Source organism: Xenopus laevis, chromosome 3L (assembly GCF_017654675.1).
Source record: "Xenopus laevis strain J_2021 chromosome 3L, Xenopus_laevis_v10.1, whole genome shotgun sequence".
In the NCBI taxonomy this organism is placed as follows: Eukaryota; Metazoa; Chordata; class Amphibia; order Anura; family Pipidae; genus Xenopus; species Xenopus laevis.
In genome coordinates, this window is record NC_054375.1 from 94,860,929 (window position 1) to 94,964,658 (window position 103,730).

The window sequence follows — 103,730 nt, forward strand, 5'->3', positions numbered from 1 at the left end:
AGGCTTTTTGGGGAGGACACAAAGGCCCAGGACAGCAAGATTTTAGGGACACCCAGCCCCAAAATCCAGGGATTGACATCTCCTTCTAGCCAGACTTCTAAACCTTAAACTTTGGGAGCTGGAATGCAATCGACCAGGATACCTGTGGATCGCCTGCAAGATCAGAGAAATGGGGGCTTTCTGGCCATAGTCTGCTTGTTTTGCAGGTATTCCACAGGGTAGCAGACCCAATGCAGGGCTCTAATTGGTTGTCCCTTTCACTTATTACTCTAATTGGTTGTCCCTTTCACTTATACATTTAGACAGGGTAAAGATTCATGTTGGTAACTCATACAACTAGATAGGGTGGGTGCCCCAGTAATGACTGTATATAAAACAAAAATGATAAATTGCCTAAATGGAATTCCAAATATTTCCAACATAAATCGGCAAGATTACATTTGTATGTATTTATATCAAAATTCAGGTAACATACATAACCATAGGCAAACGTCAGACAGTTTACTAAAATATATAAATCCAAATAATCTGCAGATGGTTATCCAGTTTAAATGGGGAATAGGGCAAGATGCCAGCAGTGTTTGTGTTTTAAAAGCAATGCTTTTTAAAGCCCCCTAATGCACATACATGAAGTCCAGGACTGCCAGCTTACACTATACCTCACTAAAAATGTTATATGTTTCAATTTGTAGCATGATCCAGTAGCAGCAATTAGAAATTAGGGACAGCAAGAGAGTGGGGTCATAAGTAGCAGTTATGCACAACGTGCACTCATGTGTACTTGTCCTTCAAGTTAACTGAATAATACGAATATCTAATTCAAATCCTGTTTTAATAACTCAACAAGGTGTATGTTGCCCCTTTAATATCAACTTTTAATATGACAAAGTAATACTCTGACAGTTTGCAACTAGTCTTAATTTTTTGTGGATTTTGAATAACTTAGGAGGCCCTGGTTGCTCAGGTCAAATTTACCTTAGCAACCAGGCAGTGATTTGAATAAAAGACTAGTGCACAAGTACAAGTAACAACTTTATCTGCCAGGGTCCCTGACTGCCCCCCCGCCCCATCTGAAAAGAGTCAGAAGAGAAAGGCAAATGATAAAGATTGACTATTTATACATGTCTGCTATGGGCATTAGTTACTAGCTACTTACAGTTATAACTTGCTATATTCCTCCAAAGAACATCAGTGCAAATGCTCAACAGAGCGTTTCCAGTCCAGTTAATTGGTGCAAGGAGTTTAAACTAGCACTGTCTTGTCTGTTATTCTAATCTTCCCTGGTAAACGTTAGCTGATTAGAACTTTTTTTTTTTTCTTTTAAGTTTCCATTTTTGCATGTAAACTTTTAGTATGTAGAGTAGTAAAGTATAGACTTTTAATGATTTGGCTTCTTTTTCTGACTCTTTCCAGCTTTCAAATGGGGGTCATTGCCTCTATCTAAATAATAAAAAAAAAAAAAGTTATTGTTACATTTTATTACACATCTCCTATTCATATTTTAGTCTCTTACACAAATCAATGCACGATTGCTAGGTTATTTGGACCATAGTAACCAGATTGCTGAAATTGCAAATTGCACAGCTGCTGAGTAAAAAGCTAAACAGAAAAAAAAAAACCCAATTGCAAATTGTTTCAGAATATCATTCTATATACTGTACATAATACTTAAAAGTTAGTTTAAATGTGAACAACCCCTTTAATGTGCTGAAAAAGGAAGGTTTATTTTATTTAGTTTTTGGCACAGTTTACCCATACTAGAAGGAAATTACTTGTATAGTAACACACATAGATTATGAAAATCTTGTTTTTTTCAGCATTTTTCTAGATTGATGTTATATGTCTGTAATGAATACTTACCAACATCAAAAATAGAAATAAACAGAAGCCTGTAGATTTTTAACTGTTTACCAAAAGAACTGTTGAAAACAGATGAACATTATATTGAACGTACAAAAAAACATAAGTTATTAAAGAAGTGGTGGTTTACTGTCCCAGCCATACATTCCAGCATCAACAGAATTAAACATAGGAAGACAATTTTCTTTTGAAAAGAGCTGCAACACCTTTACTCAGTTTTTAGTGTTAAAAAGATAATTTACAGAATAACTAAAAGTGTTACCGCCTGTGACAATGAGCAGATAGACATCATAGAACAAATACTGAGTTTATGCAATACTAATTTGTAAAGAATATGACTATATATAAATATACTACTCAATAAAACAAAAAAAGTAGAAATAGGCAGCAAAAAGACTGTGCACCGACAGTTTTTCTTTCATTAAAATTTGAATTAAACATTGTCATCTTTGCTAAATTGGCAGTCATTTCTATAGTTCAAATTCCCAAACACATTATTTTCAGCCTAAAAAGACAAGTAATTACTCACAAGGGAATTCACACATTTGCACTAAAGAAATAAAAGAGGGCATATTTTACAGTAATGGTGCCCCTTCTTCCCACGGATAATATACAAATATCCTGCTTCCTCAAAATTGTGCAGAATATTTAAAACGTTTCAAACAGCTAGTATAAAATATTTTAGTGCATGTCTTACTTTCTAGTATTATTACCATTCTGGGGGAGGGGGGAGAAGTAAAGATGATGGCACACCAGAAATTTTGAAAGTGGTTATCTGAGTAGAAATTAGAAGGAACTGAGCACCTGGAAACTACTTCCTGTTCTAGTAGGTTTAATTAACTGCACATTGGTGACAACTGCAAGATACTAACACTAACAGATGCTAGAATTGCAATAGTTTTTGCCTCCATTTACCTGGAAACAAAATGTGCAATTACCCCCAAGCTAGAATTAGACATGGATTTCGAGTGAAAGGAACACGACTTAGCATAAGTTCCAAAAAATACATTACCCTAACAATGTACAAAAGTGACAAACTTTTTGATTAAAAAATCCCAGCAGTTTTCTATTTCTCCAAATATTACAAATTTCAAGGCACAATACAAAAGATAGTTCAATGATAGTGCCCTCCCCCAATAAAAAGCTATAAAATAGGGGCAGAAACATGCACCAAAACATTATTCCTTCTGCTCTTTAAAGGCTGGACCTAAACAGTTTTTTCCCCCCAGCATTCTTTGATGCAAATATGTAAACACCTTCTTCCAACTTTTTTTTTGGGGGGGGGGGGATTTTGAGGTTTAATATTTTTTCATTAAGATGACACCAACTACTATCTTGGCAAAAAATAGCATAAATTACTGAAAGGCAGATTTTCAGAATATCAGTCAATAGGTGCCAACTTTCTGCTTATGGGCATAAATGTATGGGAAATGGCAACAAGTTCTCTGTGCCAGAGTATACAAAGGCTGAACAATTAATACATTCCAAACCTAGTGTTAAAATATTAAGAACACAAATGGATAATAATATTCTTTTGGCTGTGCAAGGCATCTGCCCTGCACCACACTGCAAAAAGCGCAGCAATTAGTGTAATGTCTGGAAATGCACTCCAACGCTTGTCTTGTTGACCAGGACGTTGTTTTACAATAAATAACTTTTGTTCTCAGTTAAGTCATTTTCCCTCCATTCACTGTGTGCACAAAGATGAAGGGTTTAGTAGGTCTCTTGATGGAGGAATGAATTTACAGCACTCAGAATTCATCATGTCTGACCAGTGCCTCCCCGAAGTCTGTAGCTTGGCTGCCCACAAATAAGTCATATTTATCAACTATTTCCTCTCGTGTCAGTTTGCCATCCTGTGGGTTGTGAAAATAGATGTTAGAAGAAGCCTTTATTTTCTGCATAGATTCAAAAGGTTGTATTCGCTAAAGCAAACTTTAAAATATATCAAATATTTATTTAGGGTAGGCATACAGAGGTCAATCGTCTTGTTATCAGACTGAATTTACAGATCTTATGAGCTTTGGTCATACACACAGATGGCAAAAAGCAAAACAGCAAGTCATTTTTTTTGGGACGGTTGGCCTGAATGAGCATATGAGCAGGAGCAGATAATTGTCATATCCTATATAATTGTAGGCCGATCTGCAAAAATCTAATCCCAAAAGGTTATGAATTACCTGAGCTATTGCTGTTGATTTAAATAAAAATCTAAACATATTTTTCATGTGTCTGCAAGAATAATAATGCAGGATTAGTAAAATGTTATGAATGCAATTATCCAGAATGCTTTGAATTATGAGAAGGCTATCTCCCATAGGTTCTATTTTAATCAAATAATCCTAATTTGTCCAATTCAAGATGATTCACCAAATATATATCACGCCCCAGAGACTCAAAGTTATGGGTAGACTAGAAGGGGCTAAATGTGCTAAGTGCAGTACAGCAGAGGCAGGCTTCCTACACTTAATCTGGGACTGTCCCAGGGTACTGTCATATTGGAGGGCGGTAATTCGATATAGTAATGAACATCTGTCTCTCCCTGGAATTTGTACTCCTGAAGTCTGTATTCTAGGTATAATTGACGAAGTGGTGCCCTTACAAAAAACTAGAACTTTACTACTATAGTGTTTTATGCAAAAAAGCTAACTATTATGAAATGGATGAGTCCTAATGCCCCCACTCTCCAGCAGTGGATTGATTTAATAAATGTCACCCTTCCACTCATCAAGTTAACCTATAATGCTCGGGGAACTCCTGACAAGTTTGGGAAAGTATGGACCCCTTGGTTGGATGTCAACCCCCAGGTATCGTTGTCAGACAGTTAAACTTTGACTGCAAGCTGTGATATATTGAGTTGGTAATGTGTCAATCACTGTGTTATGATATCACTTGTACCCAGTCTTCTCTGCAAATGCCAAGTACGATTATTATTATTATTGTTAATTTTTATTGTTTTTCTTTTATGTTTAAAATGCAAAAATAAAATCCTTTAAAAAAAAAATAATAATCCTAATTCGTATTACATTTTCTCTGTAATAAAACAGCACTTTGTATTTGATCCTAACAAAAATATAATTAATTCTTACTGGAGGCAAACCAATTGGGTTTAATGAAAATGTTTAGCTGATGCTCCACCACCCAGAAATACTAAAGAACATAAATGTTTTCACAAATTTACCTGCATTTCTTTAAACACAATGTTAAACACCAGTACACCAATAGCATATGTAAAATGTTTCTTTAGTTCTAAAATCCACAAACACCATGAACACAAGATGCTACAAGAGAAATTGAACTTAATTTTATTGAATCTATCTAACAACTATGACATTGGCTGCATTACCTGGTTATGGTCTGACTCATAAACAAGATGGCGGGATTCAGCTTCAGAATGGTCATAGTCAGAAGGAAGAATCCAGTCTTTTGTCTCTTCTTTGTCCATTTTTCCATCATGGTTCTTGTCTCTGAACTCCATAAACTGTTCTCGCTCAGTCTTCACCCACTCTGGCTCATTAGCATCTCCATCATGGTTGTACATATCACCTTTGCACAAAATAGAAGTCAAGATTGATTCCCTAGCTATAGCGATTAATGAACATATCAGGAACTTCCATTCATCTAGAATCCATTATTATGATGTACCTTAACCCTTCCATCCCCTATTCAAAGTTTCTAAATCAAATTATGTCTTAATTTATTAATTCAATGATTTACATGAATTTGCTCATTTCTCTTCTCACAATCGACTGCTTTTGGACAGAGCATTACCTCCTTTCAGTAAAAGTAAACTGGAGTTTGGCTGCAGGACCCCAATGCAGCCAGTACTCTCTAACTTGTTCATATGAGTGACATGCAAGTTACAGGAGAAACAAATCCCTTATTAAAAAAAAAAAAAAAAGAACCCCACATAGACCCCCTCCCTACTCCCCCCCCCCCCAGCCTAACTTTTTACTTAACCCTCCATGAAGATTCAGGGATCGGAGTTCAGGGCAGCCATCTTCTGGGTCTGTGTGTCTTCTTCCGGCGCTTCAGCAATTTCTGTCAATTTCGGCACATGCACATTTGTCGCGAACCGGAAAATTGCTCCAACAGTGTTGTTCTCGGATTACCGAAGACCCAGAAGATGGCTGCCGTGAACTCAGATCCCTGAATATGCACTAAGGGGTAAGTAAAAAGTTAGGGGCATTTCCCCGGGGTAACCGCTAGGCTGGGGGGGGGGTCTATGTGGGGTAGGGTTTTTTTAATAAGGGGTTTGTTTTTCCTTTAAAGGAATTGTTCAGTATAAAAATCCAACTCAGAGTTATAGATCTGAAAAGCAGGAAGTTGGATTCTGGCTATTATGTTAGACATCCATTCACTCCAGCCTTTATACATTACATTTTTTGGCTAACTAACTATATTAGAAATAGGGATGCATCGAATCCAGGATTTGGTTCTGGATCGGCCGAATCCTTGTGCCCGGCCGAACCCTAATTTGCATTTGCAAATTAGGGGCGGGAGGGAAATAGCGTAACTTATTGTCACAAAACAAGGAAGTAAAAATGTTTTTCCCTTCCCATCCCTAATTTGCATATGAAAATTAGGATTCAGATTCAGTTTGGTATTCAGCAGAATCTTTCGATAATGATTTGGGGGTTCGGCCGAATCCGAAATAGTTGATTCGGTGCATCCCTTATTAGAAACATTTATTATTTTGCACAGCCTATTTAAACTGTTTTTATTTTGACACTGAACTACTCATGCCCACCCCTCAACAATAGAGCGCTGCCAAACGCAGGCAGAACTGCGTTGAATGTAAGTCTCTGCATCCGCATTCTATTTTGCACCCTTAAAGGTAGTAAATGACCCGATAACATAAAATATAACATATTATACATGTTTATAGTTAACACAAGCACAGCTAAAACAAGTAAATACCAACCTATATACTCTTCTAGGTCTATAAGGCCATCACCATTTTTATCAATATCTTCCATGGTTTCCTACAGCAGTATTAAAAATGACACAATCAGATTATTTTGCTTTACAAACAAAGATATATTTTAAATCAGTCTTGTTTGCATGTGAAATCCATTGCTGCCCCTAATGCAGAGTTTCTCGAACTTTGCGAGTTCAAGGCACCTTTGTAGCATAAAACATGTTTAGGCCCACCTTAGATCATACCAATGTTTCAAAGAGATGAAACTAAGCACCCTATTAATGTTTTATGGAGATTTAGATAGGATAAATATCCATTAAATGACTTTTACTCTTTGCCCACCCACATGATTGCTTTGAACCCACTTGGAAGTTAGCCCTACAGTGCCTGAATCAATGCCCAGAGGCTGCTCTTGGGGTAAAGACCGACCAATGACCTCTCACATCACATACATCTGTGGATTTGCAGGCAAGGAAGCATTACATACCAAAACCACAATGTCCTTCATGTAATCAAACTCCTCTGGGTGAAGAAATGCTGTGAACTCTTCTTTTGTTGCTACGAGATCACCATCTTTGTCAGCCATTTTAAATCGTCTCTCATCTCTTATCATCATTTGTTTGTAATTGAAGCTATTGTCTGGATCCTGATCATCTAAGAAGAAAGAGTCAGAAATAAAGCACGTGTCAGAAAAATTGATTTTGAACATATGTTCGTTTTTATTCTCCCAAAACATAGCACCTCACAGAAATCCTCAGTTTGGCAGCAATAGCTCGTAAGCATTTTATACAGTTTGATTGCCAACAGGCTTATGGAATTATTCAGCTGCAACTCCTGCTTTTCTGGACATTATAGGAAAACTTTGTAAAGTAAAAACCCCTACTCTAAAAGCCCCCATTTGCCACCCTACACTGCCCCCCCTCCTTCTCTACATAGTGTTTTATTAGAAAAACTGACCCAGCAGCAATACTGACCTATATTATAGAGTAGTGCAGTGGAGGTCAAGGGCGCCATGTTTGGTAGCTTCCGGATCCTCCTCTTTCCGCCTCCAACTGAGCATGTGTTAAAATCATATGTCGGCACTCACATTGTGAGAAATCTGAAGCTACCGAACATGGCGCCCATGAGCTCTGCTTCGCTACTCTGCATATATAGGTCAGTATTGCTGCCCAGGTCACTTTTCCTAATAGAAAACTATACGATAGGAGGTACAGAGGGGCTAGTGGAGGGAGGGTTTACTTCTCCTTTAAGTATACCACTCACAAATTGCTCTGACAATGGATTGTGCTCCAAACACTGTATGCATGTTAAGTTATGGTTCAGTTGAGGGGGGGGGGGGCTATCGTGAAAATGAAACGTTAAAAGGGTTGTTCACCTTTAAATAAACTTTTAGCATGATGCAGAGACGGATATGCCGAGTCAATCCGCAATTGGTTTTCATTTTTTATTATTTGTGGTTTTTGAGTTATTTAGCTTTTTATTCAGCACTTCCCTAGTTAGCAAAAGCATACTAAAAGTTAACTTAAAGGTGAACCACCCCTTTAATATATTCTTTATTATATTAAACTTTTTAAATATAATCAATTAAAAATTCAGTACCTTCTTTTCCCATTAGCATCGGTTTTGTTTTATTCTCTCTTCATGCAGGAGTTGGGAGCCTGATTTTGAATGACAGCTAGGTCTAATAAAACATTTGGGGGTGCTCTTTTTGCCTAAAAGATGCATTACAGCTCACTTTTCAATTCATCAGAAATTCCATTTCTCTGCATGCAAGATTTGTTCCAAAGTCATTTTGTTTGTGTTGGAATCAGTTGAGTGAGCTCTGATATATTTGATAGAAAAGGGAGCCATAAATAAACATTACCGGTATATAAAAATGTTAATCAAAAACTCCTGCATAAAGAGAGAATGAAGATGCTGAAAGGGGGATGGTGAAGTGAAGAGATAAAGAATTGTTAATATTGAAAATTTATAAAGTTTCTTATTTCAGCATGACAAAGGTTATATTAAATTTTCATTTGCACAATAGCTCCCACTTTTTAAGTTTAACAGGGATACAAGTATGGGAAGTTGTGAGGGGCCACATGAGAGGGCTTTGTAAATTTAGTCATCACTTGTTTAGGGGCATATGTGGGGGAAGAAGTAGCATAAGTAATGGAGTCAATCCAAGTCAGTGTTTTTGAAGAAAGTCATCTGTAAATTTGCAGTTTATACAGCTATGGGTGCTGCAGATATAAAACTGTATCTTGTGCTTGATCCCAACTAAGGTGAATGGATTCATATATTAGTGGAAAACAATCCTTTTTGGTTTATTGAATGGATAATTAATTTTAAGCAGACTTGATATGGTAAACCAAATTAGATCTGTATAAGGCGCCCAGGGAGACGGGCACGCCTCTATAACTTTCAGTGTGTTGGTCCCATCTGTGCAGTTTTGTATCATGACATCATTGTGCATCAGTCAGTGCTCTGATCCGACAAAATTTTTTAAGTGCATGTGTTCCCTGGCCCCTCTTATATTGCCATGCTGGCTTTGTTGTTACAGTTACTGCCCGAATTAATCTGGTTCTGATTTTGTTATTGACTCATGCCTGTTTCTTGACTAGACTGTAAGCTGGTCAGCGCCACAGCGTGGGTTAGACCGAGCGCTGGAGATTTCTTTCTGTATTTCGTATACAAAATGAAGCCAAATATTACCTTTTGCTGCCATTCAACCTTTAAAAAACGGGAATGATTAACATGTGTATTCCAATTGGCTGGGGCTCAAATGCTCCCTGCTTTCTCACTAGAGCCTCTGAGTTAAAGGAACAGTAACACCAAAAAACTAAAGTGTTTTAAGGTAAATATCATGCAGTGTTGCCCTGCACTGGTAAAACGGATTGTTTGCTTCAGAAACACTACTATCGTTCATATAAACAAACTGCTGAATAGCAATGGAGGAAATTGAAAAAAGGCTATATGGCACAGGATAAATAGTGGATAACATTATATTTTTTGATGTTACTGTTCCTTTAAAGGGTAAGTGAACCGTTGGTCTTATCCTAAGTCAAATTGTTTGCTGGGGGACTTTATTTTAAATGCACTACAGACTTAGAATACAAATGGATAGATAGTGTAGGACTCACGTACAATGAGGGACCTTGACTTGGCACATGAGCTTACATATTTTTGCCAAAGTGTGGTACTAACACCTCATTTTTTGTAATAATTATTTTTAAAGGCAACACGAGCGCTGGCAATTTTTCTCTCTCTCTTTGTGTACAAATATTGGCTTTTTATCATTTATAGCAGCTGGTCAACTCCAGAATGTTTGTTAGACTGACCACTGGCACATAGCAGCTGGTCAACAAAACAGCGTGAGTTAGACTGAGTGCTGGACATTTCTTTCTATGTTAGATTGTAAACTGCCTGCACTGACGCAACTTGTCTAGGATTCAGTTTAATATTTGTATACACCACGCTTTTGGATCAAAATGTGACATATTCATGTTTTCCCTGCCGGTCTGCAACAAAGTTCTGAGGTGTTGGTGAAGACCAGTTCTGGCAGGGCCCTCCTGCTCACAAGAGAGTGCAATCTTTCAAGCAGTTCCCAGGGTTCCTGCTGCACAGGTTCCTGAGTGTGACAAGGTTTCTCTTTCTGCACTCCTGGTTCTAACTTTCAAAGCAATGTTTTTGGTCAACTCTCCCTCAGCCCATACAGACATATTGATATTAGTAAATCATTATTATTGATATTGATATTAGTAAATTAGTAGTATACTTTTTTTATATAGGCAATTATGAAAAACATTTACAGCAATATTAAAATACCAGACAGCTGCTAGGTCAATTAGATTAAGATTTCCCAAACCTTGTCAACCCAGGCACTATACCCACAGTATATGTGAAAAAGAACCCACCCCTTACCCAGGTAAGTGCCATAGGTGACATTTCTGTACTCATCCCACGATACGAGTCCATCCTGGCTCAGGTCAAACTCCTGCCACTGCCGCTCAACGTTGTCGTACACATACTTCTTTTGGGCTTTCTTGATCCATGCAGTCAGTTCCCCCTCCGTCACATACCCATCATTATCCAAGTCTATCTTACCTACAATCATTCTATAAAAACAAAACGGAAGGAATGAAGTTGGGGCACAGAGGTAAGGCACCTACCGAAAATGTAACCATAGGTGGCATTTTTATATTCTTCCCAGGAGACCATGCTGTCCCCATTAAGATCGTGGCCTTTCCATTGTCGCTCTACGTCTTCATATATCCATCGTTTCTGGGCAAATATTATCCAGTCCCTTAGCTCGTTCACTGTTACATAACCATCCTTGTCTGCATCTATCTTACCAACAATTTTTCTGTAGGGTCAGCAAAAGCATCCATTAGCGGAAAAAGGAAAGGGGGTTGGTAAGAAAATATTTCCAGGAGAGAGGACTGGAGAGTTAATTGCAAGGTTATATATTAGATTTCTGGATAGGCCCAATACCTCCCAGTTACTTTTCATCTTCTCCAGTGTGGAGGTGGCAATAACTAGAGTTAATCTAAGAAGGATGCATACAGAGACAGACAGCTAGCAATTAATGCCATTTAGATCACCACGATTATTCTTTAAAGAGAGATGGGGGTCAAAATGCAGCATGCAATAGATAAGAGATGTTTTCTTTATGTTTACACACATTAATAGATCATTGTTTTGTTTTCATCCTTACTACCACCCTCCCACCTAATCAGGGAAGTTAGTTGAAAGAAATAAACTGGACAACAAGGCTCTCCTAACTCTCGACTGCATCTAGTATTAGACTTTGGCCGAGAAACGCCACATGATGTAACCCATAAAACAAGCAGTGTATTTGAAGTGGCTGCTTAGAATTCAAAAACTTCAAACATATAGCAAGGCTTAAGTGCTGATAAAGATATGAAAAAGAGGAGTGAGTATACAAAGTCAGTGCTGACCAACTGGTGACCTGCTGGCCACATCCCCCCACATGAAAGTCTGCCTGCTGTAAATGCTTACCTTGTGTAAGCTTTAAAAGGTATCAGTACTGAAAATAACTGGCCCCTGCACTGTTTACACCTCAAATTCAGACAGTAAATTCCTGCATTTTTCACACCTTTAACCCCCCCCTGCATTGTTCACACCTATGACAATTCTATTTTTCACACCCCTAAAGCCCTGTACTGTTCACAACTCAGACTATAAGTGCCACATTATTCATACTTCAGACAAACTGCTGAGGTCCTGATAGGTTTCCCTCTCTCCTGTATTCTGCCAGCCCTATGGTCATTGTGTTCCATGCTCTGCCTGCCCTATCCTTCCTGTGTCATGCTCGGCCTGACCTATGCTGCCTGTGTGTGCCATACTCTGTCTGCTCCATGCTCCCTGTGTGTACCATACTCTGCCTGCCCTATGCTCCCTGTGTGTGCCATACTCTGCCTGCCCTATGCTCCCTGCGTGTACCATACTCTGCCTGCCCTATGCTGCCTGTCTGTACCATATTCTGCCTGCCCTATGCTCCCTGTGTGTACCATACTCTGCCTGCCCTATGCTCCCTGTGTGTTCCATACTCTGCCTGCCTTAGCTGCCTGTGTGTACCATACTCTGACTCCCCCATGTACACTGGGGGTTGCTGTGCTATGAACAGGGGAGGATGAGGCATATGGATTTAAGGTTATGTCTAAATATGGTTTAATAAACTTGTTTCACATATGAGTGATATCCCTGCAGTGACCATTTGGTTTTATGGTGTGCTACCACCATTAATGTGGACATGGTCTTAAAAGTTCTTGTGGTAACATGGGTATAGTTTAAAGTGGGTGTAGTTTAAAACAGGGAGTGGTCAACACTGGCTTCCATTAGAAGCCCTCCAACATATACAACAGAAAAATTCCAACCCTCGGTACGACAAAAGATGGGCAGCAGTGTACTAAGCCATGCATTTTTCTGAGGTAGATGCCACATCCAATTAATCTATCTGAAAGAAATCAATACATCTTACCCCAGTCTCTCCTTGCTCTCTTCAGGTGTTAGCTGATCAAATGTTTTTGCATCCTCGGCACCCAGAAAAGCATCATGGTCATAGTCAAAATTTTGTGCATCATCATGAACTTTATCACTAAGCTGAGAGTCATGATGAACACGATCCTTCTTCTCTGTGGGTTTGCTTAATGTGCAGGCTACCCATAGGCCAAGGCACAAAAGTAGCGGACGTTTGTTCATGATTTAACCCAACTGAAGCTGCAAAAGACAGGAGAGGATATGGAAAAAAAACTGCAGCAGTATTTGGAAAAAAAAAAAGTTATTTTAAAATCAGTATGGACACCTGCCCTTTGAAAAAGAGTTTGAATCAAGCACAACATATTTTCTTATCCTTGAACTTTGCTTTATTAAACCCCTTTTCACTAATGAGGATGAGCTCACATTCTGTGTTGGCTTACTACAAACGAGATACAAATTGTATGCACAGTCCTTGAATTGACTGAAGGCTTCTGATGAAATCAGCCAGACTGCTTGACACTAAATGTCAGTTATTGACTTTTTTTTTTACATGTGTATAATGGCATTCAAGTTTACGCACATCTGAATTGTGATGCAACTGAAGCATGTGCATTGTAATACAGTCGGTAAGATGCTGCAACAGAGTGACACCCTGCACTCACATCTGATTTCCGCAAGTGTATACAATGTGCATTCCACAATTAAAATCTGAGCACTAAAACCCAGAGCATGTGAATTTCTTCTATCAGGTTACACTCTCGAATATGCCTTCAGCAGTACCTTAGTGCTATGAACAACCCTTAAAATTGTGACATTACACATCCATTTTATAGCAACATCCATGAAATTAAAGGGGAACTATCGCAAAAACTTTAAATAAGCTTCCTCATACTGAAGTAAGAAACTTGTCTAAATACAATCAATAATTCTGCATTGTTTCTGAAATAATCAAGTTTATATTCATTATTCCTCTCTCAGCATCTGTTTCTCTTCATTCTGTCTTCATGCAGCAGTTGCGTGTCAGATATTCATTGACCGTTAAACCAATATATCTTATGGGGGGGGGCTTACTTTCCTAGCAGATGTATTAGAGCCCACTCAAACAACTGATTCCAGTACAAACAAAATAACTGCCTTTTGCACAAATTCTGCATTTAGAGAGACATGATGTTAGAGTGAACTCTAATACATCTTCTAGGCAAAATGAGCCCCCCTATAAAGATATACAGGATCATTCATCCGTCACCCAACTCCTGCATGAAGACAGAATGAGGAGAAACAGATTCTGCGAGCGGAATACTGAAGATAAACTTGATTATTTCAGAAACGGTACAGAATTTTTAACTGATTGTATTTACAAAAACGTCTTATTTCAGTGTGCTGAAGCTTCTATTACATTTTCCTTTTTCACAATAGTTCCCCTTTAAGAAAATAATGGGTAAATGCCACAAATACCAGTACTGTATCTGGAAAAGAACAGGCATTTGACAAAAGCAGGGGGTTTTTTTTTCCAGCTGCAAATCCACAAGAAAGTTTTTGGGCCATATTTCCTGTGGTATTTAACGTGCAGCTTAAGTGTGGGGATAAAGATTTGGCAGGAATATTATAACACTGGAGCAGTATCTCACGAGCAGCGTTAATGAACAGAGTAAAGTTATAGGATTCTAAAGCAATAGAAAACGTAAGGTAAGGATGCTGCAACTGAGCGGAAAGCAAATCCATTTGAATGAACCCAGAGTCAACTCCACTGTTGGCAAATGCCTCCATAGTTCAGTAGCAAATAAGCTTTAGCAATGTCGCCTTTCAACAAAACATTATGGAAAAAATAGATATGTGTATTAGGAATATATTACCAGAGGTCCCCGTTACTTTTACGCTACCCGGCTCCGCCCGACTTCCTCTCACACGCAAACACCGGAAGCAGCTGCTTTTTTTTTTTAAAGTGGGAAGGTCTTCCCTTTCTTCTTTCACTTACCATTGGTTTCTTTTCCAGCCTCTTCGTAAAGTTACCTGCCCCGCTGCCCTGAGCTGATTGGTTCCAAAAAGTCAAGTTTCCTTCACAGTTGCGTGGTTGGTTGGAGACCGCCACGTCCACTCGACACGGGTATGCGCTCTGTTCACAAGAAACGGGGGCTCATGGGAAAGTGTGGGGATGTATGAGCGCGCGCACCGAAATTTCTTACGCTGCTGGTCGTGTTACGTAATTCTATGCGTCTATATAATAAAAATGAAACTAGACTCTATGCAGATATGAGAAATATTGTGCTAGGCCTACGGAACACATTTTAGGACATCCTCAGGGGGAATGCGTTCCGTATTGGCAGGGCTCTAGACTAAATTGATAGTCTCACTCAAGCGCCACTTTCTGTGGTGTTCAAACGCTTTTAGCTTTCCCCTCATGATTCATTTACAGGCACAACAAGATACAGTATAATTTATACGCTGTATTTGCTTTTCGAGTAGAGCCGGTTGGTTTCCTGTAGTCAATGTTAAACACTATCCACCAAATAAAAAGTTGTCGCCACACCAAAAAAAAAATCTACATACGACAAGCCACGCCTTTCTTCATAGCCCAATCCAACCAAAAGGTGAGGCGCGGCTAATATTTTGATTGGCAGCTGAACTAGCCAATGCGCGCTTTGATCCACGTCTGTCGGATGGAGATTGTTGGTGTGTGTGGCTGCGGGTTTTTTTAATGGAAACACGAAGATTGCTTTGATTTTAGTGTGAGGGTAATAGAGAGACGTTGTTTTTATTTGTAGGCGAATGGCTATTGTTTGTTTACTTGCCGGGTTGCTGTGCTGGACTGGAGACTTCTCATTAGACAGTGTCAGTGGAAGCCTGCCTCGATGGCTGCTTCACTGTGTAGCTGTTAAAATGACCGCCGCATACTGACTACATTTCATTCTAGTTGGAGTTAATACAAACCAACCTGCTCCTGTTTCCAGGCCATCCTATTGGCTGATATTAAGGCCATCTCTGAACTGGAGAATAAAAAAAAAACCTTTATCATCCCCAAAGAATTCGTTTAGCATAATGGAAGAAACTGTCATTTTAAGCAACTTTCAGACATACAGTAATTAAACATTTTTATGGCTTTAAAGTGCTTTGTAAACGTAACTGCAAGTGAAATAAATATTTATTTATTTTTTTGGGGGGTCTGACAAGTTTTTTTCCCACTATGGCCTTTACCTCTGACTCTTTCCCAGATATTTTTCACTGTCCCATTTTTCATTACCGATTCTGCTTGCTCTCTCCATCTTCTTTTAGCTACGTCTTTTTATAGTTTGTCTTTTTTTAATTTGCAAGGTATTAATTTCAGTTTCTGTCTTTTCTTTTCCACCTTCACTTAAAAATCAGCATAGTAAACTGATCGTTTACCATGGAGAAATTAGGAATGAGCTTTGGAGGTGGTCCAAGTAAGAAAGAACTTCAGGAGTTGGTAGAGACTCAACGGAAACAACTACAACAGTACCAGGTGCGACTGAAGGATGTTGTGCGAGCATATAAGAGTCTTCAAAAAGAAAAGGAGGCCCTTGAGGCCAGTATCCATGTCCTTTCCACTACTCAGGAGCCAGCAACTGTTATCTCAGAATCTGAAGAGACTAATGATGACCAGCATTCTATACATAGTGAGGATAGTGTTGACACGGCAGGAAGTCTTCCCAGCGCTAGAGGAGGTGAGACCAGTGAGGATGAGAGACCAGACCCTTCCCAGAGAGGTGGAATAGAGGAGGCCAGTGGTTCAGAAAGTGGGGTCAGCACAGCCAGTGGAGAAGGAGGTCAAGCCACAGCAGTAGAGACTGACCGAAGGACGGTGCAGCTAAAAAAACAGCTTGCTACACTAACAAGGTATGTGAGTTGTGTCTTTTTTAAATGGGGTTTTTAACCTTACACTTACACACCTTGTGCTTTTTTTGCCATAGAGAAAAGGCTCTTGTCGAGGGGTCATATTTACTTATTTAAGTACATTAGACACATTAGTGTCAGATGGTGGAATCTTTTTTTCCGAAAGAAAAGATCAAAGAACAATAGATCACCTTTTTAAACTTGAGGAACTAAACTTTCATTTGAAGCAGCGTAGGTGGTTCTTCACAGTGAGGGCAGTGAGGTTGTGGAATATCCTGCCGGGTGATGTTATGATGGCTGATTCTTTTAATGCCTTTAAGATTGGCTTGGATGATAAAGTTAGTGCAGTAGTAATAGGTGTTTTTTTTTAATTACGTTATACTGAGGTTCAAAAAAATCTTTAATTATGAAAAGTCTTATGAGGTTTTTAATTGTGTTTTTAATTGTGTTTTTTTTTTTTTTTTTTACTCACAGTGCTTTGGCAACAGTTACACAAGAGAAATCTCGCATGGAGGCTTCCTATCAAGCAGATAAAAGGAATGTAAAGCAGGGCACAGAGGAGTTGATGCAGAGCATGGAGGAAGCGAGGAGCAATTTGCTGGAAGAACTTCAGAGTCTCCAGGAGCAACTTGCAGAGACCAAGGGCAGATTAATAAGCCAGCAGCATGATCGTGCTCAGGAGCAAATAGACCATGCTATTATGCTAAAAGAACTTCAGCGACTCTTACAAGGAGAACGAGACCATCGTCAGGAAACTGAACTCCGGCTGGAGGAATCAAGACAAGAGCTAGCAGGCAAGTTAGCAGGCATATCAGAGCTGGAAGGAAGGTCTGAGGCAGCTGAAGAGCAAAACAAAAAACTGCTTAAAGAACTTGAAGAACTAAGGAAGGAGTTATTGGAAGCTAGGCGGCAGGGAGCAGAGCCTGACCCAGCAGTAAGAAAGCTCCAAACAGAGCTGGGAAGAGTGAAAGTAGAGCTGCATGGTGTTCTGCAGGAAGAAAGAAAAAAGGTATACAATTTCAGCATAGTGTAATAATGAAATGTTGGAGTTTGTGAATATGCACATATCACTGCACAGAGGTACAGTCTACATCAGCTGGAGATACCATATACATGTTATTAGGAGACATCATGTGGCATGGTTCCCTTCCCTTTCTGCTGGAATTATTGCTCTAGTGTTGACTCCTAACCTAAGAGTAGGGATCTGCTGTGTTTTACAGCAGCCCACATTATGTTAATGAACGCTGACAAGGTAAGAGTTCCGAGATGAGTGACCAGTTGCTTTCTTACATTTGTCCGGTACATGTCTGGTACAATCATAATTTCATAACGCTGTTTCGAAGATGGACAGAAAAGTTGCACTCCTTTAGAGGTCTGAAATTCTCTGCTTTTGGGGGAAATCCATGGAAAATGAAAGGGGTGGTTCACCTTTATTATAAAATGTGAATTTTGCATTCCTATGCAAATGGTTGCCCCTTCTCAGACCTCCTAAATGTGTCTTTTGTCACATGTAGTTTAGGCGCAGAGCTGCCTGCTTTAAATGCTGCTGCGCATGTCACTGTACATTTCCAGTCATGTATATTTCTAATCACTTGGCCGTGTCACTACTACAAGCTGGCAGCGCCCAAACTACACATGACTAAAGACACACTTACGAGGACTGAGACTGTGGCAGCGATCTCCTTTGTCTAAAAGATCGTTGAAAAGTCTTATTATGGCGCACTGGATATTTGCAACTGATATCTCCTTAACCATTTATATTCATTTATGCATGTAAATTGATGAAATGCTTATTTAATGGAGAGGAAGCGTAATGCAAATTTTATTATGTAGGTGAACCACCTCTTTAATTGTAAAATGTACATAAGGAATTATTTCTCTCCTATTGTAAAATATAGGAATATTATAAATCATCTGAGTTCAGTGACTACATCACTAAACACAAATCATAACTGATGAGAGCACTAATCCCTGTATATAAGGATATAATTTACAGAATATTCATGGTTCTTGTCTATTATTTATAGATAGGTATGCACACTCAAAAGAAGGCAAGTGAATCCCCTTGACAAAGGCTTACGCCGAAACGTTGGGGCCATTCTCATACTGGTGGTAGGTGTATCTGCTCCTTGCTGTATAATTGTAATACTTACTGTTTACTGTTATGTAATTGTGGCTATGTTTAAACGTTAGGTATATACCATGTAAGCTTATGTATTGTATTATACAGGCCTACTATTGTGGCTTTGTGTGTATTATTTGCATAAACAAGTAAAACTTTATTTTAAATATACCATACTTGCCTTCTTTTGAGTGTGCATACCTATCTATATATTGTTACGTTGTGGGGTACCCATTGTAGGGGTACCCTTTTGATGTTTGCACCTCTTGCACTGTTTACCTACAGCATTTGCTGAATTGGTGTGCCCTCCACCCATTACTAAATTCTTGTCTATTATTTACTGCAGTCCCCCTGCATTTTCCAGTACTGCATGTCAGTCTTTTTCCTGGCAGTACATTGTTAATTAGTTTTCTTTTCCATTAAGTATGTTTTGCCTTTTGAACTTTTTTCTTTTAACCTATTTCACCTGTTACTTTACCATGTTGCATTTAGAGCAGTTTTCATACTTGTTTCAACATTGTAATTTGTTCTTTGCTTTTCCCTATTAAGAGGTTGGATGAGGAACAACAAACTATGCAGCGTTTTCTACAGGAGGAGCAACGTATTCGCTCCCTTGAGTCTCAGGTATCCGAAATGTCTGAACTTCTTGGTGCAGCTGAAACATCCAAACAAAGGGATCAAGCAACTATTCGCAAGCTTCGGGAACGTCTAATACAGCTAGAAGCAGAGAACAAAACTCTTGCACTAACCTCTTCATTGCACGCACCATCTGAAGTTACTTTTGATTCTAATAAAGGGGAGGATACTGATGAGGGTTCAGAGCAGCGTGCATCTGCCCTTTTTTACCAGCAAGAGCTTCAGCAACTGAAGGAGGAATTTGAACGCTATAAATCACGTGCACAAGGTGTACTGAGAACCAAAGGTGCACGAGAGGGAGAACTGGAGGCTGGCAGAAAACAGATGGCAGAACTGAAAGAACGATGTGTTTCTCTGCGGCTTTCTTCAGAAGAGGCTGAAAACAGACACAAGGCAGAAATGGAGGCTGCCCAAAAACAGATTGCACTATTGCTTCAGTCTCACCGACTGGAGCTAGAAGCTGTGCGCAGAGAAGGAAGAGACAATATGGCTCGTCTGGATGAAGAATTGCGACAGCATAGAGAACGGGTGCTATCTGTTCTAGCTGAGAAAGAGCAAGAGCTGGAGAGATTAAGAGAAACAAAGATCACAACACTGGTCCCTATTTCAGCCCTGGACTCAATTGGCAATGGTCTGGAAATTCCAAAGGGTTCCTCCTCTACTTTTATAGTGTATGCAGAGCAGCTTTCTCGCAAGGAAGCAGAGATTGGAAACCTACGACGGAGAAAGCATGAACTAGAGTCAGAACTACAGAGTATGCAGGAGAAATTGGCAGAGCAGAAGGAGGAGGTGAATATCTTGCAGGAGCAAGTGAAAAAGGATGTGCGAGATAGGAGGAGGGAGGGGGCAAACATGGAGTATCTGAAAAATGTATTATTAGGATATTTGACCTTGCCAGATCCCAGAGGAAGACAGCATACACTGAGTGCTCTGCTTGCAGTGTTGCATTTTTCTCCTGAGGAACGAAATGCAGCTTTGCGTGCACAGGAGGGGAATAGGTGGTGGGCAGGAAGCAAGAGGTGACTCCACCTGAAAGACTTGCATATGTTGTAAGTAGACAGCACATTGCACATTAAATTTGACAGACATTCGTGATCTCCCCTGTGAGATCTAAGAGGTAAAACTTTGAAGTCAAAATAGCCTTTTGTCTACCTTTCAACTCTGATCTATCTGAAGTTAAATCATGCTCCACCTCCTTCCAACTATACAGTTCTTGACTGAACTGCAGTAGAGTGATTGTGTCTAAAGAACTCTTCTAGAAAATTACTGTTGCAAGTGAGATCTAACTAGTCAGATTAGGTTGCATTCAAAATGTGATTGTAAATATGGCCTTCTTGGCAAAGGAAACAATAAAACACTGCTTATAGCAAACTACTGTTTACATTGAAAGCACCCGTATTTTACATTTCAATAGAGAAAAAGTTTGCCCTAGTCTAACCATAGCAAATAATCTTGTACTAAAAATGCAGTTTCCAATTCCAACCAGGCTTCATTTTCTTAGACTTCATTTTAGGCTTCATTTTCTTAGACTGTTCAGAACGAATTTCTAGTTTGTTACTTTTGCAATTCAGCACCTAAACTTCAAATCAGTCTATCATTGTGTTTGAATTTTTATTTTTAATGATCACAAACCCCAGTTTACACTGACATGCTAAAGTGTGAAATGAGTTTGTGACCAGTAACTAACCATTACATGTGCTAACGGTGCATCTAAGCCCATGTGTCTAATTGCTTACTTTCCCAAAGATATAGTTGAGTTTTGTCACATACCGGGAGGATCTTCAGAGGCCTAATTTAAATTTTATGCCACTGTCCTGGTATTCATGTTGGCCTAGTCCTTGTATCAGATGTTTGGGGACCAATTTAATGTCCCTTTAGCTCTGTGTGATATAACTGAGACAGAACATTCCAACTATAGTGATGTTTAAAAGCAGCAGCACCGCAAATAAATACTAGTAGAGATGACCAAAAAAGCCACAGAACTTACCATCAGTGTTCTTGGATAGCTGTGCCTAGCCCAACTATGTGGAAGCTCAAGGAGTGGTTTTGGATGCAAGAACAGTAATTGATGGTATCAGTTTACACAATGACTGGCCCCATTTTTGCATGACTACAACTGTGGAAGTAGGTTGTCAATAAGCAATTTTATGTCAAGTTATAGGGTCATATGTAACACTATGGGGAAAATGTGCTCAGTATAAGCACATCATGATCCTATAAAGATGTATATAGCCAGTGGTCCACCTGTTCTAACGCCCCATGTAATAATAATTATAACAAATAACAGCAATATTATACAATAACATTAAAATGAGTGGAAACTCAATTGAGATATCAATGGAGTTCAGACATTCACTCAGATATTACCCTTAAGAAGTAAGTAGTGGATGCAGGTTTTGTATTCAGATATATCCCCTATACGAAGGGGGTGTTTTGTTCCCACCGTATTAATACCAAGATAAAAAAGAGCGAGCAGTAAGCAAAGGAAGATTCACAGGTATTCCACTTATCCAGTATATTTCCAAGTATGGAATCCATTATCCAGAAACCAGTTATCCAGAACACTAATTTTCAAAAAACATAATCCTTATTGTAGATGAAACCGTCCTATTGGGTTTAATTAATTTTTAAATGATTTTAGTGGATTTAATTTATGGTGACCCAAATTACAGAATGAACCCTTGTCTAGAAACCCCCAGGTCCTGAGCATTCTAGATAGGAGGTCCCATACTTGTAGACAGAAAAGGTACTACTGGCAGATCATTCCAAATCTTTAACTTCTTACCAAACACCAAATGCAATCTTGTAAAAAAAAAAATAGGCAGGCTTATGCAAACAAGGAAATAACTGATATCTGGAATTGAATACAAGAGGCCTGTTGGTGATGTAATTGTGGAAATGTGATAATAGATATTACTCCATACTCATATTCCATTGCCCATTCAGTTATAGTGTGGCTTTAAATTTTCATGAAATTTAAATATAAGCTTCAGCATACTGAAATAAGAAACTTTCTAAATACAATCAATTAAAAATTCTGCATTGCTTGAAAAAATCAAGTTTATATTCACTATTCCTCTCTCAGCATCTGTTTCTCTTCATCTTGTCTTCATGCAGCAGTTGGGTGTCAGATAGTCCTTGACAGTTAGATCCAATATATCTTATAGGGGGCTTCCTTTGCTAGGAGATGTATTAGAGCTCACTCAAATAACTGATTCCAGTACAAACAAAATCTAACAAAATAACTGCCTTTTGCACACATTCTGCATGTAAAGAGACATTTTAATAGAATGAACTCTAATACATCTTCTAGGCAAAAGGAGTCCCCCTATGGACCCTAATGTATGGGCTTTTGCACCTCAATCCAGCAATGGCTCAGAGGAAAGTTTGATCTCCAGGGTTTGACTGACCAAAAATACCTCGGCCAATCCCTAATGGCACCAGTGACCGGTTACATTTCAGCCTCTTCTCTAGTGAGCCGCTCTCACTACCAAAACGTATACTTCAATGTAGATTAACAAATGCTCATGCTCTCTGGTCTACTGATGCAAATGTCACTGTTGTGCTTCTTCCAGGTTTCATAATACATTTCTTGCTAACTAACTCACTTTCACAGACTTCACACTGAATTAAAGGAGATATTAGAACCACAATTTTCATTTGCCAGGGGACTGCACCAAAGCATGTATTCCATGAAAACATTAAATCTGGGGGAAAAACATGTTTTGCCTGAATGGGACTGTGCCAAAATGGCATACATTTTGGGAAACCATAAAATCTGTGGCAATACAATCAGGGTTCTACTGTAGTCACAAAAAAATCAACACATTATGCAAAGCCTAGTTTGTTCACATTTACCAACATGGCATACCATAACATATATAATGAGCTCAAAACTTTTAGATATACTTATAACATTTAAACATTTAAATGGCAACCAATTGGTGAACTATTGGTACTTTAATAAAGGAATTTTTTTTACTTAATTTCATATTTAGACCATTAGGGGCCAGAGATCCCATGGAATTAACTCTTACCAATCTCCCACGTTTTAAAAACAATCCACTTGTTCTGAACCCCATGCAGTTAGATAGCAATTACCTGGAGAATTGAATTAAAATGGCTCTCAACTGGATTCATTATTCAGTATTGCACTTCTGTGTTTTAGGCCATTGGTCATCTGACTATTAAGGCCCCTTACACACATGCGTTTTTTCGGCATGGTCCGAGTCGCAGTTTTTTAAAAAAGCTGACCGCCGCGTAAATACGCTAGCGTAATGTGCCATTGCCTAAGCTTGAAACCAGTATGCCTATTTACATGGCTGTCTGTCTTTTAAAAAAACACGCGCTGACTGCGCCGAAAAACTGCATGTGTGTCTGGGCTTAATAGTCAAATGAATATAAAGGATTGGCAGCACTCCCAGGCCTTGTATAAAACCGCCTTTATTCTTTCATATATCTGCTATATGAAAGAATAAAGGCGGTTTTATACAAGGCCTGGGAGTGCTGCCAATCCTTTATATTCTACTTTGCAAAACATGTGTAGGTGAACACATGGAGTGGCGTGCACCCATTTGAAAAAGATAAGGACAAGTGAGGAGCTTGGCTAACAAAGAAAGTGTATGCTTAATAGTCAGATGCCCAATGTCCCAATAATTTTGCCTATACAGTGAAATCACAATTTTACATCTCCCAATTTTAGGTTTTCCCTCATTTTGTGGTCCTATCAATTTCCCATATACCCTGATTTTACATTTTCCTGGTTTTCACACCAAATTTTTCTGGTCCCCTGAAAAATGTAATACTGTATATGTTTTCAGGAATGGTTTAACACCTGGCCATGTTTCTGACACAGATCTATGCCCACTTCTTTCCATTGTGTTACCTGAAATTTGGGGCTTGCTTTGCCACGTTTAATTTCTTTTCAAGCCAAAAAGGTGGAGGCAAGAGACAACAATTGCTAAGATTTATAGATGATTTTTTTTTTGCCATATAATGGGCCTCTGAAGGAGCTACAGAGATTTGCAAATACATTTATATTAACACTTCTAATCTTACATTTACAAATCTGTGTGATAAGTCACAGCTGACATATTTTGGTTTGAAGTCTGCTGTGACTTCATTATAGGAGGTTTGCACCCATAACATCAATTTAGGGGAATACCTTACGGGCGGAACTTGGCCCCCTATTTGTTTTTAATTATTTGACTTTGCCAGACTCAAGAGGAAAGCGTACCCTGAGTGCTCTGCTTGTAGTGTTGCATTTTCTCCTTAGGAACAAAATGCAGCTTTGCATACACAGCTGTGGATGGTATCATCCACTCCACACACAGCTAATGTAATATTTTCTGTATCACCTGCCCGTCAACATTTATATAGTACAAATGTAGCACTTTGCCATTCCAGTAATCCAAATAGACAAAACTGAAATCTATTTTGACAAAGTGGCAGGAGGTGTCGGTTGAATCCACTATACGCATGTAATCACTGCTTGAATAGCTCCCAAATAAATGTCAAAATGTGAACAGAATATAGGTTTAAAAGTGGGAGATAAAGTCTCATAAAATGTTTTATTGAACATTTATCAAGAAATCATAAGAATTTTATACATGGAGAAAGACAGCACTACCAAGAACAATATATTACTTCCCATGTTACCATTTACCACATGTACCATTTAAAAAGCATCAAGACAAGTGTGAAAGGCAATGACTTCTACTTCTGGGATTTTCCACATAAATTAACATTCAATATGCTATCCCAGGTTACTGACTCCACAGAATGTAGCACTCAATGGCAGTGTAGCTGTTGAAAAGGTTTGGGGTATTTGACTACAACACAAAGCTGCAATTGTGTGTACATGCAGAGTATTTACAAGAGTAAAAGATATGGAGCAGGATTAGACAACTGGTGCCCCATATATAACTCTTACAACTCCAACAAGCTTTGATAGTATTGTTAGAAGCTTTTTTGTCACATCTGGAACACCAAAGGATGACTAACAGCTCATGCAGGACTCTAGGAAAATGCTCTTTACAATTCAGTATAACATCATTATTATAGAGACCTAGTTCTACTACAAAGTAGATAAATATATAGATATATAGTGAACCAGCAATAAATTGGTGTTTGTACCTGTACTGAAAGTTTCCTGGCAATAATGCAGAAAAAAAACAAATAATACAGTTTAATTTCTACGTACGATTATCCAAAATATATGTGCTGTTCAAACATCTAGTCTTGTTAAGTAAATCCTGCAAATATTCTCAGCAGCGACAAAGCAAAGAAAAATAATACTATTTAATCTTTTGAGCCTTCTGTACGTTTGTGTTGCCTCACAAGTGGTGCAGCACTGATCAAGGCAGATCTTGGAAATATAGAATATATGCCTTATGTGTAAGTGCTATTTACGACAGACTTTGTTTGTTTCTGTGAAATTGACAAAAAATATACCATAATACATTACTATTTCAGCAATTTCGGAATTTGTGCTCACTTTGGCAGCTAATAAATTTGTGTCTTGCTAGCAAACAAACGGGGACAATGTATATTTACCAATGGCTCGTTTAGCCATTCTCATAGACTGTATGTATGTACTATGTGTGTTAATTTCCAGAAAGTAGGCTTTGGCCATTTTCTCCTTTTCTGGTCATAAGGCATATATAATTCACATAAGGAGTCTGTCCTTTTCAGAGCTCATGTTACCTGACGAATTGTTGGGCTAAGGCCAAAGTAGGCTGTTTGTTTTATAGAAAACAATCATTTCCCCATGGCACCACCAAGTACTGAAAAAGTAGGTTTCTTTGTTTTTTACTCACTGTTTAGACTCCACATTGGACTCACTGTTTTAACACTTCCACACTGGCTCCCCCTTCTCTCCTTCAAATAATGGGCTTAATTTTAAAGGTGATGTTAATCTGCTCCAAAATTAAAGCAATTGTTAGCAGAACATTCTAATAGAGTTATATCCAATTCTAATAACAATATGGAGGAATTGTTTTGACAACTTGAAACTTTTAAGACAATGTGTACTTAGGAAATATACGATCGTTTCTTAAGCAATGGGATTTGGAAAGCAGGCAATGTCGGAGTTTTGGAATTTTAATTTTGAACAGTTTTAGAAATATAATAATATGTTGGGCAAAACGACCACAACTTATGCGATGAGCCTAGGTATAAAATGAAAACCAACATGAACCAGGGCCAGAACTAGAGGTAGGCAGGAAAGGCATGTACCTGGGGCACAACTGGGGGAGTAGGTAAGTGAGTAAGGCCATTGTGAACCTTGGGGTTGGGGGTTTGAGTGAGCGGGTGGGGTGTGTAAAGGCAGGGTTCTGGACCAAGTAGTATGTGAAAATTCTTGGCCCTGCTCTAAAAAAGAAGCGATACTTATGGTGGAAGTACAGAATGGCACTACATTGCAAACACATGTACAACTTCTGTTGTTTACATGCACTAATGCTTGCACCAAAGAAAACAATTCCACTTTAAGGCACAGTGCTCCATATTACAGAAAGACCCACTATACAAATCATCCCAGGTTCCAAGAATTCTGGATAAAATAAACCATGCCTATACTGTATTTTAGCATATAAACACTGCTGAAGCCCAGGAGGAAATGTTGGTGTACAATGTGTGATAAAATGGAAAATGCTAAATTGCAACATATGCAGCATTCTCTGTAGATAACTCCTAAATTATGTTAAATGCTTTGTAGATGAGAAATGTTGGGAGAATGCTCGACAGCTACCTAAGATAATGAAACATGTAAAAGATTTCTCTAGTACTGTGTTGCTGGAGAGCTGAAATTCAAGATGTATTAAATGGCAGACTTGCTGTTCTGTGGTTCTATTGTGATAAAGACTTCTAAGTGAGGAAGCAGAAACGTGGTTGACCTCTTAATGATGGAAAAATGCTTTGCTGGTCTCCAAGGAGCACTGTAGATTGCTTTGCAGATCTCTGAGCAGACAGCAAATTGCTCTTTGCGTTTCTCAGTGAGGATGCAGGATGCTCTGCAGGTCTTCAGGAAGTGAGCAGATAACAGCATCAATGTGATGTTTCAGCCTGGCCAGGGAAGCAGCGCTGACAGGGAGTTGTTGTCTGTAGGCCCTTTGCTATGGCAAAACAAAAACAGTTACATGTAAAAAGACATTCTAGTTAAAAAAATTTAATTGTAAATAGTTGATATCTCTGAATCTGAGGTTTTAAAGCATAGAAAAGGTTGTTTTATACGGACCTGTTTGCACGCACAGTGATAAACACTATATTCTGTGATGCAATGCAGTGACATAGCAATGCTGACTAATAGGCGACTAAATAGAAAGAGACCCCCTATAAAACAAAATATTTTGTACTGTGCTTAACTCCAGTATTTCAATCCTGAGCACTGCTAAACAGCTGCAGAGCATGATCATTGAAATTGTAGTGGAATCAGAACTTTTTTTTTTTATAGACAATGCAGTGTATTTATAGGGAGATAGATCAGCACAATTGCCACTACAGGTGGTCCATATTGCTTGAAATGACCTCACGAAATGATCTTTATCAAAACAATGATGACACCACTGCCGCAACAGGCCGTCATGTTTACAGGTATATATTGTAACAGTTGTCATACTGAATTCTGGGTTGTAACAGACTAGCCTCTTTACATTATACCTTCCTCTGAAACACTGGATAAGTTGTTTTCTTACATCTATTTACAGGTGCAGCTGCAGACCAGTGAGTGCTCAAACTGTACCTTGCTAAACCTGTGCTTTCATGATATCACATGTTTAATCTAAAGAACAATTCACTGCAAAATAGGATTAATATGTGAAGGCTTCCAATTTTCGGGTACCGCTGATTTCATTGCAGAGCTATCCTTGTGCAAAACTGCTTATTATGTGCCAGATCAGGCTCTACGCAATACACAATCACACCAAAGGGATTCTGTCATGATTTTTATTATATATTTTTTATTTTTAAATTACACTGTTTACACTGCAAATAATTCACTCTACAATATAAAATTAAATTCCTGAACCAGCAAGTGTATTTTTTTAGGTTGTAATACCGGTGTGTAGGCAGCCATCTCTGGTCATTTTGCCTGGTCATGTGCGTTCAGAAAAAGACAGCACTTTAGGATGGAACTGCTTTTTGGCAGGCTGTTATTTCTCCTACTCAATGTAACTGAATGTGTTGCAGTGGGACCTGGATTTTACTATTGAGTGCTGTTCTTAGATCTACAAGGCAGCTGTTATCTTCTGTTAGGAAGCTGCTATCTGGTTACCTTCCCATTGTTCTTTTGTTTTGCTGCTGGGGAGGGAGGGGAGGGGAGTGATATCACTCCAACTTGCGGTCACATGACTAAAGTTTATGAGAGCACAAGTCACATGACAGCTGGGAAACTGACAATATGTCTAGCCCCATGTCGGATTTCAAAATGAAATATGAAAAAAATCTGTTAGCTCTTTTGAGAAATGGATTTCAATTCAGAATTCTGCTGGAGTAGCACTATTAACTGATGTGTTTTGAAAAAAAAAAAATTCCCATGACAGTATCGCTGTAATATGCAGTCTTAAGCTGTGGGCCAACAGATACTTTATTAGGCAGCATACTGTATATCACTGATGGAGCCCTACTCTAAAAGGGATAGTTTCAGTTTTTGATATTAAATGACCAGGATTCCTCCAGGACTTTATTTTTAGAGAATAGTTTCTTAAGCAGCAATGGTATTCTATTAGCTATACTGTTTGTCGAAACCTTTGATTAAATTTTGCAGAGGAAATCCCATCCTTTAGGGCTGGGACACACTGGGCGATTTGGGGAGATTTAGTCGCCTGGCGACTAATCGCCGCGACTTTCCACGACCAATCTTCCCCGAATGCCTCCCCTCGTTCTGCGCCTGACTAAAATGAAAAATCGCCTGAGCTAATCACACGCGGCGATTCGTTTTCCGAAGTCACCCGAAGTTTCCTCGTGAGGCAACTTCGGGCGACTTCGGAAAACGAATCGCCGCGTGTGATTAGCGCAGGCGATTTTTCATTTTAGCCAGGCGCAGAGCGAGGGGTGGCATTCGGGGAGAAAAGTCGCTGCGATTAGTCGCCAGGCGACTAAATCTCCCCAAATCGCCTTAGGATATCATATCCAGGTAGCAACTGGGCACTTAATTTCACAAGCTGTCACTATCACTTTAAATATCAACAAAGCAAAACACAGGAGGTTGCATCTATTGCAAGGCATTTACATGATTATCTCACAGAAACATTAACTATACGTGATATAAACACAGCAAAACCTATTCTTTGCAGGCATGTCCTAAACTACTTACTAAAGGAGAGATGGTGCAAAAACAAATTACACTGCCCAATTTTAGTGTACATGCCTTACAAAGTGATAAACACAAGCAAACACACAGAGCTTTTAATGCTAATATACAGTGCAGACATAGACAAAATTGAAATGATATATGGTACCAATTTATCCTTGAGTTTGAGCACCAGATCTACAATTTCCACTTCTGATTTGTTCTTTATCCATGCTGAAATATTCTGTAGAAAACATACAAGAGAATGTTTGTCCTCACATAACTTTATCTACAGCCAAATATGTGTCCATTTTACAGCTACACGTTCATCATATTAATTATTATTAATATATAAACCTGCATAACCTTTGTATACAGGACTTAATATAGGTCATAAAATATATAAGTAAGTCAGATTTTGTGGGGATGAATAATTTCTGTAAAGCACACTGCACATATATTTAACAGAAAATAAATATTATCTAGGTCTGAAAGAGATTTGTGCTAAAGAACTTGATGGTGGACTTACAGCTTCACAAATAACTTTGAGATGCGCAGTCTCCAGTCTTTCTCTCATCTCTCGTTGCTTCTGACGGTACCAGCCATCAAAATGAGGAGACTTGAGGAAGCGCCTGAATGACAGAAATAAGAAAACAACAGCAGATTAACATTGGAACTATTAGTAAAATGTGGCAAAACTAAGACATTTCTCACATAAGAAATTATAACAAATTCATCCTGTGCCCTTACAACTGTGACCTAACTTGGGAAAACACCAGAAATTCTCTAATATTGTCATAATCCTGTTATCTGTTGAGCATCATGTCTGCTTTTAATGCTTTATTATGCCCTGTGCTAACACCTTCTCATGCATCTTCCTGATGACAAAATGACCAGCAGTCTGTAAAGACACAATAATAAATGAGCACCTTATCCTTGACACACTCTTAAAGGGGACCCGTCACCCAAAAAAAATTATTCCAAATCCTATTTTATCACATTAGTCAAGCAAAATTAACTTTAATTACACTATATAAATTATTTGAATCTTGTTTCATTCAGTCTGGGAATTCAAAATGATAGCAAGCAGGCAGCAGCCATTTTGTGGACACTGCTTTTAAGGAGCCTTACATCCTCTCAGAATCTTGTTTGTGCACCAGAATGGGGGACCCGATGTCCATTCCCATGCCCTGGTTACACAATTAAATGGTAAAGAGAACGGGGGAATGTGGGGAGAGCAGTGATATCTAGGAAGTGCTGAATGGAAAGTGAAAGTAATTGTCTGCCCCGCCTCTATGCCCATGGCATAGAGGAGGGGCAGACAATATTTGATTGACAGCTGAGATTTTTAAATGAGCTTACAGCAGCTATGAATGCTTTAATAAAAAATAGAAATTGGATTTCATGTTTAATTTGAAAAGGACTTTTATTATACAGATTTTTGTGTCTGGGTGACAGGTCCACTTTAAATTTGTTCATTCTTCTTTGTTATAGAAAAGACCCACCTTATTGCAAAACCAAATTTTAAGTGTAGGTTAATATTGGTATATTGTTCTTGCTAGTAGTTTTTAAATATCACAGTGTGGGTTAGACCAATGGTTTCTGTCTTTGAGTACTCATTGTTAATGACTGCGATTGATACCATTCAGTTCAAGTTACAAGATCTTATTTTCTAAAAATATATTGTCTATGACAGCAATTCTTAGAATTTGTCACCCAGGGATCAGCTAACAGCTTTTCGAAGATGAAAGGACAGTTTGGAAAGAACATGGCCAAGAATCACTGTTAAAAAGCGTCAAAGCCAATAAAATATATAATTAAAGGAAAGCTTTTTCCTTATGTGACACTTACCTGTAGAGACCCACCCAATCCCCTTTTATAGGTGAATTTATCTGTGGGCCAGTGTGCTCAAGCATCTTCATCAGTTCCTCCTGCTGGAATGGCCGTACCTGAGGTGGATTCTGTTTACAGAAGAATAGCTTAACTATTGTTTAATATATATACATTTTCACCTATATAAACTTCACCTGCATCCAGCAAGCTAATACACTTATACTCCTCTGGTTTATATATATATATATATATATATATATATATATATATATATATATATATTATAAAATCCTATTATTCTTTAGACATTATCTATTTATTGCTATCTAGAATTAGATGTGTATATATATATATATATATATATATATATATATATATATATATATATATATATATATATAAAATTATACCTGAGGTTGCTCTCTTGTCTAATTGTATTGTACTACAACAGGCTTACACAGTACTACATTGTGTTTAGGACTTACTTTCCAGGCAGTGATTGAGCTGTGATGTGGCATCAGGCTACCCATGTACCGCTCCTACAATAAAAGAAAACAGACTGAAAGATCTTATTGAAAAGTACAGACAGGAAATCAAAAAATATTTTGTAATACAGTACTCACAAGTGGAAGGATGAAGCTCTGGGTCAGTTCAAACAGGTGTTTCCTGAGAATTGAACTGAGTGTAGAGGATGGAAGTTTCTTCTGAAGTCCCTACAAGAAGGGTAAATAGTATATGCCTTAGTAATGAGTAGTGTTGAACAGTATTGGATATATTAATAAGGCTCCATCTAATGCTGGGCACACAGACCAACTGAGCACATCCTATGGTAACAGACACTGACGGCTTAAATTCAGAAGGTCACACAGTAAGCTGGATGGTGGCACAATCACATCTTTTAGATGGCTGATTCAGATTCAGAGGTTCAGATTCAAAATCCCTATAAATACTAATATAACTGAAATAAAACTTTTAAACTCAGACCACTAAGAATTGTAATTCTTAGTAAAACCTATTTTAAATACTTGAAATTGCATGGTGATTATTGTTTCACCTTTGTTTATTATTTTGTGTGCACCTTTGAATGATTCTTATGTTGATTCTTTGAATGATTGTATTTCAAGAGCTGATTCTTTTGGTTTGCTGTCCATCTTAAAACATCTTTGCTGTACCACTGCACAATAGAAAGGTGTTCATTATTGTTTCCTTTGGTACATTCACATTGACACTGTCTAGTCTGAGAGCCAATGTAAATTGTTTCTACACTAAGGGGCACATTTACATAGGGTCGAATATCGAGGGTTAATTAACCCTCGATATTCGACTGTCGAAGTTAAATCCTTCGACTTTGAATATCAAAGTTGAAGGATTTACCGCATTTACGATTGAATCCTTCGAAACTAACGATTCGAAGGATTTTAATCCATCGATCGAACGATTTTCCTTCGACCACAAAAAGCTTAGAAAGCCCATGGGGACCTTCCCCATAGGCTAACATTGAGGTTCGGTAGGTTTTAGGTGGCGAAGTAAGGGGTCGAAGTTTTTTTTAAAGAGACAGTACTTCGACTATCAAATGGTCCAATAGTCGAATGGTTTTTAGTTCGAATCCTTCGAGTCAAAGTCGTAGTCGAAGGTTGAAGTAGCCAAAAAAAACATTCGAAATTTGAAGTTTTTTTTATTCTATTCCTTCACTCGAGCTAAGTAAATGTGCCCCTAAATACCCTTAATTCCTTGGGTCTGGCATCAGCTGCAGAGAAATCCATCCAAGCAGCAGTTTTCTTCACTGTAAAACTTTGTGGTGTCAATTTAAACAAATAATCTATATGTCATTCATACTCAACCGGTGCGTAACCATGGCCATTTTAGCTTTGCAAATAATTTATATTTACAGTTTCTAGTCACCTTCATCAGCTGTTTGATCAGTGTCTTGTCTTTGTGAAGAAAAGGTTTGTATGAAGTATACATTCCTAAAGAAGTAAAACAGAAATTTAAAGGGGAGGGTAGTAGCAGCCATCTAACTACCTTTGTTAAAATTGTATCAAATCATCATCTTGAGTCAGAAATATTAAAATGGTTTCAGAAAATGTCCAGACATCCCATCTCGAGTTCTATAATAAAAGTTACTCCTATCTACTTTGTATTTAATTCTCTTCTCTGAAATTCCATAGGAAAACAGACAATGTAGAGTTACATATGCTCGCCTGCTCTCTGTCTCTTAGGTATTGCAGTCTTTTCTTACATGAATGTCCATACCTAAATTCAACTGTTTTATTATGCCACAAAGGCAATCCTGGAAACAGACATTTGCTTTCACATTTGATGACTCACTACCATATCAAAAATTAACATATATTGCTAGAGGCTGCCCCCCCCCAAAATGTCATGATATCTGGGATACTTAGTTATCACTGAGAAACTGACTGCCTTTTATTCTATTGTGTATATACATAATGTCTGTATGCATTGCTGTGCTAATGTTGCTCCCCTGGCTCACTTCCACCTCTACCACTTCCTTTCCCTCCCCTACTTTTTCCCTTCTCTTCTTACCTTCCCTTAAGTTACTTTAACTTTTTATGTAAAAGGTGGAAAAAAACTGAAAAAACATATGGCTGAAACTGCAAACTACCTCAGTGCAGCTTAGTGCTACGTGAGTGTGCTGTATAGACAATAGCACTGGCCTGTGACCAACAATGGAGACTGGATACTTAGCTTTCCCTCACTGGCATGTACCTTTGTTTCTATTTAGCACAGTAAAGTTTTCTATCTGAAGAAAGGACCATAGTGTCCAGAATTACCATACTATATTTGCATTTAGTTATCTATTTAGTTTTAGTGTATCACATAATCATTTCAAAGAAAGTTATATTTAGTTTGCAGTACATTGATAAATCTTTTAAAAATTCACCTGCTTTAGTGTCTAGTGTCTTTAACTTTGCTGTCTTCTTCAGCTTTACCTGTTTGGGCAGATCTCCTGCAGATACATACAAAGACATCAATAAGATGAGTATTGCAGTTTTTTAAAAGTGTGCTGTGCAGAAGTAAATATACAACTTAAACAGGCAACTTAAATGGTAAAACTTAGCACAAAAATGCAAGATCAAAGCCACTGATGTTATGAGGGAACAGTTCTCTCTATAGTTAAATCACCTGGATAGGCTTATGATTTTATTTAATGTTTTCCTGATTAGAAGAGCCTTCAATAAACTGGCTCAGGGCCAGTTATACTGCACTGTCTGTGCCTCTGTTTTGGGTGTCTGAAAGCATGTGCAACATTATAGGCTCATATAATGGCAGATACAAATCATATTAATTTAGCATAGAGGATTTTTCAGAAATAAGGTGCATGGCTTGTGGATTATGTTATGTGTGTGAATACAATATTTTCTGTGCACCATACAATTGTGTGTGTTTTTTAAAGCCACTAACAAACCCATTAACAAAGTCATTTTAAAGGCTAAACAGTATTCTTGAGCGTGAATGAATAGTTCTGTTTAACTCTTCTCCATGCATTTTCCTTACCCGACATCCTTGGCTCTCCTACACGCAGGATATGCGGCCAGTGCTGCAGCGTCTTGATGAAGAATGGATTGGTCACTCCAAGCAGCAAACTGGGTCTTTGGCAAGAGGAGAGTTATAATATAAAGCCAGATGAAATGTATAATATAATCAAATATTTGTGTTTGAATGCTGTTTGGCAATAAGAGACTGAGTGGGTTAATGTAATGTATTATTATATACAAGGTAAATCCACTATTTGCATTTGTAGCGAGTGGTCACTAGGTTTGCATGATATATGGTCCTGTTACTCCCAGTGCACCTCTATAGATGGCAAGTATGTAAGTCTGTAATGGCAAGTATATAAGTCTGTACTCACGGAGCCTGTGTTCTGGTGGTATACTCTTTGAACTCATTGTCATGGATAGTAAAGTAAGGCCGAAAATCTGAGCTGAACTTGAATGGAGAGATACAGCTGTGGATACAAAAGCATAGCTTAACATAGCATTCTAAATAGTTAACTAGCACTCTAATAATACAAATTAGACTGCATTTACAATTTAGGGACATTTCTCTGCTGTGTTAAAGTCATTCTCTGGGCAGCCTGCTTTCTTTTTTCTTGTACAACATCATAGGGGATTTTTTTTTTTGCCCACTGCCTCTAATTAGGCAGCTGTGAAGCCATTGGTAGACACAGTCCATGAAGACAACCATTATCATGTACTCTCTTTAAAAGAACAAGATACTTATTTGAACTGTCATTTAAAGTTTTTATTCTTAAGGTGGCCATACACGGGCCGATAAAAGCTGCAGACAGACTGAGTCGGGAGCTTATTGGCCTGTGTATGGGGCCCCCCAACGAGCTTCCCCGATCGAGATGTGGCCGAAAGTCGGCCAGATCTCGATCGTATGGGACTAAAAATCCCGTAGGATTGCGGCCGCATCTGTTCGTTCAATCCGACCACCCGTTCGTTCGATCCGACTGCCCGTTACCATTCATTAGGAGCGGATCTCTCTGTGTATGGCCACCTTTAGTTAGACAACTAATATAGGTTTGAATGGTGTAGTGAAGTTTATTCTATATAAATCAGTTGACAGTAAGGTATATCCTGGTCCATTATGCGGTATTCTTTTAAATGCATTTACCTTATCAGTGCCAAAACTATTTCTGAGGAGATTGTTGGTGAAGGCGCCATAACAACCAGCGGTTCTCCCAACAGAACCAGTTCCCAAAGCATCTGTAGGTTCATCAAAACAGACTGCAAGGACCTGGTTACATAATGGAAACAACAGAAGATAGGCTTGCTGACTACCTAGTGATAATATCTACTGTAAATATGGCAAAAACAGAGATGATTTAACTGATTTACAAGCCTTTATACAGGTATAGGATCTGTTATTTGAAATGCTTTGGTCCTGGAGTTTTACAGATAAGTCTGCTAAAAATCATTTAAAAACATTTAAATAAAACCAAATATGATTGTTTTGAGCCGATATGGATTCATGCAGATTAGTTACCATCAAGTAAAAACTAGTGTTTTATAACTAAATAGAAAGGTAAAGAAGTAATTAAAAATTATGAAATTATTTGCTTAAAATGGGAGATGGCTTGCTCATAATTTCTGAATATGGGTTTCAACGTAAGGGATCTCATAATTTTATGTAAATGAATATTATGAAAATTTTATTTTTTAGATTGTAATCTCCTTTGGGCAGAGCCCTTTTGTCTGTGTTATTTTTGTATGTAAATCTATATGTTCAGTGTCTACACCCATTTATTATACAGTGCTGTGGAATATGTTGCCATTGGATTTAACAACGTTAAATTCAAATTGATTTAAATGCAAAGTTCTCAACATTTTACAAGGACATTGTGTTGCTGTCACTTATATGTCCTCAACCTCTTTCCCAAGTTCATTGTGAATACTGTATAGAGTATTGCCCAAAATTTTAATATAGATAATGTGCATTCACTTCTGAGAGAGCTGTGGCTACCAGGAAAATGTGCAAAAAACATAGTGTATCTGCATAAACAGTATGGGGTCCATCTGTTGCACATCAAAGCACAAGGCTATATGACACCCCAGGAATATTCCACTTGCACAGGATTGGATTTCTTACCTTAAATTTAAAACTACCCCTTCATCATGACACGTTGCGATAACAAATAAGGCAATGTTTGGTGTAATATAAACAACATACCTCAACAACCAACCTCAACAAAATGATGGCTTGTTGTTTGGCCAAGAGACATTTACAGTTAGTAGAATCACTGTGAGATGCACTAAAAGAACATGGTGAAGGATAGTTGGGCACCAAACTGCCAACGACAAAAGAAAATTCAATTGTAATTAAAATAGTTACAAAATTTGTAAAAGCACATTCTCACCTGAAGAGATCCACATCATGAACAATGAGGGAGTGACTTGGAGGCTCCAGATGGTCCTGTATGCAATACAAAAGCTGTCATTAAACTGTGTGTCTGTAAAGAAAGATATTTATTCAAAGGGTTGATACAGACTGTAATACAGACTGATTATTTCTGTATTCAGAATTGGTGTCCACATTACCACTACACACTATACTCCAATATTCGATAAGTCTTAAGGTGGCCATACACGTAGAGATCCGTTCTTTGGCGATTACGCCACACGAGCGTCTCTCTCTCCTCAATATGCCCAAATTGAGGTGGGCGATATCAGGCTGATCCGATCGTGGGCCCTAGGGCCCAACAATCGAATCATAATGTAGGCAATACGAACGCATCAATGAATGATGCGGTCCAACAGGATTTTTAACCCGACCTATCAACATCTGGTCGACTTTCAGCCAGATATAGATCGGGGAAGCCCGTCGGAGGGCCCCATGCACGGGCTGATCAGCTGTCCACAGCTTTTGTTGGCCCGTGTCGGCCCAAATTGTAGCCTGAAGTTAGATAGCTATAGCCAAATCAAGGGAAACAACATAACCATAAAAAAGTTGTTATTCAAAAGAAAAGAAAAAGATAGTAAGAGCCCCCGTACTCTCAAATGAATTAACTAACTTATCTAAATTATATAGTGAACCAATGAGTTGATAATTATAAAGTGCTTGTGCTAATAAAAAAAAAATTTGCTTGATTAATTAAAGCCTTTTGATAGGCTTTAAATAAATAATTAACAAAACAACAAGTTCAGAGAAGCATAGAGTTGCTTTTTCTGTGTATTAAAAATAGCCAGTGCCAACTTGTTGATTTATGCACTTAATCTATAAGCGATAGATTCAAGATTCCAATAAGTTATAAAGTGCAAGTGCTCAATTATTATTCAGTTGCCGACTGGGTGTGGTTCAAAATGATTAATTTATGCAAGTGCTAGTGCATTATAAAATCACAAGGTAATTCATTAATAATATAGTTTAACGAAAAAGGAACCAGGACCAACATTCAAGGAAATTTGAGCAGGAAAAGGAAAATAGTGTAGAGGTGGAGAAGTCCCAAAGAAACTGCTGCCTATTATTTTCTAAGCCCTGGGACCCCACACGGGGAGAAAGTAGTACACTGAGGACTGTGGTCTCGTATATTACATACCCTATCTCTTAAAGAGCTAAAATCTAAAAAACCACAAATCCACCAGTGCCATATGAATAACAGAGAATGAAGGAATTGAATGCGGTTCCCTGGACCAGACTATGAGTACCCAAATTCAGTTAAAAAAGATTATTTTAAAAAGTTTTCTAAAGGTGATCGAAATGGTATTAGAATCTAAGCAACCATTAAATAAAATAAAAAAATATTATTGTGAAGAGAGGCTCTGCCAACGCGTTTCGCTAAAAAGCTTTGTCAAGGCAAATGGTGTCCACTCCTGCTTGCACGTTTTTTAAAGACTTCCGTGTTTAGAGATCTCGCGAGGTTTCGCGCAGCGTTAATAAGGCAGTTTATTAAGGGGGCAAAGATTGTTGGACACATTAATATTTATCAAGAATACATATGGACAACTCACCTCTTGATGTTCATTAATAACATTAGTGTCCATTAGGTCTGATCGACTTGGGATCCTAACCTAATTGTATAAAGACAGTCAAAGTGATTATTTTTTTCACCACTATACAATATATACCACTTTACTTGATTGATGATCAGATGACTGTATTACTATCATGATGATGATTATTATTATTATTATTATTAACACAGATTTATAAAGCACCAACATATTTCACAGTGCTATACAATAAATGTGTGAATGGAACACACAGATTGCATCCAACTATTAACCCTTGCCAAAAAACCTTTCTGTATAAAAAATAAAACCATGTTTCTCAGCAGGAATAAATATAAATCAAAACTTCAGAAGGAAGTGGTAACAGTCTTCCAAATATTAACCTTTGTTAAAACATGACGTTAATTATATAACTCGCAATGTCATACCTCCCCATATTTGCATATTAAAAATCAGGACAATTTATTAATTTCCATTCTGCCCCAAGCCAAACCATTTTCCGGTAAGACATGCGCCTTTAGGGGTTTCGTATTTGGGACTGTCCATCCTTAGGACGTTCCAAATAGGGACCACAGACAGGTATACAGTGTAGTTGGGCAAACCAGATGGCACCATTTGTCGATCTGGGGATCTCAGGCAAGACAGATTCAGTAGACAATCTTGCTGATGATACCTCCTATTTATGCTTGTAGGAACTCATAAACTGACCTGAAATAGGGATTGTTTTTACCTCCCACCCATTTAATGAGTGTTGCCAAAATGTGTTTCAAAAACCATTGCATTGTAGCCAGCTTTATACCTGCAGCACAAGTCCCATTATAGGAAGAGACAGTAGAACTCCTGGTTCAGGCAGAGGCCAGCGGTCAATCTGATTGCAAACTACAGAGACATTAAAGACATGGGTCATTTTAGTAAAATAATAAATGCTAGTGTGTAGATTGCTGTAAAAAAACAAGGGGAGTAGAGTATTGTTTTCACAAATTTTCTTTCACAGTACAAATCTATTTGAAGGGCTAACAATACTACTAAATAAATGAATATGGCTGGCCTTGAAGTTGGGTTGGAACAGAGATTTTTTGGATTATTAAAGGCATACCAATAATTAATTTACATTTAGGCTTTATTTGCCATTCTATGCAACTTTGTGAGAAGCTTGTGAAAAGATAATTTGTAGTTTTTGGCCTTTTTTGCTAACTCTTTAGGCAACCAGAAGGTATGTGATATGAGAAAGGGAGATGGTAAAAGACAGTATGCCTTGCAGCAACTGGGGAGCCACCTTTTAAAAGTCATTACACCAGTGTAACTACTTCCCAAGTTTTGTGCTGCTATTCTTCTAACTTCTCAACTGTTGTGCAGAGAAAGAATACCTATGCTCAGTGCTGCGATTTATAAAAAGTATCCCCATGCACCTGACATATTATGTCCAAACCCTCCCATCATCTACTCAACTCTCACTCTCCCATAAGCCCAGCCCCCTTTGTGACCCACGAATGGCACCTTTCCAGCTCTTGGGACCCCCACTCTGCCATAAGACCCCTAATTGTTGTACTACCTGTACCCCCTGATGTTCAGGCAAAGATAACATCCATTTATGGCCCTGTTCAACTGGCCATGTACCCACTAATACCTTCTCACTAACCCATTCCCCTTTCTGACAGAAAGCAATCACAGGAAAGAATGATTTCTCAGATGTATTCTATGGGGGAATTTCACCAAAGGGCGAATTTTTTTGCCTTGGATGGCTCCACCACACTTCGCTCCACTTCTTCAGATGTTAATTCGCAGCACATACGCTAATTCATCAAAAAGCAAAGTTACATCTCGGGAGGCGAACACTGGCGAAGTTTTACCATCGAAACTTAGTCAGAGCGAGCATTTCATAGTGAACTTTCACTACCGTTCATTTCTGCCTAGCGAAACTTCGTTAACACACTTGCACTCAGATCAATTTATATAGGTCATATACTGTATGTGTCTTTATTAGAGATGTTGGTGAAATTGCTTGAAGTGGCCACTTATTATTAAAAATATCCAATATAAAGACAAAAGAGATCCTCTATTGTCCTAGACATGAGCCCACCCTAAAACAAATGTGGCATGACCTTCAAATGGTTAAAAAATATATATATTTAACAGTTACAACTTTTAAACATTATCTCACTTTAAATATTAAAAAACGCCAGCGTTTTAACTTTTTTAAAATACATTTTTGGCAAACAGGATAGGATGTCACTGACATAAGACTGGGGGAGATGTAGCTTCATCTTATCAGTTCGCCAGGTATAATCTGGCAAAAGGGGTAATGCAATAATTCAGCACAAAACTTTGTTAGCAATGTACTTTTTCACTAGTGAATTGTCCTCTACGCCTGTGAATTAGCGATGTCCCTGCAGATTGGATTTCTGGCAAATTTTCGCTAGCCATGGTCACTTTGCCCTTTAGTAAATTTGCCCCATAAGGTTTCTAGAGAAAAGGACATAATACTTGGTCTAAATCATGCATCCACCCACCCATGGAGCAAATAATATTTATAAATATAATTACCATAAAACACTGTATTACCCCTTTTTTTGTTATTACAACCCCATTCTTACCAGCTTCTAGACATGGGTCCAGTTTATTAAAGTACTCAGGTGCTATAAGCTGCAGGATTGTATGAAACAGATTGGTGTAAGGCAGGCTAGAGAGAAGAACCAGTGACTGTAAAAAAAGAAGAGAATCAAAGTGTAATTACTCTGCATTCAGATTAAGGGACTGCCTTCTAACTTTAATTTCACGAGAAACTGTACCACCAATGTAAAATATATTAGAATTCACTGATGAGGGATTGAGAGCATTTATAGTCTTGGTTATAGAACAATGAGTTTTCTTCCACTATACTCATATTCCATATCAGGGTATTCATGGTTTAATGGAAGCCTCTTCAGCAACACACACAGAACAGTGACACAAGTCCAGTCAATATACACAAACCAAATATTTGTTCTGGAGTTTGCCTCACCATTGACAAGCAGGTAGCTCCAATATAAATCATACATAGAATATACACTATATGTATTACTGCCCAACTGGAGTCATTCTCTTACCTTCTGGAAGTATCCTCTCTTTACAGAGCTGTCTCTTACTTGACGGAAATAGACATATCCATAGAAATGTGCACCATCTCTCTGCAGGGATCAGAGGGATAATAAGTTATAGCCCATGACTGGATTGCAAACAGTAAGAAAAAGTTGTAAAACTATATCCCACTACATATGACTACAGCCATTTTAATATACACCCTGCAACTAGGGTTGCCACTTTTACTGGAAATACAGGTCTTTTTATATATGTTGTATTTCTTCCCTATTAAGGGGAATTATTAAAATTAGCAGGTATTTTTTTTAAATGGCCAGCCCAGTGAAATAACAGCCTAAAATATGTTTTTTCAAGATACACATAACATGATTGTAAACTACTGGCAATCAAGCTGCAAAACACATTATAGAATTAGAGAAGCTAGGCCCCCACATTCCATACCACCTACCTTTTGTTTACTTGGATTCCTGGATGAAATCACTACCACAATATGTGCTAGACTGTTCCTACGGGCACCTCTTTGATATAAAAAGTGCGTTGTTACATTCAATGGGCCTTACCCCCCCATCCCCACCCACTAGGGATGCCTAGATTCAATTAAGGTAGCCATACACATAGAGATCCGCTCATTTGGTGACTTCTCTCCTCAATATGCCCACATTGAGGTGGGCGATATCGAGCTGATCAGATCGTGGGCCCTAGGGCCCAATGATTGGATCAGAATGGAGGCAATACAGGCGGTTGGATTGCTGGACCGCATCAACGGACAGATGCGGCCACAATCCGACGGAATTTTTAACCCTGCCTGATCAACATCTGCCCGATTTTCGTTCAGATATCGATCGGGGAAGCCCGTCGGAGGGCCTCACGCACTGGCCGATAAAACTTTTATTGCCCCGTATATGGCCAGCTTAAGTCAGTAACAGTTCAGCACACCCACAAGGCCAGAGGAAAGCAACATTAATTTGAAAAGGTATGGGATCCATGGTGGAATAAAGGCTGGATACTACATTATTCTAATAATGACTGGACCTAAAATGATAGTGTTAAAACTGTTATCCTACACAATAGTGACAGGTATCTCCTTGTTCACATGTGCCTTTGTTTTCCTTCCCTTCTTTTTTGTTTTTCTTTGATATGGTACAAAGAGTGAACCTTTAAAAACAATTAAACCACTTGGGTATTATGGTTTCTAAAACTGTATTTTGTGCCAAACATTGCTATATCCAATAAAAGGAAATATTACCTGCAGTGTTACTGGAGTCTCTCTGTTGTACTTTTCATTTTCCTGAAATGGACAGAGTCTCTGCCCTGCAGAGCGTCGCATACGGAATGTAAACTGAGTGTCACCTAGACACCCTGCAATGAAGAGAATAGGTTCTTAACTAGGTATAAATCACACGCTATTTTTTGATAGAAGTCAGTACAGAAAGTAGAACAAATCTTAGGTGCTTGTAGAACTCACCAGTTGTGAAGGGAGGTCCAGGTGCACCGCCCTGAACCCTCAGCTTAGGGAGTAGACCACCATATAAAGAAGGCACTAGGGCAGGCACTAGCAGAGACCAGTCTTCAAAGCAGGCTTGTCAAAACATAAAGTAGTTTATTGTAGAATTCAAGGATACAACCTCACTGCCTTATGTGTTTCATATCTCTCAGATACTTAACCATAGGCCCATGATCAGTATTTGAGAGATATGAAACGCGTAAGGTGGTGAGGTTGTATCCATGAATTCTACAATAAACTACTTTATGTTTTGACAAGCCTGCCTGGAAGACTGGTCTCTGCTAGTGCCTGCCCTTCTTCTTGATACGGAGGTTCTTAACTAGATTTCTTAAAGCAAAAAACTTTTAAGGGTCAGTCCACATGAGCAGATTCTGGGAGATTAGTCGCCCCAGGGACAAATCGCCTCTTCTTCGGGGCAACAATCTCCCCAAACTGCCTTCCCCCTGCCCTCCGCCGTCTAAAATGAGAATCGTCTGCAGCAATGCACATGCGGCGCTTCGTTGTAAATGCATAATGCTTTCCTGTATTCGTAGATATGAATCCATAATCGATTTTTGTTAGGATGAGGAGCCACCAGTGTTTTTAAGCAGTTTAGGCAGGCCTAATCTGAGATTCAAAATAGACCCTGGTATTTTAATTACAGAAGCCAAAACACACCCCACAGGCCCAATAAATATTGACCACCTCTGGCATCTTATAGCAGCTGCTCTGGCATTTGAAAGAATCCACAGATCAGTCTGGGCTTGGCCCAGCCCTTTCCTGCTGAGCCAATCAGATAAAATATATGTTGTTCATCACAACAAGGCCACCTAAACTAGACTCTGAGCTCCAGTTCCACAGCACTAGATACACGTTTAACAGTTACAGCCTTACAGTACAGTACAGGCACAGCGCCCAACTCCCATCTAGAAGGGGAGAGTTACTTTCTAGCCAAAATGGACTGACATGTTTTGCTACATTCCTGATAAGTAAATAAATGCACTTAGTCTGTAATTTGCTGCTCTTTGACCACTGCATATTTCAACTGATTTTGACAGACTTACATTCCTTTTTGGAGACAGAAGAAGGCACTGTAGGCACATCATGTGTGGAAGTGAATTATTATTATACTGCAGCTATATAAGTGGACTCCTAAGTGTTTCCTGACACTGCTACCTTGTAATACAGTCACAGATTAGCTATTCCTCACTGCCCTGCTTTGCCCATATCCATTTTACCAGGATGAATGAATGAGTATCATGCATTCTATTCTGCCATGCTTACTGCACAAATGATACTATTAGCAACTTTAACTGATTTTCCCTACTGGAACCAGTGTAACCTGAGGTTAACAAAATGTTGATTAACCAGAGCCTTGCACCTGTTTAATTAAGGCTACCATGGGTTACTTGTAGCTGAAATGCTTGTTGCTGGCCAAGAATATATTTCTTCTTTATGGTTCTTGCTATCATAATTCCTCCTGCAGCAAACTGTATTAGCACATTCTTCGTGCAACAAACTGTATTCACACATAAACCTACGAGACTTAAAAATAAAACTGCAAAAAAAAAGGCATCAGAATCCAGAGACAAAAAGATTTGTACAACTTTGGGTACAACTTGGTACACGTTGTGCCTGTTGGGAAAGAAGGGGCACCTAGGAAGTATATGGGCACTCTTCAATTGTGTGATTCAGCCTCAGCAACATTGAGTTCCTATAGCACAGCATGCATAGGGAGCCAGGACAGAAAATGTGAAGTACAGGACTCTGTTGTACTCTAGCACAGTGCAATGTGTGCCTCAGCTCAGACACTAAGGGGCCGATTCACTAAGCTCGAGTGAAGGATTCGAATGAAAAAAATTCGAATTTCGAAGTATTTTTTTGGTACTTCGACCATCGAATTGGTTAAATTCGTTCGAATACGAACGAAATCGAACGAATCGAATGAAAAATCGTTCGACTATTCGACCATTCGATAGTCGAAGTACTTTCCCTTTAAAAAAAACTTCGACCCCCTACTTCGGCAGGTAAAACCTACCGAAGTCAATGTTAGCCTATGGGGAAGGTCCCCATAGGTTTGCTAACCTTTTTTTGATCGAAGGATTTTCCTTCGATCGTTGGATTAAAATCCTTCGAATCGTTCGATCGATCGAACGAACGTTTAGCGCTAAATCCTTCGACTTCGATATTCGAAGTCGAAGGATTTCAATTCGAGGGTCGAATTTCGAAGTATTTTTTACTTCGAAATTCGACCCTTAGTGAATCTGCCCCTAAGGTAAGTGCAACCCTCAAAATGGAGCATGGCATGCATATACAGGAGCGGAGATAAGAGCAAGTACTATGCTGTATTTAAATGGGCACTTTTCAGAATGTATTGCTTTGTCTGCATATTAAAAATGTGCCTTCTGACATAAACTCTTGAATAAATTATTGGTACATTATTCTCAAAATAACTCTGTATCAAAGCTAGAAATGTTCATAATTACATATGGCAGTTATTACGAATAATGCTGTATTCAAGTCAGCAGTTGCACAATATACATAGCAATGCAATGCATTACAATAAAAAATTGGCTTTGTTTTGTTCTAAAGCAGCTATGCTGTAAACAAAATGGGTAATCTGTAAAGGCACTTACCCGAGTAAGAGTCTGGAAAAGATAAGTAGCAGATGCTGGTTTTCTACAAAGAATAATGAGAGAGATGCAGAAAAGATAAGTGCATTTTAAATTTCAAGTAAGAGATTCTAAATTATACATATCCATGGCTAATAAAATGGCTTATTTATATTGTGGGACACGTATTTTGTGCTAGGGCAGGGCATCAACATGTTACATTTGATTGTAAGTTTTGCCCAAAAAACATTTCTTGCCTCCCAGCTGCCTGCCTCCCTGCCCCCACCAATTTAGCAATAATAAAGTCAGAAGTGTCCATGATATACTATTCTAATGTAAATTAAGGTGAGACTTGCCTTCACCTGGGATGTGGGCTGCGCATAAGCATCCAAGGGACTCTGGTTCTTGTACTCTTTCTGCACCAGTTATTTATAACAATTTGGTGTTACACATATATAAAAGCTTAATGGGGTGGTTCACCTTCAACACTCTTTTTCAGTTCAGTTGGTTTCAGGCAGTTCACCAGACTTTTTCCAATTACTTTATATTTTCTGTGTGTGACCGTTCTTCTAATATTGAAATGTAAGTCTAATTTTTTTAAAAGCATCTCTGAGAGGAACTGTTAGCAAATTGTAACAGTTCAGAATCTGCACCTGAATTACTGAGCTGACAGACTCAAACACCAGAGACGGGAACATTTCACTTTAAACTTGGATTTTGGAAAAATTGGAAAAAATAAAAGATGGAAATCAATTGTTAAAAGTTTTTATTTATGGAGAACAATCTGAAACCAACTGAACTGAAAAGGTGTTTGGAAGGCAAACAATCCCTTTAAAAGGATTCTGTCATGATTTTTATGATGTAGCTTTCATTTCTAAATTACACTGCATATAATTCACTCTACAATATAAAGTTTTATTCCTGAATCAGCAAGTGTATTTTTTGTAGTTGTAATATGGGTGTGTAGGCAGCCATCTCAGGTAATTTTGCCTGGTCATGTGCTTTCAGAAAGAGCCAACACTTTAGGATGGAACTGCTTTCTGGCAGACTGTTGTTCCTCCTACTGAGTGTACCTGAATTTGTCCCAGTGGAAACTGGATTTTACTATTGAGTGTTGTTCTGAGATCTACCAGGTAGCTGTTATCTTGTGTGAGGGAGCTGCTATCTGGTTACCTTCCCATTGTTCTGTTGTTAGGCTGCTGGGGGGAAAGGGAGGGGTGATATCACCCCAATTTGCAGTACAGCAGTAAAGAGTGACTGAAGTTTATCAGAGCACAAGTCACATGACTGGGGCAGCTGGGAAATATAAAAAAATCTGTTTGCTCTTTTGAGAAATGGATTTCATTGCAGAATTCTACTGGAGCCGAACTTTTAAAAGATGTGTTTTGAAAAAACATGTTTTCCCTTGACAGTATCCCTTTAAAACTATGGCTAAAGTAATTTCATTAATGTAAATACATTGTTATGATGGTACTGACATTTTAAATTATATGGGGTTACTTTAAAAAAGTGTCAAAGTTTACACCAGCTCTACAAATGTTTAACAAATAATCAGAAGAAGGCATATACTTTCCAGAGCCAGGCCAAGTAATATTGCCACCCAAATCCCCCTGGCACTATTGCCGTTGCTAGCCCTTCCCAAATGAATAGTTCAGGGGCATGCATTGAAGGGTTTGTTAGAGGGGCTAACTTACCTCTTTTTCTGTAAGCTTGACATTCTGTGGATACACAAGCTGTGGGAGGAGGGAGAAACACAATAATAAAGGTTTGCAGTACAAATATGTATTCCTGATCTAGCTAACCTTTTCCCTTAAAGGGGCATATCACCTTATTGTATGATGTAGACAGTGATGAATAAGACAATATGCAACTGGTCTTCCTTTTTTTTATTTATAAAACTTTTTGTTCAGAAGCTCTGCAGTTTGGAATTTCTGCAGTTATCTGAAGGCTAGTTATCTGAAGACTAGGGTACAATGTGTGCTAACAGCCAGTCACTGATTTAAATGACAGAATAGGAAAGGGCTCCCTCACTAAGGGGGAAATTTACCGGCTTTGCACCCATCGCTCCACTTCGCCAGACGAAAAATTTGCTCAGACAAGGCTAATTTACTAAAATGCGAAGTTGCGTCCAGGGCACCGAATGCTGACGTATTTTCACTTTGGCAATCAAATCAAAGATGAGCTAATATTCAATTAAGCCTAGCGAAACTTTGTTAGAGGTCTTCGCTCAGGCTAATTTGCACATGGCGGGAAATTATAAAGTTGCATGGATGTATATGTTGCAGCAAATACATTACATTACACAAGTCCAGGGAACCTTAATAAAGAAAATAGAGTTGTTATAATGCCCTACACATGAGCCCAGAGTATAGTTAATGTTCCATATGTTTGAAAATGTATGGGGGAACCCAGTTACCCAAAAAAAAAAATTAAGGAATTTTGCAGCCATCAAAAAAGGAAAAGGCGCCAGTGTTTTTTGGGACTTAGTAACTCTTTCCACTAAAAAATAGATGTAAGTAACAGAAGAATGAGGAAGATCTATGTACTCCAATGCACTTCGCCTGGTCTGAGCTGGCGAAGGCAAGTCTGGCGAAAGTGGTAACATTCAGTAAAATCCGCATCTTAGTGAATTTGCGGAGTAATGTCCATTCACCAGAGTGAAAATTCGCCTGGCGATAGAGTGCGAATGAGCGCTAGTGCCTGTCTGTTTCGCTAGTGAAGTTATGCCTGTGCCCGTTAGTAAATCGGCGAAGTGCCTGAAAGCAGTAATGCTGGCGAATTGTCGCCAGCGTTAGTCACTTCGCCCTTTAGTAAATCTGCCCCTAAGTGCATATGTGCCCTGGGTGCTGCTGCCATGAGATGAGTTGAGAAATTTGCCCCAGGTGTCAGTGCTCTTCAAGTTACCAGGGGTAGCAAAAAGCACTCCTGGTAACTTCCAATTTTTAAATCAGAATGTCATCTCTTTTAGTGCAGATAGCATTGCTTGACCGAAAAACCTAAGGGGGGCAGCATCAGCTAGGCCTATTTTCACGTAAAATGCATGCGCCTAATGGGCAAGCTGATTGCACATTATGACATGTGTGTGCCCCAGCGTAGCAACCCACCCTGGAAAAACAGCAAACGATGGAGGAATATCTTTTAAAATATTAGCCTCCACCTCCTGTGGGGATGATTTTGGTGACAGGTGCCCTTGAACTAATTTTTCATATTTTAATGTGTATGAATTGACCAAACATTTCAACATGTCAGTGTTAAAATTATACCATTTCCATCACTATTTGTTATACTGTTAGTGCCCATTGCAAACTAAATCTGTCTGTTGACCCTTCTCTGCTCTTTTCCCAGCCCATGCCATACATCACTGATCTTCCTCTCTTACCTCCATTGCCTGGCCTATTTCCAGATCGAATGTAACCACACAGATGCCATCCAGCCAAGCTGAGAAGCCCTCCCATGGCAAACGACTCCCTGATGGGCTAACAGGGACCTCCATTGCTTCTTCTTGTCTTCCTTCCAGAACTGGTACAGCACGCAGCATCCTACAGTGTAACCATAGAGACCAGTACGGTGTCCAATTTAGGACATTTGTGTGCAAAATGACAGTGCATCCTGCTCCCTCCCCAGTCTAAAATCTCTGTGTCACTAAAAATTCTTTATCACTGCTTCTAGTTAAGCTCTGATAAATCCCCCATGTTTACATGTTGTTCCGAGCTGCAGCGTAGTTCCTCTGTACTGTTTTCTAATCCCTCCCCCCACCTCACTGCTCTCTTCACCCACCTCCCACTCCCTCCCCAGCACACTTCTCTTTGGCCACTTCTGTCTATCCTGCTCCTTAATTCCTCAGTGCTGCAGATTTTTACCTGCTCTGCTCCCTAAATGTAAGCACCTGATCTGGGGTGCAGCACCCCTTCTCCTTCCAGCTCTCTACTCCCTCCTGCTCTCTGATTCCTCTGTTCTGCAGCATTCAGCCTGCTCCCTGATTCCTCTGGCCTGTCACATCCTCCCTAAAGCTATGAAACATACATAGTAATTGTGAGAGATCATGCCATATTTTCTGCAGACTTCCGACTTGGGAAGGGTGGGACCAAAGGTGCTGAGTGCTAATATTGATACCATTTGACACTAGAAGGGTGAACTTTTTGGCTCATGGTGTATTTCCCCTCTTGTAAAATTAAATGCATTAGAGGATGACGTTTCTTTCTCCAATCTGTATGTTTAGAAGCACAAATCATTGCATGTTTTATAAAAGTAAGGGTGGGGGGCTAGTCATTTTCATGTATAGACCCCTGATTACAAAGCAATCCCTAAATACAATGTTCCCTCTCAGGCCTGGACTGGCAATCTGTGGGTTCTGGCAAACACCAGAGGGGTTACCATAAGATGCCATAGAAAGTCCACTATTTAGTGGGCTGGTGGGGAGCTGATTGGGTCTCTCTGTACTCGGAATGACAGGGACTATTTTGACTCCCAGTCAAGACCTGTTCCCTCCAGTTCTTTCATGGCTATGTCTGTGCGCACATCCTAAATTTGTGTGTGCATTATTAAAGTGTGCACTCAGGACAGAATAAATACTAAATGTGTTTTCACATAAAATGTATTGTGTGAGAGCACAAGTGCTCAGCTTACAGTGTACATTGCATAAATTAAATTTTATATTTTCCCAATGCTGCTAGTGAATATATCTTTTTGCTATTAATTAGGACAGTTACGTTTTGAACAATAAGTTATTTTTAGACATTCAAACTTATTGCTGATACAGTGCTCAAGAGTTATAGATACATTTTAAGTAAAAAACAAAAAGATAAGTTCGCTACCACACCCTAGAGAGCACAGAACAGGTCTGGGGAGAATGTAGAATGCTGCAGCATGGGTGAATGGGGAGTAGGGAGCAGGTCAGATGAAGTGTGAGGACTGAGGAAGGTAGATGGAGGAAACAAGACTAAGGAACAGTGTTAGACTGGGATGCCAGGGGCCCACCAGAAAACCTTAGGCTGAGGATGGAGGTAGAAGGACTGAGGAAGGTAGATGGAGGTAGCAGGACTGAGGAAAGTAGATGGAGGGAGCGGGATTGAGGAAGGTAGATGGAGGAAGCAGGAAGGTAGATGGACGGGGCAGGGCTGAGGAAGGTAGATGGAGGAAGCAGGAAGGTAGATGGACGGAGCAGGGCTAAGGAAGGTAGATGGATGGAGCAGGAAGGTAGATGGTGGGAGCAGGGCTAAGGAAGGTAGATGGAGGTAGCAGGACTGAGGAAGGTAGATGGAGGGAGCAGGACTGAGGAAGGTAGATGGAGGGAGCAGGAAGATAGATGGAGGGAGCACTGCAGGGCTAAGGAAGGTAGATGGATGGAGCAGGAAGGTAGATGCAGGTAGCAGGACTGAGGAAGGTAGATGGAGGGAACAGGAAGATAGATGGAGGGAGCAGGGCTAAGGAAGGTAGATGGATGGAGCAGGAAGGTAGATGGAGGTAACAGGACTGAGGAAGGTAGAGGGAGCAGGAAGGTAGATGGAGGAAGCAGGAGGACTGAGAGAGTGTGGTGCAGCAGGAACAATCCATTACATGTAGAGTGAGAACAAAGAGCACAATTGTGAAGGTGCGAAAAACATTTATTTGTAACACAGAAAAATCACACTTAGAGGGAGAAAAACGCGCTGCAATTTTGCACACAGCTGTCCTAAAACAGACCCCGTAGAGCGGACCCTCCCAGTTGCAAGCCTATCATGTGGACGCTGAACACTTCCCTAACAGTCGGACATCTTTTTACTCGCAGAAGAGGGGGAGTGAGATATATATTTTGAACTACATTGTATGTTTAAAAAGAAATAAAGAAATAAAGTAGGAGGGTCTTTGACAGGATGACGCAGGATAGAAGGAGGCGGAATCAGGGTGGAGCTGTGTGGGATGAGAAAGCAGGGCGGATAGAGTACAAATTCGGGAGCCCTTTAGAATGATGGCGGAAGGCCGAGGAATGACATCACTCGGGGGAGGGCCCTGAGATGACGTCACGTATAGGCGGGACCGAGGGTGACATCGCAGGGAGGAGGATGAATGGGAAAGCTGGGAACTGTCAGCACAAAGTAAGAGGCGATCGCATAACTGTTACTAGAGGTGGGAGAGGCGCTAATAAGTATTCTTTATCAAGACAGAGATTTTAAAGTGGAGAGGGTAGGATGCACTTGAATTTGATGCATAGATGTCCCAAAATGGACACCGTACACGTGACCTTCTTTCTAATTGAGCTCCGCCCCTCCCTTCACATTCACAGCGCCCGCAATTGGCATACGGCATCCTGAAGCATAGAAAAGTAAGCGTTTCTGAGCAAACAACGTTATATATTGCGAAACTGACTCTGCACGCTTCGCTGCGCTTTAGACTTTTAGCAATCTGGCTTCTATGCTTAAAGGCGAACGCCCCCTTTAATATAATAATAATTAAGTGCAAAATGGACTGGTTGCAATTTGCAATTGCATATTTAATGTGTGGACGTATGACTGGATAATAAGGCTGTATTTGTGTGACTAAACTAGCAGTTGTGGATTCATATTTGCTCAAAGGGATATAAACAAGTCATTTGCATGTTTCTGCTCATGTTTTTTTAGTGAGTGTTAAAGCCTCTCATTTGTGCTTGTAAAGCTATGCATGTAGCATGAGCCATGTAAACAAAGACTTTTGACTGCATACATCCCAAGCTGTCAGATAGAGAGACTTCTATGTCTGCCATTGCAGCTGATAACCTGTGGCATCAAGTCATCTGCCAGTCTGTTTGTTTGTTTTTTATGGTCACCTGTTTGTTCAGCCCAGACACTGACTGGTCAAATCAGTGGCTATGTATTGTGGTCATGCTCAACACATATTTTCCCTGTTAGATCAAAATTGAATGTACTTTATTTTGCCAGCAATTATTCTGTCTCTGCTCCTTGTCTGCCCAAAACTCTCTTTATTATCAGTTACCCCTGCACCCATATTAGCAAAACTGCTAATGGTAACCCTTGGTCACTTTGTGATCCTAAAATGTTGCAGAATGAAAGCAGAGGATTCTGGCATCTCCAATCATATATAGCTTTTAAGCGACAGATATTTCAACTAACAAATCAGATATGATTTCTTCTTATTTAACACCCCGGTTTACTGTGCAAAAGAAATACGTTGTATACAGTTGTCTGTTCCTTTAATAGCTTTCTTATGTTCACTGAATAGTTAAGGGTTCTAAGGGCTATGATGCCCAAAGATGTGTGAGGGCAACTCACTTTTAGTAGACTCTGCAAAATAGATTCTACTAGACATGCATAAAAATGGATATATATCAAAATGTAGTTATCATTTTATTCAGAAATGCTCTACTGCTTCTAATCCATGCACACATTGTTAACAGGCATGTATAGATGCTTAAAAGTTGGATGCTAGTGATTATAATAGTGTCTATTTTTTGTTTTCTTTTCTTTGCCATTAAAGGGCTCCTACACCCCAAAAGAGTTGTTTTTTTTTTGCACAATGAAAGAACATTTTTAATGGGTATTTATAAATGTAATTACTATTAAAAGCAGTGTTTGTGTATTATTTTCTGTTCTCTGGGTCTTAGTCTTAAAATGAGGTAACACAGGTCTGGACTGAGAATCAAAATAGGCCCTGGCATTTCAGGTACACAGAGGTCAAAACAGCCCAATAAATAGTGACTGTCTATGGCATCTTACAGCAGCCCCTCTGGCATCTGCCAGAGCCCACAGATTGTCAGTCCGGGCCTGATGTAACATGAGTCAGGTCATCTCTAGGTCTTTTAAAATGGTTGCTCACCTTCGAAACACTTTTTTCAGTTTAGTTATTTTCAGATTGTTCACCAGAAATAGACTTTTTTCAATTGCTTTCCATTTTTTTTTATTTTTTTACCATTGTTTTCAAAATAGTTTAAAATCTAATCTTCATGTCTCTGGTGTTTCAGTCTGGCAGTTCAGTGATTGAGGAGCAGATTCTGAACTTTTACAATTTTGCAACATTTAGTTGATACATTTCTCAGCAGCATCTCTGAAGTATTGGCAACTATTGTATCAATTCTAACAGCTGCCTTTAAAGGGGAACTCTGGCTTCCAAACCAAAATTTGATAAAGAGGCCCACATAACACAGAAACCCCTAATATATCCATCACAGTTACCTGTTTCTTCAAAAAGTATGAATAAATAAAATTTTCTATGCTGAAATCCAGATTTTTAACAGTTCTTCTCTTTCTGCATCATTTGAAATCTTGGCAGGGAAGGAGGGACTAAAACACTGATGTTACAAATTGTAACAACTTCTCCACAGCTTGCAGGAACTACATAACCCACAATTCATTGCACTGTGTTCTGTTCCTTATTGAAATCCCTTGTGCAGGGAATTGTGGGGTTTGGAGGATGCAGACTAAGGACAGCTGGCTGTTACAGTAGTCAGTCAGCCAGCTCAGCAGGAGAACAGGGGGCTAAGCTTAGGGAACTGTCATGAAAAGTATTCATATTTTTAATTGATTTATATTGCAAAGTTGCTTGAAATTATGTTTACTTTTCAATAAACTTAAGCAAAAAAGTTATGTTTTTGTGGATTTTCCCTTTAATGAAACTCAGGGATTCTACTCAGCAGGGACAAAGACAAGAAATGTATCAACGAAATGTGTAAATTTAGAACAGTTTAGAGAGTTGGTGACTCCCCCTTCCAGAGCTGCTTTAGAAAGACAAAAGAAGGTGAAAAATGAAACTTTACACTTCAAAAAATGGTCACACATAGAAAATAGAAAGTAATTGGAAAAAATCTTCATTTCTGGTGAACTATCTGAAACCAACTGAACTGAAAAAATGTGTTGGAAGGCAGGGCCAGAACCAGGTCCGGAATTAAAATTAAAATAGGCCCTGGCATTTCAGGTACACAGAGGCCCAATCAGCCCACATAGAGGCCCAAACAGCCCCCGCCAGCCCACTAAATACTGACTTTCTATGGGACCTTATAGCAGCCCCTCTGGCATTTGACAGAACCCACAGATTGCCGGTCTGGGCCTGGCCAGAACAAGGGGTAGACAGAGTAGGCACATGGCTAGGGCGCAAAGCTGGTGGTGCCAGGCACGTACCTTCTCTGTCACCTACCCCCTAGTCCAGTCAGGGTCGGATTTACATTGTGGGCGCCCCTAGGCCCACTGCCTTTTGTCGCCCCTAGGCCCACTGCCTTTTGTCGCCCCTCTCCCCTCCAGGGGAACAGGAACAATGGGGATTGGCGCATGGGAAATTTAAATATTATTGTATCTCCAGCGCATCCCCAGTGTTTTTGAACCAATGTGGGTCTGGTTGGGCAGCACAACGCCCCCCTAAAATCCTGCCGCCCTAGGCCCGGGCTTAGGTGGCCTTTCCACAAATCCGGGCCTGAGTCCAGTCCCCGACTGTCGCTGCTATTTTTAAGTCTATTGTGCTTCTGTGCATGCGCTCGCTCAATTTCGCGCTCATGAGAGCACTCTGTTGCACGCATGTGTGCAAATCCGCTAATGCGCATGCACGCACGCTCAGCCGGCGCCCCAGCCAGGTTGCCTAGGCTGCCACGGATAGCGTGGCTCAGCTCTGTTGGAAGGTGAACAACCCCTTTTATGTTCCTGTCTGTGGCATTTGTCTGGCAGCTCAGTTATCTATTTGCAGATTCTGAACTGTTGCAATTTGCTTCATTAGTTGATACATCTCAGCATCTATGGAATTTAAATAACAATTGTATAATTTATAACAGCTGCCTTTAATGAAACCATGAATTCTGCTCAGTATGGCAAAAGATAAGAAATATATCAAATGATTTACCATTTGTTACAGTTACAGAGTTGATGACAAGCTGCTTTAGAAACATAAGACAGTAAAAAATTAAACTTTTAAACTTCAATATTACAAAAATGGTCACAAAAAGGAAAAATAAAGTAACTGAAAAAAGTCTTTATTTCTGGCTAACAGCCTTAAAACAACTGAATTGAAAAAGTATTGAAAGGTGAACAACCCCTTTAATCAACTCTTAACTGACTTTCAACATTATTTTAGGAGTTAGAACCAGTATTACAGAATAAGTAAAATGACTAAAAATTTTAATTTTTATATAACATTTTTTTTCAGTTTTTTGGAGGACTTCATTAAGCTATTAATTACATAGTAATAATAATAATATAAAGGAGGTGTTTTTTTTCTTTAATCAAATCACCTTTGAATTAGCTTTTATTATGTAGACAATGATGTTCTGAGAGTTTGCATTTGGTCTTTTTTTATTTTATGATTTTTATGATTTTATTTTATTTATCTTATTGTTTAGCAACTCTGGTTGTTATGGCCCAGTTTACCCTAGCAACCAGGCCGTGGTGAGAAAAAGCAGACATACTAAATAAAACGGAACAAAAGGAACTCGCACTTCCAGGCTATGACATTTCTGTACCTCGTAACTATACATAAAACTTTGTATCACACAATATATTTATTTTTGTTTATGTTTTATATCCATGTATGCATTACATAGAGGCAAATCCAAATAAAATACAGTTGACAAAAAAGATAAGTAATTAAATGTAACAATAAAACTTAAGCCCCATAGAGCAATAGTGTTCTGACTACAGGGGCTAATAACCACCTTTTTAATAGTTGTAAAGAGGCAGAAGAGATACATAAATAATTTAAAAACTATACAATATAAAACATGAAGACTAATTGAAAATTGCTAAGAATAGGACTTTCTGCAACATAGTGAAATTTAATTGAATTGTGATCTACCCGTTTAATGTTTCACAGAGAACGAAAGCCACAATGTATATATATATATATATATATATATAAATGAAATTGCAGATGATACCCGCACTCCTTCACAACATCTCGTTTTGCCGGTTGCTTGGTCAAAAGAGGTATATAAAATTGTAGAAAGGACCAGCACTCCGTTTTTCAAAGAATTCAATAATTTATTTCAAAGGCCCCAAAGTGGGCCGAAACATTGGAGACACTGTGAGATTGAAATAAATTATTGAATTCTTTGGAAAACGCAGTGCTGGTCCTTTCTACAATTTTATATATATAATGGTTTTCTACTGTTTGCAGACTTGGCCTTTGTCTATGAATGCTTTTAAGACACTTTGGTCTGTAAAAGTAGGACAGTGTCAATATCTAGTCCTCCTCCCTTCTCCCAGAACTGATTATTGCTGATCACTGCATGCATTAGGACTCTGATTCCCAACTAGGCTGTGCCCGGGGTCTTATAAAACTTGCCCATGCACAGTAGCTTAGAGTTGGTGGTTGAAACAGAGCAATGTGGCAGACTGCAGGAGCATACAAGAGGGTGGCTTTTTGAGCAGAATTTCTCATAATTCTAAGAAAAAAGTATAACACTGACTGTAATGGAACTGTTTTTGATCGATCCCTATAAGATTATATTGATTGTATGTGCTTTGTGTCAGCTAAACTTGTTTTGTGTGTGTGTGTAGAGATAATGACTTTTTATCACTTCTAGCAGCTGGTTAACTCCAGAGTGTGGGTTAGATCAAGCGCTGGCGATTTATTTCTGTCTTTTTTTTTTTTTTTTTTGTATCTGCTCGCATCTAATGTTCTAGATAAATCAGTCCTAGGCACCTCCAAATAGTATAGTAACACGCTTTTCACATAAAGTATTTGTGATCCTGCCATGTGTCTTGTGAGATATTTACACTGATCCTGAGGGTATACCTAGAATCATTTCATGAAACAAGTCAGGACTGCTATAGTTTTGTAACACTCGTGATGGAAATCTTCACCATAGTACTATGACTGACAGCCCAATTCAAGCACAAACTGAACTTTACTACTATATGTAACATGACGCATTTTGTCTTATGCAACTTGTTTTTTACCAAGATTGTATTTCGGTCCAGTGCTGCCTTTGGCACTGGACCCCAGCCTTCTCCCTTTCTTTGATAATCGGCACACATGCTATACTGCACATGAGCTGATTACGACAGAGCCAGGTACCTCACCCTCCGGTCCACTGCCAGATTTAGCTACAAGTATCCCATGGTGGGGGATGGGGGATTTTGTTTTCTTAAAGTAGACATGTCGTATAAATTAAAAAAAACTATACTATATGGTGCTGGTTTTACTTTTGGCTGTAAATGAACATTGCCTATAGCCCCATTATTTGTGCTCTGGTCCCTGACCCTGTTTCAAAATGGGTGGGCATGTCCCAACGGTCCCTGCCAGAAGTACAGGCGGAGAGGGACAGCCAATCACAGCCCTGCAGTCACACAAGCAAATATAGGCTTCAGTTCCCTATCAGGTCAGGCTAGCTAATATACAGTGCAGAATGCTGAGTGCTGTCAGCTTCCCTGCACAGCCTGGGAAAGGAGGCAGCAGGAAGTGGAACACATGGGCAGGACTAGTAGGGTTTTTGCAGAAATATTCAATCAATCATCCCACAATACAACTTTTTAAAGCACATTCCTTCTATTTCTAAAGAAGTTGAATGCATTGACACGGTCATGTTTTTTTTTTTTTACATATTATGTCTCCTTTAAGCATATAGGTCCAAAGGCTGCCCCCTAAAGTTGCTGTCTTGCCCCGGGGAGCCTATTAGCTGAAGGAGTTGTGGCCACAATGAAAGACTTTGAAATGCAACTCTTTCCTCTGGGTTTGTCTAAAACTAAAACATATGGGCAGGTGTTTGAATTTGATAGCAAGAGTTGCCACCTTTTGAAGCGGCTGAGACTGGTCAGAGGGGCGGGGCCGTGCTATAGGTGGGCGTGCCCGTGAAATCAGGGGGCGGGGCTGTGACTGTGTCAGTCAAGGGAGTCCTGCCCAGTATTTCTTATTTGGAAAACTGGGCAGGAAGTTTTGACCCGGGAAGACCTTCAAAATACTGGGCTGTCCGGGTCAAAACCAGACAGGTGGCAACCCTACCCTAGATTGTAAGCTTCTTTGGGACAAGGACTGCTTTTCAAAAAATCAGTTCAAACCTACTGAAAATTAAGCTCATTAAGCCTTGGAACAGGTTAGAATTTAAAGGGGTTATTACCCCCTTTTTCAACATAAGTTTAAGGATTAGGGCCTGTGTTGAACATACTTTTTGCCTATTGTTTTAATAAACCATTATCAATGGTTTTTATTTCATGAGTTAAACAGGGCAAACAGGGATACTGAAGTTGCTTCATGATTAGGTTTTGTGAGGTAGATAACTAGATTACCTTACGTGCAACCCCCTCTGTTCTCCTTATGTTGTGACTGTTTTCAGATAAGCAGATGTCTGTTATGCGGGGGACTGTACACTGGTATCTAATTATCTCCCTCTCCAGGACTAAATGTGGAGTAGATTCAGTTTCCCTGTTTAGCTTAAGAACTAACACAACCATAGATAATACTTAATTAAAAAAATAAATAAAAAAAATAGATAAAAAGATAATAGATAAAAAGTATGTTCAACACAAGCCATATTCATTGAACTCATGTTGAAAAGGGAATATACGAGCTTGACAGTTTGGTAAGATTCTTTAATAGGTCTCTAATTGTTATATAAATTCAGTGCAGTTCTTTGTATTTATTGTTATGTTTAATGTATATTATTACTTTCTGTCAGGAGGAAGATCGGGGGAAAACCATTTGAATGTATTTTGTTGCTGTTTGCATACTCGATTGTCAGTACAAATGCATTTGTGTGTTTACCTCCAACTCCATTTCTGAGACTCTACTCATTCCCTTACCAGGTACATTTAAGAACTGCTTTGTTTTTGCCTTTATTCAGCATTATTAGGAGCATTATATTGTTCTTCTTTGCAAGTCTCAATCTCTGCTACAGAGTGAAATTAAAGTTAGAAATAAGTACATAGCAAGTCTGTGGTCATTTGTATTTCATCTTTACCACAGACCAATCATTAAAGTCATTTTACACTGGCCATAGAAGTTCAGATTTTAGTCCTTGTAAGAGGAATGTTCGGATATTGATTGTTTGTTACAATGCAACGGTCTACCAACTAAAAACTACAAACTAACCATTCAGATTTACATTGTAGGATTAAAGTAGGAAAAATAATAAATCGGATAATGTTCAGCAATCGTATGAAAGTTATGTCCCGGAAACAGTAGTCACAGTCACCCATGGAAATCATCAGACAATACATGCAAAGATATTATCTGACTGAAATTTTCTAACCGGTTCGATAGACTAAACGACTGATTGCTGTGGTACGAAAATTGTTGGGACAATTATTCGGAGCCCACCCACAGTTTTAAAATTGTACAAAACCTTGTTATCTGTGCGACTATGGCCAGCTTTAGGGTACACCGATATTTGTTGTTTTGAGCCCTCAAAATAAGAACATTTTTAAGTTCTGGGTTTCTTCTGTATGCTTTTCAAAAAGAATGTTATAATTCCTTAAAATTTGCTCCACAGTATGTGGATTAGCAGTACAAACTTGTTATACTGTAGTGTTCCAATGGCCACATTACTCTGTATCCCAGTTAGATTTATTTATGTACAATGTAAATGTACAATGTAAATGACATTGGAAAGCCAAAAACAGGTTACTGAATGAAATCAAATATTTTTGCATTGTAACATAATACGTCAGAAGTTTAAGGTGTGATTTAACTGAACATAAAAGGTGGTGTGGTAGGAAACTGTTTTCATATGTCAGCCAGCTGTAACTAGCAAGCTTTAAATAGAACAGTTCCATGTTAGGGAGAATTTGCAGAAAGGATCAAGATGGCAATCCGTTCTTTTAATGCCAGCTGTTTTGGATCTGCTTTCTGACAACAAAGATGTCACTTCACTTTTTCTAACATTTTCGCATTTTTAATGGTTTACACAACAGTGATATATATATATATATATATATATATATATATATATAATTTATTTCACGGGGCTACCAGCACTCACGACAAAGTTAGTAAGTATGCCTGGGAAAGGCCTTGGATAGGGCCAAAACTTCAGACACATTGACAATAGCAATTTAGAAAAAATTTTAAACCACAGAGAAATTATTTATGTTGGAAAAGTTGCTTGTAAGTAGACTTGCCTTATTATTCAAAAACATTTTTTGAACCCCTTTAAAATTAGTTATTCCCTAAAACTACTGTAGCTCTTGTTGCATGTAATTTAAAGTCAAATTGACCTGTATCGATCAGTCCATAACAGTCAAATATATATATACCCCCCTGGATTCCTACAGTTTTATAGGCATATATATGTATATATATATGCATATACAGCACTCTTCTCTGTCCATGGTGCTGGTTACTATAAGAATGTTATTTATTGTTACTGTTGTATGCCCAAGGAGCTTTCTCAAAGACCTCAGTATTAACAAAAGCTCATTCTGCAATGGAGAACTGCAATGTTAATAGATTTCATTGATCATTCCTAAATCACACAGCAGCTTTTTAGTAAAAATATATGAAATTATAATCCACACGTCTATTTTTTGCTGCTGTAGTGCTTCTTACAGTTGTAGGAGTAACTGTGCCCCTTCCTAAGATCTGCTAAACATATAATTGCTGAGAAAGATCCAACAGGTAGATGCAAACAGTGTTTTATTCCCACGACATGTTTTGGGCTAAGCACCCTTTATCAAGTGTGCTTTACAATTCACAAGTGCAAGTAGATAAAGGTAGACACAGGAAGTGACATCATCTCCACTAATTGTATAATACAATTAGGTAGTAAGAAAGTGATCATTTAACATGACAGTCTAATTTGCAGAATAAAGTCCAAATAACTCCATAAACAGTGCAACTTCATTTTTTGGTTTATAGGCAAAGTCCATTGTGTATTGTTGTGTGAGCATCCAAACATAGAAAGTAGTACAGTAGTAAGTCCATACATATTAGAAGCAAAACAACCTATGGAACTGCCCTATAGTGAACCTACCATTCACTCTTGATATAGTAACCAACATGGAAGAAAATAGCTTATTATCTTACCAATTATCTGTAACAGTACGGTTTACTTCAAGAAATATTCTTGTTTTCATAATAGGGCTCATATACTTTATCTGTAACAGAGATAACGAGTAGTTAGTAGCCATATTTGGGGATAATCACAGGAAACACTTTATACTCCAACTATCATTTAAACCTTTGGGTTGCAGTGTCTAGTTTTTTAATCCAAAAGAATTTCCTTTGTAACCGAAATTTATTCATATTTCCTCGTCTTAATGGGGGTTGTATTACCTCAAGCACAGTCCATTTTAGTTGGGATTGGTTATGATTACTTACATTAAAGTGTCTTGAGACGCAAGTATCTGTAGATGTCCCTTGTTTAAAGTTTCGTATATTCCCTCTATGCTCTTTAATGTGTGTTTTAATGGCCCTTGAGGTCTGACCCACATACCCCAGCCCACATGGGCACTTCAGTAGGTATATCACATTGTGTCAAAAGTGGCAAAATGTCTGATTTTAATAGGGGTACCTTGTGTGGGTTGTCACAAAATTTCTCCTTTAATTATAGATGGACAGCAGATACAATTTAGGCACGAAAAAGTACCAACTTTATTTTTTCCTAAAAATCTTTGGGTGGCCTCTTTTGTTGGGAGACACACTTCAGGTTGGCAAAGGGTAACTCTGAGGCTTTTACCTTTATTATAGCAGAATAGTGGAGGTTTAGTCAGTGATAGATGTTGCTGAGCCTTCCCCTAGGACCAAAATGTCGTCCACAAATCTATAATACCCCGCGTCCCTTGTTTTTGTCAATAGAATTCGCCTGCAAATCGAAAGTAATTTTTCTTGAGTACAATATTGAGACAATCAATCAAAAAATAAATCAATTGATGTGGGGTGTCTGTCTCTAGTAGAGCTGCCTCTACATACCCAATTCCTTCATCTTGTGGGATGGAAGTGTATAAACTCTGGATATCAATACTGCATAAAATCACATTTTGGGCTCAGTGTACTCATTTCCTTCAGTCTACTTAATAGATCAGTGGTGTCTTTAAGACAAGTATTAATATTGTTTACAAGTGGCTGTAAAAAACTATCCACTTAGACAATGGTTCAAGTATGGACCCTATTCCAGACACACTTGGTCTGCCTGGGGGTTGATTAATGTTTTGTGGATCTTAGGTAGCAAGTACAGTACAGGGTTGTGAGGATATTCATGGATAAGTAAGTCTTTAACATGACTTGGTATAATCCCATTCTCAATCCCATTCTGTGCTTGAGTGACCAATAGTTCAATTTTATTCCTAATGGCATTAGTTGGGTCACTCTTGGGGGCAAATTTACTAAAATGCGAACGCTAGTGAACATTTGCCAGCGTGGCATCACTTTGCCACTTCGCATATTTACTATTAGTGACCCTGGCTAAAGTGGATAGCCTAGCGCAACTTCTCACCCTAACGCTGACGAAGTTGCACTCTGGCGAAGGGGGCAAAACAAAACAAAATTACTATGTTTTTTTGTGTGAACGTTACCTCCTTCACCAGAGTTTACTTCGTCAGGTCAGAGCAGGCGAAATTCAATAGAGTAAATAGTTTATAAAAAAAAAGTTGAAAAATGTTCTAAGTCCCAAAAATTTGGACATTTTTTCTAAGTCCCAAAAAAACGCTGGCGTTTTTTGGGTGATAGGCTGAAAAAGAGTGAAATTTTTTTTAGGGTGCCCACCTTCCCCCCCAAAATTTGTTAACATGTGGCACCTTACATATACTGTGGGCACATGTGTAGGGCATTAGAACAGCTATTTAAACTTTTATTAAGTTTCCCTAGGCTTGTGTAGTGTTCTGTATGCGCTGCAGCATACATGTCCATTCAAATTTAAATTTGGCGCAGTATGCAAATTAGCCTTCGCTGGCGCAACTTCGCTTAGCCTGACAAATTAACGCTAGTGCAACTTTGAGCGCAACTTCGGATTTTAGCAGAGTGTGGTGAAAGCGGCGCTAGCGCAACTCCGCAGGTTAGTGAATTTGCCCTATGGACTTTTCATAATGGCCAGGCGTACCTAATTGTGTAAAAGCTTCACCCAAATATTTTTCTTTATCCATTATCACTATAGCCCCCCCCTTTATCAGCTTTCCGTATTACAATGGATGCATTAGATTTTAGCTTTTGTAATGCTGCTCTTTCCTTGACTGTTAGATTCTGTTAATGTTTAAGATCTATCATGTCTGGCTGATCCTTCTCCATACACATTTATCATAAGAATGCATTACATATTCCTGTTATTATTACTGTGTTAGTACTCTCTTTAAAGGCAAATTTACAGATTACAGGCAGACACTTATCCAGATCAGTGCCAGCCTGTAATCTGTCCTGTGATTGTTCTCTCCCCCTTGTTGAAGGTCTTGGGTATGTACCAAATGTTTTGGTGGTAAGCTTACACCCTGCTCCTACATCATACTGGAATATATTCATATATACATTATTATTTTTGTCTAAATAAATCCTCATTCAGTCTGTTTAAAGGAGCCCTTGATAATGCATATTCATAACCAACCCCCAAAAGATCTACCAGAAAAGCTATTGTGCTATATCAAAACTAGACCCTAAGCCCAGTACTTTGTGAGAAAACATCCAAGACAAAATTCTTTCATTTCAGTTTTGATTTTTTTTTTTCTTGTGCCTAATGCATTTTTTTCTGTTTATCAAGTTTTGGGGACGATCAGGAAGAATGCTCTAATTTTGGTACATTTTCCATTTAAATAACTTAATTGCTAAATTGCATGAGTGCAGTTACTAGTTGCAACATGCATTTGCTACTTGCTAGTAGACTGATTAAAACTAACTATATGAGAACATCTCTCCTTAGCTTTCAGTTGTCATTTAAGGAATATAGATCAACAGTTTAAAGAGAGATACATAGAACACACCATATTATATGATGTTATATTATTATATTAGTCTGGAGCACAAACAGCTCTCAGACACACCATGGCGCCTTTTCCCTTTATATTTTACCAATCATTATTAATACCTTTAACTGGAAATTCCTCAAAATGCAAGAGGTACTGTTGCGTTGGTAATGTGTACAGACCATATCATATTATAGACATCTTATCTTGGAGAAAATATTCTGCTGTACTCAAAAGCTTATACAAAGGTTCTTACTTTCTCCATTGTTTGAGGAAAAGGTTTCTTTGCAAAATCTACAAACCCCAAAAAAACTGATTACATGGGTACAAAGTCTGGATAAACCAATAAACTGGAGAAATTGCAATACTCTGTAGCTTGGTGGTAAATAAGACATCAATAATCCAGTATTACTGTTGTACTAGATACTGCTATGACATTTTAATTGACTTGTACAGAACACTCAGAAATGTGAAACCTTCACTTGAGTTCCAGAACTCAAGTCATATGGCATTAAGGCTATAGGCACACAGGCTGAAGGCTCTGGCTGTTGTCAGTCTGCATATTTTTGCAGGCTGAGAGAAGCAGATCTACTCAGTGCCCCTGCTCCGTTGATTTAAGTTTGATCAGCCTGCATGTGCTCGCTCACATTGGAGCTGAAGCTGAGGTCAGCCTGGAGATGACCGTAGCTTCAGCTCCACTGTGTGTGAGCATACACAGACTGATCAGATTCAAATCACTTTAGCCTGCAAAAATACATAGGCTGACAACAGTCGGAGCCTTCAGCCTGTGTGCCCAGAGACTTCGGTTGAGATTTGGTTTGAACAAGTTCCAGCTCATGCTTGTATGACAAGCGCCTTAGGGGCACTGTTGGTAGTATTCATAAACATTTTTGCAAATTCCCTTATAATAACCAATGACTCTTTTTTTCTTAATATTTATTGGAGATTAATCTTATATTCCAACCTGTGTTGACAGGAACATTTCTCATAATGTTCTGGAAGTTTGACCTAAACACAACGTCGCTTGTCGACAAGCTACTGGATAAAGAAGATGTTACCCTTCAGGAGCTTATGGAGGAGGATGACCTTCTTCAGGAGTGCAAGGCCCAGAATCGGCGGCTGCTGGATTTCCTTTGCCAGCAGCAGTGCATGGAGCAGCTTGTTGAACTCATCACACAAAAGCCCCCAGATCATATGGAGGAGAAAGTCCGTTTTAAGTGAGTAATGGTAAAGAAAGGGATCATTCTTACCGTGATTTTCCTTTCCTGGACATACTCCATTTCAGCACTGAGATATCCCCGCCCTCATGCCCCATCAGAAGGACCCTCTTCAAAGCTTTAAAAGCCACCCACCCCCTCTATGGTGTCTTTGTTATGAGCTTTAAGACATCTGTTGTAGAAGGGATGAGAGCATACTAATATGGAGTACATTCACGAAAGGAAAATCATAGTAAGTATGATACTGTTTTCCCTGGACGTACTCCATATCAGCACTCACCAGGACATAGCAATCTTAATGCTCAGTTGGGAGGCACTAGACTCCTGGATAATACTGCAGTAACTTAATGTAGTGAAGTGCAGCAAATTGTCATACTATCTGCTCCAGGTGCAGAACCAAGTAATTTACAGGAGACTAGGATTAGTCAACCTCAAATCCAACCTAGAGGAAGAGAGCAATGATACTAGGGGGAAGAAAATCCTGCTAGGACCCAGTCCTACACATGGAACTCATACAAAGTGACCCTAATCTGACCATCTCACATCCCTATAGTGAGAGGTGTACAGTGCCTAACAGATCATAGGACCAACTTCCAGGATGTAATTATGAAGAGGCATACAGATTGAAATAAATACCTACTAAGAGTGAAATGCATCACGATTGGAAGATACCTGTTAGACCAGTGCTGTCCAACTGGCGGCCCTGCCCTTTGGACCACCCCTTGTGTCCCCCTCCACATGAAAGTCTGCCTTCTGTTACTTCTTACCTTGTGTAAGATTTAAAAGGTATTAGTACTGACATAAACCGACCCCTGCATTGTTTACAACTCAAATTCAGATTATTATCACCTGTATTGTTCACACTTGTAATTCCCACTGCATTGTTTACACATGTAAAATCTCTATTGTTCACACCCCTTAAAGGAACAGTTCAGTGTGAAAATAAAAACTGTGCAAAATAAAAAATGTTTCTAATATCGTTAGTTAGCCAAAAATGTAATGTATAAAGGCTGGAGTGACTGGATGTTTAACATAATAGCCAGAACACTACTTCCTGCTTTTCTAAATCTGATGTAAGCCAAAAATACCCTGTTTCAAGCTTTCCAGCTAGAGACAACCTGAATATACTTCAGGGTAAGTAATTGTCTGTTGCCCAAGCAATAACCTGGACCAGTTAACTGTGCCATAGGCCTAGTTATGATAGCAGATCATAACCTAAAAAGCATGTGTCATGTCCACTACTGTAGATGTGACTCCCTTGTAAGGGACACCTCCCTTCCCGAGGGAAGTATGTATAGAATAGCAACTGTTCCAAATCATGTAATTGAAAACCTTAGGTAAAAAACATTCCTTTAAAGGAACAGGAACACCAAAAAATGAAAGTGTTTTAAAGTAATGAAAATATCATGTAGTGTTGCCCTGCACTGGTAAAACTGATCTGTTTGCTACAGAAACACTACTATACTCCATATAAACAAGCTGCTGTGGAGCAATGGCGGAAATTGAAAAACTGCTATATGGCACAGGTTAACTAATGGATAATAGATAACAGCATTAGACAGACAGAGCTTATCTGCTGTGTAACCTGAGCCTTTTCTCCTTTGAATGGCTGCCCCCATTGCTACACAGCAGATTATTTATATAAACAATAGTAGTGTTTCTTAAGCAAACACAGTAGTTTTACCAGTGCAGGGCAACACTGCATTATATTTTAATTACTTTAAAACACTTTTATTTTTTACTGGTCCTTTAATATAGCTCACAGGCAGAGTCAGATTAGGGGTCCAATCGTGCCTGCTGCCTCAGGGGCCCCCACATCACTCCCTGGGCCCCCAGCTGCAAAGCACCCTCTGGCCCACGCAGCCACAACCCCCCTCCCGCCTCCCCATCCAAGCCACTACCCTCCATTGGCCCTGCTGCTTTTACCTATTCTTCACTTCAGTGAATGGGTCAGGAAGAGAGGTCCGGCAGTCACGGCCAGGTCACCAAAGGAAGGTAAGGAGAGCTACATTAGGGAGAGTGTCTGGGCGGTGGGCCCACAAGAGCTGGAGCCCACCGGGTTTTTTCCCGCCAGCCCAGTCCGACCCTGCCCTCGGGCCCTGTAGCATATATAAAACATGACAAACTAAATACAGCTCCAAGAAACCTGTACTGTTAACCCCAAATTGCAAGGGGTAACATCCCTGAACACAAAAGAAGCGACAATAGCTTAGCAAAGTTAATACAAATGTACATGTGCCCTATGTACCTTTTTGTAAAAAGCACCTTACTCCTGCCAACAACAACAGTACATGATAGCTTCGAGGATAAGCACCCAGCTGAAGAGCTATTCTCAATGCATAGAAGATATCCAGCAACCTAAAAAATATGTGATTTACAAGCTATCTTATTATCTTGGTTGTAATACAGAAGATGTCATGAGACCGGATGCAACTTTTCAGTCTTTAGGTCTACAAAAATAGGCAAAACCAACAAGAATAACGGTACCGTACCAAACTTCTGAGGTAGACCCTAGCCATGCAGAGAATAATTGAATACTCTGAAGGGCCTGCTTCAAACCTGTCATGGAGCCAACCTACCAACCATCTCAAAATAACTTACATTCAGATTGGTCTAACACATAGATCAAATTCAGAGAGCCCTGTAGGATACGCAAGTCATTTTCTGTTTACCAAGCGTGTATGTCACTAGAGTTGTGACTCTCTGCAGCACAGAAAAAAAACATATTCAGATTAGCATACTGCTAGACTCTAGAATCTCTACAAAACTCCGAGGAATAATATTTTTGTAGCCTATCACAAACCTTGGTCGTACCAGGGCCTATTAATTACTATAGGTCCAGTGACACTACAGTTCAACTGCAGCATATCGCCCTAACCCATTTGGTTCAGCTTCCGTTATATAAGCATGATAAGTACAGTACTCCAGAATGTTTGAAAAGAGTGTGTTTCTGATAATTTATAGGGGAATAAAGGATGTTATTTGCTTCTGAAAATGATGTGTTTTGTTAATTTAAATAGATATAAAAAAAGAAGATATGTTTTTAAAAAATTTTTTTAAGGGAGAAGATTTCATTCCACCTTGTTTCAGTTATATGATTTTAAATGGCTGTACAGGCCTGTAGATTTGTTCTCAGTCATATTATTAGGGGGAAACAGGGTAGCCAGGGCCTGAACTAGGGGTAGGGAAGAGAACCACATGCCTTGGGCATAGTTTTGGGGGATGGTGCACATGTATAGCCATGTTACGTTATAAAGGGTAGCTCACAAAATTATGGATTGCAAATGGGAAATTTAACCTAAATACCTGAAACAAATTCAATTAAGAACTATATTTGCACAAATCTGCTTTTGACACTTAACTCTCTTACGAGAACAAGATTGCTTAGCTACATGATCATCCACAGACTGTGCAGAGATAGCTGTCTGGTTTTATAAGATGCTATTTAACATACCATGGTTTGCATGGAATATATTTTACAAGAACTTCATTCTCAATGGATGAAATAGTGAAGAGTCTATCTAGACTGGAAAATGTCACTGGCATCAATAAGTATGTGTGTTGTTCCCTTCATGATGGAAAATGTTTTATTTCCTTAGGTTCCCCAACACTGCCTGTGAGCTGCTGACGTGTGACGTGCCGCAGATCAATGATAAGCTTGGTGAAGATGATAACCTCCTAAATCTCTTGTATGACTTTCTGAGACAAGAACCTCCCCTCAACCCACTACTTGCCAGCTTTTTCAGCAAAACTATTGGAAACTTGATTGCAAGGAAGACTGAGCAGGTTAGAGCTCCCATTATATCACTGCATAACCATAAAAGAAGAGGCCCTTCTGTGTAAATATTTTGGATTATTTGGGCTTTTAAAGTTTTAAACATTTTCTGCACCCTTCAGATCTTACTGATGAATATTGTAGTACATATAGTACTTTTAGTAACTCATATGCTAATATCATTTTCCTGGTTAGGTCATTGGGTTTTTGAGAAAGAAGGAGAAATTCATTGCCTTGGTGTTGGAGCATATTGGCACGTCAGCAATGATGGATCTGCTGCTTCGTCTTATCAGCTGTGTAGAACCTGCCCCTTTACGACAAGAGGTGCTCCAAGTAAGCAAAGTCTTTATGCAAACATTTTATATTTCTACTGCAGATTTACAGAAATGTAGAAGGTGAAGCAAGAAAGGCGGGGCTAATGGATAGAGTTTTGGGTGGCTGGAAAAAGAGTATTCAGGGCAGAATCAGTGTAGTGCAGACAGACACAGGAAGACAACTTGGCATCTTTTTTAAATTATATTAAATGATGGATAGTATATTCTAGAAGTCTGTGTTTTGTCATATTGTTTAGCAGCACTGTATAATTTTTTTAGGAAATATTTATTTGGATCACAAAGTACTAGAAGATTTATATTTTACCTAGCCATAATATGCTGAGATTGACAATCTAGCTATAAGTATCAGAAACAGATTGATAGAACTATAGAGAGGAGGAGCAAAAAAGACACGGAGAGGCATAATGGGGAAAAACTTGTAATTGAATTAAACTGGCATTGCTCATATCTTACAGTGGCTGAATGAGGAAAGGCTAATTCAAAGATTGATAGATCTGATACATCACAGTCAAGATGAGGATGTGAGTGTCATGACTTCTCTTTGTGTTATATTTACCAGCATATACATTTTATTCACAGACCAGAGCCAAGGACAGGATCATACATAATGAACTGAGACAACTGCCCTACACCCCTTAATTTTAAAAAAAATACAATTTTATTCCCAAACCAATATATCACTACACTACTATATTACTATAACTACACTAGGAGGAAACCACCATATTTATAGTATTTTTGTGCCCCGTTCTGCACTTTACATGATAGTTGTTGGTCTTTTGTGCTCCAAAATGTAGCACAAAGACCCATGTCTTGCCCACTGATGTTATATTATATATTTTTTTGGTTGTTGATCAGAAGATAGTCACTCTTTATATAAAGCCTGCAAATGACCCGGTTTTTGATATTGCTGCTTTAACCCATGATTCCTTACAGAAACAGTCCAATGCTTCTCAGACCTTATGTGATCTAATAAGACTGAGTAGGGATCAGTGCAATCAGATGCAAGAGACCATGGAAACAGACCCCTTGCTCGCTACATTAGAATCGTGAGTACAAACCAGTATTTGGAGTATAAAACAAATGATATATAGCAAATGGATATAGATATAGATATAGATATATACTGTGGTTGAGGACTGCTTTACCTGCTTTAAAGTGGACCTGTCACCCAGACATAAAAATCTGTAAACAAGAAATTCAACATTTTTTTTTTATTGAAGCATTTATAGCTGTTGTAAACTCAGAAACTCAACTGGCCACATAGACATCCTCACATGTGTTCAAAGAACACTTGAGAATATTGACTGGGGTTTGGCAGCTTCGCTCTCAATCTCAGCAGGACACCCCCGCTTCAGGTGTAAGCATAATCAATGAATAAGGAAGCTAAGAGAAAGCAAAACGAGGCAGAACTTGCTGCTAAGTGCTATTTATTGCGCACGACATGTTTCGGGCGTAGTGCCCTTTATCAAGTGTGATAAAGGGCACTACTTGATAAAGGGCACTACGCCCGAAACATGTCGTGCGCAATAAATAGCACTTAGCAGCAAGTTCTGCCTCGTTTTGCTTTCTCTTAGCTTCCTTATTCATTGATCCTCACATGTGTGTGTACACACACACCACACACACACGATCTGTTTATGCAGTAACCAATGTGTACACCATATAAATATAATTTTTCTAATTGCAGGCAGCCATGTGTAGAGCAACTATTAAAAAACATGTTTGATGGAGAACGGACTGAAAGCTGTATTGTGAGCGGGACACAGATTTTGCTGACACTACTAGAGACAAGGAGACAGAGGTCAGCTGCCATCATGCCATTAAAAAAGAGAATATGTTTGATGATTCCTGTCTGTTTTTAACCTTGGATTTTACATTTTCTTTATAGCAAAGAAATAACATCTTAAAAAGTGCCTCCAATGCCATTTGCAAAAACTGCAATGTGCAAACTCTTGCAATGCTTTTAGATATCTTTTACCTGTAGGCATATACAGATTTTTTGCCAGGGGTTGATTTTTTTTTATTTTATTAATTAATAAGAAATAATACATGAATAAATTAAAGGAAAACTCTCTCTACAATTATTGTCTTTTATTTGAAAAAAAAAATGGATATCAAGTTCTTTTGATACAATGCAGCATTAACATAGTATTGCAGTGACAAATATGAAAAATGCCCTTAGTATCTCAGATACTGATAATTAGGCATTTTTTATATGACTACTTTGCAAGCACAGTGTAAGACTTTGTAAATAAAGTAAATGCATCATATAACCACTTCCATCCACCCTGAAGGCTATATAGGAGTAATACACTACAAAATTAAAAATAGGAATGCAGCTTGCGATCTGTATTATTATTATTAAAAATAAGTGAGCCTAGTAATATATTTGGATTTTGCACAAAAAGCACGGCATTGGCAGGACACATATACAGATGACTCTGGGAGCATTCTGATGATATGCATATGCTCGTGATTATCATGATGGTGAATCTAGAGGCCAATGGGGCCAACACAGATAGAGCACATTTTAGGTTTCGCATTCAGATAGAGGGCAGTTGTCAAAAGGTAACAGGGTGGCTTTTGGGATGGGAGCTTTCTAGTAGAGTGAAGGTTGGGTTCGCAGGTTGCTAAAGAGGCAATATATACCTTTCTTCAACATGTGCTGTACCTACATTTTTTGTTATTATAAATTACTGGGCTGTTCATTAAATAAATGCTGATTTGACCTTCAGAATTGGACTACGCACACTGCACTTACATCTAATTATTTATAAACAAACAAATTTGTGTCAGGTTTACAAATATGGAGGAATTCATATTCATTACAATGTGCATTTAACAGGCAAGGCTCATGGGTGCACTCACAAAATTGCTCAGAGCCAGAAAGTAATTTCATTCATTTTAGAAATAATAAATGCCATAGATATTTCTTAATTAACCACTTGGCAAAAATATGTTCAGCACTGAAAAAATAAGTTTATTGCCCCTGTAAGTTTATTTTGCATATTCATATAAAAGTTTTATATTCAAGTTTATTTTAAACAATAGTTTTATATGTGGCTAAAGGGCAGTGTCTTGCTAAATATTTTGATCACCACAGTACTTCCAAAGGGAAATCATAGAAATGCTAACTGCTGAATTATAATATGTACAGTTGCACAATGCTCATGATCATGCGCATTTGGCAGCATCAATCCCATACCCCCATATGTAATAAAAGTCACTCATTTTGCTCAGGTGCAATAACTCATGGCAACCAATAAGATGTTTGCTTTTAAACAGGCAACCACTAAAAACTTACTGATTGGTTCCTATAGGCAGAGACAGATTAATGCACAGGTTTACCTAAGCTATAACCTAGTGGTCCAGTGCTATCAGGGGCCCATTTATGTGTAATACTTATTTTTATTTGGCTGAGTCAAACAGGGCTTTATATTTCATTCATCCGCCACTGCCTCTAGATAACTATGGCCTATAGCAAACTTCAAACCTTTATTATATAACCCCAAATGCATTGCTGTGGAACATGCTGCCAGTGGAGTAAAGTATTTTATTGTATGTTATGTGCCAAAACCCTCTCATTCTTCTTCTCATTCTGAAATCTGAATATTGATCAGGAACCCGGCTATATTCAGTGGACCTGTCACCCAGACATAAAAAGCTGTATAGTAAAAGTCCTTTTCAAATTAAACATGAAATCCAAATTCTTTTTTTTTTTTTTAATTAAAATGTTCATAGCTGTTGTAAACGCATTTAAAAATCTCAGTTGTCAATCAAATATTGCCTGCCCCTCCTCTATGCCTTTCAGCACTTCCTAGAAGTCACTGCTCTCTCCACATTCCCCAGTTTTCTTAACCATTTAATTGTGTAGCCAGTGAATGGGAATGGACATTGGGTCCCCAATTCTGGTGCACAAACAAGATTCTGAGATGATGCAAGGCTTGTCTTAATAACAGTGTCCACAAAATGACTCCTGCCTGCTTGCTATAATTATCCCAAACTGATGGAAACAAGATTTAAATAATTTATACAGTGTAATTAAAGTTAATTTCTTCACTAACATGATGAAATAGGATTTGGAATAATTATTTTGGGTGACAGGTACCCTTTAAAATGTCCAAGGCAATCAAGAACAGCCCTGTGCTGATGTTAAGTCTATTTTTTCTTTTCAAACTTCCCTTCTTAACTCTTTTGTCTTTCTGTTTACAATGTGGGTTATATATAAAGCATATTGACTTTCTTATAACTTGTAAAAGTCTTTTTTTCTACAGTGTAGATCCCCTGCTGGATTCATTGCCACAGGGCTATGATAGAACTCCTACTATCAGCAACAGTATACTTCAAGTGATAGAACCACGTCTAAAAGATTTTCACCATCTGCTTCAGCATCCTCCTAAGGTACAACCTTCTATTGTTTATGTAGGTAGTCACAAAGTGTCATAAGGATGTGTGTTCATAAAATTTAAGACAACAATACATTTTTTTTTTTTGGTTGTATCAATGTCTGTTTTTAAACTCGCCCCATAGACTTCTGCTAACGTTTGAAATTACATTTCTATAGTTTACAAACCCTTTTTTATAAATTCAAGTACAGTTATGGGACCTGTTATCCAGAATGCCCAACACCTGGGTATTTCCACATACCTTAAGTCTACTAGAAAATCATGTAAACATTAAATAAACCCAATAGGCTGGTTTTCTTCCAATAAGAATGAATTATATCTTAGTTAGGATCAAGTACAAGGTACTATTTTATTATTGCAGAGAAAAAATATATAAATTTTTTTTTACAATGTTTATTATTTGGGATTTTCTTGACAAGGGGTCTTTCTGTTATTTGGATCTCAATACCTTAGTCCTACTATTAAATCATTTAAGCATTTTACCTCCAATTAGGATCTAGTGTATCTTAGTTGGGATCAAGAACAAAGGTCCTGTTCCCTTATTTTATTATATATGATTAAAATGTAGTCTACGCAAGATGATCTTCCAGTAATTCAGAGCTTTCTAGATAATGGGTTTCCAGGAAACGTATCCTATACCTATAGAATTGTTACTCCCATGTGGAGTGTAGGTCTGTTAACTAAAAAATGTTTCTTTTGGATGCCCTTCAGCTTTGAAACAATCCCATACTCCTATCTTCTATTTGGAAATGATACAGTAAACAAGAGTGAAAAATACAATGTCATGCACTAATTATAAGTATAAGCACAGTCTAGAGTTAACCTATAATGAGTTGTACATTTTTTATAATAACAGTGACAAACAAACTAAGACTGCCCAAAGAGGAACCATAGTTGCCCAATTGCCATTACTTTCGCTAGTAATGTTTTTAAAGTTGCTTTTCCCAACAATGGAAGAGGCATTTATTTAATAAGCAAAAAGATCTCTACAACATCTGTATTTCAAATAAAAATATATAATTATATGATGAGCCAATAAACCACTTCCATAACCCTTTCAGAAGAAATACATTTTGTATTTCATTTATTGTCAAAATGTCATAGTTTACGCTAGGAAGTACCACACTGTCATCATGGAAAAATAGGAAAGCAGTAAACAAAGGTGAAAGGGTTTCACATGAAAACAATTACCTATGGACAGCTTCTGCAACTTCAGAAACAAGTAATGTCATGGGACTAATATGTTTGTGTTGTGTTTGTGATCTGTTTATTTTAATGCAGAAAGAATCCATTTTGACCACAATTGGAGTTTTGGAGGAGCCACTAGGAAATGCCCGTCTGCATACTACACACCTTATTGCTGCATTGCTTCACACTAACACTCCCGGTATTAACCAGGAGCTTTGTCGGCTCAGTACCATGGACCTCTTACTTGTAAGTAAATCTAGCAAAGGCATTAAGCACTTCAATTTCGGGTGCATCTCTTGGCAGTGAGAAAATTGCTACAGAGAAATTAGTAAAACTTATTTGCAGTAATGCAATGGTTTTCTGGTATTAACAACGCAAGCTGCAAGAATAATTTTGAATCAGATCTTTTATTCTTTGTAGGAAGATGGTGTTTCGGTAGGTAATATTTTATGCCTTTCTCCCCACAGGATCTTTTTTTCAGATACACTTGGAATAACTTCATGCACTTACAGGTTGAGCTGTGTATAGCAGCTGTTCTCTCTAACTCCAGGCAAGAAAGGAAGTGTCTAGCAGTTTCTGAAGAAAGAAAGGAGACGGAGGAATCACAAAATGGAAACATAGAAAACATGGAGAGCTGCCAGACTTGTTCCTCTGAGCATGAGGATCTAATGATCACACACGTAAGTCACAAATTTTATTAACTATATCATTTTTCAGGGGTGTTTCGCTTATGGTGATCACTTTTTGTTGCTATTAGTTACAGCTTTTGGATCTGCCTGTATGTGTTAAAATTCTCATTTATATTGCCTGTCATGGAATAGGAGTTAGTGAAATACTTGTCTTTGTGAGATGGATTTTACATAGACAAATTCCAATTCTTGCTTATCCCAAAAATATGTTTTAGTGTTGCAAGGACTAGGTAAAGGTTACGTAAACTCATGCAAGCAGATCTGTTATATGAAATCTAGTTTAACCAACTAAATTTCTTAATCCTGTTAGAGCTGTACTTTGCAATTTACAATTATTAATTAAGGTAAAATGGCTGTTATCAAAATAACCAGTAACATAGTAAACGCCATTTTAAACTAATTGGTGGTAATACAAAATGCAGCATTTACTGGTCACCTATTTAAAAGCAGACATCTTTGTTTACTGTTAGTTAATGCACGTTGAGAAAACTTAGTTGATTTAATTACATATGGGAAATAGTCTTAATCATTACGAAAAAGAATGCTGAAGTATTTCTACAAAATATGAAATGAATATGGCCATCTGATTTCAGTTACTTATACAACGTATAAGCTCAACAGATGCACAACTTTTGCACACCGTGTTATTTAAAAATCAGATAAGGGTGGTTCATTTATGTCTGTGAATATATTTTCTTTGTTCAAATACAATAATTGAAATTTTCCCTATTATTTTACTTCTTTTTTTCGTTTTTGTCAGTTTGTTTTTGTCATTTTAATTGCATCGTTATTATTTTTGTATTTATTCAAAGTTTCGGTTTCACACAGGGACGTTCGTCAAGACATAGAATGTTGTAATTCATAAAAACACTTAAAAACCTATGAATGGTACCAAATGTGTTGTTGGGCACCCAATATGCATCCTCTCACCCTGTGATGTCAGCCCAAAACATGCCAAAAAGTTATTGCAAAGGAATATAATGCATAACATCTTTCAGAGAATGTAATCCAAACAAATTCTCATCGGTTTTGTACAAGGTACTCACACATTCACGTACATGCCATGATAGACCCACCCAGGCAATATAGCTAAGTATACACCATAACTTTCTGTCCACCAGCTCTCCAGTTACCAATTGTAGAGGCACTATTCAGCCCTAGTGGTTAAGCACTCCAACACTAGTCCTGATGGTCTTCCTATGCAGTAGAAGTGGGCAAACCCCAACCATTGCAATCACCTTTTTTTCTCCCTTTTCTTGAAACTGACCATACCATGATCCTATTGGGATCCCGTACACACAAAGTTGTATCGATTTCCAGCCGCCCGGCAACCATTTTAAGCATGAATCAGTCACATGCATAAGTGATTTATATAAATAAATAATAATAAAAAAAAAAAAAAAAAAATATATATATATATATATATATATATATATATATATATATATATATATATATATATTAAAGAGAGTGAGAGAGATTAAATAATGTACACCTATTGTAAAATATAAGCATGTAGGCAAGGAATGGCAGTCCACCATCAAATAGTAACTCACCAAGTAATGGAAGAGGCCCAGGTGCACCACCATGAGCCTTCAGAAAGGGGAGCGGTCCAAACCAGAAATTTGTAGAGCCGGCACTCGAAAGAAGGCAAGCTTTCATCAGTCAATAGAATAAGTAAACATATTTATTGTGTCAAATATGTATAGCCTTACGCGTCGTGTCACACACACTTAGGCCTATGACTAAGTGTGTGTAACACGAAATGCGTAAGGCTATACTTATTTGACATAATAATTATTTTTAACTGTTGGTATAAGAGTGCCTTCTTTTGAGTGCCTCCTTTACAAATATAAGCATAGCTGGCTACAGCCAGGTGATCCCAGTGGTGGCCAATTAAATTGACAAAGGGGTTGCTATCCCGAAACATTGCACTCACAAATAAACATGCAAGGGCTTGTCCCTGCTTGCATTTGCCACGCGTGACAGTGAATGTTCTTCTCTGTCCAATTAAATGGACAACCATTTGGGACTTTTAAGTTACCTGTGTAAAATGTATTATGGGGGGGGGGCGGGTGGTGTGGGTGTGTGTGTTCATAATGTGTGTGTTCATATGCTTGAATGCTTTGTCTTTTCTCTTTGTTTAGGATTTAGCAAAATTAAGACTTTTCTTTATAACTGTGTTTATTATATAAACCCCATAACTACTCTTATCAGCTCTTCCAGAAATGTTGTCTTGTGCAAAGAATATTAGATGCGTGGGAAACCAATGATAAAATTCAGTGAGTATTCTTTTTTAGCTGTACACTTCTTGTAATGTGCTTTGTAAGGTCAAAATGGTATAAACATCGACATGCCCATATTGTTATAGTTTTGGATTGTTTGGACATAGACCCAATCCAAAACTATCATTTTTTTATGTTTTGCTTTGTTTGTAGATATAACATATTGCCATGGCAGTGGAAAAGTACATACGTATAGATAAATATGTCTGCCTGTGGAGAATGGCCTGTTCCATTACTTTTTACATTAATTTACTAGAATTTAAACTTTTGTCATTTGAAGCATCAAATAACCACTTTACATTTACATATAACAGTTATAAAGAATTGACATTTATCCCGTAAGTAAATGTATGTGCATATTACAAAACTCTTTCGCTTAAAGAGTATATAGTTCGTACAAAACTTAGAGCTTTGTAGATTAAAGGGATCCTGTCATCGGAAAACATAGGGCTAGACATTTTGTCAATTTCCCAGCTGCCCCCAGTCATGTGACTTGTGCCTGCACTGTAGGAGAGAAATGCTTTCTGGCCGGCTGCTGTTTTTCCTTCTCAATGTAACTGAATGTGTCACAGTGGGACATGGGTTTTTACTATTGAGTGCTGTTCTTAGATCTACCAGGCAGCTGTTATCTTGTGTTAGGGAGCTGTTATCTGGTTATCTTCCCATTGTACTTTTGTTTGGCTGCTGGGGGGAAAAAGGGAGGGGGGGTGATATCACTCCAACTTGCAGTACAGCAGTAAAGAGTGGTTGAAGTTTATCAGAGCACAAGTCACATGACTTGGGGCAGCTGGGAAATTGACAATATGTCTAGCCCCATGTCAGATTTCAAAATTGAATATAAAAAAATCTGTTTGCTCTTTTGAGAAATGGATTTCAGTGCAAAATTCTGCTGGAGCAGCACTATTAACTGATTCATTTTGAAAAAATGTTTTTTTTCCCATGACAGTATCCCTTTAAGCATGACTGCTTTTGCCCAATGTTTTTTGTTGCAAATGATATTCTCTTTCTTTGTACAATTATATATGTGTACTTTGCTCACATATGTCGAGACTGCACATCAACTGGGACCCCCAGCAGACCCCCTATAATTTTGGCCCAGACACTCTGGTTTGTTTATCTGTTATTCCTGTGTTATGTTTGCTTGTCCTTTAATTACATGGCATGATAGCAATTCCTCTTATCCCATCATAATAACCAGAGTATTATTTTATTCACGGTGCAGCGCAATATTCCGTTATGGCACATCTTTTTATATGTTTTTTTAGATAATCGACTTATAATATGGTATGCTTTCAGGGCAGAAGGAGGCATGAGAAGAGGGAATATGGGTCACCTAACTCGCATTGCCAATGCAGTGGTACAGAACATGGAAAAAGGTCCTGTGCAGGCTCAGATTAGTGACTTTATCACAGGTAAGACTGTTTGTGAACGCCTTTCAAATACCTGAACATCATTCACACAATTGTTCAATGCTTTATTGCTCCTCGTGGCTCAGTCTTACAGTTTTTGGTGTTTCTGTATTTCTATGTGTGTGGTAAGTGTTTGTGTTGCAAATAGTTTCTATTGTTTTGTCCAAGATGCCTATTTCCCATAGTGCTGTACTATGGGACTTACTAAGTCACTATAGTAGTGGGCAATAAGCATGTGCATCAGCTGAGACACCTGTGCTCCTAAATGAATTATTGGACACTTCCTAATGATGATTTCATGCAGGGGACAAAAAGCTTCATGTGCCATTTCCCTAAAAGACAAAAAATAAGCCCAACTGAAGTTACAGACTTACTTCCGAGCTGCACAATTGAGGAAGAGTGGGGGAACTGGGACATAAAAGGGCTGTTAATTGGGAAATGTCATTGATACAAGCAAGCACCAAACTTTGAATTTGATATTGTACTTAACTTTCCAATAAATAGGAGCTCATTTACTAGCTGTGCCACATTTTTATTTTAGTGCATCTATGTTTTATATTTTAGCGGCAGGGCTTACTGTGTGTGTATAGTTCAACAGAATGAATGATATATTTTATTGTGAGTGCTGTTTTACATTGAACTGTGAGAAATGTAAGAAATAAGCTCTGAATTTGAGATTTTTCTGAAACTTGTGAAATCAATGTCCATGGATTCACATTCAGAACAAATAGGAATGGTGGTAAAATATGGGGAGTAAGCAAGTTTTTTGGGTGCCCAGGGCTATTCTTAATGATAAAAGGAATATTAGAAGTGAAGAAAAGGGATGTAGTAGGTCCATAACAAACTACTACAAATATAACAACTTCATATATTGTGGTTTGTTCATATCAGTGATTTTATAATCAATAAAAACATGTTTGCCACATAGTCCAGCAATGTAATTTACAGGTTCATTTCATGTCATTATACAGTAGATTTATTTCTGTTTCTATATAGTTCCTTAGTAGATCCTTATGTTTGCATATAGTTGAGGAATATGTGCAGGCTTTAATGGTTACTTATGTGGTTTATTTATTCCTGCAGAATTGCCTGATGATTGCAGAGGGAGATGGGAGAGTTTTGTGGAAGAGACTCTGACAGAGACCAATCGCAGGAACACCGTCGATTTGGTAAAATTAATCTGGGCATTGCTGACTATATAGTGTGTAGGAAGAATAAGTATTTGCCTCAAGAATAAATAACCAGTTGAAGGGTGTGATTCACATAATTCTTTCTAATGATTTCCGTAAATTGTGAAATAATCTAACTGCTAAAACAAACCAACAAACTTGAACTCCGGAAGTTTTGTAAATGGCCATGGATACGGCTGTCCTTCAAATTTGCATATCTGCTCCTCATCACCATAGTGGGTGGTTCACAAATTCTCTGAAAACAGATGGTCTTCAAGTTCCATTAAGTGGGGGGGTTGCATTACAAAGTGTGCCTATTGGGAAATAGTTTATCAGAGTAATGTGGTTTCCTCAGTGTTTGGAATCAGGTATAAATGTGTGAAAAAAAATGATATTTATTTCTGGAAGTTCAGATAGTGTTTATGCTCCTTACATAAGCCCAACTGAATGAGTTTCTGGTAACTTTTTATGTTTTTATCTTTGATAAATCATTTGAACTTTGAATAAACATTCTCGCATATATTTGTCGAGAAATACGTTATCTCAAATTTTTATAAATTGATCCTAAAGTCTACTTCCCAGAGGTACAACTTTGCCTGTATAGTATTTTGCTCATACTTTACAATGAAGCTTTTCCCACAGGAGCTCAATAGGGTTGCTATCTTGTGACTGTGCTAGGAAGCCCATCATAAAATATAGTACTCCAGCTTCCTGTGTCTCAACAAAATAGGATTTGCATAATGTAAAAGTATGCTTTGGATAGCTATCCTTCTGCATAATGACATTTGCGCAAATACAATTCTAACCACATAGGATGGCATGATATTGGGAAAAATAGGAAAGTGTTAATAGAGTCTGCACTTCACTTGGGAGAGACAAACATAATGCTCCCAACAAGCATTTTTTGTGCAAAATAATATTGTTTTCCCCAACCAGAGCTCAGGCTCTGTTACCCCCACTGGAGGTGCAGGCTCATAATAGGTGCCCTTTAGCTTCCAGAGATCTGATTATGTGTTTGATTTGGGATTGCAATAAAGAGAACCTGATTATTTCCAGTCTTATGCAGCTTCTCTTGGCATATAATCCCAATATTATTTGTTTGGTATGTAAATCCAATAAGATTACCCTGATCACAGTATTGAATCTATTCTCTGGCCAACTTTCTCTTTACTACCCTGATTTCCATTCCCTTTCCAAGCAGTGAATTTGTAAATATGTCCTATTTCAGGTGAGCACCCATCACCTCCATTCTTCCAGTGAGGATGAGGATCTTGATAGTGCATTTCCTAATGAGCTGTCTGTGCAACAGGTGAGGCAAATATACTTAGGGCTTGCTGAAATGAGTTTCCAGCATAAAACGTCCACTGTTTTTTTTCATAATGACATAGCAACTTTCCGATATACATACATTAATAAATATCAGTAGTTTGAAAGCTATTTATAAATGTAATCTATTAAAAGCAGTCTCTGTCTGGCTGTTTATATTCTCCACACTAAGAGCAAGGCAAGACGTGGCGTTTTTGCGGCGTTTTTACATTGCGTTTTTAAAAAAGAACAGTCAGGCGTAAATTCTCTACACATGCGACCGTCAACATGCGTTTTTCATGTTTTTCAGAACATAGGATTCTTTTCCCAACATGCACTTCTCATTGTTCTCATTGAATTTGGACGCCATATTTAAAATACGCTGAGTATTTACGTAAAGTGTGGTTTAAAACGTGCAGATCCCATAGAGTCTATTAATTTGGTAGTTTCTTGACGTATTGGCGTTTCAGCTAAAAAACGCCAATACTGGTGTCCTGTGGCCGATTATATCTTGCAAGTGCCCTGTGTGAATTGCCATAGTGCGTTTTACATTAGTTTCAGTGGTAGTGCAGTTTATGCTTATTTACGCCTGGCTGTTCTTTTTTAAAAACGCAACGTAAAAACGCCACGTCTGGCCTTGCCCTAATAATTGAGTTCTGAAACAATGTAGCTGAAGCCTTCTGATTAGTACAACTGAAGGAGAACTGCTACATTGTTTTAGGAGTCATTGATAAGTGTGACCGAAAGGCACAAATAAATTGCAAGTATATTAATTTTTTTTTAAATAAATGAAATGTTGAAATTAATGTATATCGGTAAGTTGCTTAGAATTACCTTTTCTTTCATTTACATTTTCTTAAATTTTTTGGTGGACATCCCCTTTAATCTTCTAGAATCTAGAGCACCCATTTTCTTTACTTAGGCTTTTTCAGATTACCAGATCCAGCAGATGACTGCCAACTTTGTTGATCAGTTTGGCTTCAATGATGAGGAGTTTGCTGAACAAGATGATAATATCAAGTATGTACAATATCCATGCCTCTTGAAATGGAAACATTCTGTTTTCTAAATGTATTACTTCATTTTTGTTCTCAAGCAGAATCCTGTGTAGAAATCTGTTTCTTTAAAAGTTTAGGATCATTGACATGTTCCTTTGAATATCAATAGGAATGTAGCAGTATTACTTAAGAGTTGTGGCATGAAAATCTAACTAAAGCCACCCCCATCTGAGCGGTACTTTCCCAAGCAAGGATCCTCTTCAGGTGTGGCCATCATGTGGGACTGGAGGCAGTGCAATCCCCCCATTGAAGTACTGTTTTCATTTGGAATTAGCCTGTGGCAGGATGGATCACTCTGCCCCCAGCCCACCATGACGCAGGAAAAAAGCGCTGCACCCTCTGCTCTCTGTCTCCTTCCTAAAGGGCAGGTACTGCTGGACTGGGGGTGGTTTAGGGTGGTTTTTACATGAACAGATTTTCAAGCCACATTCCTATGGATTTTCATATGAACGTGTTTTCCTTTAAACATGAGACATGTTCCTGTTTTTTTTAATTTTTTTAATGTTATGTCCAAGCATTGTTTCAATGATTGACTAGTGATATGTGGCTAAATTCTAAATGTTTTTATTTATCTATGCATCCTAGTGCTCCCTTTGATCGTATTGCAGAAATTAACTTTAATATTGAGGCAGAAGATGACAATGTAAGTAGCTCTTTGTCTTTCCATGTAAATATGAGTTTATGGGAGTTATGTAATAAAAGGCACTAACTTTGCCCAGGTGCCGTAACCTATATCAACCAACCGCCACTGTTTTGGGTTCGACCGAACCCCCGAATTCTTTGTGAAAAATTCAGCCAAATACCAAACCGAACCCGAAATTGTATATGCAAATCAGTGAGGGGGTGGTAAAAAATTTTTTACATCCTTGTTTTGTGACAAAAGGTTTTAAGGATTAGGTGCGGCCAGGCACAAGGATTCGGACGAATCTTGCTGAAAATGGCCAAATACTGAACTGAATCCTGGATTCGGTACATCCCTACTTTTAAATGTTTAAAATCAGACAATCACAATTTGTTATTCTCAAATCTGGAATTAGTAGTCCACAAACATATTTGTTTGAATAAACAAAACAAACAAAACCAAGAAAAAAACATAGATGTGATGCTTTACATGCTGCAGTATGCTAACCCCAACTGATACACTATTTGACATAATGGATTAGACACCTAACCTTAATTTGGCTACAGCATAGGGAGCATGTGGTATGCTGTGCCTCAGTCACCAGGGAATGTTATGTAAAAGAAACCAGAGCTCCAGGGTTAGGGCAGTTGTACTATGGAGCCCACATTTTATTTTTTTGCACTTATCTTGTATAACCAATGATAAAATAACAAAGAGTTAAATATACAAACAAGTAATAAACATCTGTATAATAGTTAAAAGCTCACTTACAATAGCAAAACCAGTATGCAAAGGTTTCTTCTGCTGAAGAAACCATTTGTACTTAGGTCCAATATGGTGACTGCTTTTGTGCGTAGGCATTTAATTAAAAAAAAAAAAAAAAGCAATAACACAAATTCAGTATTTCTATAATAGACAGACCCTGAATTACTTCTATAAGCTCAGGCGTTATCTATCATCTGCAGCCCAACGCTACCCTATTTGAAGCATGCTGTAATGAACGTATTCAGCAATTTGATGATGAAGAGGAGGACATCTGGGAAGAGAAAGAAATTGGTTATGGCACTCAAGTGAAATCCAGGACAAGGTAAATATGAAGGTTTTTAAAGCATATACGAGCATTTTTTATAGGGCACAAACACAGGAAAATGAAAATACCCTAAATGCCATAGCACATAATGTTTACTACAACTGATCACACAGGGCCTGACTGATCATCCTGCAGCAAACATTACTTTTTTTTTTCTAGATGATTCAGTTAGTGAATTCCCTTTTACGACAATCAGCTCTTTGCTTTTGTTTTCTAACGTGTAGGTGACTGTTAGAATGTAATTGCTGATTGGTTACTATGGACCACATCACTGGTGATATTTGTCTCCCATGTTAATAAATAATCCCTTTAATGTACACCACCCTGGATCTTGCAAAGTCCATAACTTGGAACCAAACGTCAATAGAATAAACACTTTTATTGAAGCTGGTCTAGTTATTAAGCTGTGTATGTTAGTCACATTTCTTAGGATTTTTTTTGTCTGTGTTCTATGCACAGCCAAGAGGAAAAAAGTCTCTGTTACCCTTGCACACCACACTCATGATTCATATGATGGAGCTTAAACCAGACATAATATCAAAGGCTATTTTGATACTAAACTCTATAGTTAGTATAGGTATGGGTATATAGAATTTATGTGAAAGTAGGGAGGGGTGTGTGTATGGATGCTGAGTTTTCATTTCAAGGGGTTGAACTTGATGGACTTTGGCTTTTTTCAACCCGATTTAACTATGTAACTATACCTCAGCACCATTTAATTTCTGTGCTAGCTTTTACACGTCCTACGCAACTCCTTTTATACAACTCTTGTTCATTGGATCTGCTATCTAAAATGGGGTACTTGCCTAGGTGGAATCTTAATTTAAACTTGTGAGGCCTCTCACTACTTGTAGGTTTGGGGTATCCCAGTCTTCAGAGGATTCCTCTCGCAGTGACCTGGAGAATGGAGAGCCAACTGGTAGCCCTGTATCTGATGAAGAAGATGAGGAAGGACATAGTGTTGAGACCCCCCAAGCTGCAGACCTCATTACCAGCACCCAGTCAATGCAGAGAGACTCTGTTGTTCCAGAAGGTGCTGTTGGCCCTTTCAGTGAGATAATGACATGTTTTTTTATTTTACTGTTATTTATAGGTAACACTTATTGCATCAGACAGGATGGCTAAAGCAAGCTTAATTACTTTATGGCAAATTAGCTAGTCCTGAGCATTTGGACTAGTGGTTAGGAGGGTCATCCGTATCTTAGGGCCCTTGGTTGTCGCATCCACTGTATAATTAAATGCCCTTGTTAATGGAACATTAAACACTTTTCTTTGCATAGGGAACTGCTCTGACTGAAAGTGAGTAAGGTCATTAGGTGGCATATGTTTTATTGCATACATCTGATTTGTAGAACACCTTTATGTACTTAAACTACATAAACATTTATCTAGGCCGTGAAGAGTAGACTGTATGAAATCCTGCACACAAAAATACACTTACTGAGTTATGAAATTTCATTTCATTTTTTCCCACAGAAACTGGGTGGACAGCTGTATTTGATGAGCCGGTAAATTCAAAACCCCCAGCACCATGCGTTGCACTTGATGTGGGATCCAGTGTTTGGGAAGCACCTGTTCCAGAGACATCTACTTCAGAGCAGAAAGGATGGGCCAAATTCCCAGATTTTCAACCATTTTGTTGGTAAAATTCTTTAGAAAATAAAATTGCGGCCTGCATTGCTTGCAGAAATAGTAATTTTACCAATTTCAACACTGAAAAGATGCAACTTTTACATGCCTCATTCCCATGTTATTTACCAAGCACAGGCCGGTATACTTTGCTGAATTATATGTCCTATCTTTTTCCTACTGGCAATAGATCATAGTCTCATTCAGTCTACTTTGTTTAAGTAAAATTTGCATCCATGGGTATTTAATGCATTTCTGATTGAACCTGATTGGACTGCACAGCTGAAACGTTGAGCTTACATCAGTAGAAGTAGTAGTGAAGCCGTTTACAGCATAACCGCCCAAGCAGTTGGAGCAAAGCTTTTGTTTTACATGCAGTAATACATGCAAGATGTAACTGGAAGGGTGGGTAGCAAAATGTTAATAAGCACTACATGTAGGGGTGCATATAGAAACACAACTTTTTCATCAGATAGTACACTTATGTACTATTTTCTCTCTCTCCAGCTCGGAATCAGGCCCACGGTGTAGCTCTCCAGTGGATACCGAGAGCAGCAGCTCTGATGGACGTACAAAGCACAGTCAAGACAAGTTGTGTAAGTTGACAATAACTGAACAATGTGGGACAGTGGTATCTACCCTGATACCTAAACGTGAGGCACATTGCAAGCTCTAAGCATCTTTTCACAGTCGTACCCATCCAAATTTTTTTTGTATGTGCCAGCTGGGAGATAGTGCTCCCACAGTTTGAGCAAAGGGGTTGGAGAAAGTGAAAGAACAGGAAAAGTGGGTAGCTTAGAGAGCAGGGCAGGAGAAAAGACATAGAATAAGTGGCCCATGGAGCAGAACTTGGTTTACAACAAAACCTCCCATTTTTATTTTCTTGTTAGAGAGGTCAGTGAATTCTTTAGGGCTCTTACTCACGAGCTGTTGTAGCTGCGCTCCCCTGCATTCTGTTTTTCTGCGCAGGAATAGACGCATTACATTTTTTCCAATGGGACTGTACTCACACAGGCGCGTGTAGGCACCGAACGCAGGGAAAATGCAGCATGTTGCGTCTCAACCTGCGTTCGGCGCCTACATGCGCCTGTGTGAGTACAGCCCCATTGGAAAAAATTTAATGCGTCTATTCCTGCGCTCCCCTGCGGCTGAACGCAGAAAAACGGAATGCAGGGGTGCACAGCTACAACCGCTCGTGAGTAAGAGCCCTTACACTTGCAACTCCCTCCAATCACCTGAGTTCAATAACGAGGACAGGTAATGGGGTGGGGCAACTGCCTCAGGTCGTGTAATAGAGGAAACGAGGAAATGAATAGTAGGTAGACTGAAGGAGAAAAGGATACAGAAAAATGCTACACTGGTACTGTGACATGATATGTATGCTTTGTCTTGCTGCCACCTTACTTTACATACTAAATTGATACTGTTATGATACCACAAGTTTTATACCTTAGGCCTGGTGTATCAATATATTCCTAAAGGCTGTCTTATTGCCACTGAGAATGCATGGCCTGGTAAAGTATTGGTTCTACGCCAAGAGCCCTTAGTTTATTGCTACTTGCCCAGCCCAAAATGTTGGTATGTGTATACCTGGTTCGTACATACCAGCATTACCCACTTTGTTTTTATGTTCTTTTTAACCTAGGTGTTGCTTAAGGTAGTTCTAGGCCAATTGCTAAGGCTGTAGCAGGAGGCTTGTTTTATATGTAAGGAAAAAAAAAAGTTTGAAAACTAAAATATTATTTGGGACACATTTATGAAATAACAAAATAGGCAATTCTAAATGATTCCTAATAAGTCAATATTTTCCCAATTTTGCTGACAGGAAAGATTTTAATAAATATTTATTTTTTTAACTTTACTGGATTTTTTGCGCACTACAGCAGCTATGTCCTACCTGTCTCCACTTTTGCTGATTCTGTGACTGCCTGGAAAATTTTAGTTGTGCACCACTATCGCTAAGGGGTCGTAGGTTGGACATCCCTATGAATACATTTGTTTCATATGGTAAAAATATATGTGCCATAAATGTAGCTACTTTTTTTTTGCCTAAGTTTTATATTTTAATAACTTTAAGAAGAAACAAACTAAAAAGCAATAAGTATATGTAGTAAGATAGAAGCAATGAGCCAGAATATGTAGGAACAGTGAGCATCATTCATTATTTGTACAGATGTAGCCATGTAGCCTAAATTGCATTAAACTTGGTTGAACAGCCTACTAGTTACATATTTATCATGCTTTTAAACAAAACCTGCCTATAGTTGTATCTGTTATTATTTTTAGTCAGTGCAGCCTCTCCTTGCGTGTGGAATGTTTGTGTGGCCAGAAAGAACCCTGTCATTGGCTCAGACAGTAGTTCATCCGGGGGCTCAGACAGCGATGAAGAAGATAAAAATAACATTGTTACTGAAACCATCAGCACTGGATCTGGACACGAAACCATCAGACTCACCATGGACACGAAAAATGAAAAAGCCACGTTTAGCAGGTAAGAAAATCTAATTCTAAACTTTTTTTATTGTACAGATCTTTGAAATATTAAACAATTTACATAATTTACAGTTTTTCCAATGTATTTAAAGATATTTGCTCATGTAACTCTCCTCCAGCCAAGACTCCAGTTCCCATTATGCTACGTTCTTCTATGAGCTGTTAACAGAGCTGTGAAGCAGTAAAACGACAAGGCATCGTGAGAACTTAGTCTTGGCTGGAAGAGAGTTTATTTTCTATATGGCATTTCTAACACGAACTTCTTTCAATTTCATTTACATTAGGAAATGAGACATTTTACAATTGAAGAGAAAGTCATTTCTAATGCCATTGCTACTAAAAACAAAGGCAAAACAAAGAACACAAAAGGATAAACACTGCTTTTAATAGCAATTCCATTTACAAATGATGCTAAATACACTGGAAAAAAATGTGTGAGGACCTCTTAGTAGGATTTAATGAGAGTTGCACAATAAGAATTATGTGGAAATGATTCAGCCTTTAAAGCCCATTTTTTTTTTTTTTTTAAAAAATGCTCCTTAATGAAAAGGAATGCCATTATATAGTATTTCTTTTCATCATTTGCCCTACTCAACCCCCTATAAATTGATCACCGATATTGTACTGTAACCCATAGATTCCCCTACAAAAACTGGATGTTATTTGGGATGTTTGTTTTTGGATGTAAAGGCCTTACAATTGGTAGATTATATTTTCAAAGCAAGTCTGAGCTCAAATCCAGACAGGTTAAGAGGAGCTCTTCTCTCTTTGTTAAAGTGACCAGCACCATCTAATATTATTCTCATAAAAATGCCTTTGTTGCCATACAGACTATCCAACAGTCCCAGGGTTTCAAGTTTTCTTGATTTTGACATAATGATAAATTTGGTAAAGGTGTGTGTACCTCATCATCATTTACAACATAGCATAAATACACATTTTTTTCTGCTATGCATTTTGTTACATGGGTCTATGCAAAATCAGTGATCTGCTACATTCTATAAACTGGACATCCACCTTCGTTTGTTCTTTTGAATTTTCTTTTGAATGTCTATCTTCTCTCTCTCTCCCCTATCACTCCATCTCTCTTTCCTCTCTGCGCTGTGGGTACTGCTCAGAATCTTTACACCTGCAGGGTATGTACTGCATGCCAGCAAAGGATTCTAGCACTCCAAACACCCAAAGGAGTAGGGAGAGGCTCATTTTGTTCTCCATGTCATCTGAGTGTATGGTTTATCATTTCATTGTTTCCCTGTGTCACTGACATATGACTCGTTTATATGAAATATATTGTATAATTCCAAAATGCTGTAGAAGACAGGAATACGGCATACTGTAGAATTTCTTTTACACTTACTTTAATGCTGTCCTGCACTTCCAAAGTGAGGGTCACTTAGCTGACCTACTATATATCCTTGGGCTAGATTAAATGAAATTATGTTGTTGTCATTTTATTAAATAATGTCATATACATCCACCTATAGGCCAGAGGCAGAGGGCTGGAAAAATTATCAGACACATATTATATTAAAATATGGCCTTATATTAAAGGACAAGGAAACCCTGAATCACTGGGGGGTGCCAAAATTATACTAGTTCATTGTTAAATTAATTTATAGTACAGGTATGGGATCCGTTATCCGGAAACCCGTTATCCAGAAAGTTCCGAATTACGGAAAGGCCGTCTCCCATAGACTCCATTATAATCAAATAATCCAAATTTTTAAAAAATGATTTCCTTTTTCTCTGTAGCAAGAAAACAGTAACTTGTACTTGATCGCAACTAAGATTTAATTAATCCTCATTGGAAGTAAAACCAGCCTATTGGGTTTATTTAATGTTTACATGATTTTCTAGGAGTCTTAAGGTGTGAAGATCCAAATTACGGAAAGACCCGTTATCCGGAAAGCCCCAGGTCCCGTTGATTCCGGATAATAGGTCCAATACCTGTACAATGTCTCGAAGGACAATCTGCAATTGGCCAAAATCTTTTATGGCATGAACTATTTCATTTTCATTCTGTAGAATTCCTTGCTCTGCTTGTCAGGCTTACTTTCCCTAGCAGTCTCAAAGTCAGACGTTAAGACAAATAGAAAAATAAAAAAAGAACAGATAATAACAACAGTAACAATGATTATCATTTTATGGGTTACTGGGGTCTATTACCTTGGCAGCTGCCGATTTTGACCGAAAAATTTAAAAATGCAAATATCAAAAAAAACTAAATTAGAAAAGTTGGTTGGAATATGTGATATATAACAATTAAAAATTCAGTTAAAGGTGAACTTCTGTGTACCCTGCACCCCCTTGAAATAATGTTAATTAATGACCTATATTTCAGTGCATACATACAATAGTAAATCCATTACTGACCTGGTCAGTTCCACATCCATTTCCATCTGACCTATTCCAGAATGCCAACATTTCATAATGCATTTTTTTATATGGACCGAGTTCTATTTATAAGACCACACTTTTCCCATAGATCTTTATAGGAAGTAGTGACAGACAGGAGCCTTTAGGATCTGGTTACTGTGGCTCGTCATGGGGAGGAGTTGCCTTGTTTTGCTGTTACTGTGCAGCACTGTACTGACAAATGAATATAGTTCTATTTGCTTAAATTGTGTGTCACACGGGCATAATTATTATCATTTGTAGTTTGCGTTTCTATGAAACAATAAATCACAAGTGAGATTAAGATCTCTCTCCCGTTTTCTGATATTGCTTCATATGAATGCAAACTAAAAAGGTAATAAATATGGCCCATGTCGTTTCTGGTGTTTTCATTGCTTTTGCATTTCCACCTACATGATCGGCACATCAGATACCTACCTTTTGACCTGGGGATCTTTCTGTAATTTGGATCTCCATACCAGCAAGTCTGCTAAAAACATTTAAACATGAAATAAACCCAATAGGATTATTTTCCCACCGATATGGATTCATGCAGCCTAGTTACCGTCAAGTACAAGCGACTGTTTTATTATTAGAGAGGAAAAAGGTAATCATTTTTAAGGGGGTTGTTCCACCTTGAAATAAACTTTTAGTATGACATAGAAAGTAATATTCTGAGATAATTTGCAGTTGGTTTTCATTTTTTATTATTATTTTTTTTTTTTTGTGTTATTGTAGTTTTTTATTCAGCAGTTCTCCGGTTTGTAATTTCAGCAATCTGGTTGCTAGAGTCCAAATGACCTTAGAAACCATGGACTGATTTAAATGAGAGACTGGAATATGAATAAAAATATGAGTAATAAAAAGTAGCAACAACAATAAGGGGCCGATTCACAAAGGGTCGAATATCGAGGGTTAATTAACCCTCGATATTCGACTGGGAATTAAAATCCTTCGACTTCGAATATCGAAGTCGAAGGATTTTTGCGCAAATAGTGCGATCGAACGATCAAAGGATTATTCCTTCGATCGAACGATAAAATCCTTTGAAACAAACAATTTGAAGGATTTTAATCCAACGATCGAAGGAATATCCTTCGATCAAAAAAAGTTAGCCAAGCCTATGGAGACCTTCCCCATAGGCTAACATTGACTTCGGTAGCTTTTAGATGGCGAACTAGGGGGTCGAAGTTTTTTCTTAAAGAGACAGTACTTCGACTATCGAATGGTCGAACGATTTTTAGTTTGAATAGTTCGATTCGTAGTCGAAGGTCGTAGTAGCCCAAAAAACACTTTGAAATTCGAAGTTTTTTTACTTCGAATCCTTCACTCGAAGTTAGTGAATCGGCCCCCAAATGTGTAGCCTTACAGAGCATTTGTTTTTAGATGGGGGCAGTGACCCCCATTTGAAAGCTGGAAAGAGTCAGAAGAAGACGGCAAATAATACAAAAATTATAAAAAATAAAATAATGAAGACCAATTGAAAAGTTGTTGAGAATAGGCCAATCTATATTATACTAAAAGTTAACCTAAAGGTAACACACCCCTTTAAAATTAGAATTATGTGCTTAATTCACAGCTTTCTGGATAATGGGCTTGCAGATAAGGGATCCCTTACCTGTATTAATACATAATATCACTCTCACAAAAACGCAAGATATACAGAAGCCCCAAATAAAAAAAATGAAACACCACAAGACACACACTGATACAGAAATGAAACATTTGCACACGTTTTCGATTGGTGAGGGCCTCCTTGGGTGTTCCATTATCTTAAAAGCCCCTGTTCCATGCTCACCTCAGTGCTACTTGTATTTTGGGTTGTTACTATTATTATTAGAGGACAATTACATTTCCAGTTTGCCTTCCTGCCTAGATTAGAAATGAGACTTTCTTAATGTGAAGATCGTAGAGTTTCTCTCTGCTCCTGGCTGGTGTTTGGAATTGGGTTTGTGCTTTTTGTTTTAGAGGGTTGGGGCAGGTGATGCTTTCTGTCTGTGCCTTGCATGTTGCACACTTTTCATATATGCTTAGCTGGGAGCTCACAGCCAGTTAGTCTGTATAGAAAGGGGGTTTCACTGGAATATTATGCTGTGGATCACATTCATTGGATGATGGAGATCATCATGTTATTTGTAATCATCTAGTCCTGCCCAAGGTAGATATTCTTAAAAGAACATTTTGTTTTGCTAAAGCCTTGATTACTACAAAGAATGTCACATAGCGCTAACATGTATATGTCATTGTGCATTGCTTGTGTGGAATTGAGTCAAATAATCTGTTGACTTTATCAACTAAGTTCCATACAGTTCTATAGACTTGATCATCTCCTTTTGTTTATATGCTCAAATGATTTATAGTTCAGAACATACAGAACGTCGCTGCACTATGAGTGGCACCCCATGCAAAGAATATTCTGCTCTAAACCCAAAGTCAGAGGACTATATGTGCCACACACTTGTCATAGTTACACACTGCACAGCCCTGTGTTACAACAGCTTTGTTAACAAGAGTAAAGGTGGCCATAGACGTAACAATTACGATCTTTCTTGGAAAAGATCTTTCCAAGAAAGATCGTTCGTTTCAATACACACGTGTAGAGCTGAATCGTCAGATATACAGGTAGATATATAGGGAGAAACAATAGAATTCTACCTGTATCTGATGATTCAGCACTAACAATGGGCGATGTTTGGGTCCCTTCAAAGGCACCCGATCAAAATTTTCCATCCAGCCCGATCAACGAGCCGACCGATATCCAAGTCTTCTGCCGATATCAGTCGGCTCTTTTTCCACCATACACGCAACGAATATCGGACGAAAATTCGTTTCGTACGATATTATCTGTGCGTCTATGGCCACCTTAACTGTGTTCACTGCATCTGTACATGTGCTTTGCACTGCTGATCCAACTCTAAACACTTGTCATTTCTCTCACACAATTAAGTGCATGGATACAGTGTAAGTAGCTGCATGTGCCCAGCCACTAAATTGTTTGCTATTGTACAAATGCACATTGTTATAGGCATTTATGTTCTACTTCTCTAGAGACAAAGAACAGGTGGTTCTGCATGAGCACCTGGGTGCTCATGCATGCATAGTTCATAGAAGGTATAAAGTGATGGCTTTTGCAGGATTTGTATACCAAAAACGAAAAGGGATAAAAAGAAAACGTTAAGTCCCACACAAGGAAACACTCATTGTGTGGGACCAAAACATCGGATTAATAAACTTTTTCTTTTTATCCCTATTAGTTTTTGGTATACAAATCCTGTGCGTGCCGTCACTTTATACCTTATATATATATATATATATATATATATATATATATATATATATATATATATATATATATATATATATATATATATATATATATATATATATATATATATATATATATATATTAATAAAAATAAAATATTTTTTTTTAAATTTGAACATACGTAAGCAAAGGCGGCCATACACTGGCTGATTTTCTTAGGTATCTGACCAATCTGTCCACAGGCTAAATAGACAGGTACATAAACTTTCCATTCATTTGTGCCCAAAAGATTGTAACAGCAGGAAGTGAAGCTCTTTGAAGATTCCAAGATATTAAGAAAAATATGTACTGCCAATACAGGAATCTTTTCACCAATGTTTTTCACCTGTGAGACACATTCCAAATGTAAATAAAGTTGGGGAGCAACACAAGCAAGCAAAGTTTCTGGGAATGTCAAATTAGAGCTGTGATTAGCTTTTGGTAGCCCCTATGTTGGACTGTCAGCCTACAGGAGATTCTACTTGTCAGTACACCTGGTTTTGCCTCCAAGTCAAGAATTCAAAAATAAGCACCTGCTTTGAGGCCACTGGGAGCAACATCCAAGCTACTGGTTGGGGATCGCTGCGCTTATATAATTAATTTTGTAACTATGGAACCTGATGGTCAGTTTTCCAACTTTGATCTGGTTAAAGAGGGAGTGACAGATGGAAAAACATCAAAATCAGCATTAAACATGTTTCATGTCTTTCCAGAGCAGAACAGAAAAGTTCTCTTTCTTTCCTCTGTCCGTTTCTTCCCAATTGGATTTCAGTCAGAAAACTGACCAGCAGGTGGTGCTCTTTTTATGAAAGTCATTATATTAGCAGTGCAGTCACAATCACTTGGGGGTACCAATGGTTAGGCCTCCCCAGTGATATTAATCCCTTACCTGATACCCCAGGCTGGTTCTCCTGTTAGCATAGAACTGTCTAGCCCCGGGGTTTTCTAAACAAGCACCACAGCGGGATCCTTTTCTTCCACTTTGCTACCCCAGGGCAAAAAAAATAAATAGTTCATGTAAATTGAAAAAGTGATTAGATTAGGTGTCTGATCAATTTTATTTCAATTCATGGTAATAGTTTACATTTCCTTTCCAGTGGCAGCACACATACGTAACAGTCACTGTATTCAGCTCTGGAGACAAACACACTCCATCCCATGGTAAATAGCTTTTATCTTCTGGTTCCCTTTTCCCCCAACAGTAACCCTGATGATCTCGCCATTGATCAGATGAGTGTAACAGACAACAGACCTACAAAAGCCTCTCACCCCTCCAGCAACACCGAGGATTCATCCCAAGAGCAAAGTGTAGCTGCGCAGTGTGACACAAGCACACAAAGCACATGCAAAGAAAAAAGGTAATCGCTCTTCATTTTCAGAGAGACTTTATTACTATGTGTATCTTCATATTTATCTTCATTGAACAATCGATATGAGTGCAGAAAATGTCCCACATCCAAAATAAACCTTGAACTAGCAAAGTGGCCATACACTCTACAATTATGATCTTTCTCATTATCATTGGTCGTCTGAAAGATCTTTCATCCACTCTACTAGTGTTAAGAACTGAATAGTCAGATATGCAGGTAAAAACAAAGAGAATTCTTTAGCTCTATCTGACCATCCAGCATTAACGTTCAGGCACCTTCAAAGGCGATCAGCCCGATCGTCGAGATGACGATATCCAAGGCTTTTTACAGATATCAGTTACCTTGTCTCCCACCACATATGCACAGATAATCGTACGAAAGATCTTTATTAGGGCAATAGGCATCTGATAAGAAAGGAGAGAAAGCCTTTGTGTTGAAGAGGTTGTTCACCTTCGAGTAAACTTTTAATATGATGTAGAGAGTGATATTTTGATACAATTTGCAATTGGTTTTCATTTTTTATTATTTGTGGTTTTTGGAGAGATGCTGAATAAAAAGCTAAATAATTCAGTTTGCAATTTCAGGTTGCTAAGGTCCAAACTACCTAGAAATCATGCACTGATTTAAACAAGAGACTGGAATATGAATTAAAATATGAGTAACGAAAAGTCGCAATAATGATACATTTGTCTTACAGAGCTTTTGTTTTTTAGATTGGGTCAGTGACCCCATTTGAAAGCTGGAAAGAGTCAGAAGCAGGCAAATAACTTAAAAACTATAAAGTATAAAAAATGGCTCAAAGCAAGAGATGTAAAAGGGCAATATTTACTATAGGGCAATATAAACAATATATATATATCAGTTTGGTAAGATTCTTTAATATGTCACTTAATTTGATATAAACTATCTGTTGCTCAAGTATTCATTTTGGGGGTAAAGTTTTCCTTAAATAGTTCCCAGAGCTTTTCATATACACTATCTTCAACTATTCTGTATTTTGGGGTCCAGCTGCATCCACCCTCTGTAACATAGCCATTGCAATCCCTTACATATGTGCTAACTGCCATCCCTTACATATGTGCTAACTGCCAGCTTGCCTTTGTTTTGCAGCCACGGAAGCCTTGCCTCTGCTCCTGAAACCACAGTAAATGGTCCTGCGTGACCCCGTCCTGTCTTCAAGGCATATGTGGACTGTGACAGACCTATTGCCCCTGGGATCTGTGCATATTTCAGCCACATTATTTTCATTTGGAAACGTTATCCAAATGGACAGGGTTAGGACAAACAAAACTGAATCAGGAGCACAGTGTGGTGCAAGTTAAAAAACAACAACAACTTTAAAACAGGAGGAAATGTAGCACTGGGGCCGTGTGTGTGTGGGAAGAAGCCCAGTTTGGCTGCTGTATAATAAACACTGCCTCCTTCACAAGCAGCTTTTCCAGCACAGTCTGCTTCACCTCATCTCACTGCTTCAGAGGTTGCACAGAGCACCCGGATAAAAAAACACACACATGGTGAGACAGCTGTGACCAACAACATGGCCGCCCTCTTATTATCTTGGTTTTAGCAATAATCCTCCATAGGTTGCTGCTTCTCTATGATTGTTGATGTATTTCTGTTCTTCGCAGTATAAAGCAGCCTTACTGAACCACATGCCGTCCTGCACTTGCAATATTTTTCAACAAAACCCGTTGTATTTCTCTCTCTCTCTCTCTGCACTTTAGAGGACACAACAGTAAATGAGATGTTACTTGGTAAAATATTGGCCCATATACTAACTACACACGTCTGAGAAGGTAAAGCCCACTGAATGGCTGTAAGATCATTTGTGATTCCTTTGTATCATCTGTGGCTAAATTCAATAGCAAAGTATTCCCAGAACACTAATATTTACTGTGTGGGACTGGGATGCTGCAGAGACACCTGGAAGAGCAACATGAGAGCTTTGTATTGGATGTAAGGTGTAAGCCGGTGCAGCTGTTCTTGTGCTGCTATAGAAAAGGGAAATATTGTATTTGCCAATGTATTAAAAAAATTAACTCCGCCCCCTCTCCCACTTTCTCAGTTTCGATTAATGCATCAGATTTGTTCCTTCTCCCTTTTTTTTTTTTTTTTTGTAGAAAGGAAATTTGTTTGAAAAATGTTTTCTGCTTTTATGTGTCTTGTACTTGTAAAGTGTAGCATTTTTATTTTGTATGGTTTTTTTTTTTTTTTACATATTACTGTACTACCTTATACTGTATGCTGGCTAGCAGCGTGCCATTTCTCCTGCAAAAACGTACACAGTGCAGAAATATTTATTTTTCCCCCCTCCGTGTTATCTCTGCGGACTAGAATGGAATTTGTTAACCTTTTGTTGTCTCGGTTACACTGAGATTACTGTGATGCAATGTAGAATGAGCCTTCTGCCTGGAAACCACATTCTACCATGTCTGGTCTCACCCCATGACATATGCTGGAACGTTACAAATATGGGAAATGATAGAACAGGGTATAATCTTTTAAAGGTATTTTAGATATATAAACCTTGTACAAGCATTTGAAATATTTTAGAGTGTATGTAATATGATCTTTCCCCATTTCAGTACATAAAACAGATGAAAAACTGTCAGTTGAAAATAATGAATGAACCGCAAGCATTTTGGGGCAGACCGCTCTGTACTGCTTTGTGAGACTCACTCCTCCACCCCATCACCGACCTTCAGGCTACATGGTCAGTTTAAAATCTGTCTATATAAGGGTAGAACTCCACGGTGCGGCTTGAGCTGACACGTCGCCATGCAACGAAACGCATGTGACGTGTCGGATGTTCTAAAGATACAGGAGGTGAAGGGGAAATCGCAGGTAAGAACTACACCTATCTGACTGTTGGACGAAAACACAGCGTGCAGTTCTTACCTGCGATTTTTTCGCATGGCGACATCTCGCCTCGAGCCGCACAGTGGAGTTCTACCCTTTTTACATGCAAATAAAAGTCTCTCTGATTCTGATGCATCTTTTCCCACTGTGCAAGCCAGAGTGATTGTGGTTAAGGCGGCCATACTCTGCTGATTCCTAAACTGTCTGCTCACCTGGGGGGCCTTAGAGCAGCGGCAAGTATGTGGGTGCTCAGTCCTAATGGCAGTTATGGAAACATGAGTTGGATGTCTCCTCCATTTATACATAAACCTGAAATCCCAGTTTGAAGGTCAGTTAGATTGAGATTTGGGGTGAAAACCTATTTGCCATGTTATCCTAGACCTGTAACCTTTTTATGAGTTAAGGGCAGCCTTACCAGAAGTTTGACCTCCACGGGGGGAACTTGAACGTAAAGGAACAGTAACACCTTAAAATGAAAGTGTTTTAAAAGTAATTTGAATATAATGCACTGGTAGAACTGGTGTGTTTGCTTCAGAAACTCTACTATAGTTTATATAAACAAGCTGCTGTGTAGCCAGGGGCAGCCATTCAAGCTGAAAAAGGAGAAAAGGCACAGGCTACGTATCAGATAACAGATAAGCTCTGTAATAGAATACAATGGTGTTCTACAGAGTGTATCTTCTATGTAACCTGCTCCATGGCTACACAACAGTTTTACCAGTGCAAAGCAACACACGATTCTATTAAAATTACTTGAAAAAAAACCATTCATTTGTTGGTGTTACTTTAAAGAAGTTCAACAGTCATTGCTGTACACAGATTTTGTACTGACAACATATTGGAGAAAGATCGGACAAATTGACTTAAATTTATTGTAAACTTTATTGTGGACTATTATAGATTTCATGAGCAGTCCAGTAATGAAATCAATCAGGCAGGTTTGAACATTTCTGTTGGGTTACAATAGGTCGGAGGATGTGAATCACAGACATTGGTTCTATAAATAAATAAACTGAAATAAGGCAGAACCCGTGTTTTCAGCCAACTACAAAAATACTGGTAAAAATGGTTCCGTTTATGCAAATATAAGTTGTTAAGCCACAACTGTGCTGCAGCAGGAGCAGAAATGTGGAAGGTAGAAATGCAAAAGGCAAATGCGCCGACATAAGAAGCAAATTTCATGGCTTTCCTTTGTCACTTTTTATGCTTCAATGTTTCAAATTTTAAAAACAACGGTTAACACTATATATATATATATAGAAACAGCTAAGAATGACAAAACCTTTCCCTGTAAGGTCGGCTGTATACAGGTATGGAATCTGTTATACAGAATCCTGTTATCCAGGAAGCTCTGAATTACAGGAATGTCATCACTCACTTTTAATCAAATAATTCACATTTTTTTAAATTATTTATTTTTCCTAATAAACCAGTACCTTCTGGTAACTGAGCTGCATGAATTGATAACATTGGTGGCAAAACGATCCTGTTGGGTTTATATACGGAGATCCAAATTATGGAAAGATCCCTTATCCAGGTCTCAAGCATTCTGTGTAACAGGTCCCATACCTGTACTGCACAGTGTGAAAAGATTGTACATTTGTTTGCTGAATCAAAGTGTCAGAAATAGTTGTGGGCTTCTGTTGTACTCTTGCTAGTATTCCATAAGTTGCCCGTGAGTCTGTTTGGGTATAAATGCAAGTAATTCACTGCAGTTTCTGGGGCATTTCCCTTAAGAAATGTTTGTTCCCTGATGAGCTGTCACAGAATGCACCTCCATGTTAGTTTGTTTCACTGGTAAATGTGTGTGAGTAACGCAGTTTACAGGGGTATTTCCATACAAGTCAAAACTGGAGAGTATCGTGTGACCATTTAAAAGAAAAACGCAATCAGCAATGTTTTACTCACATTGGTGCCATTGATGTTAGTGACTCCATCCCAGGTTTTCCTTCTTGTGACAGTTGCTAGTTGCTGCCAGTCAGCAGTTAGTTGTGATCAGTATATTAGTAAATCAGCCCCTGTGTCACTGCCTAACGCCTCTTTCTCTGAATGATCTCCTGTAATTCTTTGCCAAGCTGAAATGCTATGTCCTGTTTTGTTAAATAAAATCGATTGCATACAATTGTGTATTGATAAAATGGCCCGGGTTCAGCTTTATCTTGCTTATGGCTGGTTTTACCTCCTGTTACAATGGAACACAGAGCAGCTCTTGGCACTCACAAACATCATGAATACTAGTGTAACACACATGTTTTCACCACTGGCTTAAAATCACAGGTGAGAAAGTCGATGACGTGTCAGTGCAAAGACACACGGATGATTTGGCAATGTGTAAGGCACAGAACTCAAGGGCAGCGGCACGTACAGATTTTGGCATCAAGGTGATTAATAGATAGTAACAGAGGGCTCCATATTGCTCTCCCTTGATTTGATTGGCGATGCCCTATCATTGCAGATGTGCCAGTGTCAAGCGACTGTCACTCAAACACTTCAGCCTCTGTTTCTGCTCTACCATTGCAATTGGTTTGCAGCTGCACCTTGATTTCACCCTACTGGCAATCGTATCAACGGATTACAAAACGATTCATTAGAGCACAGCCCTTATTGCTTATTTCCTAAGCACTTGCACCTCATTGGACGCTGCATCCTACACTCCAGGTGAACAATTCAGCGCTAGTCTCCATTAACGTTCACAAGAGGTAGAAAACTGGATACGTTTTCTCTCTTCTCTATGACTGGTAGAATTGTCCTTTCTATTGGGCGTGAGATGATGGTAGATTGCCTTACCTGAACAACAAGTTGCTCTCACACCTCTTATTTCTAATATTTTAGTATCCTGGACTGAATGTTGAAATTATTGGCAGCTGCTTCCTGGTATGAGCAGATACAACAGTGAGAGAATGAGCTGAGAGTAAGTGATATTCTCATCTTGTACAAGAATACTACACATTGCAGGGCGCTGTCTCACTAGTCATCTTGTATCATTTCACAATTTTATGTCGTTACCCTTAGGACAAGTCATCCACATTTGGTCATTTAAGAATTTTAATTTGATTTTGCTTACAGTAATTCTTCATATTTTACATTGGTGTCTCTTTTATTGGTTTATTACAATGTGTCGCCTTCTTGCCTCCAGCAGTGCTCTATGTGTATCTTCTTATGTCACAACTGTGAATCTCAGCCAGCTTTAATGGCATGTAACAATGTTTCCATACTTAACACACATGTTGCTGGACTACAAATCCCAGCATGCTCTAACATATAAATTAAAGCATCATGAGAGCTAGAAACCACCATAGTCATTATTGTATACTTAAAGCTCAACAAAATGTGCCAGCAGCCCTTTAAATGCGAGAGAATCGTCCCATAACTAATCTTTAAAAAGTTCAGATTTATTCAACAATTCATTAAAAAATTACAGCAGCAAAACAAACACACTTAGGCTGCCCGCTTAACACGTTTCGTGGCTCCCTGCCTCTTCATCACAAGCTTGTGATGAAGTGTCAGGGAGCCACAAAATGCGTCAAGTGGGCAGCCTAAGTGTGTGTGTTTTGCTGCTGTAATTTTTTAATGAATTGTTGAATAAATCTGGACCTTTTTAAAGATTTTTAACAACTGGCCTCCTCTGTGCTCTGTTCTTTGAATCTATTACATTTTAGAAAAAGTGGTAAAAAATTAAGAAATAGAAAGCAACTGAAAATGCTATTACGTATTTCTGGTGTATTGTATAAAAACAACTGAACTGACAAAGATGTTTGCAAGGTGAGCTTCATGCAGCAACAGAAAGAATTGGTGCCTGTTTTAGCTGCCATTGCTGTGCCCGATTGTGTGAGGAGTTATGGAACGTGTGGGCTTATCAATGAACAAAAACCCTTCCAAATCCCTCTACAAACTGAATGGCACAGAGGTTAGGATTGCTACCTTGTGGGTTCTGGTCTCTGCTCATGTCTGTGCAGATACAAAGCTCATATGAGCACAGGGCACAACACACCAAGGGGAACTTCAATGCATTTGTTTACTGGAACAACTCTTCCAAACAATTTTGCAGAAAATTGGCTAGAAATTTTGTATAAACTTTCTTACCAGTAGTGATGCACCAAATCCAATATTTTGGATTCGGCTGAATCCCCCAATCCATTGTGAAAGATTTCGATACTCAACTGAATCTAAACCCTAATTTGCATTTGCAAATCACTGAGGGGGAGGGAAAAACATTTT

At 38.5% G+C, this 103,730-nt stretch overlaps 4 protein-coding genes across 17 annotated transcripts; 2 read left to right on the forward strand and 2 right to left on the reverse strand.

Annotated features, from left to right (window-relative positions):
* Nucleotides 1–2,050: 2,050 nt before the first annotated feature.
* Nucleotides 2,051–14,703, reverse strand: calu.L (calumenin L homeolog; the record flags this gene model as incomplete). The annotated part of the gene is given in 7 exon segments (NM_001091673.1): nt 2,051–3,716; nt 5,207–5,406; nt 6,785–6,845; nt 7,269–7,435; nt 10,688–10,881; nt 12,768–13,006; nt 14,620–14,703. Coding segments are annotated over 6 exon segments (948 nt in total). The 3' UTR covers nt 2,051–3,611.
* Nucleotides 14,704–14,862: 159 nt separating this feature from the next.
* Nucleotides 14,863–20,744, forward strand: gcc1.L (GRIP and coiled-coil domain containing 1 L homeolog). Of its 6 annotated transcripts, none has more exon segments than NM_001096968.1 (4): nt 14,863–14,870; nt 16,127–16,618; nt 17,090–17,624; nt 19,287–20,744. In NM_001096968.1, coding segments are annotated over 3 exon segments (2,115 nt in total). In that variant the 5' UTR covers nt 14,863–14,870; nt 16,127–16,148; the 3' UTR covers nt 20,397–20,744.
* Nucleotides 20,745–24,924: 4,180 nt separating this feature from the next.
* Nucleotides 24,925–50,121, reverse strand: dennd6b.L (DENN/MADD domain containing 6B L homeolog). Of its 2 annotated transcripts, none has more exons than XM_041586618.1 (21): nt 50,003–50,121; nt 49,522–49,681; nt 47,837–47,875; nt 46,167–46,209; nt 43,294–43,406; nt 42,056–42,136; nt 41,564–41,669; nt 39,769–39,848; nt 38,970–39,029; nt 37,379–37,434; nt 36,136–36,258; nt 35,369–35,464; nt 35,014–35,108; nt 34,400–34,465; nt 33,397–33,461; nt 32,118–32,207; nt 31,980–32,033; nt 31,513–31,622; nt 30,191–30,293; nt 29,831–29,905; nt 24,925–27,487 (listed from the first exon to the last, which is right to left on the reverse strand). In XM_041586618.1, the coding sequence occupies exons 1-21, from the start codon at nt 50,104–50,106 to the stop codon at nt 27,365–27,367; spliced, it is 1,842 nt and encodes a 613-aa protein (XP_041442552.1). In that variant the 5' UTR covers nt 50,107–50,121; the 3' UTR covers nt 24,925–27,364. The 2 variants fall into 2 exon arrangements, with proteins under 2 accessions (XP_041442552.1, XP_041442553.1); XM_041586619.1 differs by having other exon boundaries at nt 50,029–50,116.
* A 1,792-nt stretch (nt 50,122–51,913) lies between these two features.
* On the forward strand, nt 51,914–99,737 carry ppp6r2.L (protein phosphatase 6 regulatory subunit 2 L homeolog). 8 transcript variants are annotated; one of them, XM_041585077.1, is made up of 25 exons: nt 51,915–52,216; nt 59,707–59,833; nt 65,889–66,129; nt 69,729–69,915; nt 70,100–70,237; nt 70,695–70,760; nt 71,176–71,288; nt 71,930–72,043; nt 74,502–74,643; nt 75,930–76,082; nt 76,304–76,516; nt 78,743–78,807; nt 80,107–80,222; nt 81,303–81,388; nt 82,617–82,697; nt 83,616–83,713; nt 84,337–84,394; nt 85,339–85,460; nt 86,318–86,514; nt 86,940–87,105; nt 87,600–87,688; nt 89,379–89,583; nt 90,704–90,721; nt 96,486–96,641; nt 97,764–99,737. In XM_041585077.1, the coding sequence occupies exons 2-25, from the start codon at nt 59,734–59,736 to the stop codon at nt 97,813–97,815; spliced, it is 2,976 nt and encodes a 991-aa protein (XP_041441011.1). In that variant the 5' UTR covers nt 51,915–52,216; nt 59,707–59,733; the 3' UTR covers nt 97,816–99,737.
* The last annotated feature ends 3,993 nt before the right edge of the window (nt 99,738–103,730 follow it).

Bases quoted from the DNA above. Each gene is read 5' to 3' on its own strand.
- ppp6r2.L (XM_041585077.1), top strand. From the start codon at position 59,734: ATGTATTTTGTTGCTGTTTGCATACTCGATTGTCAGTACAAATGCATT. The intron at 66,130-69,728 runs GTGAGTAATGGT...TTATTTCCTTAG, and splicing joins GAGGAGAAAGTCCGTTTTAA to GTTCCCCAACACTGCCTGTG. The intron at 86,515-86,939 runs GTGAGATAATGA...TTTTTCCCACAG, and splicing joins AGGTGCTGTTGGCCCTTTCA to AAACTGGGTGGACAGCTGTA.
- dennd6b.L (XM_041586618.1), bottom strand. From the start codon at position 50,106: ATGCTGCAGAACAGAGGAATCAGAGAGCAGGAGGGAGTAGAGAGCTGG. The intron at 46,210-47,836 runs GTAAGTTAGCCC...TATTCTTTGTAG, and splicing joins TCAAGCTTACAGAAAAAGAG to AAAACCAGCATCTGCTACTT. The intron at 34,466-35,013 runs GTAAGGAAAATG...ATGTATCTGCAG, and splicing joins AGGAGAGCCAAGGATGTCGG to GAGATCTGCCCAAACAGGTA.
- gcc1.L (XM_018251301.2), top strand. From the start codon at position 16,149: ATGGAGAAATTAGGAATGAGCTTTGGAGGTGGTCCAAGTAAGAAAGAA. The intron at 16,619-17,089 runs GTATGTGAGTTG...TTTTACTCACAG, and splicing joins CAGCTTGCTACACTAACAAG to TGCTTTGGCAACAGTTACAC. The intron at 17,625-19,286 runs GTATACAATTTC...TTCCCTATTAAG, and splicing joins TGCAGGAAGAAAGAAAAAAG to AGGTTGGATGAGGAACAACA.